This window comes from Chlorocebus sabaeus, chromosome 21, assembly GCF_047675955.1.
Source record: "Chlorocebus sabaeus isolate Y175 chromosome 21, mChlSab1.0.hap1, whole genome shotgun sequence".
NCBI classification, from domain to species: domain Eukaryota; kingdom Metazoa; phylum Chordata; class Mammalia; order Primates; family Cercopithecidae; genus Chlorocebus; species Chlorocebus sabaeus.
Genome location: NC_132924.1, coordinates 54,733,045 through 54,877,223, shown reverse-complemented (window position 1 = coordinate 54,877,223; position 144,179 = coordinate 54,733,045). Strand labels below are relative to the sequence as shown.

At 38.9% G+C, this 144,179-nt stretch overlaps 1 protein-coding gene and 1 long non-coding RNA gene across 3 annotated transcripts; one reads left to right on the top strand and one right to left on the bottom strand.

Annotated features, from left to right (window-relative positions):
• Positions 1–27,660: 27,660 nt before the first annotated feature.
• Positions 27,661–32,922, bottom strand: LOC103226503 (uncharacterized). 2 transcript variants are annotated; one of them, XR_005242427.2, is made up of 4 exons: positions 31,812–32,919; positions 31,022–31,313; positions 30,490–30,751; positions 27,662–29,251 (listed from the first exon to the last, which is right to left on the bottom strand). It is a non-coding gene; the product is annotated as an uncharacterized lncRNA (long non-coding RNA). The 2 variants fall into 2 exon arrangements; XR_012090356.1 differs by having other exon boundaries at positions 27,661–29,251; positions 31,022–32,922.
• Positions 32,923–34,587: 1,665 nt separating this feature from the next.
• On the top strand, positions 34,588–116,589 carry C1GALT1 (core 1 synthase, glycoprotein-N-acetylgalactosamine 3-beta-galactosyltransferase 1). Its single transcript, XM_007982083.3, has 4 exons — positions 34,588–34,869; positions 106,107–106,343; positions 110,006–110,673; positions 115,752–116,589. The coding sequence occupies exons 1-4, from the start codon at positions 34,863–34,865 to the stop codon at positions 115,953–115,955; spliced, it is 1,116 nt and encodes a 371-aa protein (XP_007980274.3). The 5' UTR covers positions 34,588–34,862; the 3' UTR covers positions 115,956–116,589.
• Positions 116,590–144,179: the final 27,590 nt, after the last annotated feature.

Genomic DNA, 144,179 nt, shown 5'->3' with positions numbered 1-144,179 from the left:
CTGGCAGGCACCTGTAGTCGCAGCTACTCGGGAGGCTGAGGCAGCAAATGGTGTGAACCCAGGAGGCAGAGCTTGCAGTGAGCCAAGATCGCGCCACTGCACTCCAGCCTGGGTGACAAAGTGAGACTCTGTCTCAAAAAAAAAAAAAAAAAAAATCATCTGCAGTAATCTGATGTCAGTCAGTTATATTCTATTTTTCTGTCTCCCTATTCCTGCCTTATAAGAAAACTAACTTTAAAATGACTGCATTTTGTTCTTTGTTTCTGTTTTCTTCATCCCTTTCTGTCTGTAAAACCAAACCTTTCTGCACATCTCAATGGAACACTTATTTTATGGAATGAAGTGTCATCCTATTCTAGAATTGCAAATAAAGCCAGTTAAGCCAATAAATATCTCAGTTAAGATCTTTAACTAAATTGATTGTACCTTTTTATTTTGACACGAGCTAATTGTTTTCTGCTGAGAAGGTTTTGCAGTTTGCATTGTGGGCCATTAAAGATGCTGCCTCTCTGAGCTGCTTTACCTGCCTGAATGGTAGGCTCAATGACAACAAGGACAAATCATACACATTTTTATCTTTCTTTGTCAAAAGTCTTTCATTTTTCTTCTGTATCGAATTACATTATCAACTCTTACAGGAAATGTTTCAGCTACATCTATGAAAGCAATCAGTGACTCTGAACCCAGGACATATTACCATTATCCAAAAGAAGGCTGTTTGCTTAAAAATTTCCTTTGATTAAAAATGTCCTGTAGCTTGATAACATAAGCCCAAATCACCTTAATAAAATTACAACTGTTCTCCTACTGACGCAAGTAGGGTACCTCAGTGACTTTCCACATTGGTCTGGCCTGTAGCTAGTTTACAAGTTTACAAATGCTTTTCTAAGAACAACTGAAAGGCTAACCACACATTTAAGTACATGCTAATAACCAATTGTGAGCATCTTCCTCAACCTTATGGTCAAATTTACAAAGCAATCATATTCTTGGAATCAGTGGGAAGCAGTTGGAAAGGCCTTTTTGAGGTACATCATGCTGGTTCCTTTGAGTAGGAAGAGGCTGGGTTGGCCACATATATCATAGACCACCACTTCCCTCTTCTTTGGACCTGGAGATTGGCTATGGCAGTGAGTATTCTGACAACTGCCCCTCATGGCTTCTATGTCATGGATAATTACTATCCCAGGCAGCAGTTCACACCCTCAATTCTGGTTCACATGGGGCTCACAGAACCTACTGGATTCTCCATCAAGCCTGCACGGAGATTCTGCACAAACTCCTGTTATCATCGCAAGGAGTTTATCTCCTCTCCTTTAATCATATTCAGTATTATTTTTTAGTCCCCTTGGGCATTTGGATCATCCCTGGTGAAAACTGAGATTCCAATGAGTAGTACAAATGTCATTAAGAATTTCTTATAGGAAGTATTTGAATTTCATTACAGTATTTGGACTGAAGCAGCATTAATGTCAGATGAGTGCCCTCACTCTGTTATCCTCAGTCTGATAGGTACCAGGGTGCTCTACTCTGCCCCAAAGTCCCATATGTGGATTTAATACTACATACGGCTTTAAATACCATCTATTCACTGATGACTCCTCAATTTATGTTTCTAGCATAGGCTTCTCTTGTGAACCCCATACTTACAAATTCAACTACCCACTTGACATCTTCAAATGCATGTCTAATAGGCATCTCAACTTAATGTGCCCTAAAACAAATTTGTTATCCTTCCCGAAATATGTTCCTTTCTAAGTTCCTCCATCTCAGTAATAAACAAAATCTCTCCAGTTGTTTAGGTTAAAAGCTTGGAAACATCTTTGATGCCTCCTGCTCTCATACACCTCCCCATTTGATCTATCAGCAAATGCTGATGACTGTGCCCTCAAAATATATCCAGAACTCAATGACTTCTCATTCCTTCCTTTGGAGCCAACCTAGTCCAAGTTATATTAACTTTTGCAATAACCTCCCAGTTGATATCATTGCTTCTGTTTTTGCCCCACCACAAAGAGAGACAGATCATGTCACCCTTCAGCTCAAAACCCTCCAATGTCTCCCCATCTCACTCAGTGCAAAGTCAAAGTCCTTTCACAGGCCTACAAGGCCCTACATGATTCTCCGTTACTTCACCTATTTCAAATCTCTTCTTCCTTCACGCATCTTCAGCCTCATTATCTCACTGTTCTCCCAAAATACAGGATATAGACCTGCCTCAGGGCCTTTGAACTTGTTACTCCCTCTGCTATGAATTCTTGTCCCTGAGATAGTCACATGTTTTTCTCTGTAACCTCTTCTAGGTTTTTCTAAAAATGTTCATTTCTCAGTGACCACCCTATTTAACATTACAGCTCCTACTTGCAGCACTCTCTGCTTTGTTTTTCTTCATTGCACTTATCACTATCTGACATTGTGATTGTTTATTGTGTTACTCTCCCCACCTACCAAAATGTAAGCTTTATAAAGGAAGGAATTTTTGTTCTCCCACTTCAAAAGTCTAACCCTGGATCAAAAGCCTGCCCTATACAGCTAATCTTCTGTATCTGTGGGTTCCACATTCATGAATTCAACCAACCATGATTAAAAATATTAAGGAAAAAGTTCAAAATAACAGTACAATAAAAATAATGTAAATATAGTATTATGATTATTTACATAGCATTTACATTGCATTAGGTATTATAAGTAATGTAGAGATTATTTAAAATGTACAGGAGGATGTACATGGGTTATATGCAATTTCTATGTCATTTAATATTAGGGTCTTGAGCATCTAGAAATTTTGGTATCCTGCAGTGGTCCTGGAATGAATCCCCCTCAAATACTGAGAAAAGACTGTATTAACTACTCAAGAGATGTGCATTGCATGATTACCAAAGCTGTCAGTAGTCTCTGGTGAGCATGAGTCTTCAGTGTGTTTGCTGGTGAGTAGGCTAGGGTGTGACAAGTCCTTAGGACCAGTGGAAGGAATTTAAGAACCTAACAAGAAAACATACAACTGCTCAGAATTCTCCTCCTGGAATGCCTGGGAGGTTAGGAAGACCAGAATGGCAGCCTGCCTGATGGGGAGACATCTCTCCATTCCCACAAGCAGCCTCAGGAACACAGGGCTTCCTTATCTGGCCACCACATGGGGTATGAAGCAATACTCAACTCACTAGAGTTCTTTTCATTGTACCCAGATCCTGACACTTCCTGGGCCTCATGCGAATCCCCAGGACCCCACCCCCTCTCCTCTTGGGCACAAAAAGTTCTCCTGTTTCTCTGAAAACAGAATTCCACTACCTTTGAGAAAGCTCCCAGAACTTAGAAAAGCCAGTTTATCCTACAAGGAGGGTAAAAGGTTCTGGAATTTGGAAACTCTAAAGAACAAAGACCTTCTTTTATCCTGTCTCAATACCTATACTCTGTGTGTGTGTGTGTGTGTGTGTGTGTGTGTGTGTGTGTTTATGTGCACGCACAGGCGCAAATACCTACCATTAGTCTCTTACAGTCACCAGCCTTCTGTACACCACAGCTACCCTTCTGTAGCAGGTCACCACCTTGCTAATCCTGTTATTTGAATACTGGAGGAAATTGAAATAGTGCTAGACGTCAAAATAAAATCATTGAATTCAGTTTTTTCATAAATAATAATGAGAGAAGATTTGTTTTTGACCAAGGGCCTATGAGATGATCTGGAAGCCATATTTAATCAAGCAAATTATATAACTATATCATAAGAGTATATGGAGGCTTATGTGGCAAATCTAGCATGTTGGCTTCTTTTTTAAATATTTTAAAATTATTTTAACTAGCATTTTAAATTTTAAATTGGCATTATAAATTTAAATTTGAAATTTAAAAATAAAAATTTTAATTTTTTCTTAGCAGAGATAGGGCCTTACTTTGTTACCCAGGCTGGTTTTGAACTCCTGGGCTCAAGTGATCCTCCTGCCTCAGCATCGCAAAGGACTGGGATTACTCATGTGAGCCACTCCTCCCAGCCTGCATTTTGGTTTCTTAAACACAAAAGTTCGTTGAAGGCTACAAGATAAATGAGCATTTTACTAACTAAAGAATCAATGATTTCTACTTTTATTTTTTGAGACAGAGTCTTGCTCTGTCACCCAAGCTGGAATACAGTGGCACAATCTCTGCTCACTGCAACTTCTGCCTCCTGGGTTCAAGCAATTCTCCTGCCTCAGCCTCCTGAGTAGCTGGAATTACAGGCGCACGCCACCACGCTGGGCTAATTTTTGTATTTTTAGTAGAGATGGGGTTTCACCAGGTTGGTCAGCCTGGTCTCAAACTCCTGACCTCATGATCCTCCCACCTTGGCCTCCCAAAGTGCTGCGATTACAGGCGTGAGCTACCGTGCCCAGACAATAATTTCTACTTTTAAAAATATATACTAATTAAAATGCTCATTTCACTAAAATATATTTTTAATTGGCATTTCTTCTGAGAGAAATAAGGAGACAGAAATGCCATAAAGGGCAAAATGAATGGACTGAATTGCTTCAATCAGTAAAGGTGAAACTTGGTCCACCAAGAAACAAGGTCATCTCCATTTATAGGTGCCTAATACAACTTAATTAAAGGTAATAAAACAAACTGATAGTTACAATAAGTAATAAAGCTGGAAAGTAAGCTAAGGTCAAGTACATAGAAACAAATGGTTTAAAGAAAAGCAATTACCTGAGGAGTGGTAAAAAATAAGATAACAGAGACTCACCTACATAATGGGTGACATATTAGCTAGAAAATGATAATCTTTGCTATTCAAATATGGCTGGAAAAGAAATTTGAAATCACTGTCATGCATATTTCTATTGCAATCTTTGATCTGCAATAATTCAAAGGAAGGAAAGGTATAAATATAAACATGTACAAATTTATAGTTTTTTAAGGAACTATATTTCCTTTGAATTATATTTAACAGTTCCTGAAGGAAGGAAAGGTGTAAATTTAAACACATTCAAATTTAAATACATAAAACATAGGTTAAAACTAACATTGAGGGGTATTTATGCCACATATATCCATTATGCTACTAATATTTCATCATCCACAAACCCTACTAAGATGGGCATTATCTTATCCATTTTACTAATAACAAAATTGCCTCCCAGAGAGATCTTGTAACAGATTCAAGTTACAAAACCAGCAATCACTGGTATGGGATTTGAACCCAGGTCTGTATAACTCCATAACCCGTGTTTATTCTACTTAATGATCCAGCCTCTTTTCTGATCCTAATTAAACAAGTCTTGATAAGTGAAATGCAGGCAATGATTGCGGAAGCCAGGATGCAGGGTAGAACAGGACTGAACTTTGGGCTGCAGAACCAAAAGCCAAAGATATTTAATGACAAAAACAACAATAATTTTATATATGTATATATAATTTCAGTGGCTGGTAGCCACTGAACCAGAATACAAAGCCAAGAAGACAGCCCAAAAATATATCAAAAAGATGTTAAACAGTGTTCCAAGAGGAAATGGGCCATCATTGGACACTCTCTCTTTCAAAAAAACCCCTGAAGAAAAGGGTGGGGTTTTTAACACCAAGAGAAATAGAGTAGTATAAACGGAAAAGCCAATTACCCGTAAGCGGGTGAAATTTGACAGTGATGAAAGCTATTATATAACTACCCAAGGGAAGTCAGAGTAGGGGATAAATGGGGAATTTATATCTCTTTCATGAGATAATAGTAATGATAATAATATCAACAACAATAGGAGCAACAGAGCTAACACTTATTGAAACCTGTCAACAACTGTGTTAAGCACTTTGTAAACATTACATAATTTGATCACAATATCCCTCCAAGGTATATGTTCTTAAGGAGGCCTGCAGAGGAATTTGGCCCCAGAACTCTCAACTGTTACATTATAGATTCCAATTTCCTAAAGAAATAACCTAGGCTCACTATGGAAATTTTCTGCTTTTAACATAATTTTTGCCCCCTCCCCTCCCCTCCCCTGACTCCTCCCCTCACCTCCTCTCCCTTCCTCTCCCCTTCCCTTCCCATCTTTTTAAAGAGACAGTCTCACTCTGTTGCCCAGGCTGGAGTGCAGTGGTGTGGTCCGGCTAATTTTTTTATTTTTAACTTTTATATAGAGAAAGACCTATGTTACCCAGGCTGGTCTCAAACTCCTGGCCCCAAATAATCCTCTCACCTTGGCCTCCCAAAGGGATGGGGTTACAGGTATGAGCCACTGTACACTATACCTGACCTCTATTTCTTTTTGCTCTTTTTTTTTTTTTTTTTTTTGAGATGGAATCTTGCTCTGTCACCCAGGCTAGAGTGCAATGGCATGATCTTGGCTCATTGCAACTTCCGCCTCCCGGGTTCAAGCTATTCTCCTGCCTCAGCCTCCCAAGTAGCTGGGATTACAGGCACCTGCCACCATGCCTGGCTAATTTTTATATTTTTTAGTAAGGACGGGGTTTCATCTTGTTGTTCAGGCTGGTCTCGAATGCCTGAACTCAGGTGATCCACCTGCCTAGGCCTCCCAAAGTGCTGGGATTATAGGTGTGAGCCACCGTGCCTGGCCATCTGGCCTCTGTAATACTCTAGTCTTATTATGCAAAGATTTATTATTTCAAAATTCTTTTCTTTCCCTCAACTATTTAAAAGTATAAGAACTGGCTGGACATGGTGATTCTCTCCTCCTCTCTCATATTCTCCCACTTCTTCCCCCACAACACCCCCCCGCCCCTACAAAGGGAAAACCCTATCGGATGACACTGCCTCCAGGTTTTAGCAGGTACCAAGAAGCTACAAGTGATCATCTTGGCAAGCTTAAAATTTATGTCAACCAAATGTAACGGGAAAACATAAATTAAAGACACATAAAAGCTAAACTATTTATAAATGACATTGAATGAATTGAAATCATGAAATGCTCAGGAAAATAAAATATAAGGTAACATTAAAATTTACATTTTCATTGATACAAAATTCATTTTAAAGTTTGTGTGTATGTGATTTAGTTCCATATTTATTGAAAATGAAGGATGATTATGATATATTTAGAGAAAAAGACTGCAAAAGAATATGACCATATGATTCTATTTTTGTTTTAAACATGAGTGTGCATTTGTTCAAAGAATAAAAATGTCCAAAAAGGTAACAACAAAAATATTTATAACATAGTAGTTATCTCTGAGTGATAGGATTATAAATAAAGATTTTTTCTAATTTTTCCAGAGTAAACATAAATTGGTTTTGTAAATTTTAAAACTTAATGAAACAAATCATGGCCTGGCACTCAAGAAACATTTTACTCTGGGAAAGGGAGCAGGATTTATTTATTTGGGGGCTAGGGAGGGGAGTTAGTAACAATATTTAACAGTTATACTTTGCTGGTGACCAAGTTTTGTTTTTTTCTTTGTTTGTTTTTGCGTTCTTTTTGAAATGGAGTCTCACTCTGTTGACCAGGCTGGAGTGCAGTGGCATGATCTCAGCTCACTGCAACCTTTGCCTCCCAGGTTCAAGCAATTCTCATGCCTCAGCCTCCCAAGTAGCTGGAATTACAGGTGTGTGCCACCATGCCCAGCTAATTTTTGTATTTTTAGTAGAGATGGAGTTTCACCATGTTAGCCAGGCTGCTCTTGAACTCCTGACCTCAAGTGATCCACCCACCTTGGCCTCCCAAACTGCTAGGACTACAGGTGTGAGCCACTGAGCCCAGTCAGCCAGTGACCAAATTTTTAAAGAGATCCTCACTAAGCATCAGAAAATTCTGGATCCATTTTCTGGCTCTGCCATGGGCCATCTAGGCATGTTGGACAAATCACGCTGAGACACAGTTTACCAATCTAAAACATGAAGGTGTAAACGTACTTAATCTAGAATTTCTTTCCCAGAACTAATATTCATTGACTTTACACTCCTAGTTCTGTGGTAACCAGTAACATGGTGATGTGGTTTGGCTGTGTCTCAGATGGAGATAAGGAACTTGTGAACCTCCACCTAGATTTCAAAAGATACATGGAAATGCCTGGATGCACAGGAAAAAGTTTTCTGCAAAGGTGGGGCCCTCATGGAGAACCTCTGCTAGGGCAGTGCGGAAGAGAAATGTGGGGTCGGAGCCTCCACATAGAGTCCCTACTGGGGAACTGACTAGTGGAGCGATGAGATGAGGACCATTGTCTTCCAAACCCCAGAATGGTAGATCTATCCCACAGCTTGCACAGTGCACCTGGAAAAGCCACAGAAATTCAATGCCAGCCCGTGAAAGCAGCCAGGAGGGAAGCTGTACCCTGCAAGGCCACAGGAGTGGAGCTGCCCGAGACCATGGGAACCTACCTTTTGCATTGGCGTGACCTGGATGTGAGACATGAAGTCAAAGGAGATCATTTTTGGGCTTTAAAATTTGACAGCCCTACTGGATTTCAGACTTGCATGGGCCCTGTAACCACTTTGTTTTGGCCAATATCTTCCATTTGGAATTGGTATATTTACCCGATACCTGTACCTCCACTGTATCTAGGAAGTAACTAGTTTGCTTTTGATTTTACAGGCTTACAAGGAGAAGGGACTTGGCTTATCTCAGATGAGACTTTGGACTGTGAACTTTTGGGTTAACGCTGAAACGAGCTAAGACTTTGGGGGACTGTTGGGAAGGCATGATTGTTGTTGAAATGTGAGGACATGAGATTTGGAGGGACCAGGGGCAGAATGACATGGTTTGGCTGTGTCCCCATCCAAACCTCAACTTGAATTGTACCTCCCAGAATTCCCATGTGTTGTGGGAGGCCCCCAAAAGGAGGTAACTGAATCATGGGGGCCAGTCTTTCCCGCGCTATTCTCGTGATACTGAATAAGTCTCACAAGATCTAATGGGTTTATCAGAGGTTTCCGCTTTTGCTTCTTCCTCATTTTCTCTTGCTGCTGCCATGTAAGAGTGCCTGTCTCCTCCCATAGTGATTTTGAGGCCTCCCCAGCCATGCGGAACTGTAAGTCCAACTAAATTTCTTTTTCTTCTCAGTCTCAGGGAAGCAGCGTGAAAATGGACTAATACACATGGGTAGATCTTTTCTTTTCCTTCCCAAGTATTTATTTATCTATCTATTTATTTATTTATTTATTCATTCATTCCTTCATCCATGCATTCATACATCTATCTCTTTGCTCGAATAATATTTATTGGCAAGCTATTATGTGTCTAGAACTTAGCTGAAGCATTTCCTGTGACTTTTTGGTTGAAGCTTGTTTTCTCTGTATATTTCTCAGGGAATAATATTCATTCAGTTCTTGCATGCTCACAATTGCTTTATTTTTCTGTAGCTTTATATTTTAAAGTAAGTTTGGGTATGTGTAAAAATCATGGTTTCTTTTTTTTTTTTTTTTTTTTTTTTTTTTTTTTTTTTTTTGAGACAGAGTCTCACACTGTTGCCTGGGCTGAAGTGCAATGGCGCGATCTCAGTTTACTGCAACCTCTGCCTCCCAGGTTCATGGGATTCTCCTGCCTCAGCCTCTCTAGTAGCTGGGATTATAGGCACACACCACCACGCCCAGCTATTTTATTTTATTTTATTTTTTTTGAGACAGAGTCTCGCTGTGTTGCCCAGGCTGGAGTGCAGTGGCCAGATCTCCGCTCACTGCAAGCTCCACCTCCTGGGTTCACGCTATTCGAGTAGCTGGGACCACAGGCGCCCGCCACCTCGCCCGGCCAGTTTTTTGTATTTTTAATAGAGATGGGGTTTCACTATGTTGGCCAGACTGATCTCAAACTCCTGACCTCGTGATCCGCCCCACTTGGCCTCCCAAAGTGTTGGGATTACAGGTGTGAGCTACCATGCCCAGCCTATTTTTTTTCTTTTTGATATATTAAATACATTGTTCCATGGACTTACGAAATCTGATGTAAATATGATTTTATTTATGATTTTATTTTTGATGACTTGGTCTTTATGCCTGAATGTTCAAAGAGTTTTTTTATTTTCCAGTTATACTGAAGTATGTCTTGGTATTGGCCATTCTGGCTCCACTTTTCTAAGGTTAATGGTGTGCTCTTTCAAAATAGGGGTTCAATTTTTTTCTAATTTTAAGAACGTCTTTTTGCATTATGGATTTTTGTATTTGCTTTGTTCCATTGCTTTCATTTTCCTTCCAACATAAATTACACTTATGTTGGACTTTCTTTTCCTGTCTTCTATATCTATCATTTTTCTCTTGAATACTTTCTACTTCTTTCTTTGTTTTCTTTTGCTCCTTTGTAAATTGTATTTCCCAAGTCTACTAGGCTGTTTTAGAACAATTTGAAGGTATTGAAAAACCACTCAGGTAGTGAGGACTTAGGCGGCCAGGATCCAGAAGAACAGGGAACCCCAGAGAGCTGAGACTGACATGTGCCATTGCTTTTAGTCTTGAGGCATTTGCCTATTTGAGAATAATGGCTGAAAGGATGAGAATTTGAACAAAACTTTCAATAGACTGAAGGATTCGCAGGGAAAATTGGAGTTCTGAGCTGCACAAGGAGGATGAGATCTAAAATAAAATAAAAAACAAAAACAAAAAAAACACTAGGATTTCAATTGGGACCACAAGAGATCACATTTTATGAAAAAGGATAAACTGGAAGTGGACCAGTGACTCAACTCCAGTTCTGAATTATATCAATCCCCAATTGTTTAGCTATCTTGTCTCTGAGTTTCCTGGTTCTAATATATGCTGTTATTTTATAGTTTCTATTATTTTCTTAATTTGCTTCCATTAATTTTGTTATATTATTTAGTTTTCATTTTTTTAATTATGTATTTTCTGGTACATGTTAACTACCCTTTTTTTCATGATTTAGTTCATTTTCTTTATAATAGTATACTTGTTTGTTGTTCGACCATATCTTTTTCTGTTGCTTTTGTATAAACAAAATCAGGTGTTCTGTATTTTAGGAAATGGTTCCCTTGTAGGGAAATGGGATATGCCATGATAGCCTTTATAATTTCATTGCTTAAGGGATTCCTCCCCTATTATTATCACACAGTAGATAGATTGAGATACACATGTAGATGTAGATGGCCTTTGTGTAGTCACACCCATTTTCAGAGATCTGCCTTCTCTGGAGACCCACCTGATATCCCAGTGTTTGATCTTTTTCTCTCAACAAACAACAAAGGCATTGTAAGGTCGTCAAAATATTGGATTTACTCTCAGAGTTTCTATCCTGCTCAATTTGAATTTTCTTCGCAGAAGTGTTTTCCTCAGGAAAGATATTTTATTGGCTATTTCTGAGTTCTTTGAGTACATAAGCCACCCAGTACCTTCTGATCTTCCCATTTTCTCTTAGTGTGTGGCTGAGATATTTTTGTTCTACTCAGCCATAAACTGGAGTCAGAAGCCTTCTCCTTTTTACTGCTATTTTCGCAATATTTACCTGCTGAGAATTCCACTCAAGGTGAGACCTTCTCTTTTTGAGTATTTATGGACAATTTCTGTATCGCAGTGTTCATAGAACCTTCTAAACTCTTGTTCTCTCCTGTCCACTGCCTCTGCATAGCTGCTAAAACTAGGCATGCTCTGTATGAGTTCTGCTGCTGTTGTCTGTGGTTTGGGTGGGGCACAACCCACTGGCATTCTGAGACTCGTGGGGATGTTTTTTCAGTTGGCTTTCTGGAGGATGTGGTGAGTAGAACTTATCTTTTGCTATTCTAGTTGGTTCAGTATGATTTTAGGAACGGATTTGGGGAAATTAAAAAACTTCACATCATAACCTTGCTCTGACCTGAAGTCAAGATGGGTTTATTTTAAAATCATGAATCTATCAATCAAGGCACTGATTCTGTGTTGCTCTACTGTCTTGACTGGCTTCTAAGATTATACTTATTTCTAATATAGTTTCTGTTCAATTTAGTTAAGTGTTTATTAGCTTCGCTAAAGATACTGTTTTGAAGTATAATCAACCTCTATCTCAGAGCTGCCAACATTCTTATATTGCTTTCATTTTCTTTACCAGCACACTTCAAATTTCAGTTTCTTCTTTAGCTAGCCTCAGTAAGGGTATCTATGTGTACTTTCTGAACAATTCCATCAATCAATGAGAACTCTTTTCCTTTAAAATCAGACTTTATTTGAGAACTGTCTTTTTGCTAAAATTGCTGTATTTTCTTCCCAGACATGTTTCAAATTGTCCTTTATATTTCAGGAACCTCAGTCAGAATGCCTCCTTTAATGTTCAGATAACTTGCTAAATCAAAAGTAGTTTCCTCAAGTTGCTGTTGCATTAACTTAGCAGTACATTCCCTTCACATGAAAATTGATGTATTCGAGCCTGTTACCCTCACACGACCACAGCTGAAATATTTCTCTGGTGAATAAAGTAAAATTACTATATCCCTCTGAAGTTCTGTAGAGTCCACTCTAGTCTTTAGAACCTGTTAGAATGTCCCTTCCTTTTTGCTAAAGAAGAGAAATTAAATGGGAGGTTGGGGTGGGGATGGGAAGAGTGGTCTCTAGTCTCCAGTGATCTACTGCAGGGCTCTATACCTGACTCTGTTCCATCTAATTCAATCGGCATTCCAGTATTTCATGAGCACACTATGTGCTGAGTTTTGTGTTGAATAGAAAGGAAAAATAAGTCTCCAAGAAGGCATTGGAGTTATATGTGGATTCAAATTCTGACTCTACTCTTCACTAACAGGTGGCCAGAGTCAGCTGTTTGATCTCTCTGAGTCTTAATTTCCATATCTGAGTATAATGATTCGTATATAACATAGCTGTTGTAAACATTTTGTATATATTTTAAATTATATTTTACATGTTATTTACACATACATTTATATATTTATAAATTATATAAACATATTTGTGTAAATTTACAGGTTTATACACATGTATCTATATATGTATGTATATATATACACTTATATATTTCATCTATAATTTTATAAAAGCTGTATCACATAGGACTCATATACACATATATGATATGTAATAGGTGGTCAAATAAGTGTTTGTTCCTTTTGGATAAAGTTATGACCTACTTGTAATTAGATAACATTTCTTTCCCTTTTTCCCTCCCCAAACACACAAAATGGCTGTTATGTGACCTATTGATTTTCTTAATGGATTAAAATTTACTGTATTTTAAGGCATTCTATCTCAAACTGTGTGACATTTGTGAAATATATTGAGACAACAAGCAGGGTTCTTGGTCTGAGGTCATAAACTATTAAGGGGTTCAGGGAGTTTTTGAATCTTCTGAAATTATGTGCAAATAGGGCATGTTTGTGACTTACACATTTTTGGAGTGAAGCAATTCACTGCTATCACCAGATTTTTAATGGGACTTAGAAAAAAAAGTCAAGAATCATGAAGGTGTTATAAAATCACAGCTGGGACTCAAATGATTGTATGCTTTTGGGGGTCGGAAACTGTCTATGTAATTTCCTTTTTACAATGCTCGGCACAGAGCCAAAAAGAGTTAAGTACTTAATTTTTATTTTTGAATGACTGTAATATTGACCATCTTTTCTCTACCAGGAGGGGTAGATATAAAAAGTAGAACTAAAAAGTAAAAAGGAAGAGATTGGAAAGACACAGGACAAATACCAAAAGCAGTAAAAGACTAGGAAGCAAAGAAAAAGAAGGAAAGAAAGAAAACAGGAAGAGGAGGGGGAGGAGGAAGTAGAGTGGAAGAGAAATAGAAATGCAAAGCAAAAGAGAAAGAGAGACGGGAAAGAAAGTGGTGTGTTGGACTGTGCTGATTTGTTCCCTCCCTTCTTGTCCCCTTTCCCCAATAATCTCTTCAAGGCAAAGGCTCTCTAGAGCCCAGTAGAAACAGAACGCTTACAGACTAAATGAAGGTGTATGAAATTCTAATTTTAGCTTAATTTGATAGTAATGCCTTTGGAAAGTCATTATTTTTACATGTAGATTTTCTTTATCTGCAATCTTTAGATAATGTTAGCAAAGTTAAAGAACTTCGCTGTCTCCATGTAAATAAGCTATATTCAAAAAATTCATTTTAATGTGATTCAATTCAAAGAATGCATTTGCCTATAGAAACAGTGTTACAAAGAGTATCACTACATTTCATAAAAACATACTTAACATGTAATGGAAGAAAAGGGAACTGGCTTTTCAGCCATTAGCTCTAAGCTTGGTAAATTGGAACACAGCATCTCTTTTCATTTCCTTTGTCACATCCTAGGGAGCTTTGCACCAACCCATGTTCATAAATTGAGGGATATCTCTGCACTTCAAATATCAATGGCAGCAACACCATAAACGGCTGTTCATACATAAGTAAAACTAGTTAAATTTCCTGATTCTTATTCTTTCCCTTAGCTCTTTCCTGCCCCACATGTGTGTCCTTCTTGCCCCTAGTACCTTTCCACATTTTATATTGGGTACACGTTCCAGTAGCTTCATGGAACTAGAGATCTGTTTCTTCTCAACTCTGGAAAATTCTTTCTATTCTGTTTCTGCCCATGACCTTTACCTTCCACCTAGATCTTTTTGGTCTTCAACTGTACAGAGTGTTATCTCTTTCTTGAACCTCCACCTTCTACCTCCAACCCCTAATTCCTGCCAGTTTCCTAATCAGGTATATGCTTGACAAAAGTCTGATGTATAAGGGGACAGATAATATTACCTTGATTGACAGTGTTCTAATACATATATTAAGCAGTTGATGTAGAACAGGAAGGAAGACAAAATGTTACCCTGTTTCTCATGAGAAAGGAGGCTACACTGCTCTTCTTAGGAAGTAGGAAGATAGATGCAGAGACAGATATTCAGAAGGGGGGGGAAATAAAAGTGGTCTATGTGTCTGCTAGCCTAAATCTATTCAGTAAAAGAGAAGTCAAGTCCAGTTCAAGATAGAAGTAAGGTTGGTTCCAAAGGATGGACACATACATGCAACTCATTCCTGGGTACAAAAGATGAAATAGAGGGCATGTGTCCAAGTACATGTCCAAAGGTGTGAAGTAGCTACAGGAATTTTATGAGAGAAACCAGTCCCCAGGACTAATGTTAACAGATGACAGAGGGAAAGCTGTCTGAATTATTTGCAAATAGACTACTGGTCAAGAGGAACTGGAACTATAGCTGAAAAAAATCTTAGAACCACACACACAAACACAGTACTAATCAGCAGAAGTAATGAGTATTGAGAGAAAACAATAAGCCATAATTTACAATCAACTTAAATAGAATTTATGCAACTGAAAAGCTAAGGCAGAATAATAGGCAGTAACTTCCAGTTTATAATAATGACTACTCGTGTAGTCATTACCACACAAAATTACTGACTACTTGTGTACTGACACATATTTTGCACAATGATATGAGAGACTAAGACAAACTGAATAGTTTGCAAGTAAACTACTTGTCAAGAGGACTTGGAACCATAGCTCTATTGACATGTAACCATCCTAACTAAAGAGAGACTCAAATTCTCAGAAATGTTTGTTTCTATTTGGGGAGATCATCTAAATCCATAAACTTGTGAGGCTTTAACAGTGGGAAAAAACCTTACAACTCACTTAGTCTAACTTCTTTACTTTAAAGGTAATTGCCCCTTGGATAAAAATCACAAACATTTTAGTATAAACATATTTATAGTGAATAACTTTACATTTGCTAGCCAAAATTTGTTGCTAAGGGACTAAAAACTGTGGCAATAAATTGAAGTATTTGTTAAAAAGGTATTTACTTTTAAAATGTTTTATCGGTCCACTTTTTATTGTGAGAGTTGCTGATAAAAATAACTCCCATTTATTGAATACTTGTAACATGTTAGACCCTTTGCAGACATCCTCCCCTTTAACCAGCACAACCACTAGAAAAGACAGGCATCATCATCTTCCTTTTACAAAGTTGAGGATCATGAGGCTCAGAAAATAGTAGCTAGTAGCTAGTAAATAGTAGAACCAGGATTAAAATACATGTTTTCTAATACTTAATACTTTATCAGATTGTGTCGCAGTGGTATTAAAAAATTAGAAACACAGGAAAACATGAATACTTTCCATACTTTCTATTGTAGGTGCTATTTCACGTATCCTTAAAATATGTGTGCAAATGCAGAAGATTTTATTGAAGTTTACCTTAAGGCAAAGATAGTCATAAAGAGGTCATAAAGAGGGCTGACTTACTGAAAGTACTTCAAAATTCTACTGTCTCATTAAATGTGAACAGTTCAAAAACTTTAGTAATTGTCATTGATCAGCATGGTGAAATATAATGGGCTCATTTGTGGACAGGACTGATAGGTTGCACTGGATCTATCTTTCTTCATTTCTCATGTGGAACATTGTTGTTAATGGGTCTATGATGTATGAAGAGCTAACTGTAAGTAAGCAAAAGTAACTCAAATTCTATAACCTATTGATCTTAGATCCCTAAAAAGGAGCTTGGATTTCAGGAGGATTGGGAAACAGCTCTCTTCTTGCTTCATATTTTGCCATAGGCTGGGTTTTCCAGAAAACAGACTCTGAAATGGAGATCAGCATGTAGAAAGTTTATTAGGGAAGACTTTTAAGATCAGCACCTGTGCATGGAAAGAGACAGAAGCAGGATTGGACAGTGGGAAAAGTTGGGCTGTGATGTTGTCTTAACAAAGTCCTCAGTCAACCTGATGGAGAACTCTGAAGGTGGAATGGCCCTAAAGAGTATCACAGGCCAGGGAAGGAAAGCTCTATTTTTAATACCCCTATGTTGATCAGTCATTGGATGTGGATGCCTAAGAGGGGGCATGGCTTTAAGTTGTTTGCACGTGAGGCAGTTCCCTGAGAGGGCTGTTAGCTGAAGGTCATCTGCTGGCAGCACTCCCAATAGGTGGGGAAATAAATTTTTCAGTCCTGAAGGAGGATCAGGGCAAAGCATTACAGTGTTCACCTTGGGTTTGCTGCCTTTGATTGCATGTAAATATTATTTTGTATTATTTAAGATGTATAGGGTGAGTAAAATGCCCTAGAAACCTTAGTAAAGATTAACCTTGTCTGTCAACTTTATTCATTTAGGTGTTTCTTTTAGATTTGAAAGCCTCAGAGAAGGACCAAACAGTGTCTGAGAAGTTTGAATTTAGACTAAAAGCTTGGTCTGGTGTTTTTATGTGAACAGAACTAGAAATCACAGCAGCCAGGAAGAGAAGATGGCCAGATAACTGAAAGACAGAAGGCAGGTTAGGAAGGAGCTCAGGCCAGGTCGTGCCCACCCATCTGTGTTAGAGGATGGTGATCCTCGTGCAAGCAGATATGGAACTAAATAAAGCCTCTTTACTCATTGTGGTGGGATTATGTGGAATAGAAGCATGCATCTAGGAGCCTTGACTATTTTTCTATTGCTTCATTTTACATAATTATACCCATTTAATTTATCCTTTAATTTTTGTGAATGTATCACTCTATTTCAGTTATGCTAAGGGAATAAGAAAAAAAAATTTGTGTCCATATTTGAATTAGAGAGAAAAAACAAACATTATATCCATGGGGTACAGATGAGACAGGTGTAGGAGAAATCAAAGTGAGAAAGATTAAGAAGGACATTTCAGTGTAGGAAGCTCTAGATGCAAGAATTCAAAGCTTTCAAGACAGGAAGAAAGAGTCCAGAAAGGCATGTACTGCTATATCTTTTCTCATTTCCTTCTCTGATATATTCCCTTTCAGGAGAAAAAAATGAATAGTTATAAGCACCAGTTTCTGTTCACATGGTACCAGTTGAGCATCTGTAATCCAAAAACCCAAAATCCGAAATGCTCTAAAATCCAAAGCTTTTTGAGCATCAGCATGATGCTACAAGTGGAAAATTCCACACCTAACGTTATGTGATGACTCATAGTCAAAATAGAAAAACGTCATTTCATGCACAAAATTATTGAAAATATTGTATAAAATTACCCTTAGGTTATATGTATAAGGTGTATATGAAACATACATTTCATGTTTAGACTTGGGTCCCATCCCAGAAATATTTCATTATGTATATGCAAATATTCCAAAAGTTCAAAAACATCTGAAATCCACAATACTTCTGGTCCCAGGCACTTGAGATAAGGGACACCTGTACTAGGTGTTTTCACATGTTATCTCATTTACTGATAACAACCGTGTGAAAAAAATATATTACTGCCATTTTATTATGAGAAAAAGTAAGACTCAGAATAATTAGGTTTCCTAAGCCCACACAATAAGTGATGGAACTGGGAAGAGAGTGTAGCACAGGTTTAGGGTGAGAAACAATTGGATTAAATGTCCTTCAGTATTTGAATACAAAAATTGTGGTATGTTCTTATAATTGAATACTACTGAACAATAAAAACTAATAAACTATTGATAAACATAACAATATGGTTTAATTTCAAAGTAACAATGCCAGTGAATAAAACCAGGTATGAAAAACCACATAATGTATGATTTCATTTTTATAACTCTAGAAAATGCAAACGAATCTCTATTGACAGAAAGTAGATCAGTGTTTGCTTAGAGAGGGGGCAGGGTGGGAAGTGGCAGGAAGAAACTTTTGGAGGTGATAGATACGTTCATTATCTTGACTGTGGTGATAGTTTCATGGGTGTATACATATGTCACAACATCAAATTATACACTTTATGTATACTTATGAATGTCAATTATATCTCAATAAACCAGTTAAAAACAACTGGGTTGAAATCTCTGTTATACTACTTACAAAATGCTTAATCTCTGAGACTACATTTTTAAAAAATCAGTTAAATGGAGTTGCTAATGCCTACTACAGAAGGTTGGTGTAAAGATTAAATCAGTAAGGCACGTACTTAGCACACTGCGTAATACAATAGTAAGCATGTAGCAGTAGTTATATAAAGAGTCCTAGACTGAGTTCTTCCTTCTTAGAGCTTTCTCCACTTTAATTAATCATGTTAGTCCTTTTTATTTACAGCTGGAATTCAAACACATCAGTCTTACTCCAAAGACCAAGATCTTTCCACTAAACTATGCTAAGCCATAACAAATTTTATGATTTGAGTTAAGGAGGGCATCCCGTGATCAGACACCAGGCTCAGAGTATTCCACATAAATGCTCCTCTGTCTTATTCCAGGGTCTAGAAAAGTCACTCTGGGCCGGGGAGGAAGACCAGTAGTTCAGCTGCATATTCTTTACCTATACTCCTTCAGATTCTAGCTCTGCTCCTTTTATCAGATCCCTACTGGCTAAACAGCAATGAAACTGCTTATGCAGTGTAAAGATAAATTGAGTGCAACAGGTCCTGTTTCTCAAGAGTTGGCCCTGAATAGCAGTCCAAACCAGATCTAATATTGGGAGAATAGCATTCATTGAGATTAACTGACCTACTCTTTAGGAAACATTTGCTTTCCTGGATAAAATAGTGTATTAAGCATGTTTACATCATGTATTAAAAATGTTATACTGCATATTACACATCACACATTTAATCTTAAACTATATGTAAATTTATAAAATATATAAACAATGATAAAGCTCCCATGTTTATTTCCTAAAGAGTACTGTTAAGAGTAATACATCTTTAATATGTCCAATCAAGAGGCCATTTCATAGAATTATGTTTTTTGTTGTTGTTGTTCATTTGTTTTTTCTCCAAGTGATGATCATTCAGAGGGTCAAAACAAGCAGAATTTGTGGTATGCTGACATCTTATAAGATTGTCCTTGGACATTCTAATTCGCCAAAATTTGGACCCCCTGATACTATAGCTCTTTCCTTGGCCTACTACCCCCAGGCCTCTTCTCACAGTGCCCAGACCCTTATTCTTCTGAGACCGTTCTTTCTCCTCTTTTCTCATCCTCCCTCTGCCTACTCCTATGAAGCAGCAAAAACATTCTCCTAGACCCAGACTGAGCAGCTTAGTTCTTGTCTCTGAAGCCTTGGTTAGCATCAGCCATATGGCATCCTAAGAACCTTACCTTCTACTCCATTTTTTTTCAAGGTTTTAAATTTTCTTTCAAAGAAAGGCACTTTTCTCTCTTAGAGAAATTCTGATGCCATCTATAAAGAAATATGTTCTCCACGTTTCACAAGGGAATGAATAAATTCATGAATAGGTAAGTAGAGATGGTGAATGCAGGCTGCTGTTTCAAAAAATCTAGTGATAATGCAAAGGAAAGAAGTGTGCAACAGTTGTAGAAGGTGGTAAGGTAATGGGATATAGAAGTCAGAGGAGTGACAGAAATTGGGAATTCAGAAAAGATGCAGGTTAGTCGCTGAGGCAAGTGCTGAAGAGGAGGGAGGGGCTGGTCTCCAAAGCAGAGTAGGGCTGGAAGGCCAGCCTAGACCAGGAGGAGACAACACTTCAGAAGTTGCTATTGAGGGAAGTTTGCAGGTAGAAGAGAAGAAGATGAGTCATATCATCGTAAAAAATACTACCTGGTGAGAATAAAAGTGAAAGCAAATAAAGGAGTGTGAATATTGATTCAAGTAACTTTCATGGGAAATGGAAAAGAGAATTGGAAAAGTAAAAGGAAAGCCCTTAGACCCCAGCTGAGACAACAAACCTAATAGGCATAGTAGAGAGATTTCTTCCAACAATCTTCTGTTTTTCCTGTTAATGGGATAACTCTTTTTTTTTTTTTTTTTTTTTTTTTTTTTGAGGCGGAGTCTTGCTCTGTCGCCCAGGCTGGAGTGCAGTTGCTCTATCTCGGCTCACTGCAAGCTCCGCCTCCTGGGTTCACGCCATTCTCCTGCCTCAGCCTCCCGAGTAGCTGGGACTACAGGCGCCCGCCACTGCGCCCGGCTAATTTTTTTGTATTTTTAGTAGAGATGGGGTTTCACTGTGTTAGCCAGGATGGTCTCGATCTCCTGACCTCGTGATCCGCCCGTTAAGAGTTACCATTTTCATGGTTACAAAATATTTCATCAAGTAGATGTATGATAATCTATCAAGATTACTCAATTCCTTTTCAAATGAATTAAAATGTGGTACTTTTAAAAAGACAACTAAGCATACTTTAATTACCTGTAAGAATATTGTCTACCTACAAATAATTAAAGTCCCTAAAAAAGGAAGCAAAACAATACATTTTTCTTTTCTGCCAGCATTATTCCTTTCTTCAGCAAAACACTGTAATTTAAAAATACATACAGAATCATTTATTTTTTTATTATGGTAACATATACATAACACAAACTATGACATTTTAACCATTTTAAGGGTACAATTCAGTGGCATTAATTGCATACATGCTATTGTGCAAACACCACCACTATCTTTTAACAAAGCTTTTCCATCACCCAAAACAAATTCAATAACCATTAAGCAGTAATTCCCCTTTATCCCCTCCACCTTTAACCTATTTTCTGTCTCTATAAATTTGCCTATTTCAGATATTTCATATAAGTGGAACTATACAATACTTTGTCATTTGTCTGGCTTATTTCATTTAGTATCATGTTTTCAAGGCTCATCGATGTAGTAGCATGCATCAAAACTTGATTTTTTTCATGGCTGAACAGTATCCCACTGTATGTGTATAAGATATTTTGTTTATCCATTTCTTGGTTGATGAACACTCGGGTTGTTTCCACCTTTTGGCTATTATGAATAAGGTCACAATAAACGTTCATGTACAAATATCTCTTGAGTCTCTGTTTTCAATTATTTGGGGTGTATATCTCAGAGCTGAATTGCTGAGTTGTATGGTAATTCTATGGTTAGCCTTTTGAAAAACTGCCATGCTGGTTTCCACAATGGTTGCTCCATTTTACATTCCCACCAGTAATGTGCAAATGTTCCAATTTCTCCACATCCTTGTCCACACTTGTTATTTTCTGTTTGGGTAGTTCGTTTTGTTTTTTCTTAATCTTACAGCTATCCTAGTAAGTGTGAAATGGTTCCTCATTGTTGTTTTGATTTGCATTACCCTAATAACTAAGGATGTTGAACATCTTTTCATGTGCTTATTAGCCATTTGTACATTTTTTTGAGAAGTGTCTATTCAAGTCTTTTGCCCATTTTTAAATCATGTTGTTTATCTTTTAAGGATCCTTTTGGATTCAGTTTGCTAGTGCTTTGTTGAAGATTTTTGCTTCAATATTCAGAAGGGATATTGGTGTGCACTTTTTTGTGATGTCTTTATCTGACTTTGGTATCAGGTTAATGCTGACCTCACAGAAAGAGTTTGAGAAGATTTGGTGTTAACTCTTCTTGAAATATTTGGTAAAGTTCACCAGTGAAGCTATCTGGTCCTGGACTTTTCTTTGTTGGGAGGTTTTGATCACTGATTCAATCTCTCGACTTGTTATATGTCTAGTGAAATTTTCTATTTCATCTTGAGTAAGTTTGGTTAATTTGTGTGTTTATCCAGTTCATCCAGATTATCCAAAGCTGGCAGTAATGTCCCTATTCTCATTTTAAATTTTAATCATTTATCATTTGTGTCTTTCTTTTTCCTTTGTCGGTTTAGCTAAAGGTTTGTCAATTTGATTACTTTTTTTACAGAGCCAAATTTTGGTTTTACTGATTCTTTCTATTGTTTATTCTGTTTTATTGATCTCTGCTCTAATCTTTATTTCCTTCCATTGGCTAGTTTTGGGTTTGGTTTACTCTTCCTTTTCTAGTTTCTCAAGGGATAAAGTTAGGCCATTGATTATCTTTCGTTTTTTTCTAATGTAGGAATTTACAGTTATAAGTTTTCCTTTGAGCACTGTTTTTGCCTCATCTTACGCTTTAATATATGTGTTTTAGTTTTCATTATTAAACATCTTATGTTAGGCTGGGCATAGCGGCTCATGCCTGTAATCCCAGCACTTTGGGAGGCCGAAGCGGGTAGATCACCTAAGGTCAGGAGTTTGAGACCAGCCTGGCCAACAGGGTGAAACCTCGTCTCTACTAAAAACATGAAAATTAGCCGGGCATGGTGGTGGGCATCTGTGATTCCAGCTACTCAGGAGGCTGAGGAAGGAGAATCACTTGAACCCAGGAGGCGGAGGTTGCAATGAGCCGAGATCGTGTCACTGCACTCCAGCCTGGGTGACAGAGCAGGAGTCCATCTCAAAATAAACAAACAAATCTTATGTTTTAATATGTTTGTTTTCATTTTCATTATTTTCTAATTTTTCTTGTAGTTTCTTCTTTGACCAATGAGTGTTTGGTAGTGTGTAGTTTAATTTCCATATATTTGTGGATTTTGCAGTTTTCCTTTGATTTTGATTTGTAGCTTCATTCTACTTTGTCAGAAAAGATACTGTGTATGACTTCAACTTTTTAAAATTTATTCACTTGTTTTGTGGCTTAACATGTAATCTATCCTAAAGCATCTTCCATGTGCCCTTGAGAAAAATACATATTCTGCTGTTATTGGGTAAAATGTTCTATATACTCATGTTTGGTCTAGTTGGCTTATTCAAGTCTTTTATTTTGTGACTTATCTTCTGTCTAGATATTCTATTCATTTTTGAAAGTAAGATATTGGAGTCTCCAACTATTATTGTACAACTATTTGTTTCCCTTTAATTCTGTCAATATTTGCTTGAAATATTTTGGGTCTCTGTTGTTTGGTGCATATATGTTTATGATTATAACTTTTTGATGATATACATATTTATCTACATATCAATATATAATGTCCTTCTTTGTCATTATAACAGATTTTGACTTGAAGTTTTTTTTACCTAATATTAGTATAGCCTCCTCAGCTCTCTTTTGGTTCTATTTGGATGTAATATCTTTTCTATTCTTTCACTTTCTACTTATTTGTGTCTTTAAATCTAAAGTGACTCTATTACAGACAGCATTTATCCATTCTGCCAATCTCTGCCTTTGAGTGAATAGTTTAATCCATTTATATTTAAAATAGTACTCCTAATGAAGTACTTCTGCCATTTTGATACTTGTTTTCTGTATGTCTTATACTTTTTTCCTCTCTCATTTTCTCCATTATTGCCTTCTTTTATGTTTAGTTGATTTTTCTGTAGTGAACCATTTTGATTCTTTTCTTGTTTTTCTATCTTTTCCTATATATCTCATTTCCTATAGATCTTTTAGATATTTTCTTTGTGGTTACCATAGCAATTACATTTAATGCTCTAAATTTAAGGTAATATGTTTTGAATTGATACCAACTTAACTTCAAAAACATTCAAAAACTATACTACTGCACATCTTTATCTTCCCCCTTTATGTTGTTAATGTCTTTTTACATCTTTAACATTGTGTCCCCAACAGGAGATTTATTATTTTTACATATGTGTATGTTAAATCGTATTAAAAATAAATGGTAGAGTTACAAACAAAAATTAAATAGCACTTGTTTTTATATTTGCCCTACCTTTACTGTAGGCCATTATTTTCCTCACGTGGCTTTGAATTACTGGCTAGTGTCTTTTCATTTCAACTTGAAAGACTTCCTTTGCATTTCTTGTTGGACTCAGCTTTTGTTTATCAGAATATATCCTAACTTTTCCATCATTTTGAAGGACAGTTTTGCTAGATATAAAATTTCAGTTAATAGGTTTCATTTTCTTCCACCCACTTAAATATGTCACTCCACTGTCTTCTGGCTTCCAGGTTTTCTGATAAGAAACTGGCCTTTAATTTTAATGAGGATTCCTTGTACGTGATGAGTTACTTCTTTCTTGTTTGCTGCGTTCAAGATTCTCTACCTTTGGCTTTTGATGGGTTGGTTAGAATGTCTTAGTGTGGGGTCTTTTTGAGTTTATCCAACTTGGAGTTCATTCAGTTTTCTGGATTTGTAGGTTAGTATATTTAATAAAATTTTGGAAGTTTCTGGCTATAATTTTTCAAATATTAGTTCTGCCCCTCTCTTTGTCATCTAAAATTCCCATAACACATATGTTGGTCCTGTTGATGATGACGCACGGGTCCTTTCGTCTTTGTAAACTCTGAAAAACAAAAAATTAACAGACCTTATTTTTAATGCCATTTTAGGTTTACAGTGAAATGCAGTGGAGTTACAGAGAATTCCCATATATTCCTTACCCTCACACATATACAGCCTCCCCCACTATCAACATCTCACACCAGAGTGGTACATTTGTTACTATCAATGAACCAACAGTGACACATCATTATCAAGCAAAGTCCATAATTTACATTGGAGTTCACTCATGGTATTATACATTCTATAAGTTTTGACCAATGTATAATGAAATGTATCTACCATTATAGTGTCATAAAGAATAGTTTCCCTGCCATAAAAATCTCCTGTGCTCCATCTATTCATCATTCCTTCCCCTCATCTGACTGGAATCACGCAGTCTGTAACCTTTTCAGATTAGCTTCTTTCACTTAGCAATATGCACTTGAAGTTTGATATAGTTTGGGTATTTCTCTCTGCCTGAATCTCATGTTGAAATGTAATCCCCAGTGTTGGAGGTGGGGCCTGGTGGGAGCTGTTTGGACCATGGAAGCAGATCCTTCATGAATGGCCATCCCCTTGGTAATAAGTGAGTTATTGCTTTGGTTCACATGAGATCTGGTCATTTAAAAGTATGTGGCATCACCCCTCCACCTCTCTCTCTCTTGTTCCTGCTCTGGCCATATGATGTGCTTGCTCTCCCTTCACCTTCTGCCATGATTGCAAGCTTCCTGAGGATTCCCTGGAAGCCAAGCAGAAGCCAGCATCATGCTTCCTACAAAGACTGCAGAACCATGAGCCAGTTAAACCTCTTTTCTTTATAAATTACCCAGTCTTGGGTATTTCTCCGTAGCAATGCAAGAATGGATTAACACAAGGTTCAACCATGTGTTTTTTTGGCTTGATAGCTTATGTCTTTTTAGCATTGAATAGTATTCCATTGTCTGTGTGTACCACAGTTTATTTATCCATTTACCTTGTATTAGTCTGTTTGGGCTGCTATAACAAAATAGTACAGACTAGACTGGGCACAATGGCTCATGCCTGTAATCCCAGCACTTTGGGAGGCCGAGGCAGCAGATTGCTTAAGCTCAGGAGTTGAAGACCAGTCTGGGCAACATGGTGAAACCCTATTTCTACAAAAAATACAAAAAATTAGCTGGGCATGGTGGTGCATGCCTCTGGTCCCTGTTACTCGGGAGGCTGCGACAGAAGGATCACTTAAGCCTGGGAGGTAGAGGTTGCAGTGAGCCGAGATCATGCCACTGCACTCCAGCCTGGGTACCAGAGCAAGACTCTGTCTCAAATTTTTTTAAAATAGGAAAAAAAATATAGATGGGGTGTCTTAAACAACAGAAATTTACTTTCTCACAGTTCTGAGGCTTGAATGCTGGCAAATTCACTTTCTGGTGACGGCTCTTTTCCTGGCTTTATAGGCGGCCGTCTTTTTTTCCGTTTTTTTTTTTTTTTTTAATGTCCCCACACGGCCTTTCCTCGTGTATGCATAGAGAGGGGAAGAGAGAGTGCTCTGGTATCTCTTCTTGAGAACACTAATCTTACCAGATCAGGGCTCCACCCTTAACCTGCACTACTTCCTTAGAGACCCCATCTCCAAATACAGCCACACTAGGGGTTAGGACTTCAGCATAGGAATTCTGAAGGGTACATAAAAGGGCCTCTTGGTTACTTTCAAGTTCTGGCAATTATTAATAAAGCTGCTGTAAACATTCAAATGCAGGTTTTTGTGTAGACATAAGTTTCACTTGATTTGGGTAAATAACAAAGAGCCCAATTGCTAGATTGTATAGTAAAAGTATATTTAGTTTTGTAAGAAAACTGCCAAACTGTCTTTCAACATGGCTATACTGAACCCATGCCTGTAATCCTAGCACTTTGGGAAGCTGAGGTGGGAGGATCACAAGCTCAGGAATTCAAGACCAGCCTGGGCAACATAAAAAGAAAAAAAAAGTGGCTATACAATTTGCGTTCCAACAAATGAAATTTTCTTTGTTCTTTTTCCTTTCTGCTCCTCAGGCTCAATAATTTCAATGGCCTTATCTTCAAGTTCACTGACTCTTCTGCTTGCTCAGTTCTGTTGCTGAAGCCACCTAGATTGTTTTATTTTTATTTTTCAGCTTCAGAATTTCTGTTTGGTTCCTTTTTATAATTACTATCTCTTTGTCGACACTCTCATCTTGTTCATACATCATTTTCCTGGCTTCCTTTAGTTCATTGTCAATGTTTTCATTTCCATGTTTAGCATTTTGAGCATATTTAAGACAATTGTTTTAAAGTCTTTGTTTAGTAATTCCAATGTCTGGACTTCCTCAGGGACAGTTTCTATCCATTTATTTTGTTCCTTTGAATGAGCCATACTTTGTTTCTTTGAATGCTTTGTAAGTTTTGTGTGTGAGCTTGAAAAGTAGACATTTGGCTCCTACGATGTGGTAACTAGAAATTAGATTTTCTTCACTTTCCTAGGCTTTGCTGTTTTCTGGTTCTTGAAGGCTGTAGCAGTCAGTTTATTTGAGGCCTGTCTCAAACATTATTTCAAAGACTGTATTCCTTGTCAATATGGTCACCGAAGACTCTGTCCCTTAGCCTATGTTCAGCTAGTATTTTGGCAGATTTCCTCCAATACCAGAAGCTCTCACAGTCTTTGCAAATTGGCTCTAAGCCAGGGCTCTACTTCAGTTCTTAGTCAGGCTTGCACTGTGCTAAGGGATCAGCCCAAAATGAAAGCTCAGGGTTTTCTCAGGTGTTTTCTAAGCATGTGTTTTGCCCTGGGCATGTGCATGGCTTTCTAAATTTCCATGTATACATGGTTGCTTTTGAATATTTTAATTTCCCAAATAAACTCTCTCCAGATTTTGCCTTAGGCAGTCTATTGCACGTTTCAACTGTAATCTCTGCCTCCAGGTGTCTACAGTTATTACTTCAGTTTGCTGTGTTTTCCAGCTTTTTCTGCCCTAAGTTCTGAGTTAGACAAAACAGAGGACAGGATCCTGCATCAATCCTTCAGGTAGCCCCTTGTATTAGTCTGCTTGGGCTACTGTAACAAAATACCACAGACTGAATAGCTTAAACAACATAAATTTATTTTTCACAGTTCTGGAGGCTAGCAAGTCCAAGATCCACATTCTGGCTGACTTGGTTTCTGCTGAGGGCTTTTTTTTCTGGTTTACAGATGATTGGCATCTCTCTGTGTCCTTACATAATGGGGAGAGAGAGCTCTTCCTCTTCTTAGAAGGGTACCAGGTCTACTGGATAAAGGGCCCTACCTTTATCACCTCATTTTACCTTTATTATCTCCATATACCTATAAACCCCAACAGGATAGGGTTGGGGGGCTTTCCAAACACACAGAGGTTCCTAGAGGTTGGTATGCCCAGAGACAGCATGGAAGCTACATGCCATTTCTCCCATACCTTACATTATACATCTCTTCTATCTGGCTATTCATCTGTATCCTTTATAATAAGTGAGTAAACATAGGTAAAGTATTTGCCCAAGTTCTGTGAGCCATTTCAGCAAAATGGGAATTTGTGGAAAAAGGCTGAGGAAGGAGATGCTTCTCAATGGAGGATGAATAGAAACCAGAAAAGGTATCTACCACAGGTCCACCTTTAGATTTAGAAATACAACTTGAAATAAGAAAAAAAAAAGGCCACATTATGCAGCTACACGATTTGTAAGTCAATTAGTTCTTTATAATAACAGATGCAACATATACATTTATAAATAATTTACTCCTTTGGGATTTCAAACTAAAGAAACTTCAACTATTTCATTTACAACAAATGTTTCTGCTTCTGTTTCTCATCAACTGAGAAAACAATGAAGGAATACTCTTGATTCTTATTCCAGGGAACTGGAGGAACAGAGAGTAACCCTAGGGATTCTAGCCTCGTAAGCTGAGAATATTTTTTTAGATGACACAAGTTCCTCAGTGCACACGTGACAGTCTCTGCTTTCAAGCTAATATGCTGTGAGTCACACTGAGTCCTCTTCCCTTGAGGTTAAATGTACTTCCTAGACTTTTTTCTTTATGTCTTCCTCTGCTCTATTCTCCATCTGAACCCTATTCCTCTGTCAGTCAATTCAGAAAACACCACCAGCCGTTCCAATTGTCTCAAAATCTTGGTAAATTTTGTGAAGATGTAGCTGCAAGGAATAAAACTGTTTAGAAAATCTTCCCTTAGGTTATACAGGGTGGCACTGTCAGGTATTTTCAATAGGATATGAGAAGCTCTGTCTAAAAGCACAATGTTGCCAGAAGGATTTCCCTCATCTTTGTTTCCTGGTGTCCATTTTTCACTTACTTCCTAATTTAACATAGGAAATGAGGTACGTGAAGCTCTGTCCCTTTCTTCCCTCTAGAATTCTTCTTTTTCTTATTCAGGGATCATCCACAACAACAAACAGTCTGATATCTAATTAGGCCAGTAGTTTCAACTGATTTGGGCTCACAGTTGAATAGCTGAAAACAAGAAACAACAATACAATTAAACTAGGGACCTTGTATTTAAGGCCATTCATTGACTACATAATCAGGACTTGAATCTCACACTAAGGCTCTGTCTTACTCATTCTAACATATATTACCTCTCAGGTTAGTCATGCCACAAAAATGTGCATTGTTAATAATTGCCTCATCTCTAGCTTTGATGTTCCAGTATATAAAGCCTTCCCCTGTGTGCCCTAAGCTCTGCCCTCTGAAAGAGAAAGACATGTTTTCTGCCATTTATTTTCTTGCTATTGGATGCAATTTTGCTCTAGGATGAACTCATAAACTCAAATAACCGGTTAAATATATGTTTGTTATTAAGTTTGTTTAAGTACCTCTGTTACAATAAAGAGGAGCAGATATACTCAGCCACAGTTACAAATTAATTCATGAAAAGAAAAAGGAGCCAGTGATAATTATGTATTCTTTTCAAAGAGTAATAAATTTTCAACAGGCTAATAAAATGAGATCTGACATATAAGCTACCATTCCGCCATACTCTTAAATCCAAACTGCTTGCTATGAATGATGCTACTATTTTATACAGTATACAGTAAAATCAGTAAATAAGTTGTCACTTCCTGAAAGAAAGATCTCCATGGTATTCATGTAAAATACTTAATGCTTAACTGCTTAAACGTAAGGTAGACCTCATCAGCCTAATTTAATTAAAATAATGCTAATGCTGTATATATAAAGCATATTTACACATAATCTCATTGACTGCCTTTTGGAGTACACTGGGATTATTTTCCCCAGTTAGTGGATAGGGAAATTGAGATTCAGAAGGAGTAGGTGACTTATTACAGGTCATCCAGCTAATCAGTGATAAAACTGGGGGCACTGAAGGATAAGTACCTTGACTGGGCTTACCAAAGTGGTGGCTACAAAAAGGCTAGAGGTGTGTTTAAAAGTTTACAGGAGAGCCATCCATTTACAGTTGACTTTTTCAGGAAATGATTCAGTTTGAAAAGGAAGAATGCAAGAATCCTGCAAAAGAGGGCTTTGAGAGAATTTAGATCTGTAGATTCTGATCTTTGGATCGATTACATCAAAGGAGAATTGAACCGCCCCATTGGTAGACCTGAGAAATGCAGACAGACCTATTGGTAAGCCATGAAAATGCTGCAGGGAAAGTCATCAGAGGCATCTGTAGCTAAACGTGCTATGCATCAGACTGGTCATTTGTGAAGAGAAATAATACAGCCTACCTTGTGAAATAGTATTGCAAGCCCTGTGGGCAAATTTGTATTATGAGTCAATCTGTAATTTGCTTGGAGATGGCAGACAAGATGGCTGTCTGGTTTCGAGACATGGTTTAATTTTGTGTTAACTCATTAATTTTTAAAACATTTTTGATTGAGGAAAAACAACTGGGGGCAGAATTCAAGTTTCCAGGATTCCATTCTGTTCACCATGTTACTTCCACAACTGGCGAAGTTTAGCTCTCAGTAAGATTCACACTTCATTTCACTATGAGAGATCAAAAAACCCTTAGATAATACAGGTGTCAGGGAGCAAAGATAAACCTAACATTGTATGCTACCCACTAAAGTGTAAAAGATATACTTCATTCAATTATTTATTCATTCAAACAACAAATAATCGAACACCGGCATGTGTGCCAGGCATTGTGCTAGGCTCTATTATATCCAGCTGCATGAGTTACCTATTGTTGCATAACAAACTATCCCAAAACTTAGTGGCTTAAAACGAAAATCATTTAAACATTTAGTATCTCACCATTTCTGTGGCTTAGGAATTCAGGAGCACCGTAGCTGAATGATTATGTCTCAAGGTCTCCTTCTAGGTTACAGTCAAGATGTTGACCAGGATGCATGCAATCATATGAAGGCCTGACTGGGGTTGGAGGATCTGCTTCCAAGCTCATTCACATGGCTATTGTCAGAAGGCCTCAATACCTCACTGATTGTTAGCTGGAAGCCTTAATTACTCACCATGTGAGCCTTTTTATAAGTTGCCTGAGTGACTTTATGACTCTGACATGACAGCTACCTGGCCCCAACAAGTAATCCTGGAGAAAGAATAAAAAGGCTGGCATGTTTTATAATTTCCCCTCAGAAGTCACACTACATCATTTCCTCTGCATTCTATTTATGAGAACAAGTCATTTGATACAGCCTAACTCAAGGTGAGGGGAATGAAGTTTGACCCTTTGAAGGAAGAAGTATCAAATAATTTGTGAACATATTTTAATACTACCATATGAGTTAATAAAATTTAATTCATGAAATTTAACTTAATTATTATAAAGTGGTGTCAATATATTTGTAAAATGTAGGTATTTAAAGGGAAACTAAGTCTATTAAAGAAGACAATGTTTCACTGTTGTTGCTAGCTTGTTTGCATTTTCTGTCACCATTTTCGTCTCATTCTGTCTGTTAAAATAATTCTGTATATAGTGCTAAATAAATGATGACTTGGCCTCTTATTATGTCAACTAAGAATTGGATTTGATACTTAAAACAGACAATAACAAAATCTTATATAGAAGGGATATAGTCTTCCTCACCTAACAACAAATCCAGAAGTGGGACAGTCCAGAGCTGGTCAGTTTGGCCCTCCAAAGCAACCACGGACCTAGGCACCTCCGGTGTCCTACATTATTAATAGTGTCAGTGTGGCTTTTGTTATTATGGGTGAAATATGTCTGCTCTACCTCCAGTATCATGTCCCTGTTTCAGGTTCAAAAAAATAAAAGGGGTGGGTGCAGATCAAATGGCTAAAGCAATATTTATTGAGCCTCCTCTACAGAAATTCACTTTTATTTAATTGATAGTCACATGGCCAGCCATGACTTAAGAAAGTCTAGGAGCATGAATATTTTTAACTGGACATGCTGTCACCCTGAAGAAATCAGAGTTCTACTAGTAAAGAAGAAAGGATATTGGCTTAGACAACCAGTAATGTCTACCGACCTACTCTAAGGAGCTTTAACATGCATTATTAAACACTAGACACAAGAAAAACAACAATACTCAGGTTTACCTGTGTTTCAAATATGTTTCAAATGGGAGAATCTGGTCAGTTTTGAGTCCCACATATAAAGTATATTTTTCAAAGTAACCACAACTTTTATTCTCTAATTGAAAATGTTAAAGAATTGGCTGACATTAGTGTTACTTCTAGGAATGTGTCCAAGGAGATAATTGCACAATTGTGCAACAGCCTGTGGATAAGAATGTTCATCAGAGACTTTTTTATGATAGTAAAAACTTGGAAACATAAATGTCAATCAATAGAATACTGGTTGGATAAATGACAGTATATCCATTTAACAGACACTATGCAACTTTTAAAAATGATGTTTTTCATGACTATTGTTCACTGTGCAGATAATAAGATCCAATTTATGAAATATTGTATTTATATGTCTATATGTGCTTCTATTCTTAGAGAGATGCCTAGAAGAATGTAACATAAAATTTAAGAAATGGTTATCTCTATATTATGGGATTTGGACAGATTTTAACTTCTTTGCATTTTTGTTTAAAATTTTTCAATTTGTTTGCACAAGCACGTAGTGTTTTTATAAAACAATAGTTATTAGCTGGGTGCCACAGCCTGTGCCTGTAATCCCAACTACTGGGGAGGCTAATGTAGGAAGATTGCTTCAGCCCTCAGCCCAGTTGCTCGAGACTGTTGTGTGCATGATCACATCTGTGATTAGCCACTGCACTCCAGCCTGGGCGACACAGAAAGACCATATCTCTTTAAAAAAAGAAAAAAAAAAAAGCTATTTTCAAAGAAAGGCAGGGTGGGAGCAGGGCTGATTTGGTCCAGTATTGTTTCCAGCAAGTAATTTTCCTGGATAAGGCTGTGGCTGACCTTATCTTAGGAAAGAGTTCTAATCTTTGCTCAATGGAAAAAAAGTGTTATTCTTTATTCATTATAACTTTTAATAAAATTAAAATGAGAAAAGTAGTTGTGAGTTTTGGTTTCTATTTGGAACACTGACCTCTGAGAGGGTCTCCCTTCCATGTTTTACAATGGGTGGAAAGATATTGTGGAAAGGTGGAGGGGGAGGAGGCTGAGCAACTGTATACAAGTTGGGGAGGAGTAGAGGATGGAGGTAAGGATGTAAGGGAGAGAAGTCTGGACCCATGAGTCAGGGAAAGAGCAATAACCTGGACAGCAGGGTAGCTGCACTTCTCTTCTAGCATGGACCTATCAGTTTATCTTTCTGGCTTTAGTTTTCTCATCTGAAAAATAAGACATCTGTATTAGAATCACTACATGTGCTTTATGTTTCACAATTCTTTTGGATATATTGATGCTATGTCCTGAGAAACTACACTACAGCTGAACGTAAGTAAATTAAAGAAAAAATAACAACAATAATGTACATTGTTTACTATTTGTCTCAGGCATTCTAAGTAACTTGCCAATAGGTGGAGGGACCAAGATGCCAGCCCAGGCAGTCTGATTTTAGAGCCCATACTCTAACAACCATGCTGTAGAGTACTAAAGAACCGCTTGGATAGGGCATTTAAAGGAAGCAGGATAGCTTTCCTATTCTGGAACTTGGTCTTGTAGATAATGGTTAACGCCAGTAAAGCCGATACCTTACCCTCACCTCCTGACTATTATGGGGTTGCTTCAACAGGTGGCAGTCTCCTCCCCCTATTCCAAAGACAACTTCCTCATTCAGAGCCCAGCCAAAGGGGAGATAGGTTTTGTTAAGCCCCGAAGACGCTCTTCTGGCCACTGCCCCACAGAACCGAAGTGCTGACAGAACCAAAGACGAAATGTGCCTACAGAAAGCTTTCTAGTATCATTATCTCGGTTTTCAGCTCTTCCTGGTTCACACATGATGACCCAGCACCCGTATGCATACTTCATCTTATTACTTCCTTTCGTTAAGTCCAGAGAGATACTGAGCAAAGAGAGTATGGGGAGAGAACAGAAAAACAAATGAACGGGTTAAGAGCAGGCTACAGGCCACAAGAGTCCTGCAGGGTTAGAGCCTGTACCTCAGACAAAGATCCCTCAGGCATCCCCTTTCTCCTTCCCTGTTGTTGCCCTGCTTTCGTCCCCCTCAAGGTCCGGAAGCAAGTGCATAACCTTATAGCAGGAACAGAAAGGTGGAGGGTAGTAGACACAAGCCGCAAGAGGGCTATAACGAAATCTGTTGCTCTAGGAAGACCGACTTCCCAGACCTCTTCGCATTAGGGCGGAGCGTGCGCCCGGCGGCCAATCCCCGGTTCCTCACGTCGCCGTATCCCCGCCCACCGCCCCTCCCGCTCCGCCCTTCCCTGGGGCTGGTGCAGCGGCGGAGACGTCAGCGCCAGGAGACTCCGGGTGGCGGCTGCGCCGTAGGCGGGCCACGGCTTGGACGCGCTGCGGGGAGGGGCGGAGCGAGCGGGCGGGAGCGCGCGTAGGGCCCGCCTTGGCCGCCGCTGCTGCTGCTGCCGCCGCTGCCGGGGAATAATCTGGGCGGCAGCGGGCGGCCTCGGCTAGCGGCCACGAGCCACTTCTGCGGCTGCCCAGAGAAGCAAAGGTCGCCGGTCCGAAGTCGTCCCCCTCTCCGCCCCCCAGGAGGGGCGAGAGGGAGCCGCAGCTGATGTCAGGTACGGCCGGCGGAGGCGCCGGGTCCAAGGTCTCGGCTCCCCTCGCCCTCTCCCCGCCCTCCCCCCTCTCCGGGTTGGTAGGGAACCGTGGAGGATGGACCCAAACCCCGGGCGCGGCGGAACAGGTGTCTCGGGGTCAGAGCCGGGCGGGGGTCGTCCGGGCTCCTCAGGAAGGCGCGAGGACTTCCTGCTCCCGGAGCCTTAGCGATCTGCCACAGCGTCCGGGTGCGTACCCGGCCGCAATTTTGTGGACTTGTAGCCTCCTCTTCGTCGTGGGTCCTTCCGTTGTGCCCGCTCGCGCCCCTCTTCTGCCGGCGCGCTGCCTGGCGGCGCCGCGGGGTGCAGAGTGCGCCCGGGCCGGACCACTTAGCGGTCCTGCCTCGCCGGGCCCTCCCTGTCCCTCCTCCCGCGCCGTCCACGCCCCGCCGCTGACCTGGGGGTCCCGCTGGACTCGGCGCCCAGGTGTGGGGCACCTTCGCCGAGAGCTACTCAGCTGCCGCGCCGCCTGAGCGCCCAGCGAGCAGGCTCCTTCCAGAAGTGCCTGGAGCTTGCTTGGGGCTAGCTTGGATCATCAGGTTTGTCTGTGGCTGATTTATTTCTTTAAGTTTCCGTGCCGCAGAGTGAACCAGATACGTGTGTGTTGGGGCATTCGCTGCGTGGGGGAGGAAGAAAGGCATTAAAAAGAATTTTTTTTTTTTTATCTCCACCCCATTTCCCCCCAGCAAATTGTGAGGGGATTAGTAGGTGTTGACAAGTTGTCCATATTGCTTTGAATTTGGGTAAGTTGTACACTCTTAAAACATGACCATAATTTAGCGCTGTGGATTTATTCCTTCCTAGCCCTTACCGTCTCCCCACCCCCACTGCCCCGCATTTAAAGCAAACAATATCAGCAACACAAAACCCACACAGTCTGGAAAAATTCTCAAGATTTCTAACCTAGTTCTCTATATCCATTGTACATATTACTCGATTTCCGTTTCACGCTTTTTAAGATAGAAAACTATTGTACTAACCATGGATTGATTTCATTATGAATTTAAAAGTTATAAATTTAAAATCATAATGAATCAGTGAATAATTAGGCCAGTGTGTAAGGGACAGAAATATGTTAACTTACTAAAAGTTGGGCATAGAACATAGCTTTGCCAGGAAAAAGTGTGCATAATTTCAAGTTGCTTGATTGTGGTGTGAGTTTGGGAAGTGGGAATCTGAGTTTTTAGAAGGTATTTAGATGACAGCTTTTCACCCTCTTAGGTAAATGTCAGATGAGCTTGATGCACATGATACTGTATGTTTTAAGTATTGTATATAGTAAACTATGCTTTCTACCAGCCTTTATATGTAGATGTACAGTTTAAGTGAATATAAGGTTTCAAGTTAGCAAACAGTTAACTCTTCACCTAATGTTGAGTAAAGCAATGATTTAGTCAGGAAAGTATGACTCATGTAAAATTCTTCATAAAGAGAATAATTTTTCAGTATTAGTGGAGAACCATTAAATGCCTCTCTTAAATTTGCCTGGAATTTGTATTTTTTTGTATCTTCCTGCTTAGGATTAAGCATTTTAGAAATATTTTGTGTTTCCTATTTAAAGTTTTTCATAATTATGCTTTTTAAGACTAGACTACATTGAGTAAATTCAATATTCAGTTATTCTTAAAATCGTATCACAAATTTATTTCAGGGTACATATAATGAATTCGTGTTTACCTAATAGAAATATGAAAAAGTATGTCACTAGGCATATGCTACTATTTGTATATTGATTTGTGCTAAAATTAAAATTGCATTATGCAGTTTAACTTTATAAGCTATGGTAATTTAAAGTAGAGTCTTTGTGTGGTAAAATTATTGATTGGAATTTTTATGACAGTGCAGCTATAAATAAACCTTAAGTAGAAAATGGAAAGCTTGATGCTGAAATTAAATTCAGATAGGCTTAAAAGTTTAAGCTTCCCAATACAACCATCTTTTCTTCTAGAAGATTTCTTAAGATTTGATTAAAGAGGCTGATGTACAAACTATAACAAGGCTGAAAGAAAGGTATGACAAAAATCTTTTTACTCCAGATTCAGTGGGATTAAGTCATTCTTTTAAAAGAAGAAAGGGGGTGGAGTTGGGAAGGAGACTTGTTCATAAAATGAGAAATTAGCCTTTTATCTTGAAATCTGGTTAGAGAGGAACTCCAATGTGTACTTAAATTATTTTGCAGCTAATTCAAATGTCCAAGGGGAAAATATATGCCAACATCTGTAATGTGTGAGAATAGGAAGTGTCCCTTGGAAAGAAAAAATATATATATAAAGAAACTGGTGTTTGTGATCTAGGAAAGCACATAGGAAGGTGGGTGAAACTGAAAGGAAAGTCTAAATAAGCACCTGTAGTATGTGCTGCCTTGCACACTGAAGGGGCATGTTGGGGGCAACGAGAGGCAACTCTAGGGAGATTCTGGAATGGGAAACCTGTATATTAAAGCACATTTAAACAGGTAGATGTTGATAATAGGCAGAACTTGAAATTAAATACAGCTTGGCATAGTTATTTGCATTCTTGGTCATTGTATTAGTTTTCTAGGGCCTTGGTAACAAAATACGACAAACTGGGTGATTTAAAACAACAGATTTATTGTCTGAGTTCTGGAGGCAAGATGTCAAGTCAAGATGTAGGTAAGGCTATGCTCTCTCAAGTTTCGAGGGGACAATCTGTTCCATGCCTCTTACCTTGTGTTACTGCCAATCCTTGGAATTTTTTGGCTTGCAGCTATATCACTCCAGTCTCTGATTCTTATCACGACATAATCCCTGTGTGGCTCTGTCTTCATATGGTGTGCTCCACTTCTTAGAAGGATACTAGTCGTATTGGATTAAGATCCACCCTAATCACCTCATCTTAACTTATTACATCTGCAAAGACCCTGTTTTGAAATAAGGTCACATGCAGAGCCGAGATCGCACCACTGTACTCCAGCCTGGGCGACAGAGCGAGACTCCGTCTCAAAAAAAAAAAAAAACAAAAAACAAAAAAAAGAAGGTCACATGCAGAGGTACTGGAATTAGGACTTCAACCTATCTTTTGGGGGAACACAGTTTAACCTGTAACAGTTACACGGTTTGTCTTTTACAGTGTTCAGTAAATGTTTAGCATCATAGGCTGAGTCAGAGGCTACAGTGGAAACAGGATGGAACACTTATATTTATTTACATATATCAGTGATGTCTTAATAGCAGAATATCTGAAACTGGGTAATCTATAAAGAAAAGAAATTTATTCCTTACAGTTATGAAGGCTGAAAAGTCTTAGTTCAGGGGGCCACATCTGGTGAGGGCCTTGCTGGTATGGACTCTGCACAGTCCTGAGGTAGCACAGGGCACCACATGGTGAAGGGTCCGAGCATGCTAGCCCAGAACTCTCTTTTCTTATAAAGCTACCAGTTCCTTTCCCATGATAACCCGTTCATGAGGGCTGAACCCTTAGGACCCAGTCACCATTTAAAGACTCCAGCTTTCAGTACTGCAACACTGGTGATTAAGGTTCAACTTGAGTTTTGGAGGAGGCAAGCATTCAGACCACAGCAAGTGCTTACTATGTGCTAGGTCCTAGAGATAAAACAGTGGATAGACAAAAATCTCTGTCCTCATGGAGCTTACATTCTGAAACAGGTTCTAAAAATGTGGTCCCTGGATCTGCAGCATCAGCATCACCTGGGAAGTTGTTAGAAACTGAAATTTTCAGGCTCCATCCCAGAACTCTTTATTTAACTAGCCTTCCAAATAATTGTGATGCAGACTCAGGTTTCAGAACCACTGATCAAGATGGAAAAGACACAGTAAACAAGATGGATAAGTAAAATAATATTAGATATTAATAGGTGCTGTGGGTAAGCATAGGGTGGGCCAGTGAAGACTCCTGAAAAGTGAAGACCTGAAGGAGCTGGAGAGTGAGCCATATGAGCATCTGGGTGTGTGTTCTCAGCAGAGAACAGTAAGTGCAAAGACCCTGGCACGTCTGAGGAATGGCAAGCAGTTAGTGTTAGGTTCAGTCTATGAAATGGCCGCTGTTTGTTCATTTTTTGACCCTACAGAAACACCAAATACTAGGGAGAAGAGATCAGAAAGAAAGGGGTGGAGTAGGATGCAGATTGTGGGAAGATCGTTGTAAGGTTTTGGCTGTCTGAGATTAGGAAGATGGGAGGGTTTTGAGCAAATGAGTGACGTGATCCGATTTCAGTTTTAAAAGGATCACTGTGGCTACAGGTAAAAATGGGCCTAAGAAGGAAAGGCTAAAGGAAGGGGAAAGTTGGTTAGCATGTTGTTGCAGTAGTTAAAAGACAAAGAGGTTGCACAGACCAGGGTGATAGCACTGGAGAAATTAGAAGAGGTACAAGACTAAAAACACACAGTGAATGTTTTGAAAAGTAAGTTTTTTTCATCCCACTCCAGTTACCCAGTTGTCTTCCTCAAAGGCAATTAGTGTTAAAAGTAGTCTTATCTCTATTCTTCCTGAGATTTTTTTTTTTTTTTTTTTTTTTTTTTTTTTTTTTTTTTTTTTTTTTTTTTTTTTTTTTTTTTTGAGACGGAGTCTCCCTCTGTTGCCCAGGCTGGAGTGCAGTAGTGCGATCTCAGCCCACTGCAAGCTCCGCCTTCCAGGTTCACGCCATTCTCCTGCCTCAGCCTCCCCAGTAGCTGGAACTATAGGCGCCCGCCACCGCGCCCGGCTAATTTTTTTTTTTTTTTTTTTTTTTGTATTTTTAGTAGAGATGGGGGAGATCTTTTATGTAAATATGAGAAACAGTTTTAACAAATTAATGGAGAAGTTGTTACCTGGGCGTGTTTTCTTCCCCAGGAAACATTTAGCAATGTCTAGAGACATTTTTGTCACAACTAGGGGGAATGCTACTGGCATCTAGTGAGTAAAGGCCCAGGATGCTGCTAAACATCCTACATTCAACAGGACAGCTTCCACAACAGAGTTATCCAGCTCTTGATGTCAGTAGCGCCAAGGTTAAGGAACCTTAGTTTGATGGGATTTACAGAGGTTGGTGGAAAGCAAGTGTTGTAGTCAGAGAAGGAAGTAGGAATAGAGGAGCTGACCGTATTGGGAATCTTTCAGGAACTGTAGATAGTTCAGGATTGCTGAAGTAGACATTAATTGTAATGCACAGAATAGGAAAAGATGAGGCTGGAAACCTGGACAGGCTCTAGATCATAGCCTTTATATATATCGTGTTAATTAGAAATGTTTAGTTGTTTTTTTTTTGTCTTATAGGCAGTGGAGTTCTGTGAAAGGATTCATGGAGTGACATGGTCAGCTTTTCATTTTAGAGAGCTCATTCTGGTGAGAGTTACCCAGCTCTGATGTCAGTTAAAGAGGGATAGCACCTGAGTCAGGTTAGATATTGTAATAGCCTGGGGGAGAGAGGAGAGTCTGAAATAGGATAAATACTAGAAATGGAGAGGAGACAATGGATTAGAATAATATTTAGGAAATAATGTTGGCAAGACTTGGTAATTGGATTTGGGGTGAAGATAAGGGAAGCATTAAGAATATCTCTGTACTTTCTAGTTTAGATAATCCTGTGACTCTGAGTGAAATAGGAACCCACTGGTGAGTAATTTAGGTAATTACCAGTAATTAAGGTAAAATGAGCAGAGGAAGATGATGAGTCACTTTGAAGGTGTTGAATTAGAGCTGCCTCAGGTCCAGGTGGAAGTGTTTAGCAGGCATTTGTGTACATGAATCTGAAACTTGGAGAAGTCTGAAAGGATCAAGAGATCATTTTGTTTAACAAGTGTAGAGAAATTAGTGAACTTTCATTTTTATCATATTATTTCACTCTGTAGATAAAAATAGCCTCCTTTAATTTTATCAGAAAAGTAATATGTGTACCTGATGCAAAATTAAAATGTCAAAAGGTTATAAAATTAAAAAATTGTACTTCCTTGCTCGTGCCACCCAGTGCTAGTTCCCAGAGATAGCTCTTGTTAAATATCATATGTATATGTATCTTAACAGATTTTTAAATATATACAGAAACATTTAAAAAGCCAAGTGAGATCATACTAGAAAAGATTTCGGTATATTGTCTTAAACAAATAAACCTTTTATCTTACACAGTTGTTAAAATGAATGACATTATGTTATGGAAAAAGTAAGTGAAGGGATAAAGCACAGACTAATGGATAAGTGTGATCTCTGATGTAAAGTAAAAGCTGAACATGCATATGTGATGATATAGGCATTACCCAGCGATACGAAAGCAATTACTTTTGGGGAGAGATAGTGGTAGAGATGGTAAAGAAAATTTATTCTTTTCTGTCTACGGTTTTCTTTCATTTGTTTAGGTTTGTTCCTTTTGTTTTCTTTACATTTTCTGATGTTTAGAAAAAATACCCAGTATACCTTATTAACAATAAAAAGTAACCTTTTTCAAAAGCACAAAGATTTTCCTTATCAGCACATGTAGATCATTTTTAACAGCTACAAGTATTCTATGCTATGGCTGTATCTTTTTTTTTTTAAACTGGTTCCTCATCAACAGACAAACATCCTATTATGGTTATGGCTGTCTTGAGCATCTTGGCTGACTTCTGTGATTGTATCTGTAAAATAAATTTCTGATCATGAAGTGATGTATCAATCCATAATTAAAAATTTTAAAAAATGTTGTGAAATGACCTTCCAAAAGACAGTAAAAGTGTGCATTATGAGAAAGAATATAGGACTGCCAGTTTTCTTATATCTGTGTCAATAATAGCTGATAATAAACTTTAAAAGTTTTGCCAATATGTTAGGTTAAAAATAGTATCTCTTCATTTGATTTACCTTTGTGAGTGAAATTTGAACATCGCTGACCATTTTTTACTGTGAATCTTTTACTGTTTTTATATTTGGTTAATTTTTTATATTTTTTATTATTTATGATACTTTTTGGTTCTTTTTGCTGCACAGTAAAAAAAAAAATTTCGTAGAGAAATATGCCCTTTAACTAGTGACTTCATTGCCAGAAATTTATCCAGTGGATAAACTCATAGTTTTTTAATAGTCACAGCTTCCGAGTTTGGGAGAGATCTCAGTTCATAATACAAAAATGCAAAAATATATTTTCTTCCAGTTTTGTTTTAATTCCATTTTCTAAAATACTGAAATCTTAGAAACTTTTGAAATTGTTACCAGAAAGTTAAGGAGCCAGCTGGTTTTGTTTTTTCCCAAAAGATTAATTAATTCAATACCGTTTTTCAATAAGCCACCTTTTTCTTGATTTGAAATGCTATTATGTTTTAAATTTCCACATAAACTTTTGTTTTTCATAGACTCTTTATTTCAACCTGATAAAGTCCCTTCATAAGATTTATCTGGTAAAGACCACCAGGGAGACATCTGTAGGCTGACAAAGGTTAATTAGTTTGCTACAGTGAGGGAGACTTGCACAGCAGAGGAAATGCCACCTTTTCACTAAAGAATGAACCAGGGTTATTATAGGATTTTGGAGAGGGATGGAGTTTGGACAAAGTTTAAATGCAACAATATTTGATAAGCTTAAAGCACAGCAAGACAGTGTGTCAAGGGTTAATAAACATCAGGCCTGGGCTGAGAAGCTGACTCAGGGTTCTGATTCCCTGGAGACTACAAAATCGAGATACATGTGGAATGTTGTGTCTGGAAACCCCTTATCTGAAGCTCTGAGTTGCAAATTGAGGCTGCTTCTGTTTCATAATGATCTGCCATCAGTGCAAGAGTGGGATGTTCCATTCTCACTTTATAAAATTTCAAACAACATAGTTTCTGACAGTTCGATGTAGAGAACAGTTTCTCAGCACATTGTCTTTAGTATTAACAAATGCATTTTTTAAAAGCAGACTCAGAGCCTGTTCAGCATAAATATCATTGTTTTCATTACATTCTTTAAGGTAATATATTTTTATGTGTAGTAAACTTCGTCTCTTCCTCTCCCTCAGTTCCCCTTTCAAGAGCTTTCCAGTTATACTCACCTATTTTTCCAGATAACATTTAGAATAATTTTTGCCACATTACTTTTTAAAAATCTTTTTTATAACTTAAAATTGATCTGATCAGATTAGTACACCCCTTCCCACAGTGCCCCTTTCCAGAATTTTCCAGTTACACCCACTTGTTTATTGGTCTGAAGTTTTAGAATACTTTTTGCCAAGTTATATAATTTTTAAAAATCTTCCTGTGTTTTAGCTGGGATTACTTTACATACAGGTTAATTAGGAGGAAATCAACATCATTATCATTGATACCTTTTTTTCTCAAGCTTTTTAAAATTGTGGTAAAATACATATAAACTTTACCATCATAATCATTTTTAAGTTTACAGATCAGTGGTACTACATTTATATTGTTGTGCAACCATCATCGCTGTTTATCTCCAGAACTCTTTATTTTGTAAAACTGAAGCTGTATATCCATTTAAACAATAGCTCTCCATTCTCACCTTTCCACAGGCCCTGGAAACCAAAATTCTCTCTCTCTGATTTTCACTACTTTAAAGTACTTCATGTAAGTGGAATTGTACATTATTTGTTCTTTTGTGATTGGCTTATTTCATTTAGCAAAATGTCCTCAAGATTCATTCATTTTGTAGCATATATCAGAATTTCCTTACTTTTTAAGGCTGAATAATATTCCATTGTATGTAAATACTACATTTTGCTTGTTCATTCATCCTTGGTGAACACTTGGTTTGCTTCACATTTTAACTTTTGTGAATACTGCTGCAATGAACATGAGTGTACAAATACTTTCTTGAAACTCTGCTCTCAAGGGGTATATATCCAGAAGTGGAATTGCTGGATCATGTCGTAATTCTATTTTTAATTTTTTGAGGAATTTTCATCCTGTTTTCCATAGCAGAAATAACATTTTACTTTCAAACCAATAGTGTACAAGGGTTGCAGTTTCTCCACATTCTCTTCAACACTTATTTTCTGAATTTTGATGGTAGCCATTCTTGTGGGTATAAGGTAGCATCTCATTGTAGTTTTGATTTGTTTTGCTAATGATTAGAGATGTTTATCTTTTCCTCTGTTTATTGGCCATTTGTGTATCTGTATTTGAGTCTTTTGCACATTGTTGAATCAGGTTTTTTTTTTTTTTTTGGTTGAGTTTCAGGAATTTTCTATATATTTTGGATACTAATCTCTTATCAGATATATGATTTGCCTATATTTTCACCCATTCTGTGGCTGGCCTTTTACTGTTGATATGGTCTTCTGATGTACAAATTTAAAAATTTTTCGTGAAGTCTAATTTGCCAGTATTTTCTTTCAGTGACTGCCTTTGTTGTCACATCCAAGAAATAATTTCCAAATATAATGTCATGAAGCTCTTTTGTTCAGTGTTCTAAGAATTTTATAGTTTTAGGTCTTATATTTAGGTCTTTGATCCATTTTGAGTTATTTTTTCTTTTCCTTTTTTTTATTTCAATAGGTTTTTGGGGAACAGGTGGTGTTGGATTACATGGACATGTTTTTTGGTAATAATTTTTGAGATTTGGGTGCGTCCCTCACCCAAGCAGTGTACACAGTACCCACTGTGTAGTCATTTATCCCTCACCCTTTCCCACCCTTTACTTCAAGTTCCCAAAGTCCATTGTATCATTCTATGCCTTTGCATCCTCATAGCTTAGTTCCCATTTATGAGTGACAACATACAATGTTTGGTTTTCCATTCCTGAGTTACTTTACTTAGAATAATGGTCTCCAACTCCATCCAGGTTGCTGTGAATGCCATTATTTCGTTATTTTGCATGGCTGAGTAGTAGTCCATGTTGTGTCTGTGTATTTGTATATGTATTATACATACCACATTTTCTTTATCCACTTGTTGATTGATGGGCATTTGGGCTGATTCTGTATTTTTGCAGTTACAAATTGTGTTGCTACAAACGTGTGTTCAAGTGTCTTTTTTTGTCTGACTTCTTTTTTTTTGGGTAGATACCCAGTAGTGGGATTGCTGGGTCAAATGGTAGATATTTGGTTCCTTAAGGAATCTTCACATCATTTTCCATAGTGGTTATACTAGTTTACATTCCTAGCAGCAGTGTAAAAGTTTTATCTTTTTACCATATTGATGCAAACATCTATTATTTTTTGATTTTTTGATTATGGTTATTCTTGCAGGAGTAAGATGGTATCGCATTGTGGTTTTGGTTTGCATTTCCCTGATAATTAGTTATGTTGAACATGTTTTCATATGTCTGTTGGACATTTGTATATCTTCTTTTGGGAATTGTCTATTCATGTCCTTAGCCCACTTTTTGATGGGATTGTTTGTTTTGCTTTTTTCTTGCTGATTTGTTTGGGTTTTTTATAGATTCTGGATATTAGACCTTTGTCAGTGCATAGTTTACTAAGATTTTCTCCCACTCTGTGGGTTGTCTGTTTACTGATTATTTCCTTTGCTGTGCAGAAGCTTTTTAGTTTAATTAAGTCCCATCTATTTGTCTTTGTTTTTGTTGAATTTGTTTTTGGGTTCGTGGTCATGAAGTCTTTGCCTAAGCCAATGTCTAGAAGGGTTTTTCTGATAATATCTTCTAGGACTTTTATGGCTTCAGGTCTTAAAAGATTTAAGTCTTTGATCTAATCTTGAGTTCATTTTTGTATAAGATGAGAGATGAGGATCCAGTTTCATTCTTATACATGTGGCTTGCCAATCACCTCAGCACCATTTGTTGAATAGGGTGTCCTTTCCCCACTTTATGTTTTTGTTTGCTTTGTCAAAGATCATTTGGCTGTAAGTATTTGGCTTTATTTCTGGGTTCTGTATTCTGTTTCATTGGTCTATGTGCCTATTTTTATACCAGTACTACGCTGTTTCAGTAACTATAGCCTTATAGTTTAGTTCGAAGTTTGGTAATGTGATACATCCAGATTTGTGGGTTTGGGGGTTTTTTGTTTTTGTTTTTGCTTAGTCTTGATTTGGCCATGTGTGTTCTTTTTTGGTTTCGTATGAATTTTAGGATTGTTTTCCCTAGCTCTGCAAAGAATGGTGATATTTTGATAGGAATTGCATTGAATCTTTAGATTGCTTTTGGCAGTATGATGATTTTCACAGTATTGACTCTAGCCATCCATGAGCATGAGATGTGTTTCCATTTGTTTGTGTCATCTATGATTTCTTTCAGCAGTGTTTTGTAGTTTTTCTTGTAGATGTCTTTCACTTCCTTAGGTATATTCCTAAGTGGTTTTTTTTTTTGCAGACATAGTAAAAGGGGTTGAGTTATTGATTTGATTTTCAGCTTGGTTGCTGTTAGTGTATAGCAATGCTACCGATTTGTGTACATTAATTTTGTATCCTGAAACTTTACTGAATTCATTTGCCAATTCTAGGAGCTTTTTGGATGAATCTTCAGGGTTTTCTTGGTATACGAGCATATCATCAGCAAACAGCAACAGTTCGACTTCCTCTTTACTGATTTTGATGCCCTTTATTTCCTTATCTTGTCTGATCGCTCTGGGTAGGACTTCCAGTACTATGTTGAACAGTAGTAGTGAGACTGGGCATCCTTGTCTTGTTCCAGTTCTCAGGGGAAATGCTTTCAACCTTTCCCCATTCAGTATAATGTTGGCTATAGATTTGTCATAGATGGCTTTTATTACCTTAAGGCATCTCCTTTCTATGCCAATTTTGCTGAGTGTTTTAATTATAAAGGAACACTGGATTTTGTCAAATGCCTTTTCTGTGTCTATTGAGATGATTATGTGATTTTTTGTTTTTAATTGTTTATGTGGTACGTCACATTTATTGACTTGTGTATGTTAAACGATCCCTGCATCCCTAGCATGAAACCCACTTGATAATGACGTGTTATCTTTTTGATGTGCTGTTGGATTCGGTTAGCTGGTATTTTGTTGAGGATTTTTGCTCTATGTTCACCAGGGATATTGGCCTGTAGTTTTGTTTTGTTTTGTTTTGTTTTGTTTTGTTTTGTTTTCTTTTCTTTTCTTTTCTTTTTCTTTTCTTTTCTTTTCTTTTCTTTCTTTCTTTCTTTTTCTTTCTTTTTTTCTTTCCTTTCTTTTCTTTCTTTCTTTCTTTCTTTCTTTCTTTCTTTCTTTCTTTCTTTCTTTCTTTCTTTCTTTCTTTCTTTTATTGTTATATTATTTACTGGTTTTAGTATTAGGGTGATACGGTCTTCATAGAATGAATTAGGGAGGGTTTCCTCTTTCTCTGTATTGTGGGGTAGTGTCAGTAGGATTGGTACCAGTTCTTCTTTGAATATTGGATAGAATTTAGCTGTGAATCCATCTGGTCCTGAATGTTTTTTTTGTTGGCAGTTTTAATTACCATTTCAGTCTTGCTGCTTGTTGTTGGTCTGTTCAGAGTTTCTATTTCTTCCTGGTTTAATCTAGGAGGGTTTTATGTTTTCAGGAATTTGCCCATTTCCTCTAGATTTACTAGTTTGTGCACGTAAAGGGGTTCATAGTAGCCTTGAATGATCTTTTGTATTTCTGTGGTATCGGTTGTAATATCTCCATTTCATTTCTAAGAGAGCTTATTTGGATCTTCTCTCTTCTTGCTTGGTTAATCTAACTAATGGCCTGTCGATTTTGTTTATCTTTTTCAAAGAACAAGCTTTCTGTTTCATTTATCTTTTGTGTTTTTTGTTTCTTTCTTTCTTTGTCTCAATTTCATTTAGTTCTGTTCTGATCTTTGTTGTTTCTTCTTCTGGGTTTGGGTTTGATTTGTTCTTGTTTCTCTAGTAACTTAAGGTGTAACCTTAGATCGTCTATTTATGCTCTTTCAGACTTTTTGGATATAGGCATTCATTGCTGTGAACTTTCCTTTTAGCACCACTTTTGCTTTATTACAGAAGTTTTTATACGTTGTGTCACTTTTATCATTCAGTTCAAAGGATTTTTAAATTTCTACCTTGATTTCATTGTTGATCGAATGACCATTCAGCAGTAGGTTAATTTACATGTTTTTGCATGGTTTTGAGGGTTCCTTTTGGAGTTGATTTCCAATTTTATTCCACTATAGTGTGAGAGTACTTGCTATAATTTTGATTTTCTTAAATTCGTTGAGACTTGTTTTGTGTCCTGTCGTGGTCTGTCTTGGAGAAGGATCCATGTGCTGGTGAATAGAATGTATAGTCTGTAGTTGTTGGCAAAATGTTCTGTAAATATCTGTTAGGTCAATTTGTTCCGGGGTATAGTTTAAGTCCATTGTTTCTCTGTTGACTTTCTGTTTTGATGACTTGTCTAGTGCCGCCAGTGGAGTATTAAAGTCCGCCACTATTATTGTGTTGCTGTTTATCTCATTTCTAAAGTCTAGCAGTAATTGTTTTATAAATTAGGGAGCTCCAGTGTTAGGTGCATATGTATTTAGGGTTGTGATATTTTCCTGTTGAACAAGGCCTTTTGTCATGATATGTCTCTGTTTTTTTTAACTGTTGTTGCTTTCCAGTCTGTTTTGTCTGATACAAAAATAGCTACTCCTGCGTGCTTTCAGTGTCCATTGGCATGGAATATCTTTTTATTGTTGTTGTTTTAAATTTTATTTTATGTTTTATTATTATACTTTAAGTTCTAGGGTACATGTGCACAACGTGCAGGTTTGTTTCATATGTATACATGTGCCATGTTGGTGTGTTGCACCCGTTAACCTGTCATTTACATTAGGTATATCTCCTAATGCAGTCCCTCCCTGCTCCACCCACCCCACAACAGGCCCCAGTGTGTGATGTTCCCCACCCTGTGTCCAAGTTTTCTCATTTTTCAATTCCCACCTATGAGTGAGAACGAGCGGTGTTTGGGTTTCTCTCCTTGAAATAGTTTGCTGAGAATGATGGTTTCCAGCTTTATCCATGTCCCTACAAAGGACATGAACTCATCCTTTTTTATGGCTGCATAGTATTCCATGGTGTATATATGCCACATTTTCTTAATCCAGTCTATCATCGATGGACATTTGGGTTGGTTCCAATTCACTTTGCTATTGTGAATAGTGCTGCAATAAACATATGTGTGCATGTGTCTTTGTAGCAGTGTGATTTATAATCCTTTGAGTATATGCCCAGTAATGGGATGGCTAGGTCAAATGGTATTTCTAGTTCTAGATCCTTGAGGAATTGCCACACTGTCTTCCACAGTTGGTTGAACTAGTTTACAGTCCCACCAACAGTGTAAAAGTGTTCCTGTTTCTCCACATCCTCTCTAGCACCTGTTGTTTCCTGACTTTTTAATGATCATCATTGTAACTGGTGTGAGATGGTATCTCATTGTGGTTTTGATTTGCATTTCTTTGATGACCAGTGATGGTGAGCATTTTTTCATGTGTCTGTTGGCTGCATAAATGTCTTCTTTTGAGAAGTGTCTGTTCATATCATTTGCCCACTTTTTGACGGGGTGGTTTGATTTTTCGTGTAAATTTGTTTCAGTTCTTTGTAGATTCTGGATATTAGCCCTTTGTCAGATGGGTAGATTGTAAAAATTTTCTCCCATTCTGTAGGTTGCCTATTCACTCTGATGATAGTTTCTTTTGCTGTGCAGAAGCGCTTTTCTTTAATTAGATCCCATTTGTCAATTTTGGATTTTGTTGCCATTGCTTTTGGTGTTTTAGTCATGAAGTTGTTGCCCATGCCTATGTCCTGAATGGTATTGCCTAGGTTTTCTTCTAGGGTTTTTATGGTTTTAGATCTAACATTTAAGTCTTTAATCCATCTTGAATTAATTTTTGAATAAGGTGTAGGGAAGGGATTCAGTTTCAGCTTTCTACATATGGCTAGCCAGTTTTCCCAACACCATTTATTAAATAGGGAATCCTTTCCCCATTTCTTGTTTTTGTCAGGTTTGTCAAAGATCAGATGGTTGTAGATGTGTGGTTTTATTTCCGAGGGCTCTATTCCTTTCCACTAGTCTATATTTCTGTTTTAGTACCAGTACCATGCTCTTTTGGTTACTGTAGCCTTGTAGTATAGTTTGAAGTCAGGGAGCATGATGTCTCCAGCTTTTTTCTTTTGGCTTAGGATTGTCTTGGCAATGCAGGCTTTTTTTTTGTTCCATATGAACTTTAAAGTAGTTTTTTCCAATTCTGTGAAGAAAGTCATTGGTAGCTTGATGGAGATGGCATTGAATCTCTAAATTACCTTGGGAAATATGGGCATTTTCGCAATATTGATTTTTCCTATCCATAAGCATGGAATGTTCTTCCATTTGTTTCTGTTCTCTTTTAGTTCGTTGAGCAGTGGTTTGTAGTTCTCCTTGAAGAGGTCCTTCACATCCCTTGTAAGTTGGATTTCTAGGCATTTTGTTCTCTTTGAAGCAATTGTGAATGGGAGTTCACTCATGATTTGGCTCTCTGTTTGTCTGTTATTGGTGTATAGGAATGCTTGTGATTTTTGCACATTGATTTTATATCCTGAGACTATCCTGAAGTTGCTTATCAGCTTAAGAACATACTGGGCTGAGACGATAGGGTTTTCTAAATATACAATCATGTCATCTGCAAACAGGGACAATTTGACTTCCTTTTTTCCTAATTGAATACCCTTTATTTCTTTCTCTTGCCTGATTGCCCTGGCCAGAACTTCCAACTCTATGTTGAATAGGAGTGGTGAGAGAGGGCATCCCTGTCTTATGCCAGTTTTCAAAGGAAATTCTTCCAGATTTTGCCCATTCAGTATGATATTGCCTGTGGGTTTGTCATAAAGAGCTCTTATTATTTTGAGATACTTCCCATCAATACCAAATTCATTGAGAGTTTTTAGCATGAAGGGGTGCTGAATTTTGTCGAAGGCCTTTTCTGCATCTATTGAGAAAATCATGTGGTTTTTTCCTTTGGTTCTGTTTATATGCTGGATTACGTTTATTGATTTGTGTATGTTGAACCAGCCTTGCATCCCGGGGATGAAGCCAACTTGATCATAGTGGATAAGCTTTTTGGTGTGCTGCTGGCTTCAGTTTGCCAGTATTTTATTGTGGATTTTCACATCGATGTTCATCAGGGATATTGGTCTAAAATTATCTTTCTTTGTTGTGTCTCTGCCAGGCTTTGATATCAGGATGATGCTGGCCTCATAAAATGAATTAGGGAGGATTCCCTCTTTTTTTATTGATTGGAATAGTTTCAGAAGTAATAGAACCAGCTCCTTTTTCTACCTCTGGTAGAATTTGGTTGTAAATCCTTCTGGTCCTGGACTTTTTTTGGTTGGTAGGCTGTTAATTATTGCCTCAATTTCAGAGCCTATTATTGGTCTATTCAGGGATTCAGCAACTTCCTGGTTTAGTCTTGGGAGAATGTATGTGTCCAGGAATTTATCCATTTCTTCTAGATTTTCTAGTTTATTTGCGTACAGGTGTTTGTAGTATTCTCTGATGGTAGTTTGTATTTCTATGGGATTGGTGGTGATATCTCCTTTATCATTTTTTATTACATCTATTTGATTCTTTTCTCTTTTGTTTTTTGTCTTGCTAGCGGTCTATCCATTTTGTTGATCTTTTCACAAAACCAGCTTCTGGATTCATTGATTTTTTTAAAGGTTTTTTGGTGTCTGTATTTCCTTCAGTTCTGGTCTGATCTTAGTTATTTCTTGCCTTCTGCTAGCTTCTGAATGTGTTTGCTCTTGCTTCTCTAGTTCTTTTGATTGTGATGTTTGGGTGTCAATTTTAGATATTTCCTGCTTTCTCTTGTGGGCATTTAGTGCTATAAATTTCCCTCTACACACTGTTTTAAATGTGTCCCAGAGATTCTGGTATGTTGTGTCTTTGTTCTCATTGGTTTCAAAGAACATCTTTCTTTCTGCCTTCATTTCGTTATGTACCCAGTAGTCATTCAGGAGCAGGTTGTTCAGTTTCCATGTAGTTGTGTGCGGTTTTTTTGTTTTTTTTTTTTTTTGAGACGGAGTCTTGCTCTGTTGCCCAGGCTGGAGTGCAGTGGCCGGATCTCAGCTCACTGCAAGCTCCGCCTCCCAGGTTTACAGCATTCTCCTGCCTCAGCCTCCCGAGTAGCTGGGACTACAGGCGTCCACCACCTCGCCCAGCTAGTTTTTTTTTGTATTTTTTAGTAGAGACGGGGTTTCACCGTGTTAGCCAGGATGGTCTCAATCTCCTGACTTTGTGATCCGCCCGTCTCGGCCTCCCAAAGTGCTGGGATTACAAGCTTGAGCCACCGCGCCCGGCAGTTGTGCAGTTTTGAGTGAGTTTCTTAATCCTGAGTTCTGGTTTGATTGCACTGTGATCTGAGAGACAGTTTGTTATAATTTCTGTTCTTTTACATTTGCTGAGGAGTGCTTTACTTCCAACTATGTGATCCATTTTGGAATAAGTGTGAGAGAAAAATGTATATTCTGTTGATTTTGGGTGGAGAGTTCTGTAGATGTCTATTAGGTCTGCTTGGTGCAGAGTTGAGTTCAATTCCTGGATATCCTTGTTAACTTTCTGTCTCGTTGATCTGTCTAATGTTGACAGTGGGGTGTTAAAGTCTCCCATTATTATTGTGTGGGAGTCTCAGTCTCTTTGTAGGTCTCTAAGGACTTGCTTTTTGAATCTGGGTGCTGTTGTATTGGGTGCATATGTATTTAGGATAGTTAGCTCTTCTGGTTGAATTGATCCCTTTACTATTAGGTCATGGCCTTCTTTATCTCTTTTGATGTTTGTTGGTTTAAAGTCTGTTTTATCAGAGACTAGGATTGCAACCCATGCTTTTTGTTTTGTTTTGTTTTCCATTTGCTTGGTAGATCTTCCTCCGTCCCTGTATTTTGAGCCTCTGTGTGTGTCTGCACATGAGATGGGTCTCCTGATTACAGCAAACTGATGGGTCTCGACTCTTTATCCAGTTTACCAGTCTGTGTCTTTTAATTGCAGCATTTAGCCCATTTACATTTAAGGTTAATACTGTTATGTGTGAATTTGATCCTGTCATTATGATGTTAACTGGATATTTTGCTTGTTAGTTGATGCAGTTTCTTTTTAGCATGGATAGTCTTTACAATTTGGCATGTTTTTGCAGTGGCTGGTACTGGTTGTTCCTTTCCATGTTTAGTGCTTCTTTCAGGAGCTCTTGTAAGGCAGGCCTGGTGGTGACAAAATCTCCCAGCATTTGTTTGTCTGTAAAGGATTTTATTTCTCCTTCACTTAAGAAGCTTAGTTTGCCTGGATATGAAATTCTGGGTTGAAAATTCTTTTCTTTAAGAATGTTGAATATTGTCCCTCACTCTTTTCTGGCCTGTAGAGTTTTTGCCGAGAGATCTGCTGTTAGTCTGATGGGCTTCCTTTTGTGGGAAACCCAACTTTTCTCTCTGGCTGCCCTAAACATTTTTTCCTCCATTTCAACTTTGGTGAATCTGACAATTATGTGTCTTGGAGTTGCTCTTCTCCAAGAGTATCTTGGTGGCGTTCTGTGTATTTCCTGAATTTGAATGTTGGTCTGCCTTGCTAGGCTGGGGAGGTTGTCCTGGATCGTATCCTGAAGAGTGTTTTCCAACTTGGTTCTGTTCTCCCTGTCACTTTCAGCTACACCAATCAGATGTAGATTTGGTCTTTTCACATGGTCCCATATTTCTTGGAGGCTTTGTTCATTTCTTTTTACTCTTTTTTTCTCTAAACTTCTCGCTTCATTTCATTCATCTGATCTTCAGTCACTGATACCCTTTCTTCCATTTGATCAAATTGGCTACTGAAGCTTGTGAAGCTTGTGAATGCGCCATGTAGTTCTCGTGCCTTTCCACTCCATCAGGTCATTTAAGGACTTGTCTACACTGTTTATTCTAGTTAGCCATTTATCTAATCTTTTTTCAAGCTTTTTAACTTCTTTGCGATGGGTTCAAACATCTTCCTGTAGCTTGGAGAAGTTCGTTATTAACGATCGTCTAAAGCTTTTTTCTGTCAACTCATCAAAGTCATTCTCCGTCCAGCTTTGTTCCGTTGCTGGCGAGGAGCTGCATTCCTTTGGAGGAGAAGAGGCACTCTGATTTTTAGAATTTTCAGCTTTTCTTCTCTGGTTTCTCCCCATCTTTGTGGTTTTATCTCCCTTTGTTGTTTGATGATGCTTATATACAGGTGGGGTTTTGATGTGGATGTCCTGTTTGTTAGTTTTCCTTTCTAACAGTCAGGACCTCAGTTGCAGGTCTGTTGGAGTTTGCTGTAGGTCCACTCCAGACCCTGTTAGCCAGGGTGTCACCAGTGGAGGCTGCAGAACAGCAAATATTGCAGAAGGGCAGATGTTACTACCTGATCCGGAAGCTTTGTTTCAGAGGGGCACCCAGCTGTATGATTTGTCAGCCAGCCCCTACTGGGAGGTGTCTCCCAGTTAGGCTACTTGGGGGTCAGGGACCCACTTGAGGAGGCAGTCTGTCCCTTCTCAGATCTCAGACTCCATGTTTGGAGAACCACTACTCTCTTCAAAGCTGTCAGGGACTTTTAAGTCTGCAGAAGTTTCTGCTGCCATTCGTTCAGCTATGCCCTGCTACCAGAGGTGGAGTCTACAGAGCCAGGCAGGCCTTGCTGAGCTGTGATGGGCTCCACCCAGTTCAAGCTTCCCAGCTGCTTTGTTTACCTAGTCAGTCCTGCTAAATGGCGGATGCCCCTACCCCAGCCTCACTGAGTCTTTCAGTTTGATCTCAGACTGCTGTGCTAGCAGTGAGCGAGGCTCCGTGGCCATGGGACCCTTTGAGCCAGGCGTGAGAAATAATATCCTATTGTGCCTTTTGCTAAGGCCATTGGAAAAGCGCAGTGTTAGGGTGGGAGTGTCCTCAATTTCCAGGTACCATCTGTCATGGCGTACCTTTGCTAGGAAAGGGAATTCCCCAACCCTTTGTGCTTCCCGGGTGAGGCGATGCCCTGCCCTGCTCTGTAGGCTGCACCCACTGTCTGACAAGCCCCAGTGAGATTGGCGTGGTACCTCAGTTGGAAATGCAGAAGTCACCTGTCTTCTGTGTCGCTCACGCTGGGAGCTGCAGACTGGAGCTGTTCCTATTCGGCCATCTTTGGCATAGATTATCTTTTTCCACCACTTTACATTAAGTTTGTGTGAGTCCTTTATGTGTCAGATGAGTTTCTTAAAGGCAGCAGATACTTGGTGAATTCTTGTCCATTCTGCCATTCTGTATCATTTAAGTGGAGCATTTATGCCATTTACATTCAGCGTTAGTACTGAGAAGCAATGTACTGTTCTATTCATTGTACTAGTTGTTGGCTGAATAACTTGTTTTTTTTTGTTTGTTTTGTTTTTTTTAATGTGTTACTGTTTTACAGGTCCTGTAAGATTTATGCCTTAAGGAGGTTCTATTTTGGTCTATTTAAGGTTTTGTTTCAAGATTTAGAGCTCCTTTTAGCAGTTCTTGCTGGCTTGGTAGTAGTGAATTCTCTCAACATTTGTTTGTCTAAAAAAGACTCTATGTTTCCTTTATTTATGAACCTTACTCTTACTGGATACAAATTCTTGGCTGGTAATTGTTTTGTTTAAGGAGGCTAAAGATAGGACCCAAATTCCTTCTAGTTTGTAGGGTTTTTGCTGAGAAATCTGCTGTTAATCTGATGGGTTTTCCTTTTTAGGTTACCTGATTCTTTTGCCTGGCAGCTCTTAAGATTCTTTACTTTGTCTTGACTTTAGATAACCTGATGACTATGTGCGTAGGTGATGGTCTTTTTGCAATGAATTTCCGGGTGTTCTTTGAGCTTGCTTTATTTGTGTGTCTAGATCTCTAGCAATGTCAGGAAAGTTTTCCTTAATTATTCCCTCAGTATGTTTTCCAGACTTTTAGATTCTCTTCTTCCTTGGGAACAGCCATCATGTCCAGGGGTTTTCTTTGTTGGGAGGTTTTTGATTACTGATTCTATCTCCTTACTAATGTAGGATTTTCAGGTTTTCTGTTTGTTTTTTATTCTGGTTCAGTAAGTTTAGTGTTTCTAACAGTTTTTCCTTATCTAGGTTATGTTATTCTTAGGTTAGGTCATTTAACATAATCCCAAACTTCTTGTAGTCTTTTTTTTTTTTTCCTTCATTTTTCTTTGTCTCTGTCAGATTGGGTTAATTCAAAAGCCTTGTCTTCAAGTTCTGAAGTTCTTTCTTCTACTTGTTTGATTCTGTTGCCAAGACTTTCCAGTGTATTTTGCGTTTCTCTGAGTGTCTTTTATTTCCAGAAATTGTGGTTGTTTTTATTTATGTTTTATTTATTTGGCTATTTCTCTGAAGATTTTTCTGTTCATATCCTGTAACATGTTTTTGATTTAAGTTGGTATTCACCTTTCTTTGGTGCCTCATTAAGTAGCCTAATAATCAACCTTCTGAATTCTTTTTCTGGAAATTTAGAGATTTCTTCTTGGTTTGGATCCATTGCTGGTGAGCTAGTGTGATCTTTTGGGGGTGCTAAGGAACTTTGTTTTGTCATATTACCAAAAATTGTTTTTCTGGTTTTTATTTGGGTAGATTATGTCAGAGGGAAGATCTGGGGCTCAAGGGCTGTTATTCAGGTTATTTTGTCCCACTGGGTGTGCCCTTAATGTGGTGCTCTCCCCCTTCCCCTAGGGATGTGGCTTCCTGAGAGCTGAACTGCAGTGATTATTTCTCTTCTGGGTCTAGCCATCCAGCAGGCTTGCCAGGCTCAGGGCTGGTACTGGGGAGTGTCTGCAAAGAGTCCTGTGATATGATCCGTCTTCAGGGCTCTCAGCCATGGATACCAACACCTGCTCCAGTGGAGATAGCAGAGGAGTGAAGTGGACTCTGTGAGGGTCTTTGGTTATAGTTTCATTTAGTGTGCTGTTTTTGTGTTGGTTGGCCTCCAGCCAGGAGGTGGCACTTTCAAGAGAGAATCAGCTGTGGTAGTATAAAGAGGATGCAAGCTTGCGCTTGGGTCACCAGGATAGGTATTTGGGTTTCTCAGGTGGTGGGTGGGGCCATAGAACTCCCAGGAGATTATATCCTTTTATCTCAGACTACCAGGGTGGGTAGAGAAAGACCATCAGGTGGGGGCTGGATTAGGCATTTCTGAGCTGAGACTCTCCTTGGGTGGGGTTTGCTGTGGCTGCTGTGGGAGATGGAAGTGTGGTTCTTATGCCAATGAAGTTATGTTCCCAAGGGGATTATGGCTGCCTCTACAGCATCATACAGGTCACCAGGGAAGTGGGGGAAAGCCGACAGTAACAGGCCTCACCCAGCTCCCACAAAGCCCGAAAGGCCAGTACCACTCCCGAGGCGCCCCTTCCAGCAGCACTGAGTTAATTTCCAGGCAGCCGCTGAGCAGGATTGAGAAGCTGCCCCAGACTGTAAGCCTGGTCTTGGCTCCCTTCCCAAAAATCCTTTGACGATAAAGTCAGATTTTTTTCCTGTGAAGTCTTTATTTCATTGTTCTGTATGTCTGTTTTCATGCCAGTACTACACTATTTTGATCAATGTAGCTTTGTAGTAAGTCTTGAAATCAGTAAGTATGAGTTTTCTAGCTTTGCACCTCTTTTTCAAAACTGGCTATTCGGGGTCCCTTAATATTCCGTGTGAATTTTAGAATGGATTTTTCTATTTCTGCAGAAAACGTTGGGATTTCAGAAGGAACTGCATTGAATCTGTAGGTCTCTTTGGATAGTATTGATATTTTAACAATATTAAGTTTTCCAATTGATGAACGGGTAATGTCTTTCTAATTATGTATTCTTTAATTTCTCACAGCAGTGTTTTGTAGTTTTTGTTGTACAGCTCTTTCACTGTCTTGGTTAATTCCTAAGGTTTCTTTTTTATGCTATTTTAAATGGAATAATTATTTCAAGAAATGTTCTAGTTTGTGTGTAAAAATGTAACTCGTTTTTGTGTTGGCTTTGTATCCTGCTTCTTCTTTGCTAAATTGATTTATTAGTTCTAACAGGTTTTTTTCTTGGAATCTTTAGGGTTCCCTGCATATACGATCATATCATCTGTAAGAACATAATTTTACTTTTTCTTTCCAATTTGGATATCTTTTGTTTCTTTTTCTTTCCTAATTGCTCTGAATAGAACTTCGAGTAGTATGTTGAATAGAAGTGGTGAAATCAGGCATTCTTGCCTTGTTGTGGATCTTAGAGGAAAAGCTTTTAGTCCTTTACCATTGTGTATGATGTTCACTGTGAGTTTCTCATATATGGCTTTTATTATGTTGAAGTAGTTTCCTTCATTTCCTAGTTTGTTGAGTGTTTATATCATGAAAGGATATTGAATTTTGTCAGATGCTTTTTCTCCATCAGTTGAGATGACCATGTAGGGTTTTATTTTTTCCTCCTGAATTCTGTTAATGGGGTGTATTGCCTTGATTGATTTCCATATGTAAAATCATCCTTGCATTTCAGGATAAATCCCACTTGGTCATGGTATATAATCTTTTAATATGCTGCTGAATTCAGTTTGCTAGTATTTTGTTGAGAATTTTTACATCACTGTTAATAATGGATACTGGTTTGTAGTTTGTTTTTTTTTTCTCTTTTTAGGTTGCTCTCATTTCTTTTTCTAAAAATAATTTTAATTGACACAGTCATTGTACATATTTTTGGAGTACATAGCAATGTTACAGTACATATAATGTATCAGGGTAATTAGCATATCTATCATCTCAAACACTTCTTTGTGTTAAGAACATTCAGTATCCTCCTAGCTGTTTGAAACTATATATTATTATTAATTATAGTCATCCTACAGTACTATAGAGTACAGTAACTTATTGCTCCAGCTATTATCATTAGCTGTAATTCTGCATCCTTTAACTCATCTCTCTCTCTCTGCATCCTTTAACACATCTCCCTTCCCCTTCCTGGTTTCTACCATCCTTTGTTGGTTTGTGGTTTTCTTGTAGTGTCTTTGTCTGGCTTTGGTATCAGGGTAATGCTGGCCTCACAGAATGAGTCAGGAAGTGTTCCCTCCTCTTCTGTTTTTTTGTTTGTTTGTTTTTGTTTTTGTTTGTTTTAATTTGAGAAGGCTTGGTTTTAGTTCTTTTTCAGATGTTAAGTAGAGTTCACCAGTGAAGCCATCATGTCCAGGGGTTTTGTTTGTTGGGAGGTTTTTGATTACTGATTCTATCTCCTTACTAATGTAGGATTTGCAGGTTTTCTGTTTGTTTTTGATTCTGGTTCAGTAAGTTTAGTGTTTCTAACAGTTTTTCCTCATCTAGGTTATGTAGTTGTTGGCATTCAGTTGTTCATAGTATCCTCTTATAATCTTTTGTATTTCTGTAAAACTGGTAGTGATGCCTTAGTTTCATTTCTGATTTCAGTAATTTGAGTCTTTTTTTTTTTTTCTTAGTTTAGCTAGAGATTTATCAGTTTTGTTCCTTTTTGAAGAACCTTTTAGTTTCATTGATTTTTCCATGTTGCTTTCCTATTTTCCATTTTGTTTATCTCTGTTCTTGTTTTATTTCTTTTGCTAGCTTTGGGTTTAGTTTGTTCTTTTTCTAGTTTTTGAAGTTGTAAAAATAGGTTCTGTAATGTAATGGGGAGCCGAGCAAGAAGACACGAGGCAGATGAAAACAGAGGTAGCCTTTATTGGGCTCGCGGGCGAGGTTCACCGGCCCTCTAGGAGGAGGGCCAAGGAAGTCGCGCACGGGGCAGGTATCAGGGGTCTTTTATAGGACAAGGTAGGCGGGGTCTATAGGTTTCGGTTTCCTAAGTTAGGAAGTTAGGACCTAAGTTTCCTAAGTTAGGACCTGCAAGACTTCCTTTATGTGGTCCTGGACAACACGGATGACACAGGGAGCTATGAGTAGCAAGAATCTAATGATTAGTAAGGGGCTTAGAAAGGGTAGGACCCAGCCAGCTGTAGACGATTGCCACCACCCAAGTGAGGACCCTGGTCCAAAGTTTTTCTGGTGGAACCCTTCCTGAATTGTTTCTAGAGTGAGGAGATTGGTTTCTACTAGTCCTGACTCATTGATGTAGTAGCAACATTCTTCATTGAGGAACATGCTGGTGCCGCCTTTATCGGCTGTAAGGAGGTTGAGTGCCCGACGATTCTGGGCTGCCACCTGGGCGACTGAAGTGATCTGTCATTAGAGGGAAGCCAAGGACTCTGCAGAAGCTTCGATTCTACCTGTAATCGGGCTGAAAGGTCCTGAGAAGCCTGGACAGAATGAATTAGGGCTCTGGTTCCTAGGCTGGAGGCTACAAGGGATGAGGCTAAAGAGATCCCGATCATCAATGGAAGGAATACTGCCCTTGCCTGGCGGGGGCGGGCAGAGGGCAGGAGGGAGGATAGCTCAGCCTCACTGTACAGGGTGAGGCTGGGGACTAGGGAGATGGAAATGCATAGGGTAGTGTTGGGAGCATGGAGGGTTTTTGATAGGGTGGAACTGCACCAAAAATACCCACCTGGAGGGGTGGTTAGATTTGGAGGTGCAGATCCGGACTGGTTGCACCAGGAAGCATTGGGGGTGGAGTAGCAAAAGGGGAGTTGTTGCCTAAACGGGTCTTGGAACAAGGGGACCTCTCCCAGGGTTCAGCCAGAAAGGGGAAAGGAGGGGGTTAGGTTAGAGAAGTTAAAAGGGCTGGGTAAGGGTACCGCAACCAGTGGGGGCTTATTCAAGGCTGCACACAGGAAACAACGAGAGATGTTGTGTACCTCGGCCGTTTGTACTACTTGAGCCCCTTCCCTGACTAAGGTTAGCCAGGAAAAAGGGTTGCTGCTGCCCTGGGGATTGCTGCTGCCCTGGGGATTGCTGCCTGGGTCGACTGTAGCTGAGATGGCTTTCTCCTGTTGTTTGATGTCAGAGGCCAGGCTGACAAGGCTGCTTATGACCCTAATGTGGGCCCTAAAGATCCTGAGTCGGGCCACGGGATAAGAGTCATGGACGCCTTGGTAAAGGCAGGCCTCAACCCCGAACACCCACCTCAAGTCCCAAGGGTCAGGGATGGTGAGGAAGAATGTAGACTTGTCATACTTGTCACTCCTAGTCAGTCACACAGAGGAAGTGGGCTGCTGCCAGAGGATTTCTTTGGTGTTCAGAATGGTCTTGTGCATGTTGCAGTAGCGATAAGGGCAGCCTCCATTGGTTTCAACCCAAGTGGATCAAGAGGCATCGTTCGTCTGATCATATGTGAAAGAAATGACTGGGTATGGAGGGGAGTACTTCTGGGGCATACTCTGGAAGGAGGAGATATTAAAGGTTACTTGACTTTGGCACCCTTGAGGCTGGCAGTCTACTGTGGCTATAGTGAGGGAGCTCATGCGATCTCCCTGGGTCCAGGTCTCAGTAGGGTAGAACCTCCATCGGAATGGATCGGTAGGGGTAGTTTGGGCAGGAGTCTTACCTAGATCTGGGAGGACTCGATGGCCGAGGAAGGTTAGGCAGAGGGTCGTTACCTGTGCATGTGAGTCGTAACTTGGTAGGGGTAACAACCTGAGTGGTCCAATTGGCATCATGTTGGGTGGGTGGCTTTTTCAGCTGGGACAGGTGATACCAGGAGGAAAGACCAAGAAGCTTGGCAGCAATGGGAGTGGTGAAGATTACGGTGTATGATCCTTCCCACCGTGGAGATAAGGCTCGGGGTTGCAGCTGCTTGACCAGGACCAGGTCTCCAGGTGCTACGATGGCAGGATTCTCGAGGGTTGGGGAAGCGGATGCAGGGAGACACCAGTCTGCGTGTTTTCTCAGAAGCTCACAAAGAAGGATTAAGTAAGGGAGGTAGGAGCCTAAGGGAGGGGAGAGGGCTGGCAGCTCCTGGAAGAGGAATGGGCGTCCGTACAGCAGCTCAAAAGGGCTGAGCCCTGTGGGGGCCCGCGGAGCTGCTGTAAGATGAGTGAGAGCCAAGGGAAGGAGAGTCACCCACAAGAGGCAGGTTTTTAGATTGAGTTTGGTCACATGTTTAAGGAGACCGTTTGCGCTTTCTACCTTTCCAGATGACTGTGGATGGTAGGGAATGTGGAGCTTCCAGGTAATCTGGAGTGTGGCCACCACCTGCTGGGTGAGTTTAGAAATGAAGGCCGGACCATTGTCAGATTGGATGGTTCGGGGGAGACCAAACCTGGGGATGATGTGTTCTAGGAGAGTGGTTGCCGCGACCTCTGCAGTTTCCCGGGTGGTGGGGAAAGCCTCGATCCATCCTGAGAAGGTGTCAACCAGGATCAACAGGTAGTGAAATTTTTTATGGCAGGGCATGTGGGTAAAATCACGTTGCCAATCTTCCCCTGGCTGGTGACCCCTTAGCTGATGAGTGGGCCCTGGGTGCCTGAGCCTACCTTGGGGGTTAGCAGCTGAACAGGTGGCACATTGCTGATGTACCTTTCTAATTTGGGCCTGCAGTGAGGGGAGGTGAAGGGTGGGTTCCAGGAAGTTATACATAGCCTTAGGCCCTATGTGGAGAGAGCGGTGTATGTTGGTCAATATATGCACCGCCTGAGTCTGAGGGAGCGCTACTCGGCTGTCAATGAACGCCCACCCATCCTTGCTCTGGGTAGCACTGGGATGGTCCATCAGGGTTTGAAGTTCCTGGGGAGAGTAGTCGGGGGAATATGTGGGGGAAAGAAAGTAAAGGCGCTGGGGTAGGGGAGGAAGTGAGGGTGGTGGCCCGTGCAGTGGGATCAGCTAGGTTGTTACCCTGCGACACAGGGTCCTTAGAATGCTGGTGGCTTTTACAGTGGATGATGGCTACCTCCTTGGGGGCCTGGAGAGCATCAAGCAACCTCTTCATAAGTGGTCCATTGACTACTGGCGTCCCTTTGGTGCTAAGGAACCCACGCTCTTGCCAGAGAAGGGAGTGGGTGTGTGCAATAAGGTAGGCATATTTGGAGTCTGTGTAGATATTAACCCTCTGCCCTTCGGAGAGAAGTAAGGGCAGTGAGTTCAGCCTTCTGGGAGGTGGTGCTTAAAGGCAAGGGCCTGGTTTCGACTGTCTGGGTTGCTGTTACGACAGCGTATGCCACTTGCCGGCGGCCATCGGGGGTTAAGACAGAACTCCCATCCATGAACAGGGTACGGTCCGGGTGTTCTAATGGCTGTTCGGAAAGACCGAGGCAGGTGGGCAGCAAGGTGGTGAGAACCTCCGGGCAGGAATGTGCGGGGGCGGAATCGCACCCTGGAGTGGGCAAGAGGGTAGCAGGGTTTAGAGGAGGTGAGGTGGTGAGGGTGATGTGAGGATTTTCGATGAATAGCAGGTGGAACTGTTGAAAGCCGGGATGGGGTGAGGTGGCTGAGACACTTGTGTGTGATGAGATCTGACAGTCAGTGAGAAGAGTAGACAGTAAGAGGATGTCCTAGGGTGAGCTTGAGGGCCTCCTTGGTAAGTTCTGTGGCAGCTTCCAGGGCTCACAGACAAGGTTGCCAGCCCTGGACCGTGGGGTCTAACTGCTTGGAGAGATAGGCCACAGCCTGGTATGTGGATCCAACCGGCTGGGCTAGGAGGCCAGTAGCTACCTTTTGACGCTCGGTGAATAGATGAAAAGGCTGAAATGGGTTGGGGAGAGAGAGAGAACGGGGGCAGAAAGGAGACAGTCCTGAAGCTTCTTGAAAGAGTCGGCAACCAATGACGGGTCGGACAGCGGTCCGGTAGGCGCTTCCTTGGCAGCCTGGTAGAGGGGCTTGGCTAGGACCCTGAAGTTGGAAATCCAATGCCTGAAATGCCCTACCAGTCCTAGGAAGGACAAGATCTCTTCCGCATCTTGAGGAGGCTGAAGAGTTTCAGTAAGGCTTATTCTATCCGCCATGAGGCTTTTCGTAGTGGGTGTGAGGAGTATGCCTAGGTAGGTGACAGAAGGGGTGCAAAGTTCAGCTTTGGCTGGGGTAACCCGATAACCTCGGTTGCCAAGAAAATTTAAAAGTGTAGCAGTATCTGCAAGGGATCTCTCCCAGGAGGGACTACATAGCAATGAGTCATCTACATATTGCAATAGTGTGCTGTGAGTGAGGGGACAGAGGCTAACATCCTGTGTCTGTGCCTGTCCGAAAAAATGGGGGCTGTCTCGGAACCCTCGAGGCAGAACAGTCCAAGTCAGCTGGGAAGAAATATGAATGTCTGGATCTTCCCACGTAAAGACAAACAAAGTGACAGTCGGGGTATAGGGGAATAGTGAAGAAGGCATCCTTTAGGTCAAGGACAGTAAAATGAGTGGTATCGGGGGAATGTGTGAGAGGGAATGCGTGAGAGAAGTGTATATGGGTTAGGAACAACTGGAAAGGTGGGGACTACTACCTCATTGATGAGGCATAGATCCTGCACGAGGCGGTAGGCTGCGGAGCTTTTCCATACAGGCAGGATAGGAGTATTGCATGGTGAGTTGGCAGGGACTAGAATGTGCTGCTGGAACAGGCGCATGATGATGGGTTTTCGTCCCTGTCGGTGTTCAAGGGAGGTAGGGAACTGGGGTCTAGAGGGAAACTTGGAGGGATCCTTCAGCCAGATGCAGACTGGAGTATGGTGCTGGGCAATGATGGGGATGGAGGTGTCCCACACCTTAGGGTTAATGAGTACTGGAAACGGGAGTGGGGGGTCAGCCTGGTGGGGTTTATCAGGCGAGAGGAGGGGAAAGAAGAACGCAAGGTGTGGGGAGGGGTTGGGCCGGAAGTGAACTGAGGCCCCTAGCTTGGAGAGGAGGTGTCATCCTAACAAGGGGACTGGGCACGAAGGAATGGTAAGAAATGAGTGCGAGAAGAGGGAGCCATCCAGGCAGCAAGACAGAGGAGGAGTCTGGCGGTAGGTTGAGGGAGTGCCATCAATTCCCATGACCGTGACAGCAGGGGGATGGCTGGGGCCACTGAAGGAAGGCAAAACAGAGTAGGTAGCCCCTGTGTCCATAAGAAAGGATATAGACTTAACCGCTACCTGGGCTCAGCGAAAGTAAGAGGGGTTCCCGAGTCTGAGCCTCTTCAATCTTCATCGGTGTTGAAGAGCTGGAAGACGCCTCCAGTACCTGGAGGAGGGTCGTCACGTGGAGGCATAGCAACCGTCCTCAGGTTGGGGCAGTCTGACTTCCAATGGCCCATGTGCCAGCAGCTTGGACAGGGGTGAGTTGGCTCCTTAGGGTTGGGGCACTGCTTGGCCCAGTGACCTTCATTGCCGCACTTGAAGCAGGCACCAGGTGGCGCTTGGGGAGTACCTCCTCTCTGAGAGCTCCTGGAGCCAGCCGGCCTCAGGGCTGCTACCAAGGCCTGGGTTCGGAGTTGTACCTTCTGTTTTAGCCTGGCCTGTCGCTGGGCCTCAGCTGCTTACTCCCTGGAGTTGTAGACCTTGAAGGCCAGTTTGACTAAATCCTGGATGGGAGTTTGAGGGCCGTCCCCCACCTTTTTAAACTTTTTCCAGATATCCGGAGCCGGCTGAGAAATAAAGTACATAGCCAAGAGGGTTCCTTCTGCTAGGGAGGCAGGGTCAAGGCGGGTGTACTGAATGAGTGCTTCAGTCAGTTGGTTAGGAAAAACAGTTGGATTCTCATCTGAGCCTTAGACTACCTCCTTTAATTTATCAAAGTTGACTGACTTATTGGAGGCTGCCTGCATGCCAGCAAGAAGGCACTGGACCATCATGTTTCGGCGGCGGTGGCCTGCCTGCCCAACCTGGTACTCCCAGCCGGGCTTGGCCGAGGGCACCGCCTCGGTGCTGACTGGCATGGCAGGGTCAGTTTAATGAACCTGGTCAGTGTACTGCCTGGCTGCCGCTAGGATACGTTCTCGTTCCTCAGGGGACAGGGTTGAGGTCATAATGACATGCAGATCGTGCCAGGTGAGGTCATACGCCTGGCATAGGTATCTGAACTCTTTGATATACAGAGTCGGGTTGGCCGAGAGCCTACACGCTCTTCAGTCTTAGGTCTGCCAGCGAAAATGGCACATGGACCCGGACCACTCCTTCGGCGCCTGCCACTTCCTGCAAGGGGCACAGGAGGTCGGTCCTGGACCGGGTATGGGCTGAGACAGGCAAGGAGGAGGAGGAGGTAGGAGAGACAGGATCCGTCAGGTTTGGTGGGGACACAGGAGGAGTGGACAGAAGGGGTGGCGCCGACGAGGATGGAGATGACGACGGGTCAGAAAGGGGGAGGTTGAGCGGGGGACTGAAGAAGGGCCAGGGAAAGAGTATCAGGGGGCTCAAAGAAAGGAGGAATCATCTTTCTCCTTGCTTGACGGAGTAGATTTTGCAAACAAGACCAGGGCCAGCAAACGCCAGGCACAGAGGTCTGGGCAAGAGCGCAAGTCCCAAAAAGCCTGAAAGTAGGGTACCTCGGACCATTTGCCTAGTCTCTTGCAGATGTTGGTCAGGTCTGTGAGAATGTTAAAGTCTAGAGTGCCTTCTGCAGGCCACTGAGACTGATTATCTAATTTATACTGCGGGCATGCCACTGTGCAGAAGAAAATAAGCCGCTTTCGTTTTAGGTCTTGGCTGAGACCTAACATCTGGAAATTAGCCAAGAGGCACCCCAGGGGGGATTTTGGGTCTGGTTTGGACTGGGCAGCCCCCATGATCCTCAGGCGGGCAGTCCAGAGTCAACGGGAGTGTCCCCCCACTGCCACATGGAGTGTGGGATATGGTGGCTTATGGGGAGGTTGGACGTCTCCTAGTCCCTGGTGCTGAGGTCACAACGCGGCTGCGTTTTTGGGCAGGGACTCCCGGAACCTGCAGGATGGGGGAAAACTTACCCAGCAGTGATCAAATTGAGTCTTGGATTTGGTGAAACGGCTCCTAGCTCGGAGAGGAGGTCCTGGCTTGGGGAGAGGAGAGCCTGACCGAACCGGCAGGGGTTCAGGGAGGGGTCTCCTCCCGGGTTTCAGCACCAATGTAATGTAATGGGGAGCCAAGCAAGAAGACACGAGGCAGATGAAAACAGAGGTACCCTTTATTGGGCTCACGGGCGAGGTTCACCGGTCCTCTAGGAGGAGGGCTGAGGAAGGTGCGTGCGGGGCAGGTATCAGGGGCCTTTTATAGGGCGAGGAGTCGGGGTCTGTAGGTTTCGATTTCCTGAGTTAGGTTTCGATTTCTGAGGAATGACATGTCCAGGAGTTTGCGTAGAGCAGGGGGTGTTTGGTGGGCACCGGCTTTCTTCACGTGCTGAAAGTCTTAGCAGGAAGTGAAGGGTGGGAAGTCCTAACAAAGGACCTGCCATATAGGGTGATACCACCATGTTGGGTCTAGGTTCCTGCCTAACAGGTTCTTGAATTGAGAACTTCCTTTTGTTTCATGTAAGTGTTAATAACTATAAAGTTGTCTCTTAACACTGCTTAATCTGTGTCCCATAAATTTTCTTATGTTGTGTTTTTCGTTTGTCTCTAAGTATTTTCTGATTAACCTTGTGATTTATTCTTCGCCCCATTGGTTGTTTGATTTCCACATGTTTGTGAATTTTCCATTTTCCTTCTTTTATTGATTTCTAACTTCATCGTATTGTGTTCAGAGAAGATACTTTGTATGATATCTGTCTTTTAAAAATCTATTAAGACTATTTGTGGCCTAACCTGGCCTATCCTGGGAAATATCCCATGTGTACTTGAGAACAATATGTATTTGGTTATTGTTAGGCAGAACGTTCAGTCTATGTCTGTTAGACCAAGTTGGTTTATTGTGTTGTTCAGGTTCTCCTTTCTGTGTGGTTCTGTTAATTATTGAGAGTGGGGTACTGAAGTCTTCAGCTATTGTCATAGAACTATTTCTCCTCTCATTTTTTTCACCTTTGGTTGATATATCTCAGTGGTCTTTTATTAGGTATGTAAATGTTTATATAGCTGACCCCTTAATGACACAGGGGTTAGGGATGCTATCCCCCCACACAGAAATCTGCATACAATTTTTGACTTTTCTAAAGTTTACTAATAGACTACCATTGGAAGTCTTATTGATAATGTAAGCAGTTAACACATTTTATGTATGTATTATATACTGTGTTCTTATAGTAAACTACAGAAAATAATGTGTTATTAAGAAAATTATAAAGGAGAGAAAATTTATTTACAGTTCATTAAGTGGAAGTAGATAATCATGAACGCCTTCATTCTTGTCATCTTCACATTGGGTTGAGGAAAGGAAGGATTGGTCTTGATGTCTCCTGGGTGGCAGAGGTAGATGATGATGCACATATAAATGGACCTATAGAGTTCATACCCATGTTGTTCAAGGGTCAACTATAATTATTATATCTTTTGCTGTATTGAATCTCTTATTAATATATAATGTCCTTCTTGTCTTTTGTAACCTTTTTTGATTTAAAGTCAATTTTGTCTGATATTGGTATGGCACTTCTGTTCTCTTGGTTCTTGTATGAATGGAATATCTTTTTTCCATGCCTTCACTTTCACCCTGTTTGTGTCTTTGGGCCTAAAGTGAGTCTTTTGTAGACAGCATATAGTTGGATGATATTTATCCATTCTGCCAATAGCTGCCTTTTGATTGTAGAGTTTAACCATTTATATTTAAAATCATAAGGAGGAACTTCTGTCATTTTGCCTTTTTTTTCTATGTGCTTTATAGCTATTTTCTTCATTTCCTGCATTACTGTCTCATTTCTTTTTGTATGTATTCTATTAGCTATTTTCTTTAGTTACCGTGATGATTACACTTAATATTTAAACATTACAATATTTATACTAGCTTAATTTTAGTAACATAAAAAAAATTATGCTTCTTTACAATTCCTTCCCCACTTCTTGTTGATGTTGCAGAATTATATCTTTATACATTGTGTGTCAAAAATATAACCTAATTTTTAATGTGCTAGTCTCAAGTTACGTAGAAAACAAAATGTGGCGTTATAAACCAAATTTACAATAATACTAGCATTTATAATTGCCTAGGTATTTACTGTCACTGCAATTTTTATTTTTTCATATAGCTTCAAGTTATTATCTAGTATTCTTTTGTTTCAACCTGGAGAATTTTGCTCTACAGAGCAGGTGTTTTGGTAATAAACTCTCTCAGCTTTTTACTTGAGAATGTTTTATTTAAGAATGTCTTGAGAGGCTGAGGCAGGCAGATCACCTGAGGTCGGGAGTCAAGGCCAGCCTGACCAACATGGAGAAACCCTGTCTCTACTAAAAATACAAAAAAAATTAACTGGGTGTGGTGGTGCATGCCTGTAATCCCAGCTACTTGGGAGGCTGAGGCAGGAGAATCACTTGAACCCAGGAGGCAGAGGTTGCGTTGAGCCAAGATCACACCATTGCACTCCAACCTAGGCAATAAGAGTGAAACTCCATCTCAAAAAAAAAAGAATGTCTCAGCTTTTCTTTTAAAGGACGGTTTTTCTGGATGTAGGATTCATGGTTGACATTTTTGTTTGTTTGTTTGTTTTATTATCTTAAATATATTGGCCTATGCTTTCTGTCCTCCAAAGTGTCTGATGAGAAATCTGATAATTTTATTGAAGACTGCTCATGTGTGATTAGTTACTTCATTCTTTCAGCTTTCAGGATTTTCTGTTTGCCTTTTGGTGGTTTCATTATAATATGTTTTGCTGTGAGTCTCTTTGAAGTGATTCTACTTGGTGTCTTTTTCAGCTTCTTACATGTTTGTATCCATGTCTTTTATTAAAATTGGGATTTTCGACCATTGTTTCTTCAAACATTTTTTCTCTCTGCCTTACTTGGGACTATTACAGTATGTATGTAGGCCTACTTGATGGTGTCACAACTCCCTTAAGACCTTCACATTTCTTTTATTTATTTATTTATTTATTATTTATTTATTTATTATTATTATACTTTAAGTTCTAGGGTACATGTGCATAACGTGCAGGTTTGTTACATATGTATACTTGTGCCGTGTTGGTGTGCTACACCCATCAACTCGTCAGCACCCATCAACTCGTCATTTACATCAGGTATAACTCCCAATGCAATCCCTCCCCCCTCCCCGTCCCCATGATAGGCCCCGGTGTGTGATGTTCCCCTTCCTGAGTCCAAGTGATCTCATTGTTCAGTTCCCACCTATGAGTGAGAACATGCGGTGTTTGGTTTTCTGTTCTTGTGATAGTTTGCTAAGAATGATGGTTTCTAGCTGCATCCATGTCCCTACAAAGGACACAAACTCATCGTTTTTTATGGCTGCATAGTATTCCATGGTGTATATGTGCCACATTTTCTTAATCCAGTCAGTCACTGATGGACATTTGGGTTGATTCCAAGTCTTTGCTATTGAAGACCTTCACATTTCTTTAGTCTTTTTTCTTTCTTTTCCTAAGACTCAGTAATTTCAGTTGTTCTCTCTTCAAGTTCACTGATTACTTTTTTCTTCCTGTCCAAATCTGCCTTTCAATCTCACTAGTGGATTTTTAATTTAATTTATTGTACTTTTCAGCTTCAGAATTTTTTGTGTGTATCTTTTTAGGTTTTCATTCTCTGTGTTTCTCTTACTGTCTTGCTTATTATTATTATTATTATTATTATTTTGAGGCCTCACTCTGTTGCCCGGGCTGGACTAAAACTCCTGGGCTCAAGCAATCCTCCCATCTCAGCTTCCTGAGTAGCTGGGACTGTAGTTGTGCACCGCTGTGCCTGGCTCAGATTTTCCATGTCTTTATTCATATTTCCATTTTGTTCATACATCATTTTCTTAACTTGGTCCACATTTTCCTTTAGTTCTTTGAACATTTTTCAGAAAGTTGTTTTATAGTCTTTGTTTAACAGATGTTTAACAGATCTACCATCAGGTCTTTCTCAGGGACAATTTGTTAGTTTTCTTTCTTTCTTTTAGTGGACCATATTTTTCTGTTTCTTTATATACCTTGTGACTTTTTTGTTGAAAACTGGATGCTTAAATTTAATTTAATGTGGTAATTCTGGAAATCAGGTAGTATCCTTTCCCCAGGGTTTGCTTTTTTTTTTTTTTTTTAAATTAAATTGTTGCAGTCTCTTTGCCAAAGATCAGTCTGAGATTTCATAAAATTAAGGTATTTTCAGGTCTTTTCTGTGCCTGTACCGTAAGCTAGATATGTAATACAATAGTCCCTCTTTATCCCTGGTTTTACTTTCTGAAGTTTCACTTATGGTCAACAGTGGTCCAAAAATATTAAATGGAAAACTTCAGAAATAAACAGTTCATAAGTTTTAAATTACGTGCTGTTCTGAGTAGCATGATGAAATATTGTTCCAACCTGCTTGGGACATGAATTATCCCTTTGTCCATCATATGCACATTGTATATGTTACCTACCTGATAGTCACTTAGCAGCTGTGTTGATTATTGGATTCACTCTCGTGGTATTGCAGTGCTTGTGTTCAGTTCAACAAAGTTAAAACAAAGGTTCAATAAAGTTAACCTTTATTTTACGTAATGACGCCACAGCACAAGAATAGTGATGCTGGCATGTTGTCATAATTTTTTTTATTTGTTAATATGTTATTGTGCCTAATTTACAAATTAGACTTTCTCATAGGTGTGTATATTTAGGAAAAAACAGTATGTGTAAGGTTCAGTACTATATGCGGTTTCAGGCATCCAATCAGGCATCCACTGGGGTTCTGGGAGCATATTCCCTGTGGATAAAGGTGGACTACTATAGTGAATTTCTGTTTTCCCTTATATATGCAGTTGCTTTTGAATATCTCAGTCCTTAGTGTCTGGCTCCACAAAAAAGGAAAAGGACAAAAATGAAGAGGGTTGGGGAAAGCAGCAGCCTTTAAGTCCTCTGGAAGTTACCTCAGCTAGAGGGGGAGGGACTTGCATCAGTGGATGGAGGTACAGCCACAATGGCTGCTAGCCCATGCATCTGTATCTTCATGATCAGAAGTAGCAGTCAACAGTCAGAACACCTATTCCTGATATTTGGAGGACGGGGTCCTTATTGCCCACTCCAACTCCCACAGCTACGTATAAGCTGCTCCACAAACACCTGCACAGTTGCATGCCTGTGGGAGTGAGAGTGGGGTGGGGTGGGTAGCTGCTGCTGAGCAAATAACTGAAATTGACTGAAATCAGCCACAATTTACCTTACTGTCCAGGACTTTTTCTTGAAGTTGGTTTTCAGTATACTTCGAGAGCCTCGAAATAGTTGTATGAGATAGATTCTACCAGCGTAAGTATTCTCTGGGTATACAGACTTATTCTTGGTGCTTTCTACTCTACTGTCTTCCAAGAATCTTCTAACTTAATCATGGATTCTTCATATCTCACAACATATCTTGTCTTTCCATGTACTCAAGTTTTATTTTAGATCCTTTATGGAATTATAGTTTTCTTTATGTAGAGCCTATACATTTCTAGTTTTGTTATTCTTTGTTACTTATAGCTTTTTTGTTTGCTATTGAAACGTGACCTTCCATTATAAGTTTCTTATTATCTGTATATTAAAAAGTGATTGACTTCACGCATTTTGTAAATGGCAGCCTTAAGTGAATTTACTGTTTTTTTTGGACAGCATTTTAGTTTTCTTTCTGAAGATGGCCATAGTATCTGCAGTTAGTGATAACTTTCCCACCTCTTCTGAAATATTTGTACCTTTATCTTCAGTTGGATTGGCTAGTGCTTTCAGTATTAAGTAGTGTTGATAACCTGCACCCTTGTCTTAAATGGATACTTTGTGCATGTTAAGTATAGAAATAGGAGCATGATACAGAAAGAACAGGCTCTTCAAGAATAATCTGCTTCCAGTATGTCTCACAGCCTTCTGAACCTTGTAATGGATAAGGGTCAGCCTACTCCTGGTAAAGGCAGATGGGAGATTCATGGAGAAAGAATATTAGATGTTCCTAGAAAGTTTTCAGTGTGATAAAGTAGTATAATTTTCTCCTAACCTTGGGTATTGTAGAACCTTTCTCTCACGTCCGTGTGAAGAGATCACCAAACAGGCTTTGTGTGAGCAATAAAGCTTTTTATTTCACCTGGGTGCAGGCAGGCTGAGTGGGAAAAGAGAGTCAGTGAAGGGAGATGGGGTGGGATCGTTTTATAGGATTTGGGTAGGTAGTGGAGAATTACAGTCAGAGAGAGTTCTCTGGCGGGCAGGGGCAGGGGACAGAAGGTGCCCAGTGGGGGAGCTTTTGAGCCAGGATGAGCCAGGAGAAGGAATTCCCAAGGTAATGTCATCAGTTAAGGCAGGAACAGGTCATTTTTCACTTCTGTGATTCTTTAGATACTTCAGGCTTTCTGGATGTATATGTGCAGGTCATGGGGAATATGATGGCTTAGCTTGGGCTCAGAGGCCTGACATTCCTGTCTTCTTATGTTAATAAGAAAAATAAAATGAAATAGTGATAAAGTGCTGGGGTGGCAAAAATTTTGGGGGGTGGTATGGAGAGATAATGGGCGATGTTTCTCAGGGCTGTTTCGAGTGGGATTAGGGGCGACCTGGGAACCTAGCGTGGGAGAGATGAAGCTGAAGGAGGATGTTGGGGTCAGGGGCGATATTGTGGGGCTGTTAGAAGGAGCATTTGTCATATGGAATGATTGGTGATGGCCTGGGTGCGGTTTTGTATGAATTGAGAAACTAAACGGAAGACACAAGGTCCAAATAAGAGAAGGAGAAAAACAGTTATTAAAGGACTAAGAATTGAGAGGACCCAGGACATCCAATGAGAGAGTGTCCAAGGCGGTTTAGTGTAATTACTTGTTTGGTTGGTGAGGTTTTGGGCTCTATTCTTGACAGAGTCCTTTTTATTAAGTTGGAGGCTGAGCTTGGTGGGGTGTGTTTTTAAAAGACCATTAGTCCATTCTCCCTTTCCCGAAGATTGAGGACGGTAAGGGGTGTGAAGGTTTCACTGAATACCAAGAGCCCGAGAAACTGCTTGGGTGTTTTGACTAGTAAGGGCCGGTCCATTATCAGACTGTATAGAGGTGGGAAGGCCAAACTGAGGAATTATGTCTGACAGAAGGGAAGAAATGACTGTGATGGCCTTCTCAGACCCTGTGGGAAAGCCCTCTACCCATCCAGTGAAAGTGTCTACACAGACCAAGGGATATTTTAGTTTCCTGACTTGGGGCATGTGAGTAAAGTCAATTTGCCAGTCCTGGGCAGGGGCAAATCCCTGAGCTTGATGTGTAGGGAAGGGAGGGGGCCTGAATAATCCCTGAGGAGTAAAATAGCAGATGGAACACTGAGAAGTGATTTCCCTGAGGATAGGTTTCCATGATGTAAAGGAAATGAGAGGTTCTAAGAGGCAGGCTAGCGGCTTGTAACCTACATGGAAGAGTTTATGAAATGACAGAATAGAATGGGTCTGTGAGACTGCAAGGAGATACTTTCCTTGGTCCAAGAACCATTTGCCTTGTGTGGAAAGAGATTGATAGGTGGAAGTTTCAGTGGGGCAGTAGGTGGGAGTGACCAGATGAGGAGAAAAACTGACATGAGGGATAGAAGTTGGAAGGCTAGCTGCTTTTTTAGCTACCTTATTAGCGTAAACATTGTCCTGAGCGATGGGATCTGATGCCTTTTGATGGCTGCTTTTTTAGTTACCTTATCAGCATAAGCATTGTGCTGAGTGATGGGATCTAACTCCTTTTGAGGCCCTTGCGGTGAATGAGTTCTGCTTCCTTTGGAAGTAAAGCAGCCTTGAGAAGATTTTTTACTAAAAAGGAATTAATGGTGGAGGACCCTTGTGTAGTGAGGAAACCTCTTTTGCCCATTTAACAGTAGGTGCAGGATATGGAAGGCATATTTAGAGTTAGTATAAACATTGATGCGTAGTCCCTTTGCAAGCGTGAGGGCCCAAGTTAAGGCAATGAGTTCAGCTTGCTGAGAGGTAGTGGAGGGGGGCAGAAAGTGTATGCGTCAGGTGTGAGGAAGAAAATAGATTTTGGAAGTTATGAGAACCATAGTGAGTGAGTTGAGCATAGTTTGTGATTTTGAGGGCCTCTAAAAGTATTAAGGCAGTGGCAGACGCTGCACGCAGACATGAGGGCTAGGCTAAAACAGTAAGGTCAAGTTGTTTGGATGAAAAGGCTACAGGGTGCAGTCCCAGCTCCTGTGTAAGAATTCTGATTGCACAGCCCTGCACTTTGGCTGTGTGTGATGAAAAAGGGTTCGGATGAGTTAGGGAGAGCTAGTGTGGGAGCAGCTTCTAGGGCTGTTTTTAAGGAATGGAGAGGAGTGGCAAAAGGATTTAGGATCTGTGGGGTCAGCTAAGTTTGCTTTTCTGAGTTTATACAATGGCTTAGTCAGGATGGTAAAACTAGGTATCCAAAGGTGGAAGGACCTAGCCATGCCTAGGAAGGAAAGGAGATGTTTTGTAGAAGTGACTGGGGTTTTGGGAGATTAGCCAGACACATTCAGCAGGGAGAGCACGTGTGTTTTCATGAGAATTATGCCGAGATAGGTAATAGATGACAAAGAAGTTTGGGCTTGACTGAAGTAATGGGGGCTGTCTGTGAAGCCTTGCAGCAGTACAGCCCAGGTAATTTGCTGAGCCTGATGGGTGTCAGGGTCAGTCCAAGTGAAAGCGAAGAGAGGCTGGAACGAGGGGTGCAATGCAATAGTAAAGAAAGCATGTTTGAGATCCAGACAGAATAATGGGTTGTGGGTGGAGGTATTGAGGATAGGAGAGTATATGGGTTTGGCACCATGGGGTGGATAGGCAAGACAATTTGGTTGATTGATAAGGCGCAGATCCTGAACTAACTTGTAAGGCTTGTCCGATTTTTGGACAGGTAAAATGGGGGAACTGTAAAAAGAGTTTATAGGCTTTAAAAGGCCATGCTGTAAAAGGCAAGTGATAACAGGGTTTAATTCTTTCGAAGTGTGCTGTGGGATGGGATATTGGCATTGAGTGGGGTAAGGGTAATTAAGTTTTAATGGGATGGTAAGGGGTGCATGATCAGTCACCAAGGAGGGAGTAGAGGTGTCCTATACTTGTGTATTAAGGTGGGGAGATACAAGGGGAGGGTGTGAAGAAGGCTTTGAATTGGGCAAAAGGGGCAGCAATGAGGTGTGGCTGTAGCCTAGGATTAGTCAGGGAAACAGATGATTTAGTTAAAATGTCTCGACCTAATAAAGGAACTGGGTAGGTGGGGATAACTAAAAAGGTGTGCATAAAAGAATATTGTCCAAGTTGGCACTAGAGTTGGGGAGTTTTAAGAGGTTTAGAAGCCTGGCCATCAATACCCACAACAGTTATGGAGGCAAGGGATACAGGCCCTTGAAAAGAAGGTAATGTGGAGTGAGTAGCCTCTGTGTTGATTAAACAGGGGATGGACCTAACCCTCCACTGTGAGAGTTACCCGGAACTCAGCATCCGTGATGGTCCAGGGGGCTTCCAAGGTGATCAGGCAGCGTCACTCTTCAGCCACTAAGCCGAGCAGATCTGGGAAGGAGTCAGAGAGCCTTGGGCTAGAGCTTTAGGGGCTCTAGGAGTGGCTGCCAGGCAAGCTGGGCAGTCTGATTTCCAGTGGGTCCCTGCACAGATGGGACATGGCTTGGGAGGAATCCCCGGCTGCAGGCATTCCTTGGCCCAGTGGCCAGATTTCTGGCACTTGAAGCAAGATACTGGTGGAGGAAGTCCTGTAGGAATGCTTGACTGCTGCGGTTTAGGCATGTGCGGCTTAGGCATTTTGAAGTTCTTGTGTGCTGGAGGTGTGGCTGGGTTTTGTCTGACAGCAGGGACAAGTAATTGTAACTCTTTTTTATTATTGTACACCTTGAAGGTGAGATTAATTAAGTCCTGTTGTGGGATTTGAGGGCTGGAATTTAATTTTCGGAGCTTTATTTGATGTTGGGAGTGGTTTGGGTAATAAAATAAAATGCATATTGAGAATAAGACAGCCTTCTGACCTTTCAGGGTCTAGGGCTGTAAAGCATCTCAGGGTTGCTGCCAAACAGGCCATGAACTGGGTTTTTTTTCATATATGATGAAAAAGAGCCTAAACACCAGCTAATTTGGGAGAAGTCGGATAAAGAAAAAGGAGTGTTAACCTTGAGTATGCCTTTAGCTCCAGCCACCTCTTTAAGAGGAAATTGTTGGACAAGTGGAGGAGGGCTAGAAACTGTAAGCCAGTCGAGGTGTGAGGAGGGGAGGTGATAAAAGAATTATAGGGTGGAGGAGCGGAGGCTGAGGAAGAATTGGGACTTGGCTCAGCCTGGTGAGAAGCAGCCTGGGGAGGATGGGAGAGGTCAGATGGGTCCATAGAAAAGGAAGATTGGAAAGACTCAGCGACGCTTGGGGTTGGAACTGAGGGGACAGGCGGGAGGGAAAGAAGGAAGATTTGGGATGAGTTGTATTGGGAACAGAGACTAGGGAGGGACCACTATGTTAAAGAATGCCTGGACATCAGGCATCTCAGACCATTTGCCCATTTTACAACAAGAATTATCTAGATCTTGTAGGACGGAAAAATCGAAAGTGCCATTTTCTGGCTATTTTTGAACCATTGTCGAGTTTGTATTGGGGTTAAGCAGCATTGCAGAAGAAAATAAGGCGTTTAGGTTTTAGGTCAGGTGTGAGTTGAAGAAGTTTTAAGTTCTTGAGAACACAGGCTAAGGGAGAAGAAGGAATGGAGGGTGGAAGGTTGCCTATAGTGGAGGAGGCAAGTCCCAAGAACGGAGAGGGTAAAGACACGGAGAGAAGGGGTTGGGGGTGCTTGCCTCCCAGGAAAGTAGAGAGAAAAGAGAGGGTAGAGACTGGGAGAGAAGGGATGGGGTGTGCTTGCCCCCCAGGAAAGTGGAGAAGGGGTGGGAGGTGCTTCCCCCCCAGGAAAGTGGAAAAGGGGTGGGAGGTGCTTGCCCCAGGAAAGTAGAAGAGAGGTAGAGACATGGAGAGAAGGGGTGGGGGGTGCTTGATCCCTAGAAAAGCGATTCTTGCTGCTAAAGGTGAAGGATCAAGGCAGGTGTCCCCGTGGTGATCAGACACCTCTGAAACATGGGTGAATAATCAAGCAGGCATCTGTGCAGTGATTAAACACCAAGGGAAGACTGTCTTCCAGAGTCCATGACTGGCGCTGGAGTTTTGGGTTCACAGATAAAACGCGTCTTCTCTGTTTCTATCAGAAAAGTCAAGGAACTGAAATTAAGAGAAGGGAGAGATTGAAGGATGACGCCAAGATTGAAGGGAGAAAGAGGTTGAGGGATAGTGAGAGAGGTTGGAGAAGGAGTAAAGAGAGGCCGCTTACCCAATTTAAAATTGGTGAGATGTTCCTTGGGCTGGTTGGTCTGAGGACCCGAGGTTATAGGTGGATCTTAGAGCAAAGAGCAGGAGGACAGGGGATTGATCTCGCAAGGGAGGTCCCACAATCCGAGTCACGACACCAAATTTCACTCGCGTCCGTGTGAAGAGACCACCAAACGGGGTTTGTGTGACCTATAAAACTTTTTATTTCACCTGGGTGCAGGTGGGCTTTAAGTCCGAAAAGAGTCAGCTAAGGGAGATGGGGTGGGGCCGTTTTATAGGATTTGGGTAGGTAGTAGAAAATTAGTCAAAGGGAGTTGTTCTCTGGTGGGCAGGGACCGGGGACACAAGGTGCTTAGTTGGGGAGCTTTTGAGCCAGGAGAAGGAATTTCACAGGTAATGTCATCAATTAAGGCAGGAACAGGCCATTTTCACTTCTTTTGTGATTCTTCAGTTACCTCAGGCCATCTGGATGTATACATGCAGGTCACAGGGATATGATGGCTTAGCTTGGGCTCAGAGACCTGGCAGAACCTATTGAAGATGCAAAAAATATTTGTGACTCTTGGAACAGTAACAAAAAGTTGTTCTGACTTTTTGTTTTCTGAACCTGAAATTGTGGGGCTGTTTTAAAAAATAGAATTTCAACTTGAGACTTGTGCAACTTGATTTTAACTTGATTGCAGAGCATCTGTATAGCTTATGTTGCATGTCCAGTTTATGGCTTTGTATTATTGAAATGTATTTAAAGCTTCAAATGATGAGACCATACATAATTTCATGGTGGGTAAATCCTTTTTTTTTTTCTTTTTGTTTGGTTTTAAGGAGTGGAAAGTTTAACAGGCCAGAAAGAAGGGAGAAGGCAGAAGGAAGAAGCTCCCCCATACAGAGATAGAGGGAGGGAGGCTCCAAAGCCAAGAGAAGGGAACCCCAAGTGTGGTAGACACCAGCCAGGTATATATGCAGAGGCTGGAGGAGGTGGTGTTCGATTTGCATAGGGCTCAGGGGATTGGTTTGACTAGGCACATCATTCACGTAGCTCATGAAAAATCTGGCCCTCCCACCCTAGTCTTTTAGTATGCAAATGCACGGCGCCATGATGTTCTACCCACGTGGGGATATGTGGGGGTGGCCATGTTTCCAGGAACATGTGGGGCAAAGGCAAGAAGGCTGTGGGAATCGCAGTGTTTGCTGGCCTGGCTCTAAGAGCCTGGGCTTTACAAGAAACTTTTCCAGAGATGCTTTAAAAAATGAAAACTTTCTAAGGACCCCTTTTCCTCTCTGCCTAAAATAATTTCTTAATAACTCCTACAACATTCCTCCCTGTGGAGAATGCCACACTAACTGCTGTTAGAGGGTTTTGGGCAACAACTCCTTCGGCTACTTCCTGCTGAAAAGGGGCATCAAATGGGGAACAGCAACTTGGGCTCCTCCTGGGGTTGATCTAAGGATCCTCGGGAGAATGCCGTGTCCATGTGTGGTTCAGTTTGCAACACCATTTGGAGTTTGATTGCTTCTAGGTGAGAAGAAACAATTTGAGTTACAGTATTGATTATACAGGACCCAAATATCAATACAAGACGTATAAAAAGAGAGGGCTTAATAAAGGAGTTATCTAATTCCATAAAGAAGACTGGAATTTATTAAAGAGGGTAGCCACATGGGGTTGAATATGGTGTTTTCCCTGAGCCTGTCAATAATTTTGATTTGATCTTTAAGTACCTGTAGATTTTTCTCTACTTTACTAGAGGTGTTAATCATCCCTAAACCCAATAAAAAGTCCTAGCAGACTCAGTGATAGTAAAATTTTCATGCTTCCTTGTCAGTAACTATTATTCCTGCTATAAGGATAATAATTAAGCAAAATACAACAGAAATGGAAACTCTGCCCAATATTTCAGTTAGAAGGTGCTACTGTGTGTATTCCTATTGCAAACAGTAAAGTGAGTATACCAGTTCCCACAAGTGTGGTGTAGTAGATTATTTCCATCTAAAATTGTAGTTGCCAAGGTAATTTCCCTTTGGTGGTCTATGAAGCTTTAGTTTTAATTTTCCTAAGCAAAGAAACCTCCGGGTTATGGGTACCCTACTTACTTTCATTACCTGGCAGAATTTGCAAGATAATTGCCCAGAACTAGTATATTGATTCAGATTTTTACATTACCCATCCGTTTTTCTTTCTTCTGAGCTGCAGAAGATTACCACTTGAGTCACAGGAATAAGCAGGATTAGTTTAAAACGTAGGCAAAAAGCTTAAACACAGTTAATGAGACTAGGATTTAATGACAAATGTATGCTAAGCTTTGGGGCACAATTTTTCTCTCCAGTTCTCATTTTTGGTAAAAACCAATTGTGAATGAACTTTAATCTTATACTTGGCCTGATTATTTGCATGAAGTGTTAGCAAGAATAGTTTTTCTACATAGGTCTTTTGGATTGGCTTTGATGAAACTCTGTTCCACAAGGAATCTTAGGTAAGACCTTTAAAACCGAGCCCAGCCATGGGTTTGTATCCTCAAATACCTGTAAGTTGGGTGATCCTCTCTTCTTGAGGTCCCCAGAAACTTGGAGCTTCCAGACCTGTTAGAAAGTGACATTCTTCACCGACCACAGGTTAGGAACCCTGTGCAGGGACTGTGTAGACAAGGTACGATGCCAGTTCTCCCAGGGGCTTTTATTGGCTCTGCATGTCAAGCTTGATTCCTTAAAGGGAGACACACCCTTTCAGTCAAAGCCTTGGTAAAATAACCAGTTTTTCTGACTGTGTCCCATTGACAAAGAAAAATGGATTCTTACTGCACTAATGCAAACAACTATATTGCCATAAGTTAAGAGTACTTACAGGTAGTCTCCAAATTAAAGAGGAACCAGGTGGGGAAAAATGAACATTGTTACTCATGTCTGTATAAAGACCACCTGAGCAGGCTTAGTGTGATCAGCAAGGCTGTTTATTCACTTGGGTGCAAGTGGGCTGAGTCTGAGATAGGAGTCAGTGAAGGATGGTGGGATTAGCTTTGGTTCTTATATTAGCATTGGTTCTTTGGGATAGGTGTTGGAGTCAGGAGCAGTTTTTTTGTGGGCAAGGGATGGATGTTACAAAGTACATTCTCAAGGGCGGGGAGGATGTTACAAAGTACATTCACAAGGGCAGGAAGGAATGTTACAGAGTACATTCACAAGGGCCGGAGGGTGTATTGTCACAAGGGCAGGGAGGAATGTAACAAAGTACATTCACAAGGACAGGGAATATCACAAAGTACATTATCACAAAGGCGGGGGAATATCACGATGGCCTGACCATGGTGCAGCCAGCTCAGAACACCTTACAAACTTGCACCAAATTTTGTTATAGTAGTATACCTTACTCAATTATTAAAGGCCGTAAATAGTTTAAAATAAGTTTCCTTGACTCTGAAATACAAAACAAGGATCAACAATATTCCTAGCAAAAGTTAAAAAGTTGCTTAAACTTTTTGAGTGCAATCCACTTAGTTAACTCTTGTTTTGCTTGATATTTGTGAATACCTTCTTTCTCAATTTCAGTGTTACAATCTTCAAAGCTATTAAAAACCAGCATTTGAGAACACCTGTTAATGTCCTTAATATAGCTTGATTATAAACCATCTTTTGAGAAGGAACAAAGCAAGACAACAATTGTCTGCAAATGACAAAATTTTCAGGATAGCTACAGTTAAAAACATGACTGATTAATTTATTTATTTCCATGGTTTACAGTAACTTTACCCTTAATTGTGATTGATAGCATATACTTGGGCATTAGAATTTTAGAAATCCCATACAAGTTTGGAACGTGTATTAGTATTATTTACCGAAATATAATGTAAAGAAGATTGGACATCATCTTGGCAATCTTATGTAACTAAACGTGTCAAATAATCCTGTCTACCTTTTCTTTGAATGTTTCAGGGGCCCTCTGAGCCATCCAGAAAGCCAGACATCAGTAAGGACAATTTCCAGATTGGCATAAATTATTTTGCCAAAATGATGACTTAAAAGGCAAAAACCTTTCATTAGCCTTTACTATGAGATGAAATTTTGTTTAAAGCCAAATTTTACACTTGCATTAGTTTATTGATATTAACCCCAATTAGGTTAAATGAAACCTTATAGATTATTTCAACTAATTTTAACCAATTTGACCATGAAGTAAAAGTCTTACAAACCTTTCACAACCTTTTTACTAAAGGGTGGATTATGCCTTAAGACCTTCTTGCTATGCTTTTATTTCAGTGCTTAATTTATGAAAAGAACATATAAATATAATGGGAGAAGACACTGTAGTGCTTCTACCATGCATTTCATTGCAAGGCAACCCAAAGCCAATTGGCTTATTTTGTAATCAGTCCATCCCTGATGGGAGTCTCATCTCCCAGTGCGGGGTGAGGATGTTTCCTTATCTTCCAGGTGGCCAAGAGCATACTTTTCTAATTTATAACTACTATTAGCCATCCCTTACAGTGTGTTTTCTACCTAGTTATTACACACCAAAGCTTTTCATAATGTGAAGTAATTTGATACCCCCCCATACTTAAAACACAATAGATAACACAATGCAAAACAGAATAGAGCCTTTGATTTTGAGAGGGATCCATCTCCTTTTAATTCCTGGGATTTCATGAGGAAAGAAACAGGTTTTTTTTCCCAAAACGGGGTCTGTGGCATCTCATTTTTCCCAAGGAGTTCCATGCTACCAAAAGTTATCTTAGGACCTCTCATGCATGCATTAAGAGTGGTAAGACAAAAAATGGAGAAAAATAATTCAGTCGACTGAGAAGAGAAGAGCCTTTTTCCAGAAAAACAGGATCCAGGAAGAGAAAAACATAAAAGCCTTTTAAATATACCTATAACTTGAATATCCACTTTTAATTAAGCTGAGCACTCTTTAAGGAAATCCTTTTAAATCCCGTTACTTGACTTTAGCCATGCCAAGCATTTAAGATTTTTGGCTTTACAACTTTTGAAAGTAACCTCACGGTGAAACCAGCAAGCCTTAATCAGGTTTTGACTCAACTGAGTGTGTACAAAGTATTTTCAAAATTGTGATTGAGACAGTGAAAGAGATCCAACCCAAACAACTCCGTTTTGTTTCCAGCCCCCAAGCTGTCCTTGCCCATCCCTCAGGGTAGGCCAAACAAACTTTGGGAGGAGCCGAGTTTACATTCTACAGTGGAAAACAAAGATGATAATAGCTGATAATAGCCGCTTCCCATGATATACTTCCCTCTTGTCTGGGGACCAGACCGGAAACTAACCACAATATTAGAAACCATGGCCCAGGAGCCATGCAGCTGGAAGCTACAAGATTTTGACCTTCCCTAAACTGCTCTCAAGATCAGGCTTAAGATATTTTGTAAACCCTGCCCTTGATGGATCAGCTGGTGCCATCCTGATTGACTAACTGGATTATCTGATTTTGTGGCCCTCACCCAGGAACTGACTTAGCACAAGAAGACAGCCACCATTGTGAAATGGTGAAGACTAAAACAAAGTGTTGCCACGCGATTGCAGATCATGTTCCCAAGGACATGAAATGAGATGGAGGCTGTAACCAAGCTTGCCACCAACTGCTTTGCCGGGCTGGCTTGAACAGCAGGCTTATGGAGTCCTGGGCCTGCATCCTAACCTAAGTACCCTTTCTTTGACAGAACCATACAGAAAGACATGCAAAGCACACCACATTGTTTATAGGATAAGACGAACCTCACAAATCCTTCTTCATTAATTATAAATTTACAGAGAATATAAACAATGATCCTTATTATCCCTTTTGCCAGTTTGCACAGGGAGAGAAAAGCCAAAAGCCCAGTTGGTAAGACATTTTTACGCTTTTGCTGGCATATCAGGCTTCTGGGTTCCCTTCCCCCTGGCTTAACTGTAAGCCAAGCGTTTTAAGGTTTGGAAAATTAACCTTTTTCAGGTTGGAAGAACATTATGAAAGAGACAGAAGCCATGTTAAACCGTGAAAAAAGGAAAAACTAGAAAGGAATTCCAATTAGGGTTTTCAAGAAGTATTGCCTCTCTTCCTATTGAGAATGGTGTTTCCTCTATTTCTTTGCCTTCCCTATTTTTTCTTTTCCCTTTTGGCGTACTATAGGAGATACATTGCTTATCTCCAAAATTCTCTTCTGCTTGCAGAGCCGCCTGTTTTAGCTGCAGTGAGGGCTTGACTTAGCAGCAACATAACCGATTTTTTTTATGCGACCACCGGAGCAGGCGCCAGAGATGAGGCAAGTAGGTAAGGTAAAAAAAAGCTTTATCAGCTAGCCAATGTGAAGGAGGAAAGGGCAAGGTTCACCGGTCTCCGGCGGTGGAGGCTGAGGAAGTCGCTCCAGTGGTGGAGGCTGAGGAAGTCGCTCCCGCGTTCTCAGGCGAGGTTCCTAGGTCCACATATGAGGAGGGGCCGATGAAGTTTGCGCCGGACGTCTGCCGGGAGCGGCTTTTTATGTCTAGGGCCTGGGAGTGGGAGGGCAGTAGGCGGGACACGGGCATGTCGGGGGCATTCCCTAGGCATGGCCAGGTAGGTTTCGGTTTCCTCGTTCGGACCTCACGTTGCGCCTGCGCAGTTGGTCTGCATTTTTCCCGGGCGGGGGCTACATTTTCCCCCAACCAACTACATTTGCGTAAGTTGGTGATGAAGAACCCAGAAATGTGCCATCTTAGTCGTCTTTGTACTCTCCCCCGTGTCCAGACAATAACATCCTCCCGTGTGAGGTTAAATACCTGAGTTAAATTTTGGAAAGCTTCTGTATACCTATTAGGGTTGTTAGAAAATCAGTCTAAATCTCCTTTTACTTGTGTAAAGTCCTGCAATGAGCAGGGAACTTGAAGGTGCCCCAAATAAGGGGGACCCTCAGATGATTTCCCTGAAAGTTACTTTTTTTTAATTTTGGGGAACTATTTTCCCTGGGCTTGCCCAATATGGTTGCTAAAAGATCTGAGTTGATCTTAAAACACTTGCAGAGGTTTAGTAGAAATGCCATGCTCTTGTGCAAAAGAAAATGAGTTGCTTTCTTTAAAGTTCTGAGGTTAAGGAAGTTCCAGTGTTTCAGAGTGCACTCCAGAGGGGTGCAAGCTGAAGATAATTTATTACCCAGTTAGAAAAAGAAGCGAGAATAAAAACGTTTTCTTAGTCTCCTTCCTTTCTGTATGACCCAGAGTGGAGGAGAAGACAGGGAGTATCCTCTGAATATCTTACCTCCCCGGTTTCTGGATTCCGGCACTTTCTTAAATGTGCTCCCCTATGGTTGTAGGCGTGGTCCTCCAGGCCGTGGATCCGGATGAACTAAGTGATGGGGCTAACCACGTGTACCCAAGCAGCCTTAGCTTATCCGCCTTGTGTGATTTCCCTTTGACTTCCTCGAACCGGTGTGATTTGCCTGGATCCCCCCCCCAAAAAAAAACAATCTGGAGAGACTGTAGCCTTTGGGCAAGGCTCCTTTAATGGGGGCAGTGTGCTATAGATTGCCTGCTATTACGGCCTGTGCTAAAGCATTTACACTTAAAAGAAAACAGTTCTGGTTAACTTCGGAACTTAAACTTCCCTTACTAATTAAGTACTATGTTAACTGGGACAGAATAGATGCCTTAAAAAAAACGTAGGAATTGGAATGGCCATTTTCCCACTGATGGGATAGGACAATATCCTGTCCTGATAGGACAATATCAGGACTAAAATCTGGCTGTGGAAGACATTTTACCCTTAACTTAAAAGCAGAAACTTCCATTCTCGGAAGAGTCCTAGAGCTTGATTTCTACCAGAGAAACCGGAGAGAGAGAGTTTACTGAGTTACTACTGCCTGCTGTGATTCTCCATCTTTTCTAACAGACATTTTTTCCCTAAACTGTAAGGATTACTGCACAGTAGACACACACACAGAGGGTAAGAGACTGCGGATAAAAAGAGAAAGTTTGGCGACAGGGTAGATGGAAGAAAGCATTGAGATTATAGGACAGATTTAAAGTTGAAATCCGCTGCGTACTCACCAATCTGATGAATGAATTTAACAGCTCTGATGAGTGAAGGAACACCAGGGTTCTTGGTACTCATACTGTTTTAGATAAAATGACATGGACACACATGGAGTGGTTTTAAGGAGTGGAGAGTTTAATAGGCCAGAAAGAAGGTAGAAGGAAGAAGCTCCCCCATACAGAGCCGGGGAGCTGGGGTAGCGGGGGTGGGGGGGTGCTCCAAAGCTGAGAGAGGGAATTCCCCTACCCCCCACCATTTTTTTAAAGAGACATGGTCTTGCTACATCACCCAGGCTGCGGTGTAGTGGTCATTCACAAGGGATCCTCCTGCCTCAACCTCCTAAGTAGCTGAAACTACAGGCACATGCCACCTGCACCTGGCAGTGGTTAAAGTCTTAATGATTATGTGGGCACATGCTTTATTCACTGATAATTATTTCATTTTTATTCCTTTTTGTTTTAATAAGATAGAAACTTCTTTAAAAGCTTTGAGAAAACTGTTGAAAACTTTAGAGGTGTAGGCATGATTTGAAATACAACAGAAGCAGTTCTTTTGTTTTTGTGTATTTATTTAAAGAAGCAGAGTCTCACTCTGTTGCCCAGGCTGGAGTGCAGTGGTACAATCATAGTTCATTGCAGTCTTGTCCTGAGCTCAAGAGAGCCTCCTAAAATTCTGAGATTTCAGGCATGAGCCACTATGCCTGGCCCAGAAACAGTTTTCTTTACTAAATCAGGCAGCATAGATACCAATTTAGAAAAATCATTTCAACTGTAGCTCTCCCCTCCCTGCTCCAAAAAACTAGATGGCTTTTGCAAGCTGAGCAGTATGTTAGGTACTGGCGAGAGAAAGATACATGAACCCATAGCTGCCATTTTGGGGGATCTTTACTGATGAGTATACGTAAAGGTGTAAATGAAGGAATCATGAAAAAGTTGATGGGATAATATTATAGTTTGACCATGGAGTTAGGGAATGGGAGCAGTGGAAAATGCTGAAACTAAGATAACCTTTAAAAGTTAGTTACAGATCTATGGAGTAGACAAAATCAGTCCAGGCACTCCAGTCATAAAGATTAAAATGGTCAAAGTCATCTATATAAAAGGCCATGGAAGGCTTGCAGAAAGGCTCAGTGTAGGCTTAGGGATAGGGAATGTCAGAAATAAAATGGCAGAAAGGTGAACTAGAGCTAGACCCTGTGTGCCAAGTTAAGCAGTTGGATTTAATTTTATGGAATTGGAAAGTATTATATTTTTAAAACAAGACTGTTAGGTGAAGTCTATGGGGTTGTTGGCAGAGAGTAGTAAAAGTTATTGGCCTAGTGAAAAATGATCAAATAATGGAAGGAGAAAAGTGTCATCAGAGTGGTTAAAATAGAGCAACGGAGAGATACTAGATTTGGGGGTGGGGAATGAATAAGGTGAGCTGCTTTGCCCCCTTATTACAAGCTAGTTATTGTATATTGCACTAGTGCCTCATAAAAAGAATCATAGCAACCCTGAGAGGTAAGATAGTCTATTTTGCTTTGTTTTGCCTCTGAGAGTTTACACTGAAACAGTAGAAGATGTGCTAGTGACTGTGTCTTTGACTCCTAGTACTATATTTAACACTTGGAAAGGTACTCATTTGGTAGCACCTTCCAAAGATTACATAAAACTTTGTAATTGGGTTTAAAATCAAATTGATGTAAATCTCAAACCGTGTTTCTATTTTTTTTTTATTTTTGAGACGGAGTCTTGCCCTGTTGCCAGGGCTGGAGTGCAGTGATGTGATCTTGGCTCACTGCAAGCTCCACCTCCTGGGTTCATGCCATTCTCCTGCCTCAGCCTCCCGAGTAGCTGGGACTACAGGCGCCCGCCACCACACCCAGCTAATTTTTTGTATTTTTTTTTTTTTTTTTTTTTTTTTAGCAGAGATTGGGTTTCACTGTGTTAGCCAGGATGGTCTCCATCTCCTGACCCTCGTGATCCGCCACCAGCCTCAGCCTCCCAAAGAGCTGGGATTACAGGCGTGAGCCACCGTGCCCGGCCCCGTGTTTCTGTTTTTAAAGAATGTTCCCACCAATTTTAGGTTCAAAGATCAAACTGTAAGAATGACTCTGTGTTACTCTTCTATGAGTACACAAATATTTTGTGCATCCTCAATGTTTTCTATGTTACCCAAAGTTAGTGTTATACTACTTGATATCAAAATGAAGTGAGGGAGGAAGGAAAAGAATGCCATACAGGTTTCCTTTTGTGGATACTCCTTAGTAGGTAACACTCAGACTGGGATTTCCAAATCTGGTTATACTTAAAGAGAATTGAACCTGAACCAAGTGGAAAGAGCGCTGAAAGCTTTGCTTCCCTGCTTTAAACATTGTCTTTCATTTTACAGAAAATGAAGATTGAATATAGCATGTTCCCGTTTGAGTTCTAGTCACCCAGAAATCAGAGAACTCTCAAGCCTCCATCCTGTTTATTTCATAATCCAGCAGGCTACCAGCCACCATGCAATATTTTTGGAGGAAGAAAATTTTGGTCAAAATAATGCATCAATTCTCAAAGTATGGTCTGGGGAAACTGAGATCTCTCAGACCTTTTCAGGAGGTCCATAAAGTCAAAACTAGACTGATACCAAGATGTTATTTGCATTTCTCTTTCATTCTGTCACAAGTGTACAGTCACGTTTTTAAGAAGCTACATGGTATATGACATTGCAGCAAATTAAATGCAGAAGGAGATATGGAATTCAAGATCCAGCTGTTTTCTATTAAGCCAGTTACTAAGATTTGTAGACATTTAAAGCAGTGCCACTTTTCTCATTTTAAAAGGAAATAGTTATTTTTCATAAAATACATTATTTGTGTTAACAGGTAGAGGGTTTAACATTACTATTTTGAATAGTTTACACATAGGCTTTTAGGGGAATGAAAATATTCTATGATACTGTAATGACAGATATGTGTCATTGTACATTTGTCCAAACCCATAGAATGTACACCACCACCAAAAGTGAACCCTAATCTAAACTGTAGACTTTGGGTGATGTGTCAGTGTAGCTTTATCAGTTGTAACAAATGTACCCTCTGGTGAGGAATGTTGATACAGGAAGCTAGGCATATGTTGGGGCAGAGAGTATTGGGAAATCTCTGTTCTCCTTCCTCTCAGTTTTGTTGTGAATGTAAAACTACTCTGAAAAAAATAAAGCCTTAAAAGTTTTTCAGTTTCAATTTCTAATAAAAATCTGATCAATAGATAAAACCTACATAAATAAAAACTATTTGGAGGTCCTCACTAAGAGTTTAAAGGGATCCTAAGATTAATTTTTGAGTGCTGCTCAGGAAATACATATTCATTAAACTCAATTTAGAAAAATAATCTTAGTTGGCGCTTATCCAGTTGAAATATTAGAAGCATTTTAAATATTTTGGTTAATTTTCTTCTAGTCTTTTTTTAGTATCGCTTTTTAAAGTACATAATTGGAATAATATTGTCTATAAAATTTTGTATAAAATTGTATATAAAATTATTGTATATAAAATATTTGTGTTCACTTACGTTTTCATAAAATGTAATCTTCAAAAATTTAGCCGTTGTATAATCTTAGTGGGTATATCTTAATTTACATAATTTTACCTTGTATTGATTCTGATTGGGGTATTAAATCTTTTTCATTTAGCACATACTTGGAAGCTTATTATGTACAGGCACTCACTGCTCATGAATGCTTTTTATTTTTTATTAAGATTTTCTTAGATTAAGAGTTGGGTGGCTGAGTAAGAAGAGGGGAGTGTGCTAAAGAGAATCTTGTCAAAATTTTGAGTTTTTTTATAGAAGCAGGCCATATAGCAAGCAATTAAAATTAATAGGAATTTACACAACTCTGTTAGCCAGCATAGGGTTGTGGAAAGTTATGGTAAATTAAAGCACTTTGAAGAATATCCTTTGCAATGAATAATTACTCAGTGTTACCTGTTTTTATTTGCTGTATTATATTTTAGATTTGACTGTTCTTTTTAATTGGTAATTTAAATACACAGGTGACCAATTCTGAAACTTCTCCCAGTCTCCAGACCTGTATCTCCAGCAGCTTGCTCAACATTTCTACATCAGTGTCCTACTGGTGCTTTAAAATATAGTATATGCTGAGCATTGATCTAAACAAAATCTGTCATGTCTTTAAAGTATCTTTATTCTCTTTTTTTTTTTTTTTTTTTTTTTTTTTTTGAGATGGAGTCTCGCTCTGTCATCAGGCTGGAGTGCAGTGGTGAGATCTCGGCTCACTGCAGCCTCCACCTCCTGGGTTCAAACGATTCTTCTGCCTCATCCTCCCCAGTAGCTGGGACTACAGGCATGCGCCACCACACCCAGCTAATTTTTGTATTTTTAGTAGAGACAGGGTTTCACCATGTTGGCCAGGATGGTCTTGATCTCTTGACCTTGTGATCCGCCTGCCTTGGCCTCCCAAAGTGCTAGGATTACACGCATGAGCCACCGCGCCCGGCCCAAAAGTATCTTTATTCTTCCCTCACACTTATTGGATAGTTTGGGTATAAAATTATAGGTTGAAAATTATTTTTCCTCAGAATTTCAAAGGAGTTTCTCTACTGCTTTTTAGCTTTCAATGTTGTGCAAAAGTCCAGAACCACTTATTTTCTGGTCTCTTGTATGTGACCTTTTGTTCCTCTGTCAAAGTTTGCAGGATGGCCTCTTTGACCCACCCATTCTGAGATTTCATGTTGTCTTTATGGGTCTGTTTTTATTTACTGTGCTGGGTATCATTGGATCCTTTCAGTGTGAAAATGTAAATGTCTTTGAAATAGTGAGTTAATAATTTCCTCTTCTCTTTTATCTGGACCTCTAAAGTGATCTTTCGTTTTCACAATTTTTTTTATTTTCCATCACTTTGTCTTTCTTGTCTTTTAACGTTGCTTACTTTCAGGTAGATTTCTTTATCTGATTTACAGCTGTTCTATTTGAGGTTTTCAATTTTCTTATATTTTAATTTTTAGGAGTCTTTTGTCTTCTGATATTTAAAAACTGATATCGTGTTCTTCATGAATGCAATGGCGTGGCATCTTTTCTCTCAAGATATTAATGGTGGTATTTTGTTTAAGTTTTCATCTCATTGCATGATCTCTGTCTACCAAGTTGATTTAAATGTGACTGTGTTTGTCATTTTCTTTCTTATCAGAGCCATTCCTTAAAATGTGTGGTGATTCTTAACTGGTGTTGATAATTTAGACTAGCTAATAAAAAACTAATTGAAATATCTGTACAAGTTGTTGGGACTAATTACCAGTGGTTTTTAACTGTAGGATGATCCAACTGGAGTGATATGTTGCTCAACCTCTTAGGAGTTCCATAATGCAAATCCAAACAAAGTGGTTTTTAACTTTCCGTATCCTAAAATTACTGTAGCAGATGATGCCAGTGCTCTCTCCATAGGCCTGTGTTTCCTTCCTGCTCTCAGACTCCTAGTGTGTGTTGAGTCTCAACATCTAGCTCCTAAGGCTTGTTGCAAGGCCAGTCTCACCATGCCAGAGCCTGTTTTGCCAATGTACCTGCTGTGGAAGTGTCTGGAAATTTTGCTTCCTGAGGATAGCCCTTAACCAATGACTAATGATATGAGTAAACTCTGAGGTGTGACCTACATTAACACCAAAGCTACCCTGAGGAACTGAGCTAAAATTACCCTCTATGGGACCTTCCTTGGTGTCTTACCCTTGCTTAGCTTCCTTCCCTTTCCTGTCGTATTTCCCTACAAGTTTTTCCACAGAATACTTTCTAATAAATCACTTTGACACAAGTGCATCATCCTAGAGCTTACTGCCAAAAGACCCAACTTACAGTAACTACTACTAATTGCACAGCATTCTCTTTAATAATGTAATAGTTTGGAGCGAAATCAGACTGAAGTTTTCTATGCTGTTCTTTGGGTTCTGTTAGATAATGTCATCAAACTTTTATATTAAAGAAGAATTGGTTAATTTCTGCTCCTTAATTTTCTGGAATGATTTATGTAGTCCAAAAATTGTTTTTTTGAAAGATTGAGAGACTTCAGGAAAGTCTGGACCTTTTTGAAGTCTGGCTCTTTGACAACATATTCTATTTTTTTCTGTGGTTGTCTGTTAGGTTGTGTATCTTGAGCCAGGTTTGATAATTAGCTTTCTTTTAAATAGAAATGTGTGTTTCATTGAGGTTTTTATGTTTAATAGCTATTATTCAAAGTGTTATTTTTTCATTTTATCTGTGAACATGATACTATTTGGATTCTGATTTGAACAAACCAACTGCGAAAAGTTGTGTGTGCTAATTGAGATAGTTTGATTACAGAAGACAGTTGGGGAAATTTGATTACAGACTCTGGGTTAGATGATTCCAAATAATTATTGTTAATTTGTTAGGCATTTAGTAATGGCACTGTAGCTTTTAAGAAAATGTTGATATTTTCAGAGAGGTTTACAGAAGTATATAGAAATGAGATGACTTTATGTCTAAGATTTGCATTAAAATACTATAATCATTTGAAGAAAGAATAAAGTAAATATGCCAAATTTTTTATTATAATTGAATCTGTGTGACAGGTATGTGAGTTTTTTTTTGTTGTTTTGTTTTATGCATGTGTGAAGATTTTTGTAGTTAAGCATTTTTTTAAAAAAAATGACAACTGAGTTACATGATGAAATTAGAACACATACTTCTCACAAGCACATTCTCTCCTATCCCCTACTTCATTTCAGTTGGCAACATAATGCCATTTTTTGCCTAACTATAACATAAATTAGTATCATTTTATATTATGAAGTTTTTCTTTCTGGGATAATAACATTTCTGCTCTGTTGCATAATTATCACACACAGGTTTTTCTTTTTTTGGAGATGGAGTCTTGCTCTGTTACCCAGGCTGGAGTACAGTGGTGCGATCTTGGCTCACTGCAACCTCTGCCTCCCAGCTTCAAGCAATTCTCCTGCCTCAGCCTCCCCAGTAGCTGGGATCACAGGCACCTGCCATCACGCCCAGCTAATTTTTAAAAATATTTTTAGTAGAAATGGGTTTTGTCCATGTTGGCCAGTCTAGTTTGGAACTCCTGACCTCAAGTGATTCCACCACTTCAGCCTCCCAAAGTGCTAGGATCATAGGTGTGAACCACAGTGCCTGGCCACACACAGATTTAGTTTTATATCGGAAGAGATTGCATGTCTTTTGTCAAGCCTTTCATTGTATGATTTCTCCATTTGTGAGTTTTATGGGTTTTGTTTTTTGTTTGTTTTGTTTTGTTTTTGTTTTTGTTTTTGAGACCAGGTGTCACTTTGTCACCCAGGTTGGAGTGCAGTGACTTGATCTCACAGCAACCTCCACCTCCCAGACTCCAGCAGTCCTCCCACCTTAGCCTACCAAGTAGCTGGGACCACAGGCGGGCACTGCCACACCTGGCTAATTTTTTGTATTTTTGGTAGAAACAGGGTTTCGCCATGTTGCCCGGGCTGGTGTTTCATTTCGTTTTGTTTCTTCAATTTAGATTCCTTGCTGAGTTATATCTTTAGGTAGTATATCAAGGGTATATGGGTCCTGAGTCCGTACGTATTTGAAAATGTCTTCCTATTATTTTGATTCTTGAATGACAACTTGCTAATTATCTGAGACTGTGAGCATATGTTTTTCCATTCAGAAACTTCAGTTTTTACAGCATTCCTTTTGCCATATAATGATAGAGGAGAAAGCTGCCTGTTTTTCCTTTGTAGTTCTGCCTAATACTTTTCCTTTGCCTTGCTTACTTTTTTTCCTGGATACTTAAAGAGTTTAAGAATAAAGGTCAGGATGTTTTTAAATACTGTTCTGTGTATATATTGCATTTTTCTGGTTCATATAAGAGGCCTTTAAATATTCATTTATGGCCTTCATTTCAGTGCATTTTTTTAATTATGTCTTTGACTTTTTTCCTATTCTATTCTTTTTTGCAATATAAGTTATCTCTCTGTTGACTCTCCATTGCCTGTCTTTCATATCTGTCAACTTCTCTATAATTTCTTTAATCTCTTGAATTCCTAAATGTGTACAAAACAGTCTGTGTAGTTTATGACTTCCTTATTTTATATGGAATAAATATTCAGAACTGTGTCTTTAACCTCTATTTTGTATCCTGTGTTCCTTTTTTTTGTTTTCCACTGCAAGATTTTTATGTAGGGTGGATACATTTCTATTTATTTTTTAAATAGAATCAGTTCTAGCTAATCTTAAGAAATGTGTGGATGGAAATCTTTTTTACTTCTTTCTACATACAGACAATTGTTTTATACATCATTTGGATCATTCCCTTTAAATTTTAGATGGAGTTCTATGCTGCTGGTGGTTGATAGTCTCTGTCTAGACATTTAACTGCCTAAGAGAGGTAAATAGGAGATCTGGGACCTGGGACAAGTGCAAGCAGAGATTTGTCTTGATCTTTTCTGTGATTTTTTAAAAAGACTCCAGGAGATTGGGGGTATGTGGGGGTGGGAAACTTTACCAGACTGGGGGAATATCATTCAGATTTGTTTGGTATATTCCCCATTTTTTCAAGATGAATAGTGTCTAAGTTAACAAATTGGGTTTGTTTAATGGTTTAGAACATATTTTTCTCTGCATAGTTACCTTTGATCCATAGTAGCTTGACACTGTTTTATAGTCCAACTAGCAATGTATAGTAATTCGGTTTCTCTACATCCCGACCAACATTTGGTGGTGTCACTGTTTTTTAAATTTTAGCCATCTTTATAGGTGTGTAGAAGAATCTTGTAGTTTTAGTTTGCATTTTCCTAATAATGAATGATGTTGAATGTTTTCATGCTCTTTCTTGTCATCTACAAATCTTTGGTGAAATGTCTTTTGCCCATTTTTTATTGCATTGTTTTTTCTTGTTTGTTCTTGGTTTTTTGCTTTTGAGAGTTTTGTTTTTTGTTTTTTTGAGACAGAGTCTCACTCTCTCGCCCAGGCTGGAGTGCAGTGGTGCGATCTCCGCTCACTGCAACCCCTACCTTCCAGGTTCAAGTGATTCTCCTGCTTTAGCCTCCTAAGTAGCTGGGATTACAGGCGAGCACCACCACACCCGGCTAATTTTTTTTTGTATTTTTAAGTAGACATGGGATTTTACCACGTTGGTCAGGCTGGTCTTGAACTCCTGACCTCGTGATCCACCCTAGTTAGGCTCCCAAAGTGCTGCGATTACAGGCGTGGGCCACTGTGTGCCTGGGCAAGAGTTCTTTATATACTTCAGAAGTGAATTCTTTTTCAGATATGTGTTGCTATGGTTTGAATAGCCCCTCCAAAACTCATGTTGAAATTTAATTGTCTTTGTAACAGTATTAAGAGGTAGGACCTTTAATAGGTGATTAGGTCATTAAGGCTCTGCCCTCATGAATGGATTAATGCCATTATCACAGGAGTAGGCTCTTGATAGGAAGGATGTTTGGCCCTGTTTTTCTCTCCATCTTGTGAACACTTCCTTGCCATGTGATGCCTTCCACCATGGGATGACCCTCACCAAATGCCAGTGCCATGCTCTTGGACTTCCCAGCCTCCAAAACTGTGAGCCAAATAAACTTCTGTTCTCCATAAATTACCATGTTTGTGGTATTTTATTACAGCAGCTGAAAATGATCTAAGACATATACTTTGCAAATATTTTCTTCCAGTCTGTAGTTTGTCCCTTCTGTTTGTAGGGTCTTTCACAGAGCAAGATATTTAATTTTGGTAAAGTTTAATATTACTTTTTCCCATGTATAAATTGTGCTTTTGGTTCTAAGTCTAAGAGCTCTTTTCCTAGCTCTAAATACCAAAGGTTTTGTTTTTCTTAAAAGTTTCATACTTGCATGTTTTAACATTTAAGTTTATGATCATTTTGAGTTAATTTTTGTCTCAGGTGTGAGACTTTGGTCTAGGTTTATTTTTTGCCTAGGAATGTCCACCATCGTTTGTTGAAAAGGCTGTCTTTGCTCCATCACTTGCTTGTGTACCTTTGTCAAAAATCAGTTGAGCATATGTATATGGGTCTATTTCTGGGTTTTCTGTTCTGCTCCATTGATCCATGTGTCTATCCACTAGAACTATAAGGTCTTGATTTCTGTAGCCATATGATATCTTGAACTCAGTTGACTTATTCCTCCCCTTTTTCTCATTTTTCAAAATTGTAGCTATTCTAGTTCTTTTGCCTTAACTTACAAATTTTAGAATAATCTTGTCTGTCTCTACAAAAAAATCCTGCTAGAACTTCAGTAGAAATTGCATTAAGCATGCATGTCAATTTGGGGAGAACTGACCTCCTTACTAAGTTGAATTTTTAGTTCCATGAATGCAGTATGAATCCTCATTTATTCAGATCTTATTTGATTTTCTTCATTAGCATTATTTAGCTTTTATCATACAAGTCGTATACGTGTTTTTTTAGCTTTACACATAATTCATGTTTTTTTTGAGCAATTGTAAATGGCATCGTATTACATTAGTGTCCTTGTGTTCATTATTAGTATATAGAAATACAATTTATTTTGGCATGTGTATTTTATATCCTGTGACCTTGCTAAATTTACTCTTTCTAGCATTTTTCCTTTCACAAAATCCTTGAGATTTCCTTCACAGTCATGTTATCTACAAATCTGCAAATAGTGATGATTTCATTTTTTCCATTACAATCTATATGCCTTTTTGTTCTCTTTTTTTCCTTTATTATACTGGCTAGAATTTCCAGTACTATATTGAATAAGAGTGATGAGAGTGGACATCCTTTCCTTGTTCATGATCTTAACGTGAAAACAATTCAGTCTTTTACCATTAAGTGTAGCATTAGCTGTTAGTTTTTGATAGATGTTCTTTATCAAGTTAAGGAAATTCCTTGTTTGTTTTTCTGAGAATTATTTGTCATGAGTATTGGATTTTGTCAAGTATTTTTTTCTGCATCTTTTCATTTGTGTGATTTTCCTTTTTAGTTGGTTAATAGGTGAATCGTGTTGATTTTAAAATATGGAACCATTCTTACATACTCAGAATAAACTCTACTTGTTCATAATAATTCTTATATAATGCTGAATTCTGTTTACTAATAATTTGTTAAATACTAATACTTCATTAAGTATTAGTACTTAACATGCTAATTCATACTTTTAAGTATTTTTGTTTCTGTATTTCTGAGAAGGGTAGTAGTAGAACCAGCTCTTTGTTTAATTACTTTTTTTTTTTTTAACTTTTATTTTAGGTTCAGGGGTACATATACAGGTTTGTTACGGAGATAAATTGTGTGTCATGGGGGTTTGATGTATTTAAGCATAGTCCCCATAGATAGTTTTTCAGTCCTCACCCTCTTCCCTCCCTTCAGTCTCAGGTAGTTTCTGGTGTCTGTTATTCCCTTCTTTATGTCCATATGTACTCTGTGTTTAGTTACCACTTATAAGTGAAAACTAATAAAGTTTTCTATTCCTGTGTGTGTTCACTTAAAATAATGTCTATTTTAAATTTTATTAATTTCTGCTCTTGATTATTTAATTCCTTCTTGCTTTGGGTTTATTTTGCTCTTTTTGTGGAGTCTTGAGGTAGAAGCTTAAATAATCAATTTGTTTCTCTCTCTTTTAATGTAAACAGTTAGTGCTATAAGTTTTCCTCTTAGCACTGCTTTCGCTGTGCTCCTCTATTATTTCCGAACTGTTTCTTTGCTGTTTTTACTTCCTTGTATCATTAGCAAGACTAAACTCCAGGAAAGCAGGGAAAGGTACTTGCTTTTTGCTTTTCCCAGTATATAGCATAGTGCTCTATATTTGTAAATAATTTTTGAGCTTTAAAACTTAGATCTCAGCTTGGCAGCTTACCTCTGCTTATAACCAGGAATTGGAAGAAATACAATTAATACAAATATTCCCTGAAATTTGAAGAAAACTATAGAGGGGTTTATTGCAAGTAAAATTCTACTTAAAAAATTTATTTTTGTTTATGGAAAAGTATATTGAAAACACTGTATGGATTAAGTCTTTAGCAGTGTGTTTGCCTTTTGTGTTTAAGAATTTATATAGAGAAACATTTGAGTTTTTTAATGGCAAAATTAAAGAGCAGAGGCATGAACATTTAGTCTGAAACCAGGTCCAATCTCTCAGCAAACATTAAAACCCTCCCAGTCCATTCTTAGAGCCCATGGACTTTTCAATATCTTATTTTCACCTCAAGATTTATAAATAGAGCAAAAGTGGTTTCTTGTTGGACCTACTGATGATATAACCTTTTAAGTATTCCATTTAAAGATAATTTTAGAGAGAAAGGGAAAGGATATGGAAAGTTAATAGACAGCTATAGGTGAGAGAGTGGTGTAGCGGAAAAACTAGTAAACTTTAAATGAAATGGGGGTGAAAATTCCAGTGTACCTTGTTGGTTGGCTGGTTTGGGTCAGTTTAATTAACCTTTCTCATACTCAGTTTCTTCATCTGTAATATGAAGGGGATACTGCTGTCGTGTTTTCAGGTTGCTGTGAGGATCAGAAAAAACATAAAAATTTCTAACATGGTACCTCACATGTACTATATTTGTAAATGTAAGGTGTGTGACTGTAAGATTTATATCACTTTCATAAGGAAAATCTTTTGGGAAAATATAAAGATGTATCAAAAATTATTTTAATATGGTCAGAAGAGGGAATATATTTTGAATATGTAAATGCAGTAAATGAATATCATAATCCAGAGCAAAATTAGAAGTACCTGATTGTCACCTTTGCAAAATGCAGTATAAAGTGTTAAAATTTAAAAAAAAAAAAAAACAACTAGAATTTCAGGGACTTTATTGTGAATTACATTGACTTCCTGAAAGCCTGAAAGGGGGAAGACATGCGCTCATGGTAAAGGGCATTAAAATCTTGATGAAAGAATATTCTTGAACTGGTGGAGTAGCTGAAAACCAAGCATAAGAGAAGAGGATAAAGGCTCCATCCTCAGAATTCTCTGGCACCCAGGTAAGAAGACCATGGAGTCATATTTACAAAGTTCTTAGGGAGAAGAAAGTTTGTATAATAGCAGAGATTCTGAAACCTGCAAGAATTTCAGATAGAGCACCGATTAGCACCATTAAAAAAACTACTTGCTGAAACCCAGCTGACGAAATCATATTAATGAAAAACTCAAATTTAGAGGAGTTGTGATAAAAAGGACTCCTGGTGAGCATGGAATCTAGTTTAATGTAGATCCAGGATTAAGCAGTCATGGAATTACAGTTCATAATTCATATAAACTGTGTACATTTTTACCAAATAAAAAGTTAACAAAAATTGGTTGTGGCAGAGGGGGTGTGTGTATGTGTATATATATTTGTACATGTGTGTATTCATGCTGATTTCCACGTTTCACAGCAAGAAGTCAATAGATATTGCCTGAAATTGAGTTTATTTAACTAATAAGAGCCCTCTCGCTCCTTTCTGTTTCTTTGTAAACTTAATTTTTAGAGGGATCCTTTAGAGGATGGGGGTCATATTACAAATGTCTAGGTGACATTCAGATTTTTTAGATTCATTTCCTTTCCTCTATTTCCTATAAATTCAAATAAATCTAATATGTTAAATCTTTAAAAACGAGATGACTAATAATAATTCCCATTCTGTTAAACTGTGGTGCTATGGTTTGAAGATTTGTCCTCTGTAAAACTCATGTTGAAATTTAATTCCTGGTTTGGCAATATTAATAGGTAGGGCCTTTAAGGAAGTGATTGGTTTATGAGACAGACCTCTGCCCTCATGAATGGTTTAATCCATTAATGGGTTAATAACTTAATGGGTTATCATGGGAAGGGAACTGTTGGCTTTATAAAGAAAGGGAAGAGAAACAAACCTCAGCTAACATGTTAACATGAGTACCCCCATGCCATGTGATGCTCTGTGCCACCTCGAGACTCTTCAGAGAAGAGTCCCCAACAGCAAGAAGGCTCTTACCAGATGTGCCCCCTTTGGCCTTGGACTTCCTAGCCTCCGTAACTGTAAGAAATAAGTTCTTTCTCTTTATAAATTACTCAGTTTCAGTTCTGTTATAAATACCAGAAAATGGACTAAGACATAATAGCAAAGTGGTTGAGAGTCTGAATTCTTCATTCAGATTGCTAGTATGACTCTGGGAAGTTTGCTAATCTCTGTGTGTCTGAATTCATCTGTAAATGGGAATACTAGTCCATACTTTATAGTTTACAGATGCTCTTAGTACAGGGCTGAAATGTTAACTGTAATTACCTCTCCTATTTTTGTTATTCCTAGAGATAAACTTGTAATGATAATCACAAAATATTAATGATTGTTGTTTCTAGGTAGTAGGACTTGTGATTTTTTCCTTCTAAATGCTTTTTTAACAATGAATAACACAAAGCTGTCCTTTTAAAAATAAAATTAAAATATAAATTTTAGTTGTCCCAGCAGTTCTTTTGTATCTGAAACCTCAGTTGTCAAGCCTGGAAATCTGTACTTTTAAAGTATCCTCAAGTGACTCTGATTACACATCACGTTTGGAAGCACTTGGCATAAAGAACTTCCCCCACCCAATTCAAAGAAATACGTATTTAAGCCCTCATAATGTGCAGTGTGGTTCAGCTATATCTTTTTCCAGGCTAGTCTACCTCAACACTCTTGTGGACATGATTTTTGCCAAAAATCCGAGTCAGCTTTGGGGAGCATTCTACCCCCCATGAGATGGCTATTTTATCCCAGGAGAAGGAAAAAAAAATGGTAGTTTACAGTTTTTTAGGCATAAGGCAGGAGTCCTTTAAATTGGAAGGGAATGTGGTAAACACAACACAAGAAGAGCCAGCACATTCTGAGTGTGCTGATACCCTGGGGGAGAAGAGTAAGACAGTATGACAGGCATCAGACAGCATCACAAAACATTTTAAAGTTAAAAACAAATTATGTAACACCAAGAAGTCAATTTTCCCTCCACTCACTCCAGGACAGATGCCTTGCTTAAAAAGTGCCTCTTCAACTAAGAAAAACTGTGTCCATAAGTACTTCACTAGCTTTCCACAAACAGTAACTTTTTTTGTGCTAGAGAAGTAGGCTTGTTCTGAAGCTCAACATGTCCTTGGAAAATGATTGAGTAGCATGTTAATATTCATAGTTGATGGAGCTGGATTAGCTCTTCTTTAACTTCGGATATCCACTATGATGATAGAAATAGGGATTTTCTCTGGTCTTGCAGTCCTTCCTCTTCTCAGTCACAGTGCTTTCTGCCTAAGTGGTACTGAATGGCATTGTGACTACTGCTTTCTTCTCCAGTGCCAGGAGCGGTAGAGTCTGCAGCAGTGAAAATATCATTGTCTTTGTTCTTTTCTGAGATGGTGAAGTGGCTATGGCATTAAGGCAAAATCACAGCTAGGACAAAAAACAATGGAAACTCAAGATCAGTGTGCTGTAAGGCAGAGCATTAGTGAGAGAATCAGAGGATGTACAGAGTGACACCTCAGAATCTGCTAATGTTACCTTAGAATCTTCCTCCAGGTTCATTGCTTGAATCGTATTCTGCTAGTCTTTCTTCGTAATAAATTAAGAGTGTTAACACTTTTCATTTACTTCTCTTAGCTTCATGTTTTCGATTCATGGTACTTTCACATCACATACCTCTATTGTAGATTGTCTTGATCATGTATACTGCTAAAGGAAGGACTTGTATAATATCAAACAGATATTTGAATAATCAGTTCTCTGGCTGTTTGAATGAAATTTTCAAACCAGGATTTCTGGTTAGAGCAAGGTCTAAATGAACTGGGCCTCAGACAGTCGAGATATTTAGAATTTCAAAACAATCACTTGAGACAGGAGGGGTATGTTTTATTGTATCTTTTGCACATAAAGATTTCACTAATGGCCAATCTGAATGAGGGAAAGGGGGCCGTAGGGAGGGAGAGTTTGAGACCCCCTCATCAGAGAAAACAGCAGAAAGACATGGTAAACTTGTTTCTGCTTTTCCTGTGGGAAATTTGATTGGGGGTGGAGGAGGGATAGTTGACTGGGGCTATGTACTCATCATCCATGAAGGTCTACCTTTCTGAACTTGAAGGTACAGTTAAGATAGAGCAAAAGGTGTAAACAAGTATCTGATAGTTTCAGATGGTTAATTTACATCTCAAGATACTGAGCAACTTTGCTTATACTGTACTGTTCCTTCACCTCTCCTCTTCCTCTTAGGGTTGTTCTTCCCAAACTGCAATTACAATTCAGGAGAGGGCCTGAAATATGATATGTAATGCAGCATAAGCATGGTGTGTTTTCATGGCATGTCAATTTTACTTGTAGATTTTGGAATATTTTTGTATCAAATATGAATATATTAAGTATGTACTTAATGGGACAAAAAAGACACATGGAGGGATTTTTGTATATACTTTTTACTGAAATAAATGTTAATACGGAAAGGTATGTAAAATCATAAATGTAGAGCTTAATGAATGTCACAGAGAACAAGCCATGTAACTACTAGTTTTTTTGTGTGGTATCAATAAGCTTTCCTTTTATTGCTGTTTGTATGGTATATCTTTCTATTATTTTGCTTTCAACTTTATAAATGTATTTAATATATGTCTCTTGTAAGCTGCGTGTAGATGGGTTTATTTTTCTCGAGTCTGACTGGCAATCTTTATCTTTTAATTGGAACTTCTAGTGTGTTTGCTTTTAATATAATCATTGATATGTTTGGTTTTAAGTCAACCACCTTACTATCTATTTTCTATTTGTCTCATCTATATATTTTTTTTATATTGCCTTGATTTGGGGTATTTTCCCATTTCATTTTTTCTATTTGAATTATATTCTTTTGCTGTTTGTTTGTTTAGAGATTATATAATACATCCTTGGTCTTTTAAAAGCTATTGTTAATTAGTATTTCTTTTAACAGCTCCTGGACAGTGAAATGACTTTAGAGCTCTTAAACTCTGTGGATCCTCCTTACACTTTTTGATGCCAGTTTTGTAATTTGTTTTAATGGTAATAATACTAATATCTTGTGAGACTTTCAAAAAAGGTTTTATATAGCCAGTATTTATTTAGAATTACTTACATACATACATACCCTTTTTATGACTCTCTCCCCCTTCCTACATCTCTGAATTTTTATGTGAAATTCTTTTCCTTCTGCCTGAAGAATTCGAGTAGACCTTTTAGTGATAAATTCACTTAGGTTTTGTTTTTCTGAACGTGTTTTTAAGGCTCATTTTTGAAGGACATTTTTGCTGGATACAGAATGCTAGGTTGGTAGTTCTGTTCTTTTAGCACTTTAAAAATAGTTCACTGCAGTCTTGATTCTGTTGTTTCTGCTAAAATGTCAGCTGTCAATCTTACTACACCTTTTAAGTTTTTTTCTCTGTCCTTGGTTTTCAGTAGTTTGACTGATGTACTTGGGTAATGTTTTCTTTTTCTTTGTAATCTTTATTGGGTTGTGTAGATTTTTTTTTTTTTTTAATGTGAGGGTTGGTACTCTGTCAGTTTGGAAAATATTCAGTCATTATTTCTTTAAATACCACTTCTCCCGAGTTATACGTCTCCTCCCTCAAACGTTCCAGTTAACATTTAACATTAGACCCTTTCACTTTATTCTTTTTTTTTTTTTTTTTTGCTCAATTATTTTTCAATCCATTTGTTATTCCATACTTCATTCTGCATATTTTTTTCTGACCTAGCTTTTTAGGTTATTAATTTTTTTCTTCAGCTGTGACTATTCTATGCCTAATTTCTTAATCTTGCCATTTCATTTCTTGACTTTATTAAGAATAGTTATTTCAGAGCTAATGATATGAAAATCTTGAGTCTTTTGGCTCTGTTTCTTATTGTCTACTTTTTTGTGTTTAGCCATAATTTTCATCTTGATGCCTGGTTGTTTTGGACATTGTGTATCAAAATTTTGTCCATGTTGTATACCAAAAAAAAAAAAAAGTAGTAATAATTTCAGGTTCTTCATGATTTTATATTTCTCCAGGAGAATATTTTTGCAGTTAGGCTAGGGTGGATCATCCAGTCAGTGTCTGAGATGACTCCAACGTAGACTTGAGCCCTTGTAAAGATTGGTCTATTTTTGTTTTGTTCTTATTCCCAGATTGTAGCCTTTCAGAGTCCTTGATAAGAGCATAGGTGTTTCTCAGGACCTCTTCTCCTAAGCAGCCTTTGGACATTAATTTTTGCTTAGCTTTATTGCCCTTATTGTTTTTCTCTTTCAGAATCAGTCATGGTCTTGAGGATAGAGCTGTGCCAAATGTCTGGGCTGCCTCTCTCCTTTCTTCTTGCAGATTTTGGCCCTACTAATTCTCACTGCCTTGATATCTTACCAATGTCTTCAAACGTATATTTATATTTTTTTACATTTTGCTCAGTTTTTCTGATTGTACTTGGTTGTTCTAAAAGAACCTAGTTAGCCATTCCAGACATATATGAAGTTGTTTTGTTTTTATCGTTGTCGTGGTGATTGTTAGTTTGTACCTTTTGCTTTCAAAAAATATTTTAAAGAAATTTTGATTTTTAGGGTTGTATTTCCCAGACCTCTACTTTGACTACCCATTGCCCTCTGCTGTTAGTGGTGATTAAGTGAAGAGTTTGAGAAATGTAATGGAAAGGGCATGGGATTTTGTTTTGTTTTGTTTTGTTTTTGAGACAGAGTCTCTGTCACCCAGGCTGGAATACAGTGGCATGATCTCGGTCCTGCAGTCCTGCCTCTGAGGTTCCAGTGATTCTCCTGCCTCAGTCTCCCAGGTAGCTGGGATTACAAGCAGGCATCACTATGCCTGGCTAACTGTTGTATTTTTAGTAGAGATGGGGTTTCACCATGTTGGCGAGGCTGGTCTTGAACTCCTGACCTCAGGTGATCCGCCTGCCTTGGCCTCCCAAATTGCTAGGATTACAGGCATGAGCCACCATACCTGGCTGGGCATGAGCTTTTTAAGCATGCAGACCTACATTCACACTGTGGCTCCTCCTGATTGTGTCAACCTATATGAGTTACCTGTTTAAAATTACCTTTTTAAAATTTCTCTTTCCTCATCTGCAGATGGGTTTAGTGAGAATGAAAAAGGAAATTGAAATTAAATTTTATTTAAAATGAAATAATGTATGGACAGCTTCTGGTATAAATAAATGCTTAGTAAACTTACTATTTTAATTATCTTGAGGAATAGGAAACTAGAGTTAAGACCAATCTTATAAGGAATTTAATAGAAATTTATAACTTCACCATGTAGTAATTGTTAACAAACCCTTAAAAAGGGCCTTTATGTTTGGTTTTGGGGCAGTTTAACACGCATCTGTGTCCCAGGTACCCTACTTAATCTCGTTAATATTATAGATTCCATCCAAGATCTTGCAGTATAGAGCAGAGGTCAGCAAACTTTTTCTTTTTTTCTGAGACAAGAGTTTCACTCTTTCGCCCAGGCTGGAGTGCAGTGCTGCAGTCTTGGTACACTGCAACCTCCACCTTCTGAGTTCAAGTGATTCTTCACCTCAGCTTCCCAAGTAGCTGGGACTACAGGTGCATGCCATCATGCCCAGCTAAATTTTTTACCATGTTGTCTTGGCTGGTCTCAAACTCCTGACTTCAAGTGATCCACCCACCTTGGCCTCCCAAAGTGCTGGGATTACAGGCATGAGCCACTGTGCCTAGCCAGCAAACTTTTTCTATAAAGGGCTAGGTAAGGTTTTTTGAGACATATTGCCTCTATTGTAGCTATTCACTCTGCTGTTTTAGGGCAAAAGTAGCCATAGTCAATATATAAATGAATGGGCATGGGTGTGCTCAAATAAAACTCTATTTACAAAAACAGGTGGCAGGCCAGCTTGGTCCATGGGTCCCCAAACTGTGCCGACCCTAGTCTTCCACAAACTAAAACTGTTTTTTACATTTGTAAAGGATTGTTTAAAAAGAAGATGCAACAGAGACCACATGAGACCCAAAAAGCCAAAAATACTTCATTTCTAGTTCTTTACAGAAAGGGTTTACTAACTTTTGGGTTGGAGAATGGGTGGTGGTTGCTACCAAAGAAAAGGAAGTAGACTTCAGTACTCTATAGAGTTAACAGCAAAGAAAGAAAAACAACATGCCAAGTAGTTTTAGATCCAGAAAGGATCCTGATGGGAAGAATAGGAAATTCTGTGTGCAATTCTGACATACTTATCCATACCCCACCCCAACTATGACTGTCCTACTAATTAATCTGTTTTTATGAATTTTCCATAGTGTGCTGTTTAAGCAGCAAATAGAGGGGTAAACTCATAGATAATAAATAGCTAAATACTGTTAGAAATTAACTTTCCATTATAGCTAAATGTTACCAGAATTTTTACTCCTGTTATATATCTAGTTTTGATTTTATAACATCCTGCTAATTTTTGTTCTTACAGAAATACACTTTCGGGAAATGGCCTCTAAATCCTGGCTGAATTTTTTAACCTTCCTCTGTGGATCGGCAATAGGATTTCTTTTATGTTCCCAGCTATTTAGTATTTTGTTGGGAGAACAGGGTGACATCCAGCCTAATGTTCTTCATAATGATCCTCATGCGAGGCATTCAGATGATAATGGACAGAATCATCTAGAAGGAGAAATGAACTTCAATGCAGATTCTAGCCAACATAAAGGTATGGTTTACTTTATTAAGGAGTAAATATAAGCAGTATTTTAGTCTAAATTTTGTCATATCCCTGTCTATATCTGTTGATTAAAATGGGCTATATATTCCAGATACTAAATAACAATTCTTGGTTTGCCTTGAGAGAAGGAATTGCTAAAACCCAGATTTATTTAGGGAATATTAATTTTGAATTAATTTTTAAGTAGAAATGGTTCAGAAACCATGATTTGGGGAAGGGCATTAACTATTCAGATTAGATTTGTTTCTGAAAATGTTTTTTTAGGTCCAGTTTTGTTATATGTGTATCTTTGGTTTTTGTTATTTGTTTTGGTCATAGCTTTTGCTTAAGTCTTATTTTCCTAGAGAAACTTGAGGTATATATAAATTTCAATTTATATTTTTATAGTTAATATAACTCTTTTTTTTCCTCAAGAGGCACAAAGAACAAGGAAGTTAAAAACCAAGGATGCGTTCTAAAGACTTCATTTTCTCCTAGCCTCCTACCTCTAACCAGATTTTCTCAGTTGAGTTATTTATGTGTCCCTTAAGTGTTATCTCCAAGTTTCTGTCCTTTAGCTGTTTATCTGTGTGACATCATCAACCCCCATAATTTTAATTTCCATCTATTTCTTACTGTCTTTAGCCCAGTTCCAGACATTGTGGGAAGACATTAACACAATGCAAAGATCTCTGCAAAATATGGTTTGACAGAAAATAATATAAGTAGCTTGAAAACTATTGGAATTCTGGGATGCAGAGGGTCCACTATTCAGAGTTGCTTCTCTTCTCTTCCCAGTAGTAATTACTTCTTCACTACCTCTCAATCAGAGGTTGAAGGGTGAGATTTCAAAGCCTGGTTCCGTTTTCTCAACTAGCAAACACATGCATACTATGTCATATTTTGGGATTGTTTATATAACAGTAATTCAGCTCTGAGCAGGTGCTCTGTGTTCTTACAGAACAGTTTGATCACTGTGTGTGTGCTCTGTAGCATAGCTACATGGCTTTAGATGATCAACTGAAGCCAGATTTCCCTACTAACAGTAGGCCGTACTAGGCCTCACTATAGGCATGTGTATTAGATACATACTTGTCCAGCTCAATGGCCTACAACATGTGGGGTATGCTAAAAGTTTGTCTACTCCCTTCAGACTCAGCATGTGTAAATTGAGTCTCCTTTTCCTTCCTACTCCTAGAAGTTGCTCTTCCTCCTCTATTCTTTATTTTATATAGCTCATTAGCATCTGTCAGTGCCAGAAATTATGAAATCATGGTAGGTGATTGCCTTCACATGCTAGCCAATTCCATTTATCAGTACATTCTATGATACTTCTTTACCATTTTTCATCTTTTCCTCTTAGTCCACAGTGCATTTCTGATTCAAACCTTCAGCTATACCCGTGTACCTGCAGTCAGCCAAACTTCACCATTCCTTTTGGTGAACTTATAACCTATTTTCTGTGTCATCTCTTTATTTTTATCTTTCTTTTTGTTCTACCCAGGTCCCTATATACTGCTCTGTAGGATTTATTAGCCACTACTTTCTTTTCCTTCAGCACATTGAATCCTTTGTTCATACCTCTATAATAACATGTCTTACTAGTTAGCAATTACTGGTTTGTGTGTCAGGTTCAGGCTCCCTGAATGGACTGACTTTCTCTGCAGCAGGAAATGTGTCTTACTCATTTTATTCATCTCCTGTGCCAGCCCATGCCCGGTACAAAGTAATTAGTGAATGAAAAATTATTTATCAAGCGGCAGTGGACAAACCTGTCTTGCCTGAATGAAACAGATTGGGGATTCCTGCATTCAGTATTTCTGTCCATTCAAGGTTTGGTATATTTGTATAGCTAAGAGATTGGGCTCCTCAAGGATATGAGATGTCTATGCTTTCTGACTGAAAGTAAGGTGATTTCGTCTGCTATTGTCCTTTTGGATTGTGAATCTTGATATTCAGAGGGAGATGATAATTTTTTTTTTTTTTTTTTTTTTTGAGACAGAGTCTCACTCTGTCACCTGGGCTGGAGTGCAGATCTTGCCTCACTGCAACCTCCGCCTCCCGGGTTCAAGTGATTCTCCTGCCTCAGCCTCCTGAGTAGCTGGGATTATAGGCGCCCGCTACTACGCCCGGCTAATTTTTTGTATTTTTTTTTTTTTAAGTAGAGACAGGGTTTCACCATGTTGGCCAGGCTACTCTCGAACTCCTGACCTCATGATCCGCCCGCCTCAGCCTCGCGAAGTGCTGGGATTACAGGCATGAGCCATTGCGCCCAGCCGGGACATGAGAATATTTTTATGTTCCACCCAGCTTTTCCCATTATTTCCTCTCAGTCGGTTAACTAGTATATTATGCCTTCATTGTTAATTTCTCATAGGACTAAGTAACTTACTGTTTGACCTTAATTTTAAGCACATACTTCATCAGGATACTGCGCAGAACATTGCTACTGAAAGTCCGTTCATAGACTCATTCTAGTCCTATAACTAAAGAATGGCTGCTTATTTGGGAGTAAGCAGAAACTTTTATTGTAATTGGAGTAATTTTGTCTGAAGCTAAAAATAAAAATATAGGGCTTGTGTTTTATATTTCTGTTAGTTTTGTTTTTCTTATAATTCATTTTTATCCTATTTACCCAGTATAGACCGGTATTAGAAATAAAAATTGGCCTTTCACCACAGATAGCTTAAGAAGTACTCGTCTAGAATCTCATCATTGAGCTCTTCCTGTACAGCAGTGTTACTCAAAATGCGGTCCTGGCCTGACAGTTTGTAAACTGTTTGTCTGCACAAGATAATGAGGTTACACTAGGATGTAAATCAGTTTTAAGCTCACTGCTTAGTTAAGTGGACGTTTTGGTTGGTTGGTTCTAATGGTAGGCCTTTTTCAAAGTAATGTGTTGCTTTATATTCTGGTATAAGCTCCTTATTTCTTTGCAAACCAGTAGTTTAAAGAGCACTGCTCTAGAGTCTTGGAATTGCCACGTCTACCATTGTTGTTTTCTGTTTTTGATTGGTGGATTTACATTTTGGAATGAGATATGTTACTATCAGGAAGTAATCTCAATTCCTGTGCTTTGAACTTTTACCACCTCTGGGTACTTGTAGAAATTCTTTATAGTTGATTCTTGTGAACTTCAAAAATGAACTGCCACTTCAGCAGCATGTCTTTCCTGCTCTTCAGAAACTCATTCAGAGCAGTTAGAAATTTCTGTCAATAATCTATTAAAAACCAGCTGCTTTCTTCTATGAAGTGCCAAGCAGAGACTATTTAAGGCAGCATTTAGCATGGCTATGAAGCACCAAGTGAACTTATTAAAATGCTGATTCTGATTCAGTAGGTCTGGGTTGGGGCCTAAGATTATGCATTTCTAACAAGCTCCCAGGTGATACTGTTGCTTTTAATTGGTAAACTACAGTTTGAGAAGAATTTAGATTATAATGTCAACTCTTATTAGCTCCAGTGATGTCTTGGATAACACTGACGTGAAACCAATAAATCAGAATGTCAGTTTACATTAGGATGAGTTTTGCTTTCCTTTGGCTAAATCACTAATAGAGGGATAAATAGGAGGACCTTTGAAATTAGAAAAATGCTTTCTTCAGTATAATTTATTAATATTTGGATTTTACATCTATGTAAATAACTTTTTAAAATGTTTTGTTTAATAGATGAAAACACAGACATCGCTGAAAACCTCTATCAGAAAGTTAAAATTCTTTGTTGGGTTATGACCGGCCCTCAAAACCTAGAGAAAAAGGCCAAACATGTCAAAGCTACATGGGCCCAGCGTTGTAACAAAGTGTTGTTTATGAGTTCAGAAGAAAATAAAGACTTCCCTGCTGTGGGATTGAAAACCAAAGAAGGCAGAGATCAACTATACTGGAAAACAATTAAAGCTTTTCAGTATGTTCATGAACATTATTTAGAAGATGCTGATTGGTTTTTGAAAGCAGATGATGACACATATGTCATACTAGACAATTTGAGGTGGCTTCTTTCGAAATACGACCCTGAAGAACCCATTTACTTTGGGAGAAGATTTAAGCCCTATGTAAAACAGGGCTACATGAGTGGAGGAGCAGGATATGTACTAAGCAAAGAAGCCTTGAAAAGATTTGTTGATGCATTTAAAACAGACAAGTGTACACATAGTTCCTCCATTGAAGACTTAGCACTGGGGAGATGCATGGAAATTATAAATGTAGAAGCAGGAGATTCCAGAGATACCACTGGAAAAGAAACTTTTCATCCCTTTGTGCCAGAACACCATTTAATTAAAGGTTATCTACCTAGAACCTTTTGGTACTGGAATTACAACTATTATCCTCCTGTAGAGGTAAGTTTAGAAATTTTATTACTATGTTAATACTTGGACTGACTGAATTTTGTTGATAAAAACATGTTAATATGTGTATGTTTCTTTAGTACCAATAATGAGGACTCTTTATTTATTTGTTTTTGAGACGGAGTCTCACTCTGCCTCCCAGACTGTAGTGCAGTGGCGCATCTCCGCTCACTGCAAACTCCACCTCCCAGGTTCACACTGTTCTCCTGCCTCAGCCTCCCGAATAGCTGGGACTACAGGTGCCTGCCACCACGCCCGGCTAATTTTTTGTATTTTTAGTAGAGATGGGGTTTCCAAGACCATTAGCCAGGATGGTCTCGATCTCCTGGCCTTGTGATCCACCAGCCTCAGCCTCCCAAAGTGTTGGGATTATAGGCATGAGCCACCACACCCGGCCCTTTCGTAGTCTTTTTAAATAGACTGACAGTATAACAAAATAGATGAGAACAGGGACGTCAGCAGTAGTCACTTAGCAAACATCTCTTGGTTATATGCCAGGCACTGAGAATGTAGAAGTAAATCACAGCCAAATTCCAGTTCTCGTGAACCTTACATTCTGTATGAGGAGATACACAGTAAACAGGCAGACTTATAAAGATAAAATAGGATTTTAGTAGTAAGTGCCCTGAAGAAAAATAAGCCAAGTAAAGGGATGTAGAGTGACCCAGAATGGGATGGAGTCCTCTGGTTTGGGTGGTTAAGGAAGGCCTCTCAAAGAGGTGACTTTTGAGCAGAAACCTGAGTGATATTAGAGAGCAAGCTGTGTGAAGATCTGGGTAAAGAGCCTTCTAGTCATCAGGAGGACTTAGTGGAGGTTCAGAAAGACCTAGAGTCAAATCCTGCTCTCCCACTTAATAGCCGAACGACTTGTCTGACTTCTGAGCCTTAGTTTCCTCATTACTAAGATGGACATAATGTACTTGTCTTATTTAGTTGTAATTACAACATAGTACAGCCCTTCACACAGTAAGCATTTAATAAGCCTTGGCTCACATTCCTGAGAATTGTATCTAAAGTACATTATTTTATGAAGTATTCCAGTTGTACAAATATTTCAGAATATGCATTGTACTTATGCCCCAATCTTTACCAAATATTAATATTTTACTACATTTGTTTCAGAGTTTTTTAAAGAAAAAAATGCTATAGTTGAGGCCTGTGTACCCTCTCCAACCTCCTTCCCTGGAGTTAACCACTGTCATGAATTTAATATTACTCATTAACATGAATGTTTTATATTTTTCTACATGTTTATGTATCAATAATATATAGTATTGTTTTTCAGATTTTTAAATAAGCATCTTTCTACAACTTCCCCTTTTCATACAACATTGAGATTTATCAATGTTAATTATGTATGTGCTATGTTCACTATTATAAGCATTGCTTCAGTGGATAATTGAATGAGACCAGGGATCATGAAAACTAGTTCTCTATGCCTTCTTTTCTCTGGACCTAACATATAAATAATAGACTTCATGCTACTCCTCTCATCTTCATAAGGCAATGCTTTCAGATCATCATCTGGAACAGTGATTCTCAACCCAGGGCAATTTTGCCTCCAGAGGACATTTGGCAAAGTCTGGAGACATTTTTGGTTGTTACAGCTAGGAGGCTGCTACTGGCATCTAATGGGTAAAAACCCACTACATTATAAACCTACTAATTGCTAAACATCCTAAAATGCACAGGGCAGCCTCCTACAACAAAGAATTACTCTTGCCCAAAATGTCAGTAGTACCATGGTTCAGAGATCCTGTCCTAGAACATTTGACCTGAGCTTTAAGTAATCAGCTTTAAAGGAAACTTCATAATCTGTTTTTCTGTTTTAGTGAGAGTACCACTTTGGATGCTTGTTTGATGTAAACTTTTCTTAATATATTCTGACCATTCCAAGATGACTTGATCTTTTCCTTTCTTAATTCTGTATCCTTTTCCCATATAAAAAATTTACCCAAATTCAAGAATATAAACATGTAGCAAATACATCCAAATGCACATAAGATATTACTAAGAATATCTGATGTTGGGTATACATACAAGAGTAGCAAAGGGACATCATAATTGTCATTATTTTGTAAACAGCAAAATAGCCTCCCTTTCAAAAGTACTGCCTATAATTCCTATTTGCAAATAAAGTATACCTAACAATATGCTTTATATGAACAAAATAAATATAGTGCATCCTTTATTTACATTGTAGTGGTTTATTAAATGGATGGCACATTTGTTCTTTCTATAAAAATTTATCCAATTATGTTGAAGAACATAAAACAGAATTCAGAGTACCAAAATTGACCCATCAATCTGACATTGCCTGTTCTCCATCAGGAGATTCTTACATAAACCCAATGTGAAACTAAAATTCTATTATTATTCATCTATCATTTAGTAAGTTTTCTTCCCTCTAAATGAGTTTAAATCTTATACTTTTTTTTTCTATGTACTAATTACTGAAAATACAGAAAATTTTTATCTAGCTAGTCAGGGTAAAAGATACTCTAATTCATGAAAGAGTTACATTCCTAAATTTCTTGTTCAGAACTGACTCTTAAGCAGTTCCCTTCCCACTCCACCTTCTTAGTAATAGACTTTTCACCAGAGAAGTTGCAGTGAGTCTTAATATGGTAGATTTAAAATATATGTGTAATTGTTTATGTATATCTCTCTACATGAAAAAATGACTTTTCTGTAGGTCAGAAGTGGTCAAATATGATTTATTTTATTCTTCAGTTTCATTTACATTATTCTGTCTGAAACATATTAGTACATAATTGAGGTAGAGAGCTCCTGATTTTTTTTAATTGTTAACTAATTATTCTACTGCCATTTTTTAACTCATTACTGATTTAAAATATCTCATTTATCGTACACTATAGCCCTTATAGTAGGATCTATATCTGGGATTTCAGTTCTGTGCCATTGTTCTAATTTGATTTTGGCCCAGCACCATATTATTTTGAACCTTGTAGCTTTACAGTAATTTTAAGTTATTATTCTAAGGGCAAATTAACTCTTCTTTTTTTCTAAGTGTTTTGGCAACTCATTTCTTTATCTTTGCATACAAGCTCATTAATTTAGGGATAACTGCCGAGGATTTTTTTTAAGTTGCTTTTTAGGTCCTTTGGTCAAGTTTTATAAACCATTTCCATAGGTACGCAATATTTCTGTTACTGTTCTACTTGGGCTTTTTAAAAACTTAACCTTTTTACTGATATATATGAAAACGTATTTGTTTGGTTTTCTTTTTAAGCATCTTTAAAATCTGGCTTTGTAACTGAATTCCCTATTCTGAGGATTCTTCGCTTGAGATTCTTGAGTTTTTTGGGTAACCATAATTGTCTGCTAGCTCTTGTTTTGTAATAATTATAGCTTTTTTCTTTTATTGTCTTTTATTGCATAAATGCCTAACAGAATCCTGACTATCCAGTAAAATATAAATAAGAGTAACATAATTAATGCAGTAAATCTTATCAAAAATACTAATTATTTTAGAGAACATAAAATTGCTTCCAGAGGTCAGCAATTTAAAACCTTTACTGGTCTAGTCCTTAAGTTTAATATGCACTGGACAGGATAGTAGTGAGTAAGGTACATGTAGTTATTGAGCACTTGAAATTTGGCTAGTCCAAATTGAGACATGCCATAAATAAAATACACACCTGGTTTCAAGAATGGTTTAATTAATCATTGTAAAACTATTGCATGTTAAAACAATATGATGAAATTTTTCCGTTAAATAAATTTCATTTATTTTTTTCTTTTTTTTTACATTTTTAATGTGGCTACTATATGGCTCACATATCTGTTGGACAGAGCTAGTTTAGATAATCACAAGTTGACCTGTCTGGTTATCTTTCCTATTTGCTTTTATTCTGGTATTTCCTAAAGGTGCAAGACTAGGTTGTCTAAGAATCCACATATCCAGTGTGTGTTTCAAAGGAAAGTTCAGAGATAACAGCAGAGAAAATGCAGTGGACAGTTTGATAACTTTTACTACACTGTAAGCTACATACTTCCAAATATGAATTACTACATTTATTAAATATTCAATCAATATGCATCTTCTCTTGGAACTTGCTAGACTATCTCCCTCATTCTTTACAAAGATGTCAGATGGAGCCTGAAGTTTTGTTGGAGTCACCTGGATGACACCAACGTTCTCCAGATACCAATTCTGACTCTAGGTTGACTGCTTAATTCGTCTCTTTTTGTCTTCTTAATTTTATTGCTTTCTTGTTCATTGTATTGTTTTATTTTAAACTTTGTTCTCATACCAACCCTATTAGGAATTTATGAGAATTACATAATTGGACAAAGGTTTAAATCTGACCTACCTGAGGGCCACCTGATACGATTTTTCAGTCAATAATAGCTAACATTTATTGAGCACTTATTTTAAGCAAAGGGTAATTCCAAGCATTTTACACACATTGTCTCCTGTAAATAACCACCTTTTACAGATGTGGAAATTGAATCTTATAGAGAATAAATAGCTTACTCAAGGGTCGTATACTAGCCCACAAAATTTGGGTTCAAACCCAAGTCTAGCTTGAGAGCTTTGTCTCAAATACTGTACTGTTTGGGTTGATATATATAGATGAAGTGTATTGGGTTGTAGACACCTAATGGGCAAGGCTTTGTAGTCACTGAATGCCCCAGAGGTATCTTTCCGAGTCTGAGCTACGCAAAAAATTACAGTGAGAAAATTAGGAAGAGAAAGCAGATGTTGGAGGAGATTTATCATCCTTTGTATAGCTGCTCCTTTGATTTGAAGAAATCTCAATAATTTTATCTGCTAAAGAGTGTGAGAGAATGTTATTTCAGTTAAAAATACTTTCCACAATTTCACTTGGTTTCACCAATTTCAGTTAGTTTTAAATCATTAGGACGTCTAAGTAAACTATTGATTTATTCCACAGGTTTAGTATATTAGGTTCCTTTGCTTTACCTTGCCATCTTTAATGTTTGCATTCTTTTAAAATTACCTTGTCCTTTATAAGTATGTAAATATTGTATGCTAGCAATGTGCTGTTTATTAACAATGCCTATTTCCACTACTTTTTTAGGGTCCTGGTTGCTGTTCTGATCTTGCAGTGTCTTTTCACTACGTTGATTCTACAACTATGTATGAGTTAGAATACCTCGTTTATCATCTTCGTCCATATGGTTATTTATACAGATATCAACCTACCTTACCTGAAGATATACTAAAGGAAATTAGTCAAGCAAACAAAAACGAAGATACAAAAGTGAAGTTAGGAAACCCTTGAAAGAAAATCATGAGTGAACAAAGGTAAAATGTCTAGCATTGCACTGAAAAAGGACTTCTGCATTTCTGACATAGAACACTGGAATCCCAGTGAGGAATTCTAAGTGAACATTCCTTATAGAAACCTTTCACATGATTGACTATAAACTGAAGCTTTAAATGAGCTGTGAAGTCTGTTAAAATGTGTTTTGATACAGTAATATATAAATATATCTATATATGAGAAGAACTTGTGTTTTTAAAATGGTGGCCAGGTAGAGGAATTAGAAAAGAGATTTTGTTGCCTGTTTTCTGACCATCTGTATTATTGTCACTGAGAAACTAAAATAATTAAATTTACTAAAACTACACTGCACCATGTTAGTAATAAACAGACCTGCCTTAAAGAAAATTTTAGAAAGAAATATTGTTGCTCAGTGTTGTTAATACAGCTCAAGAATTGAGTTTGTATTTGCAGTATGATATAAATGATCCACCCCCCTCCACACACACACACACACACACACACACAGAGTTTTTGTCTAATGAAAATGTTGCTGTGATTATTTATAATTGGTATTATTTCTTCCAGAAGAAGCTAAAATAAAACTGGCACTTACCCTGAAGTGCATTAATAAAACCACACTTTAAAATTATCATGGGCCTTGACTATATTATATACTTTATTCTAATTGGTAATCTTTTACGGAATCTCTGTTGTCTCTCTTCTAAATATGTTTAGCCACTCTTGAATACCATTCTCCACTATTAATTTACTCAAACTATTCATAGCATTTGTAAACATGTATTGTACAATATTTGTTCCCAAATTTACCCATTGTTAATTATGGGTAACTAATAAATTTAATGCTATTTGAGGATGCTTTTCTTATAACAGTGCCACTCTCAGGAATTACTGACATTTTAAATTGATTATTTTAAACTCTTTCCAACTACATAGTTATGGTTTATTTCATTGTCATCCTGTTGAGATGAGAACTTGTTTGTGCCTTTCATAACTTGTTTAAAGCAGAGTTTTAAAATTCATTTATAGGATCTGAGGTGACTGTTACAGTGGCAAGATTTTGACAAGAATTAAAAACAATAGAAAATGCAGAGTGCTTAAACAAAAATGTTATATATTGAAAGAGTAGATACTTAATTTATAAATAAGTCTGAAGGTTGATGCTATTTTGGGATAATTGTTTTGCTAATGGATAGTTCTAACAACGCAGAATACCTAGTCAAGACTGTCATCAAAAACATTCACAAATGTTTCATTCTATTTTTAGTGACTCTGTTTAAAGAGTTTCTGAAGGGAAAGAAATTTTTTATTTTTATTATGTTTAGCAGTACTCAGTGTGTCATAACAGAATATTTTACAGACTTTCTATGAGATTATTTTTATGGTACAAAAGATTTACATTTCCCTTATGTTTATCATTATGCCAATTTTACATAGCTGTCGTGCCACTGACTCTGCTATTTACCTAAGTAATTCCTTTTTTCGGAGACCGTCTCACTCTGTCCCCCAGGCTGGACTGCAGTGGTGCAATTCTCTTGCCTCAGCCTCCTGAGTAGCTGGGATTATAGGCACGTGCCACCACACCCAGCCAATTTTCATATTTTTAGTAGAGATGGGGTTTTGCCACGTTGGCCAGGCTGGTCTTAAACTCCTGAACTCAAGTGATCCACCCGCCTCGGCCTCCCAAAGTGCTGGGATTACAAGTGTGAGCCACAGCGCCCAGCTAGCTAAGTAATTTATATTTATTGTGCCAAAACATGTCAAAATCATGACCTCTTTGAATGGTATATTTGAGAGGATGTTCATTTCATTGGCTAACCATGGACTACTCTGCCCACATAGTGAAAACATGCACCAATTTTTACCTATTATCATGGTAGTATCATCTGCCAAAATTTCAAGGCATTCATTTGATTCTTTGAACAACTCTTCACCATGGTGTGTACATGAATTTTCATATGTGTTACTTGACTAGAAGTATAAATGGTTTACTATAAATATCCAAAAACCTTAAGATTTGCTTATAGGAAATGAATGTTGTGATGAATCCTGGGCTCTAGAGTCAGACTTGCTTGGATTTAAATTCTTGCTCCAACACTTACTGTTTTTGTAACCTTGAACAATTTTACTTAATCTCTCTGTGTCTCAGTTTCCTCATCTGTAAATTAGGGATGATAATACTGCCTACCTCACAGGATTTTTATGAGGATTAAATAAATGTAAGGTTCTTAGAACACTGTCTGTCCCAGAATAGGGAGCAATAAATAGAAGACTGTATTATTATTCTGTTACCTTGGAGTGTAAATACTGCATTTAAGTGAATGAAAAATTTGCTTTGACCAGATAAGGAAATAATAGCTATTATTTATCAAGTGCCAACTGTATGCTAGGTACTGTACTTAGATAATCTGTGTATAATAGTGTTAATCCTCAAAATTTGGGTGTTTTTCCCCTATTATAGATAAGGAAACTGAGGCTCAGAGAATTAAAGTAACTTTGTCACTGTCACAAAGCTAGTAACAGAGGTAGGATTTATATTCAAACCCTATGTGTTCATTTGAACCGTCTCAGGCTTGGGGTTATTCATTTAGCATTATTTCCATTTTTATGTATATGTTATGTGATATCTGATACATTGGCCAGTAATAGTCAAATTAACCCAGCCAAATTGTCACAGTGATTCTTAAACTGTGGTTCTCACACTTGCCCAGGATGTTGTTAAATGCAGATCTGAAAACCCCAATCTCAGAAATTCTAATTTAAGCATGGGGCCCAAGAGTATGCATTCTTACCAGATACCCTAGGGCAGCGATTGTCGAAAGTGTGGTCCCAACAAACAGCATTAACATCACCTGGGAACTTTGTTGGAAATGCAGCCTCTCTCAGGGCCCCATCTCAGATCTACTAAATCAGATACTCTAAGGGCAGGGGCTAGCAGTTGTGTTCAAGCAAACTCTGCAGGTGTCTTTCTTATCCTCGTTTGAGAACCAGTACCCAACAACCTATGTGATTTTGGTGCAAATAGTGTTTGAAACACACGAAGATTACTGTCCCATTACTAAGACATTTTTCAAAAAGCATGTTTTAAATCATTGTAGTACAGGATCACACTATATTAAACCTGAAATAAAGATAACTTAAAGGGTCATTGGATCATTCATTTTGGCCAAATTTTTAGCTTCTCCAAAGTGACTAATATCAGGGCCCACAATAAAATCTGTAATTCTCCAAGTTTAGTAATTTTATGTTGAGGCAGGAAGGGTTATTAAGTACTAATAAGTACATAATTTATTAAAAGCATACATAAGTGTCATCAAAAAGTTCCACAATTGTTAAAAAAAAATTGAAGTAGTAAATGCTATTTTATAACATACATTTTTCTGCTAATTCATTGTTTTGTTTGACCTAATAAAGCAAAAGAAAAACAAAAAAGCAATTCTCCAAGTACTTCATAGAGCACATAAAATCAGATTTCATGATGATGATGTATTCACTGTCTTTTAGATTAAGATCTTTGTTATTTGGTAAATGATTTTAGTATGGTTTCAAAACATAAGGCTTTTGATGTCTTATGCTGTCTAATAATGGTATGCTTGTATTTTCTAGTGGAAAGTTCATAAAGCAGATTTTTGTCCCAGTTTGCTTTCAAATACAAATTTCAGAGGAGTTTTTCTTACTGTAATGAGGTATGAAAATAAATCACTGATCAGCTCTTAATATTTTTTTAATATGGAATTGGATTTGAGCATTAAATTTGCTAACTGGTTAGTTTCACAGTTTTCTTGAGTATTTTTCCCTTGAGACTGTCAAACTATAGTTATTACCAGGTTGATGCACTATTTATTATACTTGAAAGAATCCCTTGATTAAATTATATCTAGCATTTTGTTTGCCATTTAAGTTTTCAGTTCATTAGACTATTATTCTTTGACAGTTTCTGCCTTGTGTTTATTGCCCTTCTTTATTTGCTTTATTACTAACTTCTATTTTCTAGTTACTCTTAAATGCTGCCTTCACAGGGTTAATTTGGCTGTTAATAGTGATTAGAATTTTTATTACTTAATTGATAATTTTAAACCTACTAACTAGGGTTCCCTATGAAACGGAAAGTAAAAGTCTAAGAATAATGCCTGCTGGCTTTGGAGATACTTGCCCTGCTTAAAAATCTATAATTTTAAATTAATTCTACATCTACAATTATTAAAGGAAGTAGTTGTTTGGATTCTTCCACTCACCCTTTTCTCAAAAACAACAACAAAAAAATCTCATTTGCTTTATTTTTCTGCTTTATAGTAGGCCTGACAGAAACATACTGAAGCAATCTGGCAGACAACCTGTGGTAGATTTTATGCTAAATGTTAATGTAACCTCTGTTGATTTTTTTAAAAATGTGTTTATAAGATTTGAAATAAAAACTTTAATACAGGCTAGAATAAGGAATTTTACAAATTCTCTGTAGAGAAACCAACTCTAAAGTTTTAGAGTTGAATTGTGCTCTATTTCAACTCCCTTACCTCTCTAGTTTTCAGTTTATATTAAGTTTTAGTAACTTCGCAGGGCCTTGCAAATTAATAACCTACATGAAGTATATTATTAGAGGGAAACTAATCTTACTGCTAAGCAGTGTGTTGTACTACATAGTGAATGTTTGTGTTTTGGAATTTAAAAATTATTTAAGGTAATGGTGTTATGAATGGTTTAAAAATGTCTGGTGACTTGCTTATTTTAAGTGATCACCATTAAGTCAGAAAAATGTATTTTTAAATGTTTCTTGAAGTGCCTTTTGAACATTTTTAAACAGCGGATTTAAATAATGCATAAAATAAATTGCCGTGTTCAAAGTTGTTTCATCTGATTATTTTTAACCAATATAAAAGTTGTGAGATAAATGTTGTCTTTTATGGGTAGTTTGGGGTTATTTTTCCAAAAGTATAAAATTGTTTTCCCATCAAAGCTATTTAGTTTGAATAGGCTTACATAAGTTTTACTGCAATATGTATTACTTACTTTAAAGCAACAAAATATTCCACCTCTGACTGAGAATAATATACTGTGAAAAAATTAGAAACACTCTGTAGTCCAGGTAAGTGTGTCTGGATGGGTGGGGGCAGAGGAGGTGAGAGAATCTCATATATTTAGAGAGAGATTGCTTCTGTGCTCCTTGGTATATTTTGATCTATTGCATACACAGAGAAATCAGTTTATTCAACAAATAATTGTGCCAAGCATCTGCTAGAAATACAGTGGTGAACAAGACATACAGGATGTCTTAATTCTAGAGTTAGAAAATAAGCTAGTGGATGAATAAACAAAGTATTTCAGAGAGTGGTATTAGGAAAATAAAAATATTATCAGAACAATTTTCTGGATAGGGTATTAAGGAAGACTAGGAAGTAACATTTGAGCAGAGACTTGAATGTTGAATAACAGACACTTTATGTACTTCAGAAATTACTTTTATCTATGAAATTATTTGTTCCAACTATGTGTTTAAAAAACAAAAAAGTTTCCACCCTTGCTTAATCATGCTGTGGGTATATGTATATATGAAGGCTTACTGAAATGTAAACTATAGGCTGAAAAACTTTGTGTTTTTAGGCATGCTTCATCCAGAGCTCAAGTCTATTGATAGATTTGTCTGGGAGTTTCAGGATATGAATAAAAATAGACCTAGTATTTTATGTCTTCCTAGACAAACAGTTACAAATTTCATAAGGCCCTTCAGTCTAGCCTATATGTCTTGATTTTTCAGTAATCTACTACCCAGTATGTTCTCTATTAGCATGTGTGTGTACGCATGCAAGCATGCATACATACTGTTATTTGGATTAGACAGCTTTAGAAAAGCTGAGGAGACAAATACCACTTCATACTACTTTAGTAGTAGAGTTGTATAATTTAACATATTCAGACAGCTAAATATTTTCCAACTAGCTGTACTGATAATTGTTAAGTCATTGGGAAGTAGATATATTTACCTAAATATATACAATTAAACCTATTTTAAGTTTTCCAAAGGTATGACTTCATAGTACTGGAAAGGATACAAGAAGATTCTTGCTGAATTTATCTCCTTGTTAAGGGAAAGTACTCTACAGAGCTAAACACATTTTTCATCTTAAAGTCTAATAATGCTGACAATATGGATTGTCCAAAGGAGATTTTTTTAGTGGTTAAGAATGAATGAACATTTAACAACTGAAGTTGAATAAGTTCAGCAACATTGGCATTCTCCAAATACATCTATATTAGTAAAACAGAAGTGAACTTTGTTTTGCCATGAGTTTGTTACTAATTAATACATTTTGTATTGCTGCCTGGAACTTAAAACTGTCTCTGCATTGCATCATTTCTTCTACCAAATGTGCTAGTGTTTCTTGTATTGTTACCAATATTGCTTTTCTCCAGGACTGAAAATTTGTCCAGGGCATTATATACTTTCTTACATATTGCCCCTGTGTAGTACAGTTGAATACAACAGCTTACTTTGAAATAACAAAATACTCATTTTTTTAAAAATGAGATTCAATCCCAGAACTTAGGCTCTTTGGCTTTTCTAATGAATGCCTAGTGAAAGATTAACAGTACTTCTTCATTTCTAGAACTGCTGAATAATGTGCTGTCATAGAACTAATTTGGTTACAGTGTCTTCATTTTACAACTAATCAGGTTTTGACTTTTGTAAGCTTCAATTTTTTTTTCATAGAACTACCTAAACTGCATTGTCTCCCCTTCTATAAGAGTTCATTCTCATTAATTTTCTTGTCTAATTGTTAGATTGTGGAAAGGTGGTGATTTGGAAGAGAAGTAATATTCAACTTTTCCTTTAGTTCTACTCATGACTATCTCCCTTGTTTTTATACTTTTTGGTGGGGTGTGGGTAGGTGAGTGTGGGTGTGTATATGTCAGAGGCAGAAAGAAAAAGGATAGTTATGATTTTAATAACTGGATTTTTAATGTAATTGAAGTATTAAAACCACTGCTTTTTTATGTTGATTAGGTTTATGTAATAAGCAGTTTATTTGATGAAGTGAAGGTAAGTATGTGTTTAGAATAATTGGCCACAGAGATAATTCCTGATTTTTAAAGTAATTTTTACAAACCTGCTTGCCTGACTGAATTTCTTTTTTGGCCTTTGACTTTACAGCTGTTGGAACCTTCTCCTACTCATCTCTCATTCCATGGTTTTTTCTTTTACCCTTTCTTTTTCTTCTAATTGGCAGCAGCAAGTCTTTAGTTTTTTAAGACTTTTTATTGCCCCCATTCTTTTTTTTTTTTTTTTTTTTTTTTTTTTTTAATAGAAACAGGGTCTTCTTGTGTTGCCCAAGGTGGTCTTTAAATGGTTTGGCCTGCCAGAGTGTTGGGATTATATGCGTGAGCCACCATGCCCGGCTGCCTCTGTTTTCTATCAAAATGGATGTGTTTTAAGACCTTTCTTTAAAATTGTGTATCTTTTGTGAACCTCAGTTCCCTCTCACCAGCTTAGAAGTTGCTGAAAGAAGGAAGAGAGAGCACTCAGAGAATTGATGCCCGCATTATCCTGCAGTTTCCTCTTTCTTAAGGAAATATTTCCTTCTAGAACTTACTCAGTAAAAATATGGGTGCTTAAAAACTTGAAAACCAGTGGGGAGAAAAACTTAACCTTTATAGATAAAAGATTTCAGTGTTCAGTATTAAGGCAGTCCTCTCTTACATCTTAAAAATGGTCACTGCGAGCTGTTGAATAAAATGAGTATAACCTCAGAATATGAGACCTTCCACAGCCTGGCCCTAGCATGTATTCCCTTTTTAAAAATTTGCAATTCCTTACCTAAACTCCAGACAAATTCAGTTCCAAATCATTTAACCAACATTTGAGTGCCTACTAAAAGTATTGATCTAGATAATAGGGATAAAGTGGCAAATTATATTTGTTGCTGTCAAGGAACTTACCTTCTATTAGAAGCAAAGTACCCAAAAAAATAGTTGTGTGCAATAGAGTTATACTCTCAGGCAGTGTGCTAATTGTTTTACATTGCATTATCCTATTTAATTCTTACTACATTCCTGGTGGATGGACTCTACTATCTACCGTTTCAGGCATCTGCTGGGGATCTTGGTATGTATCCCCCGTGGTAAAGGGGGAACTACTGTATTTTATTTGTTAACCTCCAGCACTTTACAAAAAAGGGGAACTGAAAGCACCAGATGTTATATAGAAGAAAGAATAGAGTGTGAAACAAGAGACTCTTCTCGAAAGGGGCCATTTAAAACATTTCATTTCCATATGCAGCCATAAAACTTCCATCTACATCATTCAATGGCTTTTATACTCTTAATTCATATTGCTAAGAAAACTTCTGGCTTATTCTTCTTGTTAAAGTTTATGAAGTATCCTGATACCAGGGAGGAAAAAATGCCATTTCTATGGCATAAGCCCATTAACCTACCCGAGTTGTCAGAATCAAGGGGAGGTGTTTGAGAAATTGTTTCCTCTTTTTAAACATTTAACTTTTTTTTTTTTAATTTTTTAAATTTTTCTTCAAAACTTACAAAAAGTACACATCATTATATCTTGTGTATTTACTACCAACTTGTACTAAATAAGTCATCTTTCCATCAAAAAAAGTGATAAGCTCCATTATTTTAAAAAAACCAAACATTCATTAAAGGTGAACATTTCAAAGATGAAAATTTTAAGAGAACCCCAAACTCCACCATCCCCCAAAATAATTCCAATTAATGCATAAATATAAATTGGATATTAAGCTAAATAGATAGAAACTGGGAAAAAGTGAGATCATATAACAAATGCTAATTTTAACATTATAATTTAAAGAAATACAGTTGCTCTTGATCTGGCCAAAATCTGCAAATTGTCCTGGGGGCAGGGAGAGGGGAATGTCATCTTAGCAGCAACAAAATTGAGTGATTTCTTTGGGAGGGGGAGATAGAGAGACGAAGAACAGACTGGACTTAGGCTTCTCTGTAGCAACATTCAGTGCTAAAGCAGAGCAAAGCAAAGTCTACCAGATTCTTGGGTGGGGTGGGGGTGGGGAGGAAGCCAAGTGATTTCAAATGTAAGGGTAAATTAAAAGAGGGTGGACACTTCTTGAAGAATCTAGATGATGAAGCCCATCTAAAGAGATGAATGGACAAACATTGAGAACAGGACTGGTGCTGGTTATTTAAATATGTAGTTGTAGAATTATTTAAGGCTATAGAAGCATATTGAAATGTTATACATCTTGATATAGAAAAGATTAACATGTTAGAAAATAGAATATCAAAGACAAGGTAAGGGGTAATATATACATGCCCTAATTGGTTTTACTTTTCAGAATGTAATAGAAATTTTGTAAAATTGATAATATATCAAGCAATAAGGATGTAATATTCTGAATACAGTTATGAAGGTAATCACCAAAACTCTAAGCCTGATAACTATTAAAATGAAAACACAAAATTAAAGATAACACAGGCCATGTAAGAAAGCTAAAGGGAGAATTTAAAATAGGAAGATGACAGAATTAAAACCAAACATAGATATGATGTCAAATAAGGATAAATATGATTAACTTATAAATGTATGAATATATAAAAACTGTTGGCAGTACCTTTGGGGAAGGGTACTAGGATTGGAAAGAAATTGAATAATTCACTATTTTCCTTTTTGAACTTTTAAAAAATCATGTTTATGTTGTCACAGTTTAGAGAACTATAGTGGGAAAAAAAAGCTGTTGGTCCTGGGTCCCTAGGGTTTTTACAACCAGTGGTGAAGAATGTCCACAGACGTTCTTAAGCAGCAGTAGAGGTAAGCAGGTACACACATGAGCTGGAAGGATCTCAAAGCTGATTTGGGTTGTTTTATCTTGTCATAAGGAATTACTTTCTTCAATCAAGGGTATAAAGACTGCTGAACTAGTTCATAAGGAGGGTAGATGAAGGAGGTATCCATCTTAAAGAGTGGCAAATAGTTGATCCATACAGAGGACCAGCAGCCTCATGTGGACCCATCTTAGCATCCTTCTCTTCCTCTACTCAAGGGTGAAGAGTACTTAAAAGTTACTATTTATTCTCAAAGCCTTGCATCAGATTATTTTCATATCTTTCTTAGATCTGTTCTGGCTTAAGTCTTACTCTCTTATTCGTGGAAATAGAAGACATTGAGCCCTTTCCCACATAAAAATACAGGACTACTGATTTCTAGAGCTTAAAGATGTTCCACACCTCATTTGAAAGATCCAGAAACAGATCTAGAGATGTTAAAGTTTAGAAAAATGACACAAGTAATGCCAGAAATGGCAATTTTCCTGACTCCCAGGTTAGTGGTCTTTGTACTAAATGCAATTTCTTATCTTCCTTGAACAACCTGAGCTACGTACTTTTTTTAACAAAATTTTTTGTGGGTACATAGTAGGTGTACATATTTACAGGGTACATGAGTCCCTTTGATACAGCCATGGAATAAGTAATAATGACATCATGGAAAATGGGTATCTATCCCCTCAAATATTTATCCTTTGTGTTACAAACAATCCAGTAATACTCTTTTAGTTATTTTTAAATAGACAAATTATTATTGACTATAGTCACTCTATTGTGCTATCAAATACTAGATCTTATTCATTCTTTCTGTTTTTCTTTGACCCATCATACTGCTAGGTAGAACTCACATATTCGGTCCCTGCCTTTTCCCACCATTTGCAAATAGGTTCTAGGCACAATCCTAATAGTTGCCAGATGCTGTTATCAGAGATCATATCTGTCTTGTTTCCAATTGTGCCTGGGACATAATAGGATTTTTTTTTTTTTTAAATAACAAAGCCATGTGTAGTGCAGCATGCCTGTTGTTCTAGCTACCCAGGAGGCTGAAGCTCAGCAGTTCAGGTCCACCCTGGGCAACAGGACTCCATCTCTACAACAAAAAAGTTTAAAAAGATTACTATATGATTACTATACACTGTATGTATCAAAATATTACTCTCTCCCCCATAAATATGTACAATTATTATATATCAATAGAAATAAATGGTGAGCATCCTTTCACTACGAAGAAAAGTTCTGAGTACCATATGCCCCTACCTTCTTCTATTTTTATGGAGACCTCTAAACAAAATGCTTTTCTTGTAGATATGGAGGGACCCCTAAACAGGTTTTCTACTTGAGAAAATCTTGATTTGAACTCCACACATCATACACCATGGGGCAAAAAGCCTTGCATTTATATTAGAGAATATAGTCCAGAAAAAGAACAAAACCTCAAGTGTGGGCAGAAGATTGTGTTTATTTGCTGTTAGGGAAGAAAACTCAGGTTCCTTTTCTCTACAGTGACCATTAGACATTCCAAAGCACTGTCAGTTGGTATATCTCAGTGGTCTTGGTTACTGAAGCAACGAGCGGTCTGTGATGGCAAAAAAAAAACGGTAGGGTCTTTCCTAACACTGGTAAGGAGTAAACTCTGTACAGAGTTAATAATTTACATTTCAAGTCACAAGTTTTCTATCCTATTGGAAGAAGTTTCTAAAATCCAAAAAAAGCAACATCTCTTTTTTTTCCTCCAGTCATTCATTCACCCATTCAACAAACTTTTACTGGGCTCATGGTTTGTCAAGTATAGAAGAGAAAAGAGGACGAATCCTGTGGTTAAGGCTTGCCTGAAGGATCTCACATTTGGGTTGGGGGCTGACATGCAGTGAACAAATCGCCTCCTCAGGACTGTGACACATGCTATGATAGACGTATTTACAAAGAACTATAAGAGGACTGTATATTAAATGTGTAGGGATCTGAGAAGTTTCAAAGAAATTGTGGCATTTGAACTAGATATCAAAGAATAAGGCTCAGGTACAACTTCATGTGAAAGAGACAATATATTCACAAATTTGCCAAAACCAGGTTAACTGCATTCTTCCAGCGTTCCAGTTTTTTCCCAAGTGCAATCAGTGTACCACTTTTTCTGAGACCCAGAGCCATTTTCTTTCATTGGCATGTTTTTAGGCTTATTTTTCAGTAACTCCAGTACCCCTGAAGTTTCTTTCCTTAGATCTTAAACAGATACATTCAATTGGGCATTACTACATGGTTTGAGGATAATGTCTTTATACAAAGGTAATATATGCGCTTAGTAAGAGAATGAATATAAAATGAAAAGCAATAATCTACCACTGCCGCACCCAGCAGTCCCTTTGTCCAGCCATAAACAGAAAATAACAGAACTGTACTCATTTCAAAACTGTACACATCATTCTGCTCTTTACCTTTTCTACTTATCTGTTTAATAACTTAGAGGTAATTCTTTTTAATAGTTAACTAGATCTCTGTATGGATGTGCCATAAGTTTTTAGCCATTCCTTTATTGATAATTGAATTGGATTATACTTTCATTATTTTAATTATTGCTGCACTGAACATCCTTGAAATGATTGTGTGGGTACAGCCATAGGATAAGTTCCTAGCAAGGAATTGCTGAGTTAAAGAATGTGTGCATTTAAATATTCATAGATACTGCCAAATTGCCTTCTTAAACTGTACTACCTTATACTACCACTCAACATTTATGAGTATATTTCCCTGCCCCTTTTGCCAATTTTTGATTATTAAACTTACTAGTTTTATCACTGCATTAGTATCTGATAATTGTTGATTTGTACATAAGGTTTGAGTGATTTTTTTATACATTGGTAATCTGCATTTCATCTTAGCCAATTGTTTTTAATAGTGAATTACTAGGGTTTTTAAAATTTATAAACTCTGAATATTGGCTTAGTTTATATGTATTAGAACTGTTATGATTATTTCGTGCTTAAGTTGTTTTTTTCCCCACACAAACCAATTAATCTTTTCTTAGTGCTATTGAATTGTGTGTCTTGCTCACACCAAGGTTTATTTATAATATGTTACCCTCTTACTTTCATAGTTTCATTTTTTGTGTTTATATTTTTGATCTGTCCAGAATTTATTTTCTTATATGGAGTGAGGTAGGAAAATGGCTACCTGTTTGTTGTAATACACTTTATTTGATGATCCTTTCTTTCAACATTTATTTTAAATCACCATTACCACATATTTCAATATCAGTTTGTGTGTAAACTGTATTCTGGTCTGCTTATTTGCCTATTTCTTCTGCAGTACAATGTTTTAATGATTTCAGATTCGTAACACTTAACTGACAGAATGAGTTACCTAAACATTTTGTACAGACACTGGCAGATCCAGCTACATATCATGGCATTATACCACGAATCCTTTCCAGCATTATTCACAGAAATAGCCACCCTTAAAATATTCCCCTCATGATCCTCAGAGGTTCCAAGGGTACAGTGTCATGTGTACCCAGAAATGGGTTGCCCTCTTGCCCATTCCTGGGCTGCCTCCTAGGGACAGTGACTCCAGTTAACTTGCTACTTCAATAGGCACTACCATCTTCTGCTGGTGACTTCTGTCATCTTGTTTGACCCTGGGGAAAAGACTTACCTTCCTCTTTGTTGCCCACAGTAGAGACCAGACTTTCCTGACTGTTCCCGAATAATGAAAGAAAGGGTCCAGGTAGTACTTTATGAGAGCGGCCAAGCCCCAGTGGAATCCTTTCAACCCTTACCAGGCTAGTGCTCTGCCTCCTTTGCCACCTGTTTCCAGGTCACCAAAGGTAGTTCAGCTACCCCACTAGAAACCTTCAGTTATCAGCACTTCTTTAGAATTGGAGTCAAATTGACATCTGCACTAAAAGAAATGAGGAAAGTTTCCCCTCACCTGAGTCTAACACTCTCAACACCTTCCTCCCAAAATTCCTGCTGAACCAGCCTCTCCCCGGGGAAACTGACAGTGAAAACATTTAGTCTTTTCAGAGGAAATTACATCTTTACTCAGAGAAACGTGGTCTGGATTTTGGATTTGCGGCCCAATAAGAAAATTGCCTAATGGTATCAGGCCCTTCATATCTGTGGGTTCCACATCCATGAATTCAGCCAATTGTGCATCAAAAATATTCAATAAAAAATATGACAAAAATATAAATACAGTATAATGGTTATTTACATAGCATTCACATTTTATTAGGTATTACAGAGATTAAGATTTAAAGTATGCAAGAGGATAAGCATAGGTTATATGCAAATACTATACCATTTTATATAAGAGATTTAAACATCCATGAGTTTTGGTATCAGAGGGGGTCCTGGAACCAGTACCCCAAGGATACTGAGGGACAACTGTCTATTTCACAGTCTGTACTGGTTTTTTTTGTTTTTGTTTTTTTGAGACGGAGTCTCGCTCTGTTGCCCAGGCTGGAGTGCAGTGGTGCAATTGCTGGCTTACTGCAAGCTCCGCCTCCCGGGTTCCCGCCATTCTCCTGCCTCAGCCTCCCGAGTAGCTGGGACTACAGGCGCCCGCCACCACGCCCGGCTAATTTTTTGTATTTTTAGTAGAGACGGGGTTTCACCATGGATGGTCTCGATCTCCTGACCGCGTGATCCGCCCGTCTCAGCCTCCCAAAGTGCTGGGATTACAGGCGTGAGCCACCGCGCCTGGCCGTCTGTATTGTTTTTACAAATGGGGCAGCAACAACCAAACCCAAATGAGGCTGCATCAGACTCAGCCCTGTTCCTGTTTTGTCTCCCTGCACTAAGGGTTTCAAGCATATCTTAGGGCTGTGGTCAGCTTGTTAAACGAATCAGCCTTGAAACCTAATAGAATGTGACTTTACAAAAATTTCCGCATATTATGTTCCTTTTTAAAACTAGCTCCTTCCAAATCGATCTTTATTTCAGAAATGGAAGGGGGAAAGGAATGGGGGAAATAGTAAGTGAAATCACCTATATTTTCTTAGGGACCCTAACTTAGACGTGACCAGCTATTTCTGAGATTCTTAAGTAAACTGGTTTTTCTATCTGAAAGTCTGACAGTCTTTGCCATGTTAAGCTATTTCATGTCTTATACTTAGACCCACCTCAGGCTACTTGGACAAATGCTCAAATAAATTGACCAAATGGAAAACGTTCAGAGGTTGAGTGACTTGGAGTAACAAGTGAAACAGAACTGAGTGGTGGAACTCAACCTGCGTCTGAAGTTTCAAAACACATCAAGTCTAGTCTTCTTGTATTTTAATAATATACAAACTTAGAGGGTGGAAAGAGATGAAGTGTTATGTGCTCATAAAATCAATTTATAAGTGACCTCATTATAGGGTCAGTCACCTCAAGATAATATAAGTTCATGATTTACTATATTAATGTAACCTTTGCTATGTATTAATCAGTATAAATTTATAATTCAGTAGTCTACAAATCCTAAACTTAAAGAATATTTTCTGAATTTGCTCTTTGATTACTCCACATCTCTGCATAGAATTTTCTGACACACACTCATCAGGATGTGTTTATAAAGGGTTTTCTTTCTTCCTCTTCACATCTAAATGATACAGAATTACCCAAACTTCCTGTTGCTACTGAACTGAAGCAAGAGAAGCAAGGGAAATTGAAACTGAAAATGTGAACTAGCGACTTTACCCAGAAGCACAGTTGTTGGCATCAATGAGATTATTTTTTAATGAAATTAAAGAAAGTAGAGGTTTCCTTTCAACTGACACTGTTTTTCTCCAGACTACTGTGCAGCAGGATGGTAGTTGTTTCCTCTCAAGGGAGCTAAAAATTAACTTCATCCTATGGCATGATGTATTAAAATCAGGAGTGTTCATGGTAACTTTCTCTTTCACCTCTCCAATAGGTAATCTCTCTTAAGATCCAACCCAAGCTATTCTCTGTACACAAGGTCAGCAAGCATTTGATTCATTTTGTCAGCTTTAATATAAATCAAAATCACCCCCAGGAGGCTGAGGTGTGGTAAAACACATAAAATCCCCTATTGCCCTCATAGCCAGTCAGTCACCCCACTCTTTCATATGGGAAAGAACACCAGAAGCAATTTGACAAGTAACAATCAGGCTTCTAGAGACATGGACAATTGCTGTTAACTCTTGACTGTTTTGACATTTTAGAGCTATCGTTTAGGAATATTAGCCTCCCCCATTAACAAAACAGAGGGAAAAACTCATTCCTCAAGGACCTCACTCTTCATTTAGTTCAACAGTTTGGATGGAGAAGGGAGATATATCTTGAGGGAACACAAGTACATTGATCCCATTTTCTACCTCACTACATTGCTTGCAGGAAGAGGTCAGCAACTTGGTTCATCCCTTTTTTTTCTGCTTCAGTATTTTCGTTGTGTCAAAGTAACCAGAGTTACTTACTTAAATTGCATATTGCATTTCCCCATAATTTCCATTGAATAAAATGTAGGTATACACTTAAGCTTGCTGTAAACATGCAAGTGAGTTGGGAGAAAACATTACCATTAGAGAAGTGGAAAAAGACCAACCCCCTACTCCATCACCACCAGTCAGCTCTTGAGTGAAATCTCCCACTTACTATTACATATTACTCTCACAGAGAATAAACACCATTTCTTTCAGTAAGGATCTTCTGATCTGTCATTATGAAGGGAGGACTAGCCAGACTGAGGGTGTGGTGAGGAACTAGGGGAAGCACAGACAGAAGAAACTGCTTTGACAGGAGAAGCAACTTTGAAGTGTTGCTTAGTCCAGGCTCTGACCTAGGGTTTGGTTTTTTTGAAGTCTTTGTCATTAACCCTTCCCTCACTTTCCTTCTACTCTTCAAGTCCTATTCTTACATTCATAGGAATGACTATTTTTGCCCCCAGGTATTTTGCTGGTCCTGGGATTGCTGAGAGGAAAAGATATAATCCTGCCCCCAGGAACTCAGTGTATAGAGATGGCTCCTCCAACTTAATAATTACAGAGAGCTGATGATACTTTTCAGACATGTCAATCCAAAATGACCAATTAAGGACTTGGAAGTAAAGAACATATCTCAGAGACAACAAATGCCCATTCACCAAAGATAAAGCCATGAACTGTCCAGGGCAAATGAGCTTGCCGTTTGGAGGCTAAGCTTTACGTGGTAATTTGTAGAGTTTGGGGGAGGTCACTCAGTAACGTCTGTAATGAAAAGTTTTGTGGCAGCCAAGCGCAGTGGCTCACGCCTGTAATCCCAGCACTTTGGGAAACTGAGGTGGGTGGATCCCTTGAGCCCAGGGATTTGAGACCAACCTGGGTAACATGATGAAACCTCATCTCTACTAAAAATAAAAAAGCTAGCCAGGTGTGTTGGCATACAGCTATAACCCCAGCTACTTGAGTGGCTGAGGCATGCTAATCGGTTGAACCTGGGAGGTGAAGATCACAGTGAGCCAAGATCGCGCCACTGCACCCCAGCCTGGGCAACAGAACAAGACTCTTGTCTCAAAAAAATAAAGAGTTTTATTGGTAGTATTTGTTCTCTATTAAGCCCATCTGTTGAATTCTTCATTTCATTTATCAAATTTTTCAATTCTAGAATTTCCATTTGCTTTTTTATATTTCCAGGTCTCTGCCAATGTTCTCAATTTTAATTTTTATTTCCTTAAACAATTTAAGCATAATCATTATAGAATCCATGTTGGATAGTCACATTATCAGGATCCACTATTGGTCTAGGTCTATTGTCTTATTTTTTTGGTATTCAGTTACATTTTCTAGTTATTTTTGGTTGAATTCTATCTTTGGCAGGAATATGTCAGTAGCCTTTTGAACAGGATGAATGAATCTGTTACACCTTATGGAAGCCATAAAATCTGTGCTGCCCCACATGGTGGCAATACACAACTGAAAATCTAAGAACCCCACCGACCACCTTCTGACCAACATAATAGTGAGGTAAAGAAGTCTCTGCAAAGAGTTTAGCAAAGGATTATCCTTAAAGAATCAAATGAGATTGTAACCAGTTCATCTTGCCTGCTGCCCAGATACAGCCAATTTTTAAAGATAGGGAAGTGCAATAGAGAAATATTTTAATATGCATAAAGCCAGTTAAATAGGAGACCAGAATTTTACTATTATTTAAATCAGCCTCCCCCAGAATTTGGAGGCTAGGGTTTTTTAAAGACAGTTTGGCAGACATGAGTTAGTTCCTGGGTAGGGACCATAAGACCAGATGAGTCAGTTTACCAGTCTGGGTGGTGCCAGCTGATTCATCAGAATGCAGGGTCTAAAAAATATCTCAAGCACCAATCTTAGGTTTTATAATAGTAATGTTATCTATAGGAGCAATTGGGGAGGTTAGTAATCTTGTAACCTCTGGGTTCATGACTCCTGAGTCATAATTTTTAATCTTGTGGCCAATTTGTTGATTTTACAAAGGTGGCCTGGTCTCCAAGATACATTTTACCCAAGATGTAATATCACAGGAAACCAGAACCTTCCACTCACCTCTCATACACAACTGGCTTTATTAGTTTCCCACCACATTCAAGAGCACCTGATGCCCTAAACTGTTTAAGGTTGAGTTCAGGAGTGCTCTTCTCAAACTATCCCAACTTCCATGAAAACCAAAGGTATCAGAAGACCTAGAAAATATCTATAGAACTGGATATCTTGGGACATGAAACAAGTGGATACTTACATATGTGAATCTCACATGTCTTAATATCCAGACTGATTCCACCTTGTCCTATTCTTACATACTATGTATTTTTCTCTTGGGAAGTTTTCTAATACTAGCTTAGCATCATCATGTCAGTTTCAGTCAAATTAACACTTTAAAAGATCCCCACTGGAGGTCAGTGTGTCAGGGCACCTGCTGCTCTACAGAAGGGCCCAGTTACAACCTGAGGAATAGCACTTCATCAGAGCTACCTCTCCAGGCCACATTCCCCACTACCCCAACCAACCATTCCTCAGGAGAACTAAGATGGATTTGTGAGGAATAATTTCCTTGAGCCATTTTTCCAAAGATAGTGAGGCATTCTTAAATGGTATTCATTTGAACTTTGACACAATGCCATTATTTTGTAAATGCCATATCCTGGATAACTATGGCTGACAATCTACCCCTCATCACGACTGTGCTCAAATGTAGATACCTCTAGTGCATCATTGAACAAAATGAATTTCACATACTTAAGGCCTCTCTGAAATTTAATTTTCACCTTTCAATTGTTCACTTTTGGAACTTGTTTTGCGGGGATGAAACTGAAACTTTAAAAAGAAAAATTGAAGCTTGTGATGGGATTCTAAAATCTAAACAATTTACTTTCCAATCATATTTTAAACTGTTAGATCATTTGCCCATTTATTACCAATTTAACGTGAAAACAGACATATGTGCGCATGGACACAAACAGGCACACGTGTTGAAGGCCTCTAGCAAACAGTCTATACTCAAGGTTGATGAGACTTGTTCAATTCTATTGCTAGCCACAGATGAGCATACAGGAAGGTGGTAGGACCCAGGTGTGTCCAACCCACAGCCTGTGGGCTGCATGTGGCCCAGGACAGCTTTGAATGTGGCCCAACACAAATTTGTCAACTTTCTTTTAAAAAATTCTTTTTTTAAGCTCATCAGCTATTGTTAGTGTTAGTGTATTTTATGTGTAGCCCAAGACAATTGTTCCATTGTGGCCCAGGGAAGGCAAAAGATTGGATACCCCGTAGTACCTTTGACATTGACGCCTATGGGGAAATGGAGGGAGCAGAATTGGGTAGAGGGAGAAGCTGGACCATTAAGCAGTCCTAGCAAAGGCCTAAGCCAGTTCCTCAGGGAAACTGCAGCCAGGATAGCCCTTCAGTCTTGTTCTACTTGAGTCTGTCCTTGCTACCCCAATATTTACCAGTCACTGGAGGAGGACTGACCTTGGACAAGGTAGGAGGGAGGAGCCATGACCTTGGACAAGATGGCTCTCTCCAACTCCTCTTAATTCCCTGAGAAGACCTCAGCTGAGGGTCATCAGCTGCCAACACTCCCAGCAGCTGAAGAATGGGTGCCTCAAACTTGAAGTGGGGACTGGCCCACATACCACAGTGTTCCCTATAGAATGACAGTTTTAAAAAAAAAGTGACCATGAAGCTCATCTACAGCTTCTGTCTTTAAACCTGTAATTTTTTTCATTTTGGTTTTTCAAGATTATCCCAGACTCTCCCATTTCCAGTAGATTTCTTTGTGCTTTGATTTTTGTTTGGTCGTTTTTCTTTTTTCTAATTCTATTTTGAGACAGGGTCTCACTGTGTCACCCAGGCTGCAGTGCAGTGGCATAATCATGGCTCACGACAGTCTCAAACTCCTGGGCTCAAGAGATTCTCCCACCTCACCCTCCTGAGCAGCTGGGACCACAAGCATGTGCCACCATGCCCAGCATTTTAAAAAAATTTTTTGTAGACACGAGGTCTCCTATGTTGCCCAGGCTAGTCTCAAACTCCTGAGCGCAAACAATCCTCCTGCCTCAGCCTCCCAAAATGCTGGGCTTACAGGCATAAGCCAGTGTGCCTGGCTTGATTTTCAATATTTAAAAAATTCCAATTTGAAGATTGAAAAGCAGACTAAAATAATATTGGCCTAAGAACTGCCAAAAAATTCTCTGGACAACTACAAGGTATTCCTTGCTCCAAAACAGTAATTTCAGATCTGCCAGAACCAATCTGGGCTTCTGTGAAAAGGAGAATTGAGCTTAGGAAGGAGGGAAGTGGGTGGCTGCCAGTGCAGTGTGATTGGAGTGGCCGTGGAAAGATTTCCCAGACCTGTCGGCTCTGAAATCATCTTTATTCATGACAACTTCTGAACTCCAGAAGTGTTTACCTGTCAGTGTCACTCACCCGTCTCCTCTTGCTGTTTTTCATTTTGTGTCTAACTGAAATCCTAGGCTTGAATACCTGAGGCCCCGAACCTCTCAAGGTCAGGTCAGCTTGCTATTCCTCTATGTCCATGGGACCCACAAATGCAGCAAGTGAAATTGCCATCATTCCTGCGCCTTGGTTTTTGTCCAACATAGGATATGATTATACCTACATGGAGCTGCAGTGAAAGACATGATATGTGCTAATACTTCACCTGGAGATTGGTAATTACAGGCTGATAAGATTGAAGGCTGAATGAGAGCCACTGGGGGAAAAGGGTGCTGAACAGGAAAGTGGACAAACAGCTATGGTAGGCAGAATTTCTGAAAATGCCCTCAGGGATGTCCTATCCTAATCCTCAGAACCTGTGAAGATTGAGATATCACTTCCATGATTATGTTATAAGGTACAATTAACCTTAGAATAAGGAGTGTGCTTGCATGGGCCTAGTGTAATCACATAAGCCTGTAAAATTAGCTTTTCCAAAGAGGGGCAGAAGAGGAAGTTAAAGAGTTGCTGCTTTGAAGATTGAGGGGACCATATGAGAAGCAATGTGGATGGCCTCTAGGAGCAGAGAGAGGACCCCAGCTGACATCCAGCAAGAAAACAGGGACTTCAGTCTTAAAACCACAAGGATGGAATTCTGCCAATATTCTCAATGAGCTTGGAAGTGGATTCTTACTCAAGCCTCCAGGGAAAAGCCCGACAATACTTCGATTTTGGCTTGTGAGACTCTGAGTATAGAACCCAACCTATCCTGCCTGGAGTTGTAACCTACAAAAGTGTGAGATGATAAATTGGTGTCGTTTTAAGCTGCTAAGTTTGTGGTAATTTGTTGCTGCAGCAATAGGGAACTAGTACAGTAGCCAAGACAAACAAGTCTACTTGTCACTATTTTTGAAAAACACTTTCTTTGGAAGAAACTGGAATCTGCCTCTCAAACCATCTGGCATCTGGCATCAGGGGAAGGCAGACTGAGATCCAAAACTATTATGTGCTGGCTTGAGCTTCAGTTTTATGTATACCAAACCATTTATACCTCACACTTGCCCTCTGTGACAAACACTGTTATTATCCCAATGTTATCTCCATGGGCTTCTAACTACTGTTCGGAGAAATGAAATGATTAGTCCAGTAAGTTCTCAATCCTAGCTGTGCACCAGAATCACCGAATCACCTGAGGTTTGCTTTGCTTTGTTTTGTTTTTAAGCTAATGAGCTTTTAGAAAGTCATGATGCTGAGGCCTCAACCCTGACCCACTGAATCAGGGAGGCCCAGACCTCTTGCACTTATTAAAGCTCCTGGATGATTCTGATAAAACCCAGATGTTTGGCAACCAGTGGTTTAAAGTGTGGTTAATGGACACCAGCATCAGATGCCCACAGGGTGGTGGTAGCCACTGATATTGTGTCCCTAACAGCCATCCTCTACTACCTCACTTACAACAGGACCTCAGGTGTGCTCAGATGGCCGCATGCCTGGCCAAAGGGGACAAAAACCATGGTTGTCTCAATTTTCAGCTCTAGTCATGTTACCACATTTCTCTTTCCCAATACCATCCTGTGAAGGTTAATTTCATGGAGCAACTTGACTGGCCATGGGGTTCCCAGATTAAACATTATTTCCAAGTGTGTCTGTGAGAGTGTTCCCAAATAACACTAGCATTTGAATCAACAGACTCAGTAGATTGTCCTCCCCGACATGGGTAGGCATCATCTAATCTATTGAGGGTCTCAATAGAACAAAAGGTGGAGGAAGGAGGAATTTGCCCTCTTTTTCCTGCCTCATCTCTTGACCTGGGTCATCTCATCATCTCTAGTCCTTAGACTGGGATTTGCACCATCAACTCCCCTGGTTCTCAATCCTTTGGACTTGGACTGAATTACACTGTCAGAGGCATTTGAACGAGAGTGACTCCATCTTGCATAGGGGCTAGGTAAAATAAGGCTGAGACCTGCTGGGCTGCATTCCCAGGAGGTTAGGCATTCTAAGTCACAGGATAAGATAAGAGGTGGGCACAAGATACAGGCCATAAAGATCTTGCTGATAAAACAGGTCGCAGTAAAGAAACTGGGCAAAACCCACCCATACCAAGATGGCGATGAGAGTGCCCTCTGGTTATCCTCACTGCTCATTTTACGCTAATTATAATGCATTAGCATGCTAAAAGACACTCCTACCAGGGACATGACAGTTTATAGATGCCATGGCAATGTCAGGAATTTACCCTATATTGTCTAAAAAGGGGAGGAACCCTCAGTTCTGGGAATTGCCCACCCCTTTCCCGGAAAACTCATGAATAATCCATCCCTTGTTTAGCATAAAATCAAGAAGCAACAATAAGTATAAGGAGCTGAGCAGCCCTTGCAGCAGCGCTGCCTATGGAGTAGCCATTCTTTATTTCTTGACTTTAATAAACTTGCTTTCACTTTACTCTATGGACTTGCATCAAATTCTTTCTTGTGAGAGATCCAAGAACACACTCTTGGGGTCTGGATCAGGACCCCTTTCTGGTAACACCACCGCCAGCTTTCTGCAGATGGCAGATTGTGGGACTTACTTTTTAACCTTCATAACTGCATGGCCAATTTATCATATTAAATCTTATTTTCATTATATATATCTGCATCCTACTGTTTCTCTGAAGAACCCTAATACATTTCCATCTCTTTGCAGCTAGAATCAGCCAAAAACATATAAGGAGACTCCACCAGGAGTGGGGAGTTCTTGAGAAAGCTTTTGCTTCTGAAAAAAGATAAAAGTACACAGGAGAGCTGTCTGGTGCCATTCCCTGAGCATGTGAGAGACTGTGTCACTGGGAGCAGCAGTTATCTCTGGCCATAAGTTGAGATGACTGGGTGAAACGCTAAAATGTTGAGAAGGTAGGAAACAAAAGAAAGAACCGGGGACCCTGATGACATTGTTGAGGTGCATCAACCCTAGAACCATTATTAAGAGATTTATTATGTGAGATATTTACTGTTTTACTACTTGCAGCTAAAAGCATTTCTAACTGTGTACAGGACTACTTTTAAACGCAAGAAAGAATTTCTGGTGTTGAGGACTGGGTTATTTGCATTAACAACAATCCAATTCTTTGCGCACTGAAGTCTAAGTCACCCGCATTCTAAGGTCACCTACACAGATAGTGATGAAGCTGCTTCTAACTGGTCCATGTTTTTTCCACTCTATGGTATTAAAAACAAATAGAAAAACACCCGCATTCCTCCCTTTTTACATACTCCCTGTGACAATGTTGGTATTAGACATAGCAGAAAATAATAACTAAGAAAATAACCTGAAGAAAACATGTCTACAAGCTTTTTGTTAAGGAAAAAAAAAAAAACCCAATCTTTAAAGCACATATTTATTTTACAAATAAATCAGAAATAATAGGTATATGGGGAGAAATGAGAGAAAGAAAGGAAAGCCAAGATAGTGTTCATTTTTCACATTAACTTCAAAGAACAAAGGATGAGATGGGAGGTCAGGGGTTTCTGAAAATGCTCACCACAACCAATTTACACAACTTTTCAGAAATATGTTAACTCTGTATCAGAACACACTTTAATAATCTAGATATATAGAGAGACACAATCGGTTTGTCTAAAGAAGCTTCCAGATTTCCCATTTAGTGTGTCTTTTACCTTCACCATAACCCTAAGTCATCTCTGATAGTTCTCATTTTGGAAGTGATTCCATGCATGGAAAGTTGTGTGTGGGCTCCCTAAAGAGAGTAGCTGTGTCCCTTTTATTCATTGGCCTACCCATAGCCTGCAGCACAATGCTTTGAACATAGGGAGTATTCAACCAATGTCAACTACAAGATCACAGAAGGCCCCTTACACTTTAGGAATGTGCGTCTTGTGAGGCACCTGGGATATATCGCTAGTTCATTTTCTCAGACAAAACCCAAACCACAGAACAATGACATACTTCTGTAAAGGTCACAGGGTGAAGCAGCTCTCTCCAAATGTATTCCTGTGCACTTTTCCCCAAGTTTATTCCCAACAATGCTTGATACACTCTTCTTTAAAACCAGCCTCAGACACATCTGTTCTATGAAGACTAAATGGAACAGAGAAGTAGCTATTTACTCTCAACAAACAACATTCTGCCATTTAAAAGGAAAAAGTGAACTTTGTGGGTTCCTGTTGTATTATTAGGATTTAATTTCCTTCAGATGGAGATGTGTAACTGATATTACATATTATATACTGTACAGTCAATAATATAGAGAGATTTAATATGCATTCACTATGACAATGCATCAGAGAACATGGTTTTGTGTGTGTTTGTTTTGTTTTACCCTTTTATCTTCATACCCCGGTTTAATGTTTTGCAAAAAGAATCAGCATTTCATTAAATATATAAATAAATAAAAGACTGGTTTTTCCAGATTCACTAAACAGGTGTTGCTTAAGGCAAAATTTTTATAAACTAAAAAACAAAACAAAGGAGTCAGAACTCAGTTTCTATAACTGTTCCAACATGAAAAGGACTAGTTATTACCTTAGAGGAAATGTCTTATAATGAATTGAAGATTTTTATTGAATCTGAATTGGTCTCTTGCCCAACACTAATACTGACATTTTTCCTGCTGAGTTGCAATTGACAATTCACTTTTGGAAGAATTTATGGGAAAATATAGCATTATTCTATTTCCTGACCACAAGTTTTGTTTTATTTCTCACACTATATAGATGATGAGTCTCAGAGAACTGGGGGCTTCATTGCTCCTTGATGGGGAATCCCAGCTGTGTGCTTCATGTAGGGCTGTCCATAGCCTACAGCACATGGCTTTGAACATATGAGGGGGAGTTCAACCAATGGCAACTGCAAGATCCCAGAAGGCTCCTTACACTGTGGGGACTGACGGCCTCTTATTCCCCAATAACTCCTGTGGTGTTTCCAGCTTCACTCTTACATTGGCAAGTAGGGATGGAACGCACCGACTGCAGTGCGAATGAACTATGCACCTTATTACTTCAAACATTGAAACTCTGGTATTTAAAAAAAAAATTTTTTTTGAGACGGAGCCTCGCTCTTGTCACCCAGGCTGGAGTGCAGTGGCACGATCTTTGCTTACTGCAACCTCCGCCTCCCGGGTGCAAGTGATTCTACTGCCTCAGCCTCCTGAGTAGCTGGGATTACAGGCACGCAGCACCACGCCCGGCTGATTTTTGTATTTTTAGTAGAGACGGGGTTTCACCATGTTGGTCAGGCTGGTCTTGAACTCCTGGCCTCGTGATCCACCTGCCTTGCCCTCCCAAAGTGCTGGGATTACAGGTGTGAGCCACCGCGCCTGGCCCATTAAATTTTTCATGTGAGAAGATATACTTGTTATCATGAACACACAAGGGAGGGATTTGATCGTAGCCAAGCATTAAGGACATGTGAGTTTGTGTGACTTGGAAAACTCTGGATACCAACATCTGATCAAGTGGAAAATTCATATGCCTAGCAAAAGTGGCCCCTGTGACTGGTGAATTTGGTGGCACTGACATTTTTTCTTTAATTGCATTGAAAGGGGATGTATCAAACAAGCTTCAGCATGTTATTTAATTATAAGATCTGTTTTAAAATTTAAGTGAAAAACCAGGATATCTAGAAGCAAGTTATAGAGAATGCAAAACCTGTTCCCTTTTAGGTATTCAGCTTGATGCACCAAGTGATATTAATGGCTGTAGTCAGCTGTTGTTATTTTTGCAGTATCTAAGGGAGAGAGCGTATATGAATTCTTCTCTTATGAACTGCTTCAGTTAACTACGAAAGGAATCAATGTGTCCAATCTCATTCAAGATTTCTTTTTGAAACATTAGAAAGCACTTAACTTCACCACCAACACCCAAAACTGGCATTCTAGTTTAAACTACTTTCTGTATTTTATGTTGTACAAGCTCTACAGTACAGCTTGAGCACTACCCACATTAGTTACCACTATGTAATTCGTGCATTACTGCTAGCCAACATGAATAATATATAGTACTATATATGTTTAACTGTACATAACACATACCATTACATATTTACCCAAACCTCCCGAAATACATGCTTACAAGCAAGGACTCTTATACACAACTCAACTATAACACATTACACACCCTTCCAAAGCCTAATACATTCCCCCCGAATATCAACCGAACAGACACCTGCCAACCGTACATAGCACATACTTCATGTGTGTGGATCAATTCTTACTGAGGGTACCTCCTGCTATGCTTGGTAAAACTCAAGCTTTGCTGCCTAGAATACAAAATAAAATAAAAATAAATAAAAATGAGTAGCTATTTGTGTAATGCACTATTGTACACTTGCTGCAAGAAGTTTGCCTGCAAAAACAAACAATGTTCGGTCTTCTTTATAAGGTAACAAAAACTCCACCAAGAAAAAGATCCAAAACTTTGCCTCGTCATGATTTTTTTTAAAAGGAATTGGTAAGCTGGCACATCCATTTCCATATAGAAATGAGGTGGCTCCCCACTGCAACATGTTTATTTTGCAACTAGATAAAGTTATGAAAATTACTGAAGCACTTCTCTCTTTCATCCTTCTGAGAGGGTAGTCTTCCCTTAAGTTGTCTTGGGTGCCCATCTAATTGAAGAAAGAAAGAATGCAAAAATACCATATTTTTCCAATTCTGGCATTAAAAAATAAGATTATGCAGGAAGAAAAAAAAAGGCTTTCAAGTCAGATTATTTCCTTGAGAGATTTCCCAAATACTCTGTCTCCTCTTTAACATAACACAGTCTGAGCCTGGAGAATCCAGCTTATGGAATTCTCCTGTGGGCTAGAGGAGAAACCTTTGCTCCCTATGACAGCAAAGCTTCAAGACCTGCTGCTACATGGCAGAAAATAGGACATTACAAAATAGACAACCCACCCATTTTTTTCCCTGAAGGATGGTGGAAGAAGGAAGCAGAATGGAAAAGATGCACTAGGAAAGCCAAGTACAGAGATGATGTGTGTTCCAAGCACCACCCACCTTACCCCACCCCCGCCCCACCCAGCTTAGAGAACTGAGGAAAATGCAGAATTAGGGATGGGTAGGGCTGCTCTTGTCCTAGTTCTCCCCTTGGGACTGGGGGGAACGGCCTCATAGGCTGTTCTGCACCACCCAGAGAGAATCCGTGTCACTCGGCAGTACAGTAGGTCAGGAGAAGATTGTGGTTGCCCTATGTGGCTCTGTGGTATTTATATAGGATCCTGCAGCTGCTGAGTCTCTGGTGGGGAGTAGCCCAGTGAGGGTTGTTATAGTGGTAGTGGGGTGCCCTGTAGAGAGCATTACAGAGTGGGTCACCAGGCCCAGGATTAGAAGTGTCTGTAGCCCCCGAGGAACCAGGACGGGGCTGAATCAGTCAAGGAGAGATGACATGACTGAGTGGCCACAAAGTCTTCCCACCCCCACCCTATCCCAGATGAGCCCAAGCTCTAACCACATGAAGAGCAAAGAAAGAATTTCTTCTTCTCAGGGACTGCGTTAATGATTCCCAACCATCAGCATTGAAGAAGAGGTCTGG

Bases quoted from the DNA above. Each gene is read 5' to 3' on its own strand.
- C1GALT1 (XM_007982083.3), top strand. The intron at 106,344-110,005 runs GTATGGTTTACT...TTTGTTTAATAG, and splicing joins AGATTCTAGCCAACATAAAG to ATGAAAACACAGACATCGCT. The intron at 110,674-115,751 runs GTAAGTTTAGAA...CTACTTTTTTAG, and splicing joins ACTATTATCCTCCTGTAGAG to GGTCCTGGTTGCTGTTCTGA.